Source organism: Coregonus clupeaformis, chromosome 35, assembly GCF_020615455.1.
Source record: "Coregonus clupeaformis isolate EN_2021a chromosome 35, ASM2061545v1, whole genome shotgun sequence".
Classification (NCBI taxonomy): domain Eukaryota; kingdom Metazoa; phylum Chordata; class Actinopteri; order Salmoniformes; family Salmonidae; genus Coregonus; species Coregonus clupeaformis.
In genome coordinates this window covers 34,120,517-34,263,510 of record NC_059226.1, presented here as the reverse complement: position 1 = coordinate 34,263,510, position 142,994 = coordinate 34,120,517, and the positions used below count along the sequence as shown (strand labels likewise).

Genomic DNA, 142,994 nt, shown 5'->3' with positions numbered 1-142,994 from the left:
TGAAAAAACTCACAACCGGGCTGATCTGGAAACAGAATATGCTGGGGTGGTGAAATAACTCCATCCAGCGTTACAAACGCTTATTTCAAAGAGCCCTCCGTAAACTATGCCCCAGTGGGCAGAGCATGTTGCCCTGTAGGTCTGTCCGGGACTTATTTCTTCATTCTGCTCGGGCCGCTCCCGCCTGCACCCGCAGCTTTTCATACCGTTTTCCAGCAGTTCTGTTAACAACGGCAGGTGTTAGGCAGAAGGGAGCGCAGGACACTGTGTGCTAGCTTAGCCAGCTAGTCCTAAGGAGGACTCCAGTATACAGGAGGCGGGGCCACACCATGTGTCGCCCCCGCCTGCTGTGTACCAGAGTAGTTAGCGGTAGGCAGGAGCGACACCGGTAGACGTGTCCACGCCCCCGCCTATATATATATATCCATAGGAGGTGTTACCATAGCCATAGGTGGTGTTACTTTAGGAGTTGTTACCATAGCCATAGGAGGTGTTACCATAGGAGGTGTTATCATAGCCATAGGAGGTGTTACCGTAGCCAGAGGAGGTGTTACCGTAGCCAGAGGAGGTGTTACCATACCCAGAGGAGGTGTTACCGTAGCCATAGGTGCTGTTACCATAGGAGGTGTTACCATAGCCATAGGAGGTGTTACCATAGCCATAGGTGGTGTTACCATAGCCATAGGTGGTGTTACCATAAGAGGTATTAACATAGCCATAGAAGGTGTTGCCAAAGCCATATGAGGTGTTACCATAGCCATAGGAGGTGTTACCATAGCCATAGGAGGTGTTACCATAGCCAGAGGAGGTGTTGCCATAGCCATAGGAGGTGTTGCCATAGCCATAGGAGGTGTTACCATAGCCAGAGGAGGTGTTACCATAGCCAGAGGAGGTGTTACCATAGGAGGTGTTACCTTAGCCATAAGTGGTGTTACCATAGGTGGTGTTACCATAGCCATAGGAGGTGTTACCATAGGTGGTGTACCATAGGAGGTCTTAACATAGCCATAGGAGGTGTTACCATAGAAGGTGTTGCCATAGGTAGTGTTACCATAGGAGGTGTTAGCATAGGTGGTGTTACCATAGCCAGAGGAAGTGTTACCATAGCCATAGGTGGTGTTACCATAGGATGTCTTAACATAGCCATAGGAGGTGTTACCATAGAAGGTGTTGCCATAGGAGGTGTTACCATAGGTAGTGTTACCATAGGAGGTGTTAGCATAGGCGGTGTTACCATAGCCATATGAGGTGTTACCATAGGTGTTACCATAGCCATAGTAGGTGTTACCATAGGTGGTGTTACCATAGGAGGTGTTACCATAGATATAGTATAAGTAAGTGTGGACTCAAAAGGAGTAGATTGAGGAATGGAATGAGTTGAAGAAGATTACTACTGATAAGAGTATGATGAGGAATGAAGAATTAGTTGACTACTGATCAATAAAAAATAAACAATAAGCACCACACTAGGGCTTATAATGGCTTATGAGTAGGCAGTCTCATCCATATGAGTGAAAGGTGGATAAGACTTCTTCATCTTATGCTCTAACTAAGCTGTTTTTTTATCTGACTCTGTCCTTGTAGAACTCATACAGAGAATTAAAGAGGAACATAAAGCCAGTCTGAAGAATAAGTTTAGGTTTGTGTTTGAAGGCACTGAAGAGGAAGAAACTCCCCTCAACAGCATCTATACACAGCTCTATATCACACTGGGAGAGAATGAAGGACTTAATAAAGAACATGAGGTTCGGCAGATTGAATATACATCCAGGAGAGAACCATCATCAGACACTCCAATCAACTGCAATGACATATTCAAACCCTTAGCTGGACAAGAGAGAGAAGAGAAGAGACCCATCAGAACTGTGCTGACAAAGGGTATTGCTGGCATTGGAAAAACACTCTCAGTGCAGAAGTTTGTCCTTGACTGGGCTGAAGGAAAAGCCAATCAGGATTTGGATTTCATCTTTGTCCTCCCTTTCAGAGAGCTGCATTCGATCAAAGATGATGAGTTAAGTCTTCATGGACTTATAAATGACTTCCACCCTGAACTTACAGAGATAAAAGACGCAAAGGTATATGCTACCAGCAAAGTTCTGTTCATCTTTGATGGTCTGGATGAAAAGCGACTTCCACTAAAATTCAATACCAAGAGGGTGACTAATGTTACAAAGGCAGGTAATGTAGATGTGTTGGTGACAAACCTCATCGAGGAGAAGCTGCTTCCTAACGCTCTGATCTGGTTAACCTCTAGACCTGCAGCAGCCAATCAGATTCCCCGTATGTACATCAACCTGGTGACAGAAGTACGAGTGTTCGATGAGCGACAGAAAGAGGAGTACTTCAAGAAGAGGGTCAAGAATGGGGAAGTGGCCAGAAGAATCATTGCACACATTACAACATCAAGAACCTTCAAAATCATGTGCCACATACCAGTCTTCTGTTGGATTTCCGCTAAGGTTCTTGAGGAACTGTTGAGAGAAAATGTGAATGGAGAAATCCCTACAACTCTGACTGAGATGTACACTCACTTCCTGCTCATTCAAATACAGCTGGAACAGAAGGATCCTGGGCATGAGAGGGATAAACAGAAGATCTGGGAATCAAATAAAGACTTCCTTCTGAAACTGGGGAAGCTAGCGTTTGAACATCTGGAGAAACGCAATCTCATGTTCTATAAGGAAGACCTGAATGAATATGGCATTGACATCAGTGAAGTTGCAGTCTACTCTGCGTTGTGCACAGACATCTTTAAAGAAGAGAAGGTGTACAAAAAGAAAGTGTACTGCTTCATGCATCTGACCATTCAGGAGTTTGTTGCTGCCCTCTTTGTTTTCCACTGTTTTGCAACCAAGAGCCTCAAGACGTCATCGAGACTCAAGTCTTTCCTGATGGAAGGTTCAGAACCATATCTCGAAGCTATATTGGAGAAGGAGCCTGTAGACCTTCCCTTGGATGAGTTGATGGAGATTACCATGTACAATTCTGTGTCCAGAGAGAATGGAGAGATGGACATGTTCCTCCGCTTCCTTCTTGGAATCTCTATGGAATCCGTTCAGTGTCTCCTACAAGGACAGAGAACAGTTCAGAGATTGTTAAAGAAATGAAGACAATACTTAAGGATATGGATCTAATTGATGTCTCTCCTGAGAGGTGCCTCAATCTCTTCTCTTTGACTGAAGAAGTTAAAGACCATTCCCTACATGAATACATTGAGATATCTGTCAGGAAAGGAAGCAGACAGAGAGCTCTCACCTGCTCATTGCTCAGTACTGGCCTATGTACTTCTGATGTCAGAGGTGTTAGATGAGTTTGTCCTGAAGAAATATAAAACCTCCCAAAAGGGTTATTTCAGACTTCTTCCAGCTGTGAGGAACTGCAGAAAGGCAATGTAAGAATGATTGTCAAATGTACACATACCAAATAACAATGAATATACTGTATCTTGTCCAATTTGGAATATAAACCCACTTTGCTGAAATATTGTGCCAATAACAAGCAAACATTTAGCTTTCTTCTCTCTGGTCTCTCTAAGTCTGTATTTGGATGGCTGTTAATATGGAACATATGCACTGGTATAGCGCAGTTTCTCCGGACCCCCATAAAGTCGGCTTTGGGACCCTCCTGTCCCCCCTTCTCCTGAATGTGTCAAAGTACAAAGTATAGACTACCGGTCGCTGTCCATGGTTGTGAAATTGCGACGTCTACGCGGCCGTCTATCGATAGGCTATCAGATTACGTGGTGCTAGCGCTTGTAGTAGCCTATAGCGGGATACGTTTATTTTTATTTGGTCGTCATTGTCTCTACAGCCTACCTTGGCCGTCCTTGCGCTGTCTCACAGCTTCGATAGAAAGTTTGTGCTGTGTAAAACCAGTCTATTAATGCCATATAATACAATCAGTCCAACATCAAAACAATATCTTTCTAGAGATTGTTTCATTATGCAGACAATGCAGTCTAGCCTATCTATAGCTATATACAGTATTTAGCTGGTAGCCTATTTATATTACACAGTGGAACTCAGACTCCACGCCGTCTGGGCTGTCCGTCTCGTCACCCGTAGGCTTACCAGTGTTCACAGATGGGGGTTCGCTATCATGAGCGCCCGCTAAGATCTCTGTCAGTCATCAGCTTGATGTTCTGGGAGAGGAGGTGGTCAGGATAAAGAGGGCCGGCACTCTCACTAGAGGAACTGTCACTATTCTGGATGGGAGGGGGAAGAGGAGGAGCCAGGCCTCTGTCATTGACCCCGGCAGTGAGATCTCTGTTGGGACTGGGAGGCTGCTAGTGCATGAGTAGGCCTACTAGCTTCCACCTGCCATGGTGTTTCCTCAGTTGAGGATGTGGTAGCTTTGCTGAAGTGGTTATCTTTGGTAATTTGGCACGACCTTGATCAGATAAAGCTTTTTCTTAGGCGTTTTTGCGCACAACTTGGTCTTACCTTTTTGTTTATCCATCTTGAACAACACACTCACTCTCCAGCCGAGTCCGACCGATTCACTAACTTTTTAAAAAACTTGACAGCCAATTAACTGAGTAGGCAGAGGCAGGGCGGCAATTAGATGCATGAAAATGATATTGTCTGATTCCCCTACCACCCGTGTAGATTGGACACCACGCTTGCTACATGTGGAAATTAAAATGGAGGGTTACTGTCAAAATTATTTATTTAAAATGTTTTTATAAAATTCAGACACAGATGTGAGATGACGGGAGCATGGGCCCCCAGAATACACAAGGCCCACTTGATTTCACACGCCCAACTATGAGAGGAGAGGGAGGCTACTTAACTGAATGTTATTTTCTTAGCCAGGCCCATTCCAAAGAAAACACAATTTAATGATATCTCTATTTGAGCAAAATAAGTAGTTTTGTTGTGATCACAAGAACATCCTAATAATTCAGGTAAACAGCGCCATAGTTAGGGAGAGTAATCTGAATGTTCTATCATAAAGTGAGAACAATTTGTTTCCCTGGCTGATATGGCTGCTACTTAATACTTTACCAGTAAAAATATTATACTGGATATCCCTTGTAAAGCTGGAATCCGCATAAGGTGAAACAGCGCCACTGTTCACCCCAATACCTTTATTTGTGTTTTTGTTTTGTTGAAGAAACGGAGGAGAGGAGTGTCCGGCAGCGTGGTCTGTCGCGCCTGCAATGATGTTGGGGGGAACAAAACAGTGTTCGTTGTTTGAAGTAACTTCTTTGTTGTTGTAATATCCCAAAACGACTTGGCAGTTTCACCAAGAACGGATTCCAGCTTTAATGGTGCAGGCGCTCTAGCATCATGCTTTTTTGGCCTGAAGTTCAATGTTTGGCACTCTGGGGGCCTCACGTTCAATGTTTGGCACTCTGGGGGCCTCACGTTCAATGTTTGGCACTCTGCAGGGATCATAAAGAAAATCATCTGAAACAGTTACTGTGTATTTACAATCCCCTTCTCCAAATGGATTACTCATTTACCTAGCACTTGTCAATTTATAAATTACAGTGCATGGAGAATGCTTTTATTTCTATTGGAAAAAATAAAGTAGATGCTTTTTCCACTTGGAACCGTCAGGTTCGCTCAACCTTATTCACAGTTTCCTTGCGCGTAAAGGTGGTGGAATTAAGTCAAGGGCAGAATACGGCGTATCTGTAGACACACCTCCACCACACCTTCATTTATTCAAGCTCCACCTCAAATGAATAGTGGGTGAATAGCATTCAAGGTCAAAAATATGCATGGAGAAAAGCACATAGAAAGGGAAGTACATTCCATTTAAGCGTGCTTAACTCAGGTCGGAATCGGGGCCTGTGTGTAAACAAAAATTATGGAGAACTGTGCAGATCCAAATCCTCACAGGAATAATTAGGGTGGCAGGTAGTCTGGCAGGTAGTCTAGCAGTTAAGACCGTTGGGCCAGTAACTGCAAGGTTGCTGGTTCGAATCCCTGAGTTGACTAGGTGAAACGCAAGGCCCTTAACCCTAATCACTCTGGACAAGAGCGTCTGCTAAATTACTAAAATGTAGCTAAATGTAATTTTCCTGTTTCTGCAGAATTGAAGGCGTTTATCTGGATAGATGGTACTGTGCAACGTTGGCCTCAGCTCTCCAGTTACCAAACTCACCACTGAGAGAACTGCACCTGGTAGATTCAAACTTGTCGGATTCAGAAGTGGATGTGCTTTGTACTGGACTGTCTAGCCAAGACTGTAAACTGGAAGCACTGAGGTAATTGAAGATATTTTTTCCCCTTATTTTTTTAAATAAGAAAAACATATTTAACATCAGCATGTGCCGTTGAATGATGAGGTCACATTTTCTTTCTTGTATGTGTAGATATGTTCATTGTCACTACTTTGACCATGATCATTTGCCTAAAATTGACTTATGCCGCGTTCACGTGCTAGTCGCAACTAGGAAACTCTGAAATCTTTTACTTATACGCATGCCGCGTTCAACTAGTTAGCAAGTCGGAAATGAGATCGTTTCCTTGTTCTGACCAGCATGTGAATGCGGCATTAATCGAGCATCTGATGCAATTACGCAAGATTTTAGTTCTAGGTGTCCGAGATTACATGTTACTGCAAACCATGTGCTAATGCCGCACCGAAAGAAAGTTTCTCATTAGTCGTTGCATCAGTTTGTTGACAGATGCTACGATACCAGTTATGTTACGTGCATCCAGTAACATGTAATTACACATACAATTATAATAGCATGTCTCACAAAACAATCTGCTTCAATGTGTTGATTAAACAAGCTGCTTTAAAATGCATAATATCTGCCATTGCAGTCTCTGCGGGAATGGACTCTCAAACGAGGGACGTGATAATTTGGTCTCCTCTGTGAAAACAGTTCTCAGCTGCAACCTGAGAGAGCTGGGCTTGAGTAACTTCATACTGCAGAATTCTGTAGTTGAGGTACTCTCTATTGGACTAGGGAGTCAACCCAGTAAACTGGAGATACTGAGGTCAGTAGTTTTTCTGTTAGTACATTGATTTGGACTGTGAATTTAAAGTAATTAATTTCTTTGTCAGGGGTTGTTTGATTTACAAAATAAATGCAGGCATTTGATTTAGCATGTTGAAATCTTTGAATTACAAAAAAATGCATGTTTTAATGAAATGAAATAATTATTGTGTACAGGCTGAATCTAAATAAACTAACAGACAACTTCTGTGAAGTACTAGTCTCAGCTATCAGCTCAAATACCTCTCATCTGAAAGAGCTGGACATTGTTCACTGTGACCTGATCGATTCAAGAGTGGAGCTGCTCTGCACTGGACTGAAAAGTCCACACTGTAAACTGGAGAAATTGAGGTCAGTATGTTTCTTGTTCTCAAGTTTGTATTACCTGAAGGATGTACTGTACACTGTATACCTGAAGGATATAGCCCAATTACTTTAACTAATCTCCACAACCAACTCCACACTTTCAATGTTAAATAAATATTATGGAGGATTTCTAAAACATCCCATGGATGTTGTGGACAGGCAGTGATCAGGGGAAGGTTATACAAAATTCCAAGACACTAAGTACATATTCCTTAGAGCAAGGTCAAAATAATTAAGAGGGATGTCATAAAGAGGCCAATGTTGATTTTAAGACAGCTACAGAGTTCAACAACTGATATAGGAGAAAACTGTGCATGGATCAAAAACAGATCTGGGACGCAGGATAAAAGGTTTGGGCCAAATCCAACAAAACAGGTAGCTGAGTAAAACAGTTTCAATCATGATGGTGGCTGGCAGGGACTGGGGAATTTCTGTCTTCATATGTTTCTTTGAAATGTCTCATTTAGGCTCTATCAATGTTATCTCAATAACAAAAGTTGTGAAGCACTGGCGTCAGCTCTTAAGACCATCCCCTCACACCTGAAAGAGCTGGACCTGAGTTACAATGACCTGCAGGATTCAGGAGTGAAGCTGCTCTCTGCTGGACTGGGGAATCCCCACTGTAAACTGGAGACCCTGAGGTTGGTAGGCTACTCTCACTCACTCAGCCTGCCATGGATCATGTGGATCATTTATGCACCTGACACTAAAGAAAAACTATTCAACTTTCAATCAAAACTGGTATTTTCAGTAGAAAGAAGCAACACAGGCAAGTTTGTAAATTATGTCGACGCACATATTTTACTACATTCATGTACATTCCATTTTGTCTATAGCAACGGTCATCAAAATGTATAAAATGTCAAAAATACAGGTCAGATCAATGTAACAGCTGCATAATGGAGTAGGATACTCAACTCTTTATCAATTAAAAAAATCCATAAAATATTGACTGTATTATAGCACATAAACAATTGTGTAATGACACAGAAAATCTACGGAATCCGAAACATTTTGGTGGGAATTAATTACTTAAAAATCATACAATGTGATTTTCTGGATTTTTGTTTTAGATTCCGTCTCTCACAGTTGAAGTGTACCTATGATAAAAATTACAGACCTCTACATGCTTTGTAAGTAGGAAAACCTGCAAAATCGGCAGTGTATCAAATACTTGTTCTCCCCACTGTATTTGCCAACGTTTTTTAAACATATAGCCCTTTTCTATGTTTTGTTATTATATTGATTTAATAATAACGTTTGAAAATAACAACTCGTTTGCATATACATATGATCTTAATTTAATAAATTAGCATGAAATTACTCTCTATCCAACCAGCTCCATCACAATCTCCCGTCAAGTTTTACCATGGCTTTTACCCAAAGACGTGCGACATTAGGCTACTTATTCATGATTGATGTCATCTAGGGCTCTATTCAATCTGTAAAGCTGAAGCATTACAGATTCCTTGAAAGAAATGTGAAGGGAATTTCCGATTCAGCTGACATGCAGCGTTTAATGTGAATGCAGTATCCGCAAATGCGGGAACATAGCCTTTACATTTCAATCACGCTGTAAAGCTGTACTTCCGCGATGCGGATTGAATAGAGCCCTAAACAAAGTGTTTAATATGTAAATCGTGAGCGCGAGAGGGGGGTGACCTGGGGAGTTCTGAGGTACCAGAACGCATGAGAAAAAAATTACTTGTATAATAAAGGATTGCATGCATATCATCGCATTTGCGTAGTGGAATAGAGCAGTAGAGGCACTTACAGAAGTTGCAAACATGGGGAACATTTTTAGTAGCCTAAGGTCGGGGAAAACTTTGGCCTTTTATAAACGCATTTCATGCCATTCTACATGAATGGAGATTTTGGCAGAATCTTTTTTTTTATACCGCACAAATGATCGAAATGGTAGGCTACTTTGACACTGACAAACTGAGATCAATAAAAACGACCTTGTCTTGAATCCATCAATAGCCTAGGCCTAGGTGTGTGGAGACACATATTGTAGGCTACAATATGAGGAGGAAATGATTGTCCTAAAAATGCTTTGCAGTTTCACTGACTCACTCGCTCGTGCCAAATGCCAGCTCTCTCTCTTTTTTGTAAAACAATAGTGGAAGTTTATCAAATATTTTGGTAACCTAAACCATATTTGATTTATTTAACCTTTATTTAACTAGGCAAGTCAGTTAAGAACAAATTCTTATTTATCTACCCGGCCAAACCCTCCCCTAACCCGGCCAAACCCTCCCCTAAACTGAACGATGCTGGAACAATTGTGCGCCGTCCTATGGGACTCCCAATCACGGCCGGTTGTGATACAGCCCGGGGTCGAACTCGGGGCTGTAGCTGTGCCACTCAGGAGGCCTAGAGTCTTCTCTTTTCAGCAGGAGCCGTTTTCTTTCCAACCTGTTTTCCCTCGATTGTACAGTGGGGGAAAAAAGTATTTAGTCAGCCACCAATTGTGCAAGTTCTCCCACTTAAAAAGATGAGAGAGGCCTGTAATTTTCATCATAGGTACGCGTCAACTATGACAGACAAATTGAGGAAAGAAAATCCAGAAAATCACATTGTAGGATTTTTAATGAATTTATTTGCAAATTATGGTGGAAAATAAGTATTTGGTCACCTACAAACGAGCTAGATTTCTGGCTCTCACAGACCTGTAACTTCTTCTTTAAGAGGCTCCTCTGTCCTCCACTCGTTACCTGTATTAATGGCACCTGTTTGAACTTGTTATCAGTATAAAAGACACCTGTCCACAACCTCAAACAGTCACACTCCAAACTCCACTATGGCCAAGACCAAAGAGCTGTCAAAGGACACCAGAAACAAAATTGTAGACCTGCACCAGGCTGGGAAGACTGAATCTGCAATAGGTAAGCAGCTTGGTTTGAAGAAATCAACTGTGGGAGCAATTATTAGAAAATGGAAGACATACAAGACCACTGATAATCTCCCTCGATCTGGGGCTCCACGCAAGATCTCACCCCGTGGGGCCAAAATGATCACAAGAACGGTGAGCAAAAATCCTAGAACCACACGGGGGGACCTAGTGAATGACCTGCAGAGAGCTGGGACCAAAGTAACAAAGCCTACCATCAGTAACACACTACGCCGCCAGGGACTCAAATCCTGCAGTGCCAGACGTGTCCCCCCTACTTAAGCCAGTACATGTCCAGGCCCGTCTGAAGTTTGCTAGAGTGCATTTGGATGATCCAGAAGAGGATTGGGAGAATGTCATATGGTCAGATGAAACCAAAATAGAACTTTTTGGTAAAAACTCAACTCGTCGTGTTTGGAGGACAAAGAATGCTGAGTTGCATCCAAAGAACACCATACCTACTGTGAAGCATGGGGGTGGAAACATCATGCTTTGGGGCTGTTTTTCTGCAAAGGGACCAGGACGACTGATTCGTGTAAAGGAAAGAATGAATGGGGCCATGTATCATGAGATTTTGAGTGAAAACCTCCTTCCATCAGCAAGGGCATTGAAGATTAAACGTGGCTGGGTCTTTCAGCATGACAATGATCCCAAACACACCACCCGGGCAACGAAGGAGTGGCTTCGTAAGAAGCATTTCAAGGTCCAGGGGCCTCATGTACAAAGACTTGCGTTGAATTCATACTAAAACATTGCGTACGGACAAAGCCATAAATGTGCGTACGCACCAAAAAAATCTGATGTATGAATCTCTGCGTACGCAGCATTCCACATACATTCTCTTTGTACATCCCAATCAACGCGAAATTGAGCGCACATGCACGAGCACCACACCACACCCTGTCTCCTCCCTCAATTAAATCAATTTAAATATGGTGATTAGTCCAATTTGGCAAAAGAAACCTGCAAGAACATGGCTAAAGCAAGCAAGAAACGAAATTTCACTGAAAACGAATTAGAGGTGCTACTATCAGAGGTAGAAACAAGAAAAAATATTTTATTTGGAAATCTGTCCTCTGGAATTAATAACAAAAGAAAGAAAAAAGAGTGGGCGAGTTTGTCTGATGCCGTCAACGCGGTGGGATCTGAGAGTCGCACCGTAAATGAACTGAAGAAGAAATGGTCAGACATAAAGGTGGAAGTTAAGCGGAGAACTGCTGCGCACCGACAAAGTGTGGGCAGAACAGGCGGTGGTACAGGGACCGATGAACTTGCACCCTTTGATCAGAGAGTTGCCTCTATTGTAGGAGACACGTTAATCTCTGGAATCGTATCCGCTGATGTAGGAGACTCGGATATACTACAGGACTGCCAGCAAGGTGACTCAGATTTATTTCCTTAACTTTGATATACATAGCCAGCCACCGTTTAATTTTAAAATGCATGCAATATAGCAAAAAGGTACACCAGAGATTTCACGTATCCACTGCTTTTATTGCAAATGCGTGTACCCATTAATAAGGAACAGACTCAAATTACTGTTAAGATGTGCCTGTGTTTAATTGGACTTAGGAACCGCAGGAACGTCCACTGGCACGCACTCAGAGTCCGCACCACCTGAGCAGCCAGAGCCCATTCAGTCCAGCGTCTCCCGTGTCTCTAATGTTCCCCCAGTGCTGAAGCCCGTCCATCTGGCCGTGTCTTGACGCATGCTGTTCTGGAGTCACAACAACAAATTGTTAGGGCCATTGAAGAAATGAACAGTCACCTTAAAAATGTCACTGACGCACTCACAGAAATAAGCCATTCATTAAAAGAATTGGTCAAAAAAATGAACTTTGTGTCTGAGTACCATTTATATTGTCGCAATTACACGTTGACGGGCCTGAATGGCTTGTTGATTGTGCTGCACATATACTGGTCCTGGGTCAGGGTCATCTGGCGGTGCCCCCCACCTCACCAAGGGGTATGCCATGCCTGTGCGCGACATTGTGCAGCACTCCACAGGCCAGTATGATGCGGCAAACCTTGTCAGGGCGGTATAACAGCATCCCCCCGGTCCTGTCAAGGCAGCGCCACCGACATTTCAGCTGCCCAATCGCCCGCTCCACAACTGACCGAGTGCGGGAATGGGCATCATTGTATCTGCGCTCTCGGTCAGTTTGTGGGTTGGTGAGGGGGTTAACAGCCACGTCTTTAGTGGATAACCACTGTCTCCTGATGGGCAGTAATAATAATTACAGACACAAACATTTTACTTTTAGATAGAACCATACATTTAAATGCATAACTTACCAAGTAGCCACCCATCGCGCACCCTGCCAGCTTGGAGTCTCATCCCAACCATGCTGTTTGTAAGGATATATGAATCATGGGTTGACCCAGGCCACCTTGCCACAATATTTGTTAGGCGCATTTGTGCATCACATATAATCTGCACATTTATTGAATGGAAATGTTTCCGATTCACATATGCAAATTCGTCTTCAGATGGCGCCTTTATAGCAATATGTGTGCAGTCGATCGCTCCGATTACATTAGGAAAACCGGCTATCGCTGCAAATTGCGCTTTGATGTTTGGCTGGTCACCTGCATCGTATGGAACGTTATATACCTGGTAGACAAGCGGATGATGCCGTCCCATACAGGTGGCATTGCACGGCTCAAACACGACTGGCTTATTCCTGAGCGGTCTGCCAGTTCTCTTTGGAAAGAACCGGTTGCTAGGAAACCAAGTGTAGTAAGCACCTGTAAAGGAACGGGTAATGCGTGGCTCCTCACTGTCTCTCTTTCCAAATTCGGACCCAACTCAGCGCAGAGCTCCAAGAGTATAGCCCTTGGAAATCTGAAACGGCTGATGAGCCAGTCATCGTCGTGGGCCAGAAAATCACCGTGGTCCCTAAAAACTCGTTCTCTCCGGATTTGTCCATTGAAAATGTCTTCTAATAAAGCCAAAGCTGCCATTGCTAGACGGGTTGTATCAATTTTCACATCCTTTATATATGTTCTTACTTAATTGCATAATTAATAGAATATTCTAATAAGACTCGTGTGACAATAATATGGCAAATCATTTATCAATTACAAATTATAAGCAATATCTGGCAGGTGCGATAGAACAGTTCGTAGTGTAATGTTTGCCACTTCACTTTATTGCCTCTATGAGTCGCCAACGGACAAACATCACAAAAATGTACGTACGCCAGGCCTGAAGTTTACGTGGAAGAACGCACATTCTTACGTTAATTTCACTGTTAGTACATCTGACCGTGAACGTGAAAGCTGGCGTACGCCGTGTTTTCGTGCGTACGCAAGATTGATACATGAGGCCCCTGGAGTGGCCTAGCCAGTCTCCAGATCTCAACCCCATAGAAAATCTTTGGAGGGAGTTGAAAGTCCGTGTTGCCCAGCGACAGCCCCAAAACATCACTGCTCTAGAGGAGATCTGCATGGAGGAATGGGCCAAAATACCAGCAACAGTGTGTGAAAACCTTGTGAAGACTTACAGAAAACGTTTGACCTGTGTCATTGCCAACAAATGGTATATAACAAAGTATTGATAAACTTTTGTTAATGACCAAATACTTATTTTCCACCATAATTTGCAAATAAATTCATAAAAAATCCTACAATGTGATTTTCTGGATTTTATTTTCTCATTTTGTCTGTCATAGTTGACGTGTACCTATGATGAAAATTACAGGCCTCTCTCATCTTTTTAAGTGGGAGAACTTGCACAATTGGTGGCTGACTAAATACTTTTTTCCCCCACTGTATTTGAAATATTGCAAAGGCCTGTTTTGTCTACGTGCTTTTTTTTCACTGGCAGATTTGCCGCGTGTTCCCGACTGTAGGCTATTCCATGTTATTGGGCTACAATCCACAGCTAGGCTATTTAAAAAAAAACTGAGTTGCAGGCTCATGTCTATCAGAGCAGAGAGAGATCATAGAAAGTGAATCTCATTCTAGTTATGTGAGAGTTACTGGCGCGCCTCTCACACAGTCACGGCCATGCGTTGGTCTCAAACATAGGTTACAATGTTGCGCAAACCATAAACCTGGGCCGGCCCAACCCAAATCAACTCTTAGAATATTAGGCCCGGGCTGAAAATCTACTTTTTCACATTACGTTTTTTTGTGTGGGGGCAGGAGAATTAACGTAGAGGCAACTCGAATTAACTTTGATCGCTTTTATTATAATTTTTACATTGCAAACAGTTATTTTTCATGCCAGGAGAGGTACCGGATCCGGCCAAATAGGTTCCAGAACAAAACAGTCGAAAATGGAGAGGTGCCAGCTCAAATGCAGCACTGCCTAAACACAAGGCGGAAATGTTTTGTACAATAAATTGCACCCACCTGTTGTGAACATCAACATATATCGCTCTAGAATTAACCAATGCATATTTATTTGACAATAGGGGAAAGATAACAAATTGCGCGATTGTTTTGGATTTTTCGTGTCAGCTTACTTTTCTGACTGGCGAGTTTGTTTAGGCTACATTATCATCTAATCAAACATCAACAATTTTCTATCCCACGAAGGGGAACACTTACTGTAAGTAGACCGTTTTCTTCTCTTGTCATGTAGTTGCCGTATCAGTGGGTTTAATCCCCATCGATATATCAATTTTGATAAATAAACACATGGGTCCAAACTTTTTGTACCATGTCTACGATTTCCGATGATAAGCCAGTCATTTTGAGACATCGTTTCACACTTCACTGGTAATAGAGTACAGGAGAAAAGGTGGTTTGCACAGGTAATCGTATGAATATTGTCAGTTTCTATTTTGAAAGCAATCGGTGAAGTGGCAATTAGCTGACAGATTGTCCACTTTTCAAATAAAGACAAATTGTGGCAGAGAGGCGTATCATAAAGTGGGCGTGTCTTGAGCCATGCAATTTGTGTCTCATGTCTGAATCTGCTGTGAGTGATAAAAGTGAGATTTATGTGCCAAGGATCGTCATTACCTCTCTTTGCAGGCTGCCATTCTGTAGTCACAGAGGAAGGCTGTGATTCTCTGGCTTCAGCACTAACGTCAAACCCCTCCCACCTGAGAGAGCTGGACCTGAGCTACAATCACACAGGAGACTCCGGAGTGAAGATGCACTCTGCTACAATGAAAGATGCAGACTGTAGACCGAAAATCAAGTAAGTGCAGTTGAAGAAAATAAAGCAAGATTCTCTAGTAAGACCTTTGAGTATCTTTACTCTAATTCTCAAGCCAGCAGAGAAGGGGAAACTTCCTCTGTCTAGTATTTGGGTATTGTTTCTGGAGCAATGTGTTAGTTCTCTGGAGTGTTCCAAGAGGCATATCAGAGAGCCCGAGATACTAAACATCATATTTACCATTGAAGGTTTTTGCATTAATTAAAATAACTAGTATACCTTAGAAGTCGTGGTTGACCTCTTTTGTTCCTAATGCCAGATTTGAATTGACGCAACTTTGACAATTGGTGACACCCGTCGTGATCTGGTAGAAGGGACTTCGCTGGGGTAAATGTCCGGCCCATTTGGTCAACTCTTTAATCGAACCGTGTAGGTTTCACCAAACTGCCCGGGCTTCTATAAAGGTAAGCAGATACCTGTTGTTAAATAACCAAAAATCTGCAAATTGGCTTTATCCAAATTCATTTTGTGAAACACCTGTCTGATGTAAGTGAACTAAATTATGAAACTATTATGAGTAGACAAGCACAATATTGTGACATGCAAACCTTTGCTAAATGTGATGTTTAAAAAAAACCATGGTACCGGAGAGTGTTGATTCTACCGCAAGGTCCGCGAAGAGACGGCTAGGTTCAGGGAGACAATGCTGACATCTACCGGCAAGGTCGTAATTGCGACATACGGCTAAGGTTCGGAAGATATAGGGAATAATTGGCTTGAAGTAATTGCTTCTCGACAAGGTTCGAATACTACGACAGTACGATTCTAGGTTCGAAGAATTACACTGGCAAGATCCGTAACTACGAGGATACGGCTAAGGTTCGGGAAATTTAGATAATACTGGTGACTGGCAAGGTCCGTAGCTAAGGGTTGCGGCTAGGTTCAGCACAGTGTTTGAAATAAAATGACGCGGCTGTAATACTGGGGACTGGAAGGTCCGTAACTAAGGGTTGCGGCTAGGTTCAGCACAGTGTTTTGAATAAAATAGAAGAGGCTGTGTGCCCAAAGTAGATTGTGTGTGGAACATGGGTGTCATTGATGACTGTGTGACATATTTGACTGTATGATAGGATTATGACTGGGTATTGTGAGTGAGGGCGATAACTGTGTACTATTTTTGCTGTGTGATAACTGTATACTACGCTTAACTGTGTACCATTTTTGGCTGTGAATACAAAGAATATTTTAAAACAGTAAATAATGAGAATTACAAATAGGAATAAGGTTTAAATTGTGCAAACGTTAACAAAAAGACACCCATAGGAGGTACTATAGAAAGTTAAACAGTGCGAGTGTTGTCGTATGCATGAAAGTGTGAATGATAAACCTGTATATCTTGATAGAAAACAAATTGGGAATCATAAGACGTCTGTGGCTATCCAAACTGTATAATTTGGGAATAACTGTTGGATTTGTGGTTGCTTAAACCATATAACCCGTTAAAAACAATTGGGAACATAAAACTAAACTCTGAACTAATACTGGTTTTAGGTGCTTGGTTTGGGCTATTTGGTTTATTATTTGATTTAACGTTTGATGTTTGACCGTGCAAAATACTGGTTAAACAATTAGACCTAAATAATTCGGTTTATATAAACGTCACCAACTTTAACTAATTAGGTGGGAAATTATTTGATTTAAATAAATGGACTGGAGTACTTTGAGTAACGGCGGAATATTGGAGGCGCGCTGGGACGAGAAGCAGCTCCTCACAGCTCCTCAAAAAGGTAGAGTTGCGAGGGAGGGGCTGGAGAGAGCGAAGTGTGGCTTTTGGAGCCATGAAAAAGCTGGGAGATGGCTGGGAACGCATGTGGGTATCCGACGAGAGAGTGTTCTGAACTTGCTCACCGAGCGTAGACGTGCGTTGGGTGAGAAAGTAGAGAATATTTACATGTGCGTTTTGGTAATTTGGCAGACGCTCTTGTCTAGAGCGATTTATGGGAACAATTGGGGTTGAGTGCCTTGCTCGAGGGCACATCGGCAGATTTTTCGCCTGGTCGGCTCGGGGATTGGAACCGGCGACCTCTCGGTTGTTGGCGCAGCGCTATTGGTCACTAAACTGTCGGCCGCCCCATATGAGTTTAAGATTGTGGCGTTGTTGGATAATATGATGGCGGAATAAACTGACCATAAGTAATGTTGTTTTAGACGTAATGTATAATATAGTACAAAACAAATAGAGGGTTAAATTGAACTAATTATCATGGTAGAGCTAACGTAGTACAGTGAGGGAACTTCATTTTGTGTCAGAGGGTAAAATAAGAAATCATTGTAATATGCTATTGGTGGAAATCTATTTATCATTTCAAGGCATGGAGTAACAATCTGCATTTATGAGTGTAAATTACACGGCTGATGTGTTGATTGAATGGGTACGATGAGTATTTGGTTTGGTAATGTTGAATGGGCTATTTGTAGCGAGCGTGTTTAGGGGTTAAATAGAAAAACTAACTTATACAATAGGGAATCAAAAGGAGAGAGTTTTTTGCTGAGGTGAAAGCTACTGCGATTTTCATTTGGTGACGTCACTTGCTCTATGAGCTGGGAGTAGTTACTTTGAGAGCATCACAGATGGTGTGAGTGACTGGCGTATGTCCCTGGTTCGAACACAGTAGGGACAGTAGACAAAGCTTTCGCAATGGGGCTATATACCTAAATTACTATGTGGATTGAGAAATGTGAAAGATTGAATTAGATAGCTTAAATAGAACTATTCTAGAAAAGTATATGAAAATATGTAATAAGGTTACCATGCGCTCTCCCCGAAGGAGCAAGGGGAGGGTGAGAGACAGTATAGTTCAGATGATAAGAATGTCATTAAGCGTATGCTGACCAACGATAGCAAGTATTTGTTTTATTAATTAGGGCATAATCAGAGAGAACAGTTAAATACATTGAATAGCGAACTGAAATGGGTTAGCGGGGAAATACAAGATAGATGGACCATTTTGAAACGATAATTTATTTTGGTTAGGATGAAAGTATGCATTGGCTCGTTGTGCTGGGGAATGGCGCCAGCCTGTAGTGGGTTATGGATTTGTTACATAAACTTATATATTTTGGACTGGGGTGATAAAATAGGCTGCAATTGTAGCATAATCAGAAAAAGACACAATTTAATGTGAATTAGTTATTACAATTGTTGTTGATAGTTGTTACGGTTATTATCATTGATCCAGTAATGATATAAGGATAGTAGAGGAAGGCAAGGGATTTAATCTCATTTAGGAAGTTATATTAGGAAGAAAATACCATTAAATAAGGGAACATTTGATGTAACTGTGATTGTATTGGCACAAAACTCAAATATGACATATACAGGAGGACAGGAACAATGGAAGGGAAGACAGGTTTTCCTAGGGAGTTGAATAAATAATTGATAAATGGATCATTTGAGTTGAGATCACATGTAGCAGAGTTAGGGGTAATCAATTAAATAATCATAGTATACTGGAGGAATTTTGAGTGGTTTAATGGATTAGTTAGGAGGAATTAGAATGATACAAACAATTATTGATGGGTTAAGACTGGGAATATCTATCATGTTTTGTGTATACTACCATCTTTAGAATATAACTAGGAGAAAGAGATTAGCTCATCTCAGTTAGGCAGAATTTAGGTCATAAAAGTGAGCTATCAAATTGAGTGAGGCCTGGCTATTTGTGATTGTTGTTTTTTCAAATTGGGTTAAAATGGGTTCACAGAGCCAGAGGCTGTACAGAGAAAGGTGGAGCCCCCCATGTTGTCCTAGTGAAAGAACATTCAGAGGAATGTTTATCACTAGGTAAATATATAAAACAAGGGAAGAACATTACTGACTGGCAGAATACACCAAATGGGGATCAGTATGGCCACTCCACTGGGAGATATAGAATAAAGTTGAATGGGAGAGCAAAAACCCAGCCCAGTGTCCATCTGGAGATAAGTTTTAACGGATGACAGGAAGAGATTTTCTTAACTCAGGAACAGGAGGGTGAGTTAGCAGCAATTCTGTTCAAAATTATGGTCACAAGGACAACAGATGTAGGACTAATAAAGGGGGTAGTTTCCAGTACAAGTGATTCCTCGATCCGATAATAGACCATACCAAAAGCAATATACTATGAAACCAGAAGCAATAAAAGGGATAACACCTACATTTGAGAATTTACTTAAGGGAGGGGTGATAATTCCTGGAGATGTGGTTCAATGAAACTCTCCAATATTTCATGTTAGAAAGGAGGCACCTAGCGCCCGACTGGAGGATGGTCGTGGACTTACAGTTAGTTTAATAGAAATATAATTCCCAGAGTTCCATGTGTATAAAATCCACATACATTGATGAACCAATTGAAACCAGAGAACTCCTATTTTACAGTGATAGATTTAGCTAATGCTTTCTTTAGCATCCAAGTTCATCCGGATAGTTAGGGGTGGTTTGGCTTTACTTTTCAGGGAAGGAAATGGACTTAGGCTAGGATGCCTCAAGGCTACTCGGAAAGTCTTACAATCTTTGCCCAGGCTATAACTAATAATTTGGGAAAGTTTGAACATAGGGAAGGATGCAAATGTTAGTTTATATAGATGATATTCTATTGGCTAATCCCACTCAGGAGGGATGTAAGAGGGATACAATCCAATTGTTAACCTTCCTGGAAGAACAGGGACACAAAGTGAGCAGAAAGAAACTTAAACTTTGGTAGATCGAGGTCATTTACCTAGGACACACTATAACACAGGAGGGGAGAATGTTAAACTCATCCAGGAAAACTGCTATATTTGGAGCGCCAAAACCGTTAAAACAAAAAACAAATGATGAGCTTATTGGTAATGATAAAGTGCTGTAAAGTTTGCGTACTCCATTATGTACTGCATACGGGTAAATTAAGTGATCTTATCTATGGGAAGGCAATGGTAGCCCATGGTAAAGTAATTTGGAACTCTAAGGAGGCATACATACATCAGGGATGTTATCCAAATGGTAGAGAGTAACGAGGGATATGACATTGGTAGTGATTTAAAGATGATGAGGTTTTTTGGTGGGCTATTAGATATAACTGGGTTAATCATGAACATAGAGATTTTATTCTTTGTTGCTAGACAGAAGACTTAGGTGACTTAAGAAATAGACTTGTCATGTCCAACAATTAGTCTTCAGGTCAAGCCCGGGAGAGCCTGGGTAGAACAGAGTTTGAACTAAACATAAGTGTTTTTATAAGATAAGAGATTGATTGATTGGATTACTAATTGATTCTGAACTGGATGAAAGTTGAATTTAGCTTCCATAAAAGACAAAGGAAGTGGGAGGAGCAATAAAGGAGCAAAAGATAATCAAAAAATGAAAGGCATGGCAATAGGATGATAAATTACACAAGAAATGGTTTAGAAAGGTGGTAATATTGACACATGGGCAAATCATGTGTCAAAAAGGGGGGGAGTGATAGGATTAAATAATATTGATAGAATTAAATAAAAATACTTAAAAGAAAAAAACAACAATAGAAATTGAGAGCTGAGCATGTATGTGTGAAGATAGTTTATTAACCACACCCGTATGTCAGAGGTTTTGTGCCCCACAGGTGAACTAAAGGAGAAGGTGACCCACTCTATCACACCAGGAGACTGGGTGTGGATCCAGTCCCTAAAAGAAGAAAAAACTGGAAGCAGGCCTGTTGGGAAGGGCCCTATCAAGTCCTATTAGATCAATCTGGGTGCATGTCACACACTGCAAAAAGGTAAACCCAGTTACACCTGATGAACAAACACAGAGTTAGGAGAAAGATCCGATCACCATTAGGGCTCGGGGGTTGCCTCAACGAAGATTCCCTTACCCTGTCTGATCATCCCTGTGTGAGTTTGGTAGAAGGTGAAGTAATGGGTTGGCGTCTGACATGTTCTCAGGGCAAGGGGGTGGGGATTCACAGGTCTCCTGACGGTAGGTAGCTGTCTGATTGTGGGGGCCATATTCCTAACACACTCAAACCCTTCTGATCAGAAAAGTAGTAGTTAACCTAAAACAAGTTGATAAAATGATACCTGAGCATAGTCTATGAAGGCATAGGAGACAGCTAGACGTAGGGAAAGGGGAAGATTAGGGACTTTAGGGGAGGACATCACTATATGTGTGTCGCCGTGTACATCCTGGGACTATGTAGTTGCTCATATCGAGAGCGTGGGGGATATGTAAATCTCCATATACAGTTTGGGGACAGGTGTAGTGTTGTGTAGGGTAGAGAATTACCAGAAATGGCAGTCGACCCATAGAAGGGTAGGTACTGTCTGAAAGTCTGAAGTACGCAAAAACAGGTTTATCCCCATGCAAACCACCTGGGAATGTGGTGAAAGAGTCTTGTAGTAACTTGAACTATCAGTATCCCCCGATAACAAACTCATTCAGACCTAGGTTGCCTACGTTTGAAGTCTCAGGATTCTAATCGTTTTTCTAGGACTAGTAAGATAGGATACAGAGTAGGGCATCTTAGCTCTGCTCCTACACAGAGAATATCACAACTGAAAGAGAACATGACTAATCTCTCCTCTTTGTTGCAGACAGAGGATTGTAGGACCCAAAACCAGGCCTGTGCTGACATCTGATGGTTGTGTGGTGATAACTGATTGTGAACTCAACTACATATGTAAACAATCAAACGTGTCAGAGACTGGTGAGTTGTCAAATAGAAAGTAGGACCTCCTCCCGGGATCCTTTGATGAAAGGATCCTTTGATGGGATAGGAGTAACTCGAGAGGTTACAGAAAAATTCAAAGCTAGGAATCAGATCGCAGCTGAGTTTGAATTAAGTATTTTTTGGTGGTCAACAATTAATAAAAACGTAGATTGGATAAATTATATTTACTATAACCAGCAAAGATTTATAAACCACACTTGTGATGCAATAAAGGGATTAGATGAGCAGACAGCGGCAACTATCTTAATGACAAAGCAGAATAGAATAGCGTTAGATATGCTTTTGGCTGAGAGGGGCGGAGTTTGTGTTCTGTTTGGATCTATGTGCTGTATTTTCATCCTCAAACAATATAGCACCGGACGGGTCAGTGACAAAAGAGCTTCATGGGAGTAACTACACTGACAAACAAACTGGCTGAGAGATCTGATATTGATAGCTCCATAAACGGTTGGTTTGATAACATATTTGGTAAATGGAAAACTATTGTTGTAACTGTTCTGGGTGAAGTTATAGCTTCTATGGGTATACTTGTTCTTTGTGGATGTTGTCTTATTTCCTGTGTCTGAGGTTTGGTGAGAAAGGAGATGGAGAAGGTGATTTCCACAGATGGTGAGATAAGGCCCAATCCTGGACTCCAACCTAGGAATGGAGGATATGACCTACCAGGCTTGGTGGAGTGACACTAGAGGGTGTCTAAAGGGGGCCAAAATATACTTCTCTGTTTGTGTTTTATGTTTTAATAGTCTTATGTTTTGTGTTCTATTAATCCTGTGTTTTATACTTTATTAATCAAGTTAACCATGTGAATGTTTGTCTTTTCTTATGTGATGGTTTGAAGTTCCTTGGTGACTGGTAACAATTTGCAAGTGGGGTGTAGATGGACTGAGGGTTTGCATTTTTTAGTATCATTATGGCCTATTAATAAAAGTGTGATTTTTTTGTTTGTATTGTATTATAATGAATGACAATCTGTTTTTTCTTATTTTTTGAATCACACCTTATGAGGTGTGAAAAGGGGGACTATTGGGGATTTATTATTCTCCTAAACTGATGGGATGACTAACTTAGAAATAATGCATTCTTGACTGGGCTAATGTAGGCTGTGACACCTGGCAAGGCTGTGATTGATGTGAAGAGAAGATAAGGATTGTGTCTTCAAATGCTAGACTATAATAGTTCATTGTGATTTATGAGTCTTCCTTTGACATGGGAATGATGTCTAAGGGAGCTGGCTCTTCTCACTATGACAGGTTGTTATGATAATCTTGTGCCTGCCTGAAGTGTGTAACAAAGGGCGCCGAAGAGATGAGACCAACCCCCTGCATCAACGGATTGGCTGAGATAGTTTAAACCACGCTCAAGTCTTTACTCTAATTGGCCAGCAGAGAAGTGGGAAACTTCCTCTGTCTAGTATTTGGGTATTGTTTCTGGAGCAATGTGTTAGTTCTCTGGAGTGTCCTGCGAGGCATATCAGAGAGCCCGTATATACGAAACATCATATTTACCATTGAAGGTTTTTGCATTAATTAAAATAACTAGTATACCTTAGAAGTCGTGTTGACCTCTTTTGTTCCTAATGCCAGATTTGAATTGACGCAACTTTGACAGTATATTCACATATTCTGTCTCTTCTCCTGCCTCTCGCACAGTATGGACCACAACGAAGAGTGCTGGGTGAAACTGGAGCTGCTGAAGACCTGTAAGAATACATTATACTTGACATGTAATCTTAGTAACATTGCTATGAAAGAAATGTTTTAATATAGTTTGACAGCCCTGGTAACAACACACTCCTGATTTAATCCAGCTCATCCTCTCCTCTTACCTCTTCTATTGTCTACAGATGCCTGTGATCTCACACTGGACCCAAACACAGCAAACAGACACCTCTCTCTGTCTAAAGGAAACAGAGTGGTGAAATATGAGATTGAGGAACAGCCATATCCTGATCACACAGAGAGATTTGATGGTTGTTTTCAGGTTCTTTGTAGAGAGGGTCTGACTGAGCGCCATTACTGGGAAACGGAGTCAAGTGATGACGTTGCTGTCGGAGTGACATACAAAGGAATCAAAAGAAGAGGCAGCATCAGCGATTACTTTGTCATTGGACGCAATGACAAGTCCTGGTGTATGGAAAACAAAACACATTTTTCTCATAATGGCGCAGGTATTCAATTTCCCTCCCTTTAGGGGCCCCTCCAGGCATAGAATAGGAGTGTATCTGGACTGGCCGGCCGGCACGCTGTCCTTTCACACAGTCTTCTCTGACACATTGACCCACCTGTACACATTCCACACCACATTCACTGAGCCCCTCTATCCAGCTTTTGGACTAGCCAGCTGTGAACCTTGCGCCTTGTCCTTGTGCCACTTAGAGTAGCCTTCTCGAGTCCTGGAGGAACACCTGGGTCTCCATGACAACAGTCATACCCTTCTGTTCTAACACAACCGTGTGACTTGATGGTGATGACAGTGGTCATGACTTCAGATATGGACATTAATAAATCAGTTGTGAGGAGATTATTATATTTTATTCCTGTGACTGTACATCCATGTTCTGTTCTGTTAGTGCTGTTCAGTAAAACGCCTTTGACTTTGAATAAGATACATTTTATTGTTAAGTGTGATCAAATTATTTGTAAATATTACTAGTTTGTTAAATATGTGTTGCAGTAAACACAACACACCCGTCTCTGTCTGTGTACAGTAGGCCAGAGTTTCTCAAGATAAATAAAGCTTTGGTTTAGACACTCATTTAATTTGAGCATTGACTGGTCAATGTTGGTGGTGAATATTGAAGTGAATTTGGTGGATTGCCAGATAGAGGTATAAACACAACCTTCTGGACCAGATAGAGGTATAAACACACAACCTTCTAGACCAGATAGATGTATAAACACAACCTTCTAGACCAGATAGAGGTATTAACACAACCTTCTAGACCAGATAGAGGTATAAACACAACCTTCTAGACCAGATAGATGTATAAACACAACCTTCTAGACCAGATAGAGGTATTAACACAACCTTCTAGACCAGATAGAGGTATTAACACAACCTTCTAGACCAGATAGAGGTATAAACACACAACCTTCTGGACCAGAACTTCCTCTGGAAGCAACGTCCGCACAATAACTGTTTGTCGGGAGCTTCATGAAATGGATTTCCATGAAAGGGCAGCTTAACACAAGCTAAAGATCACCATGTGCAATGCCAAGCGTCGGCTGGAGTGGTGTAAAGCTGGCTGTCATTGGACTTTGGAGCAGTGGAAACGTGGAAACGTGTTCTCTGGAGTGATGAATCACGCTTCACCATCTGGCAGTCGGACGGACGAATCTGGGTTTGGCAGATGCCAGGAGAATGCTACCATAGTGCCAACTCTCAAAGGGAGGATAGCAGAGGGAACACTGAAGGGAGGATAGCAGAGGGAACACTGAAGGAAGAATAGCAGAGAGAACACTGAAGGGAGGATAGCAGACAGAACACTGAAGGGAGGATAGCAGAGGGAACACTGAAGGGAGGATAGCAGAGGGAACACTGAAGGGAGGTTAGCAGACAGAACACTGAAGGGAGGATAGCAGAGGGATCACTGAAGGGAGGATAGCAGAGAGAACACTGAATTTTTTTATATTTTTTTATTTCACCTTTATTTAACCAGGTAAACCAGTTGAGAACAAGTTCTCATTTACAACTGCGACCTGGCCAAGATAAAGCAAAGCAGTGCGATAAAAACAACAACACAGAGTTACATATGGGGTAAAACAAAACAAAGTAAAAAAATACAACAGAAATACATATATATATACAGTGTGTGCAAATTTAGCAAGTTATGGAGGTAAGGCAATAAAATAGGCTATAGTGCAAAATAATTACAATTAGTATTAACACTGGAATGATAGATGTGCAAGAGATGATGTGCAAATAGAGATACTGGGGTACAAATGAGCAAAATAAATAACAATATAGGGATGAGGTAGTTGGGCGGGCTAATTTCAGATGGGCTATGTACAGGTGCAGTGATCGGTAAGGTGCTCTGACAACTGATGCTTAAAGTTAGTGAGGGAGATAAGTGTCTCCAGCTTCAGAGATTTTTGCAATTTGTTCCAGTCATTGGCAGCAGAGAACTGGAAGGAATTGCGGCCAAAGGAGGTGTTGGCTTTGGGGATGACCAGTGAGATATACCCGCTGGAGCGCAGACTACGGGTGGGTGTTGCTATGGTGACCAATGAGCTAAGATAAGGCGGGGATTTGCCTAGCAGTGATTTATAGATGGCCTGGAGCCAGTGGGTTTGGCGACGAATATGTAGTGAGGACCAGCCAACAAGAGCGTACAGGTCACAGTGGTGGGTATTATATGGGGCTTTGGAGACAAAACGGATGGCACTGTGATAGACTACATCCAATTTGCTGAGTAGAGTGTTGGAGGCTATTTTGTAAATGACATCGCCGAAGTCAAGGATCGGTAGGATATTCAGTTTTACGGGGGCATGTTTGGCTGCATGAGTGAAGGAGGCTTTGTTGCGAAATAGGAAACCGATTCTAGATTTAACTTTGGATTGGAGATTCTTAATGTGAGTCTGGAAGGAGAGTTTACAGTCTAACCAGACACCTAGATATTTGTAGTTGTCCACATACTCTAGGTCAGACCCGTCGAGTGTAGTGATTCTAGTCGGGTGGGCGGGTGCAAGCAGCGTTCGGTTGAAGAGCATGCATTTAGTTTTACTAGTGTTTAAGAGCAGTTGGAGGCTACTGAAGGAGTGTTGTATGGAATTGAAGCTCGTTTGGAGGTTTGTTAACACAGTGTCCAATGAAGGGCCAGATGTATACAAAATGGTGTCGTCTGCGTAGAGGTGGATCTGAGAGTCACCAGCAGCAAGAGCGACGTCATTGATATACACAGAGAAAAGAGTCGGCCCAAGAATTGAACCCTGTGGCACCCCCATAGAGACTGCCATAGGTCCAGACAACAGGCCCTCCGATTTGACACATTGAACTCTATCTGAGAAGTAGTTGGTGAACCAGGCGAGGCAGTCATTTGAGAAACCAAGGCTATTTAGTCTGCCAATAAGAATGCGGTGGTTGACAGAGTCGAAAGCCTTGGCCAGGTCAATGAAAACGGCTGCACAGTACTGTCTATTATCGATCGCGGTTATAATATCGTTTAGGACCTTGAGCGTGGCTGAAGTGCACCCATGACCAGCTCGGAAACCGGATTGCATAGCGGAGAAGGTACGGTGGGATTCGAAATGGTCGGTGATCTGTTTGTTGACTTGGCTTTCAAAAACTTTTGAAAGGCAGGGCAGGATGGATATGGGTCTGTAACAGTTTGGATCTAGAGTGTCACCCCCTTTGAAGAGGGGGATGACCGCGGCAGCTTTCCAATCTCTGGGGATCTCAGACGTTACGAAAGAGAGGTTGAACAGGCTAGTAATAGGGGGTTGCGACAATTTCGTGGCTAGTTTTAGAAAGAAAGGGTCCAGATTGTCTAGCCCAGATGATTTGTAGGGGTCCAGATTTTGCAACTCTTTTAGAACATCAGCTGTCTGGATTTGTGTGAAGGAGAAGCGGGGGGCATGGGCAAGTTGCAGCGGAGGGTGCAGAGCTGGTGGCCGGGGTAGTGGTAGCCAGGTGGAAAGCATGGCCAGCCGTAGCAAAATGCTTGTTGAAATTCTCGATTATTGTAGATTTATCGGTGGTGATAGTGTTTCCTAGCCTCAGTGCAGTGGGCAGCTGGGAAGAAGTGCTCTTATTTTCCATGGACTTTACAGTGTCCCCTGAAGGGAGGATAGCAGAGAGAACACTGAAGGGAGGATAGCTGTGAGGAAAAAGTACCTACTGGTACATTATTGTAGTCATACTGTATTTATGCCAGGATTCCTCAAGTCACCTTCTGAACTGTAGGTGAATATCATGTATTTTAGTCATAAGTGTTCTATTTTGTTCAATATCTAGAGGACTCCTCCAAGGTTGCACAATGCAGTGTCACACAAGGGTAAGGCCCATAGCCGTGGGATGTAGGGGCTCGTAGGGTGCTGCAGCACCCCCCTGATGAATCAGAATAAAAAGGTAGTGCACTGAGCCTATACTAGTCCTGTTTGAGCAGACCTAAATAGTCATCAGCACCGCGGAGGGGAAACATTCTCTTCCTCATCGTTTCCTGTGTGTTGTGGTTAAACCCTCTCTCTCGCTCTCCCTGCAGTGGCTCCCTGTCCGTTTGACCTGTCCCCAGTGTGAAGAGACCCAGAGCACATCAGGGAACACACACATCCAGCTGTTAATAAATAATTGAGAATAATCTGCCAATTATTTTCATGTTATTACATCAAGGGTAGAACATATACATTCAATAAAATTCACAAGTTGATTTAAAACCTGTTTAATCCTTTCTCATTCTTGACAGATGTCCAAAAATGTGACTAAAAAAACACATTTTCTTTCCATGCATTGATGGCAGTGTTTGGTGCGTGGTGAGGGGAAAACCATTCAGAAAAATGACATGCCCTCCTAAAACTGGTTATAACTTCAGTTCTGTTAGTGATATTAACATTCTAACACAGACAGTGTGTTATATATACTTTATTTTTTGAAAAGTCAAGCAAAGAGGGAGCATGACAAAAAAATGGCAGAGTAATAAATACATTCAATTCATGAGCAGTCACAATGACTGCTTTAGTGGTTCTAGTGTTAATTAATTGGTAAATATTTTGAAAAACATTATTCCTCTTTGATATTATGGGCTATCATATGTAAGCCAATGACAAAAAAAATCGAAATGTAATCCACTAACATTTTTGTCTGTAACACAACTCAAAAGTCACTCCCACATCTGATTTATCTTTGTTGCAGGTGCATGGTAACAGTTGAATAAGATGAGAAAAATTAATGAACCCGCACACTGCTCTTGCTTCAGCTTTATGTATCGCCCTGAAGACCTTCGTCACTACAGCTAAAGAACACTAATGTTCACCACCACATATACTTTCAACTCGCGCAAAGTGGGAGACGCTGTCAAGAAACACTGGCATGGTTTATCATGGGACACATCTTTGCCAGCTGAATTTAAGAACCCACCACTTTTGTATGTAAAAGAGGTTGCAATTTACGCGACAAGTAGGCCCATGCCAACCACAAAAGAAAACGACCAGGATCTTTTATGCCCTCTTGCGAATGGTAGCTATAAATGCAGAGGCAATATAATGAAGTGTGAATATTTCTGCCACAAACATACAGGAAAATAACATTATTACGTGCACCTCCACCCATGTTATCTACATGATTAAATGTCCGTGTGGGTTGCGTTATTTGCCTCCCGAGTGGCTTAGCGGTCTAAGGCACTGTATTGTAGTGCTATAGGCGTCACTACAGACCCTGGTTTGTTCCCAGGCTGTGTCACAACTGGCCCATAGGGCGGCGCACAATTGGCCCAGCGTCGTCCTGGTTAGGTGAGGGTTTGGCTGGGGGGGTAGGCAGTCATTGTAAATAAGAATTTGTTCTTAACTGACTTGCCTAGTTAAATAAAGGTTTAAAAAATAAAATAGGCAAACCTCTCGTTCTCCTGTGATGGAACATTTTATGTTTGTCTGTATGCCTGTATGGTCAAAAGACTATACCGCTCCCGCGTCTAGCTAGGACTCCCCTCCCCCGAAGGCCCAACTTCCTGCCTTTATCCTATCACTAACACAATTACCGCAGTACAATAAATGGGCAAGAGGGGGAGCCAAAAGCTAAGTTACACTAATAACAAAGGAATATATCTCAATCAGGTAAATATAAATCATACAGGTAGGTACCTAATATTTAATCATATACACTCATATTTCATATATTTACACACACGTACATGGAGCTCTGTATGTTGTCTTTTAAACAAATATGTCCAAATCAGCTCTAACAAGAGGTGATCTAACTAATACAAAAGAGAATGTCTGGAGGGTGAAAATCCAAAAACATTATACAAGGTCTTAATGATGAAATGCCCATGCATGTTATGTTTTAAATGTGAACATGAATTAAATGTCACCACTTCAGATTACTCTGACGTTTTTTCTTGCACTGTTCCCAATGATTTATGAAAACTTACTTGATATGTCGATGTCCTCATTGTGGTTTTACAGACGTGTTTAATACGTTTTATGTACACACTTTATTAGAATACTTATGAAATGCACATTGTTATATGGTAACATTATTTTCCCTCGACTCCAACCCCATCCAATGCATTGAACGGATGTGGGTGGAGCAATGTCTACATGAGGGGGCAAATTAAAAACATTCAATCTCTGACGAAGGCCTTAAGGCCGATACTAGCAAGAGCAGTGATACTAGTAAGAGCAGTGACACTATCAAGGGCAGTGAGACTATCAAGGGCAGTGAGACTAGCAAGAGCAGTGAGACTAGCAAGGGCAGTGATAATATCAAGAGCAGTGAGACTAGCAAGATCAGTGAGACTAGCAAGAGCAGTGATACTATTTAGAGCAGTGATACTATTTAGAGCAGTGATACTATCTAGAGCAGTGATACTATCAAGGGCAGTGATACTATCAAGGGCAGTGATTCCTGGAACAACTCCACAGAACAACTCGGCAGAACAACACCACTGCTTGACAATACCGCCGCTTACAGCTGCCACTGAAAAAACAGGGGAGACTGAAGTACTATGGTCTATGAGTTTCTAGTAGATGGACCATATGTTTCAAGAGAAAATAGCCTAATTTAAAAAAAGTGTAATCAACAATGACATTATTTTCAATTACTTCTGCAACTCTAACTATTTACTTTCTTCACAACTGCCACCAGTTTGACGCCAAAATAGACAAAAAATACATAGACATTGTAAAATAAATGGGTGTAAAAAAAACAGGATATTTCATGCTGAAACCCTCATTAAAACACTAATAGTATTCACTAAATTGATGGTTTATAGTCAGGATATTTTACAGCTTCGTCAAGATTTTGTTATTTGAAAATCATCTCATTTAACAATTTCAACAAGGGCCAGAGATAATTACAGACACCTGTGATAATCTGAAGTACCCAAAAGGGCCACTATAGGTCTTGTGATAGATTACATTTTATCTTTGAAAGATACCACAATTCTGGTAGTTTACTTGTAAACTTAGAAAGTTTGCTGTAATACAGTGCATTCGGAAAGAATCCAGACCCCTTTCCCTTTTTTCCACATTGTTACATTATAGCCTTATTCTAAAATTGATTAAATAAAAATGTCATCAATCTACACATAATACCCCATAATGACAAAGTGAAAACAGGTTTTTAGACTTTTTTTGCATATGTATTACAAATAAATAACAGAAATACCTAATTTACATAAGTATTCAGACCCTTTGCTATGAGAGCTCAGGTGCATCCTGTTTCCATAGATGATACTTGAGGTTTCTAACACTCGACGCTCCCCATCCAACCTGACAGAGCTTGAGGGGATCTGCACAGAATAATGGGAGAAACTCCCCAAATACAGGTGTGCCAAGCTTGTAGCTTCATACCCAAGAAGACTCGAGGCTGTAATCGCTGCCAAAGTACTGAGTAAAGGGTCTGAATACTTACAGTGGGGAAAAAAAGTATTTAGTCAGCCACCAATTGTGCAAGTTCTCCCACTTAAAAAGATGAGAGAGGCCTGTAATTTTCATCATAGGTACACGTCAACTATGACAGACAAATTGAGATTTTTTTCCCCAGTAAATCACATTGTAGGATTTTTAATGAATTTATTTGCAAATTATGGTGGAAAATAAGTATTTGGTCAATAACAAAAGTTTCTCAATACTTTGTTATATACCCTTTGTTGGCAATGACACAGGTCAAACGTTTTCTGTAAGTCTTCACAAGGTTTTCACACACTGTTGCTGGTATTTTGGCCCATTCCTCCATGCAGATCTCCTCTAGAGCAGTGATGTTTTGGGGCTGTCGCTGGGCAACACGGACTTTCAACTCCCTCCAAAGATTTTCTATGGGGTTGAGATATGGAGACTGGCTAGGCCACTCCAGGACCTTGAAATGCTTCTTACAAAGCCACTCCTTCATTGCCCGGGCGGTGTGTTTGGGATCATTGTCATGCTGAAAGACCCAGCCACGTTTCATCTTCAATGCCCTTGCTGATGGAAGGAGGTTTTCACTCAAAATCTCACGATACATGGCCCCATTCATTCTTTCCTTTACACGGATCAGTCGTCCTGGTCCCTTTGCAGAAAAACAGCCCCAAAGCATGATGTTTCCACCCCCCATGCTTCACAGTAGGTATGGTGATCTTTGGATGCAACTCAGCATTCTTTGTCCTCCAAACACGACGAGTTGAGTTTTTACCAAAAAGTTCTATTTTGGTTTCATCTGACCATATGACATTCTCCCAATCCTCTTCTGGATCATCCAAATGCACTCTAGCAAACTTCAGACGGGCCTGGACATGTACTGGCTTAAGCAGGGGGACACGTCTGGCACTGCAGGATTTGAGTCCCTGGCAGCGTAGTGTGTTACTGATGGTAGGCTTTGTTACTTTGGTCCCAGCTCTCTGCAGGTCATTCACTAGGTCCCCCCCGTGTGGTTCTGGGATTTTTGCTCACCGTTCTTGTGATAATTTTGACCCCACGGGGTGAGATCTTGCGTGGAGCCCCAGATCGAGGGAGATTATCAGTGGTCTTGTATGTCTTCCATTTCCTAATAATTGCTCCCACAGTTGATTTCTTCAAACCAAGCTGCTTACCTATTGCAGATTCAGTCTTCCCAGCCTGGTGCAGGTCTACAATTTTGTTTCTGGTGTCATTTGACAGCACTTTGGTCTTGGCCACAGTGGAGTTTGGAGTGTGACTGTTTGAGGTTGTGGACAGGTGTCTTTTATACTGATAACAAGTTCAAACAGGTGCCATTAATATAGGTAACGAGTGGAGGACAGAGGAGCCTCTTAAAGAAGAAGTTACAGGTCTGTGAGAGCCAGAAATCTTGCTTGTTTGTAGGTGACCAAATACTTATTTTCCACCATAATTTGCAAATAAATTCATAAAAAATCCTACAATGTGATTTTCTGGAGAAAAAAAATCTCTATGTCTGTCATAGTTGACGTGTACCTATGATGAAAATTACAGGCCTCTCATCTTTTTAAGTGGGAGAACTTGCACAATTGGTGGCTGACTAAATACTTTTTTCCCCCCACTGTATGTAAATGTCATATTTCCGTTTATTTTGTATACATTTCCCCCCAAAATTAAAAACCTGTTTTTGCTTTGTCATTATGGGGTAATGTGTGTAGATTGCTGAGGGGGGAAAAAAACTATTTAATCCATTTTAGAATAAGGCTGTAACATAACAAAATGTGGAAGAGGTCTAGGGGTCTGAATACTTTCAGAATGCACTTGGGCTCCCGAGTGGCGCAGCGGTCTAAGGCACTGCATCTCAACGCTAGAGGCGTCACTACAGACCCTGGTTCGATTCCAGGCTGTATCACAATCCAGCCGTGATTGGGAGTCCCATAGGGCGGCGCATAATTGGCCCAGCGTCGTCCGGGTTTGGCTGGGGTAGGCCGTCATTGAAAATAAGAATTTGTTCTTAACTGACTTGCCTAGTTAAATAAAGGTAAAATAAAAAAATACCCTCCCTTTGCAAACCCTATCCTAGATCAGAACCCCTACTGAGATGGTTCATAAATACAGGCCCTAGTCTATTAACACATGCCATTGGATCCCTGAACTGTAGCCTATTAGAAGTGCACAGTAAAAAATTACCTGCTGCTTTCATTGGTTATTGTCAAATGCCCACTACACAACCTTTAGTACTCAACATATTACAAAATCCACCAACATACTTTTGGTTCAATGCAACTGAGGTCTTCTAGACTGAAGACAGACAACAATGACAAGACATTTCTACAAAAACATTTATTTAGATTCATATTTCAAGAATATCGTTTAACATTTATAATTCTTACAAGAAGACAATACAGTACAAATCCTTTCCAGGAGAGAGAGGGAGTGGGGAGCGAGAGAGGGGACCAAGGGAGAGAGAGGGGAGCCGGTGAATATGGAGTCTCTGTTGCGTCTGCCTGTCACCATCCAAAGCGAGACACCAGCTTCTCCTGATCATCCAGGTCTTTCTGTACCTTCTTCCTCATGTAGAATATGGGACAGTCCCGGCTAGACAGAGGGAGGGAAAGCAACATTTACTTAATAATAATAATCATAATAATAAATATAATAGTGGGGGTCCTAAATTATTGACAACCTTGATAAAGATGAGGAAAAATTTATCAAATAAATAATTAAAATACTGAGCTATATTGTATGCTCCATAAAAATGGGAAATTATATTATTTTATACGAATACAACTGATCAGAGAAAGAGAATTTGTTTAAGTAATAAATTTTTCCTCCTGTTTCAATACCTCACCTTGCGAGGATACTGAGCCTTTTTCTAAAAGGTTTTATGAGTTGGAAACACAATGTGAGGGATCTTAGACCATTCCTCCATATAGAATCCTTCCTGATCCTTGATATCCTTCGTCTGCGTTTATGGACTACCCTCTTCAATTCAAACCACAGGTTTTCAATGGGTTTCAAGTCCGTAGACTGAGATGGCCATTGCAAAATGTTGATTTTGTGGCCAATTGAAATTTCTTTGTGGATTTTGATGTGTGCTTGGGGTTATTGTCTTGCTGGAAGATCCACTTGCAACCAAGTTTCAGCCTCCTGGCAGAAGCAACCAGGTTTTTGGCAAAAATATCCTGGTACTTCATGACCTTAACAAGGGGCCCCAGGAACAGTGGAAGCAAAATAGCCCCATAACATCAAACATCAAAGATCGATGAAAATAGAGCTCTTTGGCCACGCACACTAGCGGTGGGTTTGGCGTGGAAATGAGAATGCATGAGCAGAAAATAACCCCAAACCTACTGTAAAATATGGTGGTGGATCTTTGATGTTATTGGACTATTTAGCTATTTTTTCAATAGATATGCTCGCAAATTTGTTTATACAACCTACAGTGGGGAGAACAAGTATTTGATACACTGCCGATTTTGCAGGTTTTCCTACTTACAAAGCAAAAAGAGGTCAAAAATCCTGAAAATCACATTGTATGATTTTTAAGTAATTAATTTGCATTTTATTGCATGACATAAGTATTCGATACATTAGAAAAGCAGAACTTAATATTTGGTAAAGAAACCTTTGTTTGCAATTACAGAGATCATACGTTTCCTGTAGGTCTTGACCAGGTTTGCACACAATGCAGCAGGGATTTTGGCCCACTCCTCCATACAGACCTTCTCCAGATCCTTCAGGTTTCGGGGCTGTCGCTGGGCAATACGGACTTTCAGCTCCCTCCAAAGATGTTCTATTGGGTTCAGGTCTGGAGACTGGCTAGGCCACTCCAGGACCTTGAGATGTTTCTTACGGAGCCACTCCTTAGTTGCCCTGGCTGTGTGTTCTGGTCGTTGTCATGCTGGAAGACCCAGCCTCGACCCATCTTCAATGCTCTTACTGAGGGAAGGAGGTTGTTGGCCAAGATCTCGCGATACATGGCCCCATCCATCCTCCCCTCAATACGGTGCAGTCGTCCTTTCCCCTTTGCAGAAAAGCATCCCCAAAGAATGATGTTTCCACCTCCATGCTTCACGGTTGGGATGGTGTTCTTGGGGTTGTACTCATCCTTCATCTTCCTCCAAACACAGCGAGTGGAGTTTAGACCAAAAAGCTCTATTTTTGTCTCATCAGACCACATGACCTTCTCCCATTCCTCCTCTGGATCATCCAGATGGTCATTGGCAAACTTCAGACGGGCCTGGACATGCGCTGGCTTGAGCAGGGGGACCTTGCGTGCGCTGCAGGATTTTAATCCATGACGGCGTAGTGTGTTACTAATGGTTTTCTTTGAGACTGTGGTCCCAGCTCTCTTCAGGTCATTGACCAGGTCCTGCCGTGTAGTTCTGGGCTGATCCCTCACCTTCCTCATGATCATTGATGCCCCACGAGGTGAGATCTTGCATGGAGCCCCAGACCGAGGGTGATTGACCGTCATCTTGAACTTCTTCCATTTTCTAATAATTGCGCCAACAGTTGTTGCCTTCTCACCAAGCTGCTTGCCTATTGTCCTGTAGCCAATCCCAGCCTTGTGCAGGTCTACAATTTTATCCCTGATGTCTTTACACAGCTCTCTGGTCTTGGCCATTGTGGAGAGGTTGGAGTCTGTTTGATTGAGTGTGTGGACAGGTGTCTTTTATACAGGTAACGAGTTCAAACAGGTGCAGTTAATACAGGTAATGAGTGGAGAACAGGAGGGCTTCTTAAAGAAAAACGAACAGGTCTGTGAGAGCCGGAATTCTTACTGGTTGGTAGGTGATCAAATACTTATGTCATGCAATAAAATGCAAATTAATTACTTAAAAATCATACAATGTGATTTTCTGGATTTTTGTTTTAGATTCCGTCTCTCACAGTTGAAGTGTACCTATGATAAAAATTACAGACCTCTACATGCTTTGTAAGTAGGAAAACCTGCAAAATCGGCAGTGTATCAAATACTTGTTCTCCCCACTGTATATAGAGTGTGCAACATTATTTTTATACAGTTTAACCTCCGTCAGAACCTACAAAGATGTTTGGGTGTGCGTCAGCCCATGCTTTTTAAGGGACTGCTGCTCTGAGAACTTGGTTACTGGGGGGCTGAACTGTGTTACAGGGGTTGAAGGTGTTTCACCTGTGCTGTTCCTCCTAATATTTATTTATTTCTTAATTATATTATTTTAACTTTTAGATGTGTGTATTGTTGTGATTTGTTAGATCCTACTGCACTGTTGGAGCTAGGAACACAAGCATTTCATTACACCCGCAATAAACATTGCTAAATATGTGTATGTGACCAATACAATTTGATTTGATATTTAAGAGTGGTGATATTAACCTCCTCAGTCAATACATGTTAGAATAACCTTTGGCAGCGATTACAGCTGTGAGTCTTTCTGGGTAAGTCTAAGAGCTTTGCACACCTGGATTGTACAATATTTGCACATTATTCTTTTATTTATTCTTCAAGCTCTGTCAAGTTGGTTGTTGATCATTGCTAGACAGCCATTTTCAAGTCTTGCCATAGATTATCAAGCCGATTTAAGTCAAAATTGTAACTAGGCCACTCAGGAACATTCAATGTCGTCTTGGTAAGCATATCCAGTGTATATTTGACCTTGTGTTTTAGGTTATTGTCCTGCTGAAATGTGAATTTGTCTCCCAATGTCTGTTTGAAAGCAGACTGAACCAGGTTTTCCTCTAGGATTTTGCTGTGTTTCTCTATTTTGTCTCTTAAAAAAAAACAAATCTGTGACGATGACAAGCATACCCATAACATGATGCAGTCACTACCAAGATTGAAAATGTGTAGAGTGGTTCTCAGTGATGTGTTGTATTTGCTCCAAACATAACACTGTATTCAGGACATACATTTTATTTGCCACATGTTGTGTTGTTTTATTTTATTGTGTCTTACTGCAAACATGATGCATGTTTTGGAATATTTTTATTCTAAACAGGCTTCTTTTCATCCATCCTCAGTTTTCTCCTATCACAGCCATTAAACTCTGTAACTGTTTTAAAGTTAGCCAATATGCTGGCAACTGAGTTAGGAAGGACACCTGTATCTTTGTAGTGACTGGGTGTATTGATACACCATCCAAAATGTAATTAATAACTTCACCATGCTCAAAGGGATATTCAATGTCTGCTTTTTTTTTTTTTTTTCAGAGTGGGACTGTGTGTAATAGATATGTTGATGAATATTTCAGAGTGGGTCTGTGTGTAACAGATATGTTGATGTGTATTTCAGAGTGGGTCTGTGTGGTAATTGTCCAACAGTACATAAGTCTGTGCTGCTTGTACAGACGTTGCACATTTTAGGTGCATTAAAGATTCCCTTTCAGAAGTTAATATATTGTATCTCCTATTTCAGAAATGTCACCTACGTATTTATTTACTTAAGTTACAGTGGGGGAAAAATGTATTTAGTCAGCAACCAATTGTGCAAGTTCTCCCACTTAAAAAGATGAGGCCTGTAATTTTCATCATAGGTACACGTCAACTATGACAGACAAAATGAGATTTTTTTTTCTCCAGAAAATCACATTGTAGGATTTTTAATGAATTTATTTGCAAATTATGGTGGAAAATAAGTATTTGGTCAATAACAAAAGTTTATCAATACTTTGTTATATACCCTTTGTTGGCAATGACACAGGTCAAACGTTTTCTGTAAGTCTTCACAAGGTTTTCACACACTGTTGCTGGTATTTTGGCCCATTCCTCCATGCAGATCTCCTCTAGAGCAGTGATGTTTTGGGGCTGTCGCTGGGCAACACGGACTTTCAACTCCCTCCAAAGATTTTCTATGGGGTTGAGATATGGAGACTGGCTAGGCCACTCCAGGACCTTGAAATGCTTCTTACGAAGCCACTCCTTCGTTGCCCGGGCGGTGTGTTTGGGATCATTGTCATGCTGAAAGACCCAGCCACGTTTCATCTTCAATGCCCTTGCTGATGGAAGGAGGTTTTCACTCAAAATCTCACGATACATGGCCCCATTCATTCTTTCCTTTACACGGATCAGTCGTCCTGGTCCCTTTGCAGAAAAACAGCCCCAAAGCATGATGTTTTCACCCCCATGCTTCACAATAGGTATGGTGTTCTTTGGATGCAACTCAGCATTCTTTGTCCTCCAAACACGACGAGTTGAGTTTTTACCAAAAAGTTCTATTTTGGTTTCATCTGACCATATGACATTCTCCCAATCCTCTTCTGGATCATCCAAATGCACTCTAGCAAACTTCAGACGGGCCTGGACATGTACTGGCTTAAGCAGGGGGACACATCTGGCACTGCAGGATTTGAGTCCCTGGCGGCGTAGTGTGTTACTGATGGTAGGCTTTGTTACTTTGGTCCCAGCTCTCTGCAGGTCATTCACTAGGTCCCCCCGTGTGGTTCTGGGATTTTTGCTCACCGTTCTTGTGATCATTTTGACCCCACGGGGTGAGATCTTGCGTGGAGCCCCAGATCGAGGGAGATTATCAGTGGTCTTGTATGTCTTCCATTTCCTAATAATTGCTCCCACAGTTGATTTCTTCAAACCAAGCTGCTTACCTATTGCAGATTCAGTCTTCCCAGCCTGGTGCAGGTCTACAATTTTGTTTCTGGTGTCCTTTGACAGCTCTTTGGTCTTGGCCATAGTGGAGTTTGGAGTGTGACTGTTTGAGGTTGTGGACAGGTGTCTTTTATACTGATAACAAGTTCAAACAGGTGCCATTAATACAGGTAACGAGTGGAGGACAGAGGAGCCTCTTAAAGAAGTTACAGGTCTGTGAGAGCCAGAAATCTTGCTTGTTTGTAGGTGACCAAATACTTATTTTCCACCATAATTTGCAAATAAATTCATTAAAAATCCTACAATGTGATTTTCAGGATTTTTTCTCTCTCAATTTGTCTGTCATAGTTGACGTGTACCTATGATGAAAATTACAGGCCTCTCATCTTTTTAAGTGGGAGAACTTGCACAATTGGTGGCTGACTAAATACTTTTTTCCCCCACTATCTTTAGATTGTAAACAAACTTGGAGCTTGACATCACCCTGCAAGAGTCACCCTAACGATGTACCGGCAAATTAACTTTCAAACACACACATCTGTATACCAGTTGTATGCTTTGCGTGTGCGTGCGTGTGTGTGTGTACCTGGTACAGAGCACATCCTCATGGAGAGAGCCCTGACAGCGTTGACACTGTGTCCACAGGCGAGAGAAGCGCTCCTCCAGCGTACTTAAGTGGAAGATCTAGAATTCAAAAAGATTCACCACTAGTAATTATTCATCAGAGATTCACCATTAGTAAGTATACTGAACAAAAATATAAACGCAACATGCAACAATGTAAACGATTTTGCTGAGATACAGTTCATATAAGGAAATCAGTCAATTGAAATAAATAAATTAGGCCCTAATCTATGGATTCCACATGAGGCAGGGGCGCGGCCATGGGTGGGCCTGGGAGGGCATAGGGCCACCGACTGGGGAGCCAGGCCCAGCCAATCAGAATGAGTTTTCCCCACAAAAAGGGCTTTATTACAGACAGAAATACTCCTCCGCCAAATACATTTAAACTCAGTTTTTCACAATTACTGACATTTAATCCTAGTAAAACTCCCTGTTTTAGGTCAGTTAGGATCACCACTTTATTTTAATGTCAGAATAATAGTAGAGAATGATTTATTTCAGCTTTTATTTCTTTCATCACATTCCCAGTGGGTCAGAAGTTTACATACACTAAATTATTATTTGGTAGCATTGCCTTTAAATTGTGTGCGAACTCTTTTTTAATTTTTTTGGGGGGTAGATCAGCTTAATATTGCAGATAGATTGTAACTTCCATCAATGTAATTGTCTGCATCACTTTCAATCCCATGTTAAAAAAAATATAAATATATATATATATATATACACACACACACACATATACACACACAGTGGGGAGAACAAGTATTTGATACACTGCCAATTTTGCAGGTTTTCCTACTTACAAAGCATGTAGAGGTCTGTAATTTTTATCATAGGTACACTTCAACTGTGAGAGACGGAATCTAAAACAAAAATCCAGAAAATCACATTGTATGATTTTTAAGTAATTAATTTGCATTTTATTGCATGACATAAGTATTTGATCACCTACCAGCCAGTAAGAATTCCAGCTCTCACAGACCTGTTAGTTTTTCTTTAAGAAGCCCTCCTGTTCTCCACTCATTACCTGTATTAACTGCACCTGTTTGAACTCGTTACCTGTATAAAAGACACCTGTCCACACACTCAATCAAACAGACTCCAACCTCTCCACAATGGCCAAGACCAGAGAGCTGTGTAAGGACATCAGGGATAAAATTGTAGACCTGCACAAGGCTGGGATGGGCTGCAGGACAATAGACAAGCAGCTTGGTGAGAAGGCAACAACTGTTGGCGCAATTATTAGAAAATGGAAGAAGTTCAAGATGACGGTCAATCACCCTCGGTCTGGGGCTCCATGCAAGATCTCACCTCGTGGGGCATCAATGATCATGAGGAAGGTGAGGGATCAGCCCAGAACTACACGGCAGGACCTGGTCAATGACCTGAAGAGAGCTGGGACCACAGTCTCAAAGAAAACCATTAGTAACACACTACGCCGTCATGGATTAAAATCATGCAGCGCACGCAAGGTCCCCCTGCTCAAGCCAGCGCATGTCCAGGCCCGTCTGAAGTTTGCCAATGACCATCTGGATGATCCAGAGGAGGAATGGGAGAAGGTCATGTGGTCTGATGAGACAAAATAGAGCTTTTGGTCTAAACTCCACTCGCCGTGTTTGGAGGAAGAAGAAGGATGAGTACAACCCCAAGAACACCATCCCAACCGTGAAGCATGGAGGTGGAAACATCATTCTTTGGGGATGCTTTTCTGCAAAGGGGACAGGACGACTGCACCGTATTGAGGGGAGGATGCATGGGGCCATGTATCGCGAGATCTTGGCCAACAACCTCCTTCCCTCAGTAAGAGCATTGAAGATGGGTCGTGGCTGGGTCTTCCAGCATGACAACGACCCGAAACACACAGCCAGGGCAACTAAGGAGTGGCTCCGTAAGAAGCATCTCAAGGTCCTGGAGTGGCCTAGCCAGTCTCCAGACCTGAACCCAATAGAAAATCTTTGGAGGGAGCTGAAAGTCCGTATTGCCCAGCGACAGCCCCGAAACCTGAAGGATCTGGAGAAGGTCTGTATGGAGGAGTGGGCCACAATCCCTGCTGCAGTGTGTGCAAACCTGGTCAAGACCTACAGGAAACGTATGATCTCTGTAATTGCAAACAAAGGTTTCTGTACCAAATATTAAGTTCTGCTTTTCTGATGTATCAAATACTTATGTCATGCAATAAAATGCAAATTAATTACTTAAAAATCATACAATGTGATTTTCTGGATTTTTGTTTTAGATTCCGTCTCTCACAGTTGAAGTGTACCTATGATAAAAATTACAGACCTCTACATGCTTTGTAAGTAGGAAAACCTGCAAAATCGGCAGTGTATCAAATACTTGTTCTCCCCACTGTACATGCATACATATCCTTTAAAAAAATATATATTCCCCTTTATTACTTTACAACCCCGCCACCCTTTCCCCACTTGGAGTAAACAACAACGCCTAGGCCTCTACTTCCAGCCCATACCCACCATCTACATTTTATGGACACAGTCAATTTTACAGTAATTACATTTTGTTTGTTCTTTCTCCTGAAATTCTACTCTCAACCTCTCCGATCATTTTCATGATGTCCATCTGGTTTGCTTCTATATGCCATATCTTTCTAACTGTGCTCCTTCACAAAAGCTCCCAACCTACAACCCATACACTTATTATGGACACAGCGTGCCTACATTATTAGTTATCTTGTTATTGTTTGTTGTTATTAGTCCCATCCTTCAATTCCATTCAACACCTCCCATCTATCTTTTAACACCATCCATATAGGATTTATTTTTGCCATATATATTTCAACTGTACTGTGATGTCTTACAAAAGTTCTGAACCTTTCTATTCTCATTGTTTCTACATGAATTGAAAATAAACATTTTTGCTAATAGTATTATTATGTTCTTGATCGATTGACTGACTTTTCAGATCACCCTATCTGCAGGGTTAGCTCCAGGTAAATATTGCAATCCTTTAGCCATTCCTGGACCTGTGTCCAAAAACAAGCTACAAATGGACAGAACCAAAACAAATGATCTAATGATTCTGTCTCTTCGCAGTAAAATCTGAAGAGCTGGGAAGATTGTATCCCCCATATAAATAACATTCTATTGGTAGCAAGAATTTTATATAATAATTTAAATTGAAAGATTCTAAGTTTTGAATCCGGTGTCGTTTTGCGTATCAGTTCATAAACACTATGCCATGGGATCGGTACGTCAAAAATCTCTTCCCAACTATTTTGCAATCTATATGGGACGGCTGTCAATCCTTTGGTCCTTAAATGAAACTGATATACCTTTTTATTTATCACAGTTTTCCTTAACCATTTATGTTCTTTAATGCAAGGCCGACAGACAAGTTCCTTACTTCCTCCTCCTTCCACTTTCCTCTTCCATTTTTGCGGTAAGGCTGCAATTATTTGGTTGTAATTTTGGGTAGAGCAGACATTTCCATATATTTTTGTTAGCTGCATGTGCGACATAACTCGACTAGTCCTACCGATGATATCATTTACAAAGATTTTTTAAACATTGTCAAAAAAAGAAGTTATGTCAATTAGTATATTTGAGTTTAACCACAATATTTGTTGCATTATTTGTTCTGTCGTTTCTGGAGGATTAAATTGAAATTGCAACCAACTTTCTATGGCTTGTTTTAGAAATAGTGATATCTGGGAGATGATTTCCTTTTCAAATAACTGAAAGTGAGTGGTTGTAATCTGAATAAAGGGAAAAAGGCCATTCTTGAACATTGGGTGAGACAATCTTACTAATTTGCTTGAGAACCAGTTCGGATTTAAGTATAACTTTTGTATGACTGAAGCTTTTAGTGATAGGTCTAATGCTTTAATATTTAATAATTTCTGTCCTCCGAATTCATATTCATTATATAAATAGGCCCGTTTAATTTTGTCTGGCTTGCCGTTCCAAATAAAATGGAATATTTGTTTCTAATATAATTTTTTTTTAAACTGTTCGCTAGGTGTAGGCAAGACCATAAGCAAATAGGTCAACTGGGATAATACTAAAGAGTTAATCAGGGTGATTTTTCCACAAATTGACAGGCACCCACCTTTCCATGGTAGCAAGATCTTATCTATTTTTGCTAACTTTCTATTATAATTTATTGAAGTGAAATCATTTATTTCCTTTGGGATATGTATTCCGAGTATATCCACATCACCATCAGACCATTTTATTGGTAAACTACATGGCAATGTAAATTTTTTATTGATCCAATACATAATATAGCACATGTCATAATTTGGTTGTAATCCAGAGAGGTTAGAAAATGTATCTAGATCCTCTATGAGGCTGTGGAGTGATTCTAGTTGTGGATATAAAAGAAAACATGAATCATCAGCGTACAATGACACCTTTGTTTTTAAGCCCTGGATTTCTAATCCCCTGATATTATTGTTGGATCTGATTTTAATAGCTAACATCTCGATGGCCACAATAAATAGATATGCCGATAGTGGACAACCTTGTTTCACTCCTCTTGACAGTTTAAACCTTTGAGAAATAGCCATTATTTACTATTTTACACCTAGGGTTACTATACATGATTTTGACCCATTTTATAAGAGATTCATCAAAATTGAAATGCTCCAGGCATTTATATATATAAACCCCAGTCGTACTTTATCAAATGCCTTTTCGAAGTCTGCTATGAATAGCAGGCCTGGTTTCTCAGATTTTCCATAATGTTCTATTGTTTCCAATACTTGCCTTATATTATCTCCAATGTATCTTCCTTGTAAAAAACCTGTCTGATTAGAATGAATAATATATTCGACAATACCTTTTTAATTCTATGCGCTATACATTTTGCTAGAATTTGTGCATCACAACACTGAAGTGTAAGGGGCCTCCAATTTTTTTAATGGACTGGATCTTTATATTTTCCACTTGTATCCTGTTTCAGTAATAATGAGATCAGACCTTCTTGAGTGTCAGATAATCTACCATTTACATAGGAGTGGTTAAAACATGCTAATAGCGGTCCTCTTAGTATATCAAAAAAGGTTTGTGAACTCTTTGCTCGCACACGCTTTTTCAGTTCTGCCCACACATTTTCTATAGGATTGAGGTCAGGGCTTTGTGATGGCCACTCCAATACCTTGACTTTGTTGTCCTTAAGCCATTTTGCCACAACTTTGGAAGTATGCTTGGGGTCATTGTCCATTTGGAAGACCCATTTGCGACCAAGCATTAACTTCCTGACTGATGTCTTGAGATGTTGCAACAATATATCCACATCATTTTCCTTCCTCATGATACCATCTACATTGCCTTGCAAAAGTATTACATTTACATTTACATTTTAGTCATTTAGCAGACGCTCTTATCCAGAGCGACTTACAGTTAGTGAATACATATTTTTTTTTTATACTGGCCCCCCGTGGGAATCGAACCCACAACCCTGGCGTTGCAAACGCCATGCTCTATCAACTGAGCTACATCCCTGCCGGCCATTCCCTCCCCTACCCTGGACGACGCTGGGCCAATTGTGCGCCGCCCATGAGTCTCCCGGTCGCGGCCGGCTGCGACAGAGCCTGGATTCGAACCAGCCTGGATTCATCCCCCTTGGCGTTTTTCCTATTTTGTTGCATTACAACCTGTAATTTAAATAGATTTTTATTTGGATTTCATGTAATGGACATACACAAAATAGTCCAAATTGGTAAATTGAAATGAAAAAAATAACTTGTTTCAAGAAATTCAAAAAAATTCACGGAAAAGTGGTGCCTGCATATGTATTCACCCCCTTTGCTATGAAGCCCCTAAATAAGATCTGGTGCAACCAATTACCTTCAGAAGTCACATAATTAGTTAGATTGCACACAGGTGGACTTTATTTAAGTGTCACATGATCTCAGTATATATACACACACGTGTTCTGAAGGGCCCCAGAGTCTGCAACACCACTAAGCAAGGGGCACCACCAAGCAAGCGGCACCATGAAAACCAAGGAGCTCTCCAAACAGGTCAGGGACAAAGTTGAGAAGTACAGATCAGTGTTGGGTTATAAAAAAATATCCAAAACTATGAACATCCCACAGAGCACTATTAAATCCATTATTAAAAAATTGAAAGAATATGGCACCACAACAAACCTGCCAAGAGAGGCCGCCCACCAAAACTCACAGACCAGGCAAGGAGGGCATTAATCAGAGGCAACAAAGAGACCAAAGATAACCCTGAAGGAGCTGCAAAGCTCCACAGCGGAGATTGGAGTATCTGTCCATAGGACCACTTTAAGCCGTACACTCCACAGAGCTGGGCTTTACAGAAGAGTGGCCAGAAAAAGCCATTGCTTAAAGAAAAAAAATAAGCAAATATGTTTGGTGTTCGCCAAAAGGCATGTGGGAGACTCCCCAAACATATGGAAGAAGGTACTCTGGTCAGATGAGACTAAAATTGAGCTTTTTGGCCATCAAGGAAAACGCTATGTCTGGCGCAAACCCAACACCTCTCATCACCCCGAGAACACCATCCCCACAGTGAAGCATGGTGGTGGCAGCATCATGCTGTGTTGATGTTTTTCCATCGGCAGGGACAGGGAAACTGGTCAGAATTGAAGGAATGATGGATGGCGCTAAATACAGGGAAATTCTTGAGGGAAACCTGTTTCAGTCTTCCAGAGATTTGAGACTGGGACATAGATTCACCTTCCAGCAGGACAATGACCCTAAGCATGCTGCTAAAGCAACACTTGAGTGGTTTAAGGGGAAACATTTAAACGTCTTGGAATGGCCTAGACAAAGCCCAGACCTCAATCCAATGGTGAATCTGTGGTATGACTTAAAGATTGCTGTACACCAGCAGAACCCATCCAACTTGAAGGAGCTGGAGCAGTTTTGCCTTGAAGAATGGGCAAAAATCCCAGTGGCTAGCTGTGCCAAGCTTATAGAGACATACCCCAAGAGACATGCAGCTCTATTTGCTGCAAAAGGTGGCTCTACAAAGTTTTGACTCTGGGGGGGTGAATAGTTGTCAGTTTTTTTGTCTTATTTCTTGTTTGTTTCACAAGAAAAAATATTTTGCATCTTGAAAGTGGTAGGCAAGTTGTGTCATTCAAATTATACAACCCCCCCCAAAATCCATGTTAATTCCAGGTTGTAAGGCAACAAAATAGGAAAACTGCCAAGGGGGGGTGAATACTTTCGCAAGCCACTGTATTTTGTGAAGTGCACCAGTCCCTCCTGCAGCAAAGCACCCCCACAGCATGATGCTGCCACCCCCGTGCTTCACGGTTGGAATGGTGTTCTTCGGCTTGCAAGCGACCCCCTTTTTCCTCCAAACATAACAATGGTCATTATTGCCAAACAGTTCTATTTTTGTTGTCAGACCAGAGGATATTTCTCCAAAAAGTACGATCTTTGTATGTGCAGTTGCAAATACAAGGTCCTTTGCTGCTGTTCTGGGATTGATATGCACTTTTCGCACTAAAGTACGTTCATCTCTAGGAGACAGAACGCATCTCCTTCCTCAGCGGTATGACGGCTGCGTGGTCCCATGGTGTTTATACTGGCGTACTATTGTTTGTACAGATGAACGTGGTACCTTCAGGCATTTGGAAATTGCTCAAGGATGAACCAGACTTGTGGAGGTCTACAATTCTTTTTCTGATGTCTTGACTAATTTATTTTGATTTTCCCATGATGTCAAGCAAAGAGGCACTGAGTTTGAAGGTAGGCCTTGAAACACATCCACAGGTACACCTCCCATTGACTCAAATTATGTCAATTAGCCTATCAGAAGCTTCTAAAGCCATGACATCATTTTCTGGAATTTTCCAAGCTGTTTAAAGGCACAGTCAACTTAGTGTATGTCAACTTCTGACGCACTAGAATTGTGATACAGTGAATTATAAGTGAAATAATCTGTCTGTAAACAATTGTTGGAAAAATTACTTGTGTCATGCACAAAGTAGATGTCCTAACCGACTTGCCAAAACTATAGTTTGTTGACAAGAAATTTGTGGAGTGGTTGAAAAACGAGTTTTAATGACTCCAACCTAAGTGTATGTAAACTTCCGACTTCAATTGTATTAGTGTCTAATGAACAGGACACAGATTAACAGTACAGGGTTGATATATTGTACCTCTTTCTGGTACAGCTCCGACTCCTTCTTCTTACAAAAATCACACACAGCCGCTGTGGGGAGGACAGCAGAGATTAGAAATCACACACACACACAAACATACAGTACATTATTACACTCTCTCTCACCATCGTTCTTCAGCACTGCTCTGCAGCCAATACAGGTGCTCCTCTTGGTGGCGAAGGCCATGAGCCCCCCCACCCTGGAGGTCAACACTGTCTTACAGCGAGTGTGATCCCCCTCTGAAACACACAAACACATCAAATCAAGTTTATTTGTGCAATTAGTCTAATAATAGCAGCAGTCATGGTGTGTTTGTAGTGTGAATGTGTGTGTGGGTGTGTATTTGTGCATATGTTTGGGTGTGTGAGTGAGAGTGACGAGAGAAAGGAAGAGACTGTGTGTGTGTGTGTGTGTGAGGCATACTGACTCACTCAGTAAGACGCTCTCTGCTTTGCTCTCTCCCAGGATTGGCTCAAAGATCCGGAGCAGTGGCTTGGAGAGCTGTTGTTCCAGGTAGTACTGGGTGTCAATGGGAATGTTGTTCTCCAACACATAGATTGGGTCCTACACACACAATATTCATTATTTGTGTGAATGTTAATTAATGTATACCTTTACAAGGCACACCAACAATCACATTCATATTTACAATAGCCTCCACACACACACAAAGTTCTAACCTCAGACTTCATGTATGCTGCTACTCCTTTGGCAGCTTTGATAATGACATAGGGAACTCTGTCTCCCAGTTGCGGGGCGCTACCCGCGTCTCTCTTCTTCATCCTGCAGAGGTGAGGGGTCAGAGGTTATCAACTGGTAACAATGATAGAACGATCCTTTATAAAGGAACAACTTTTATTTGGATGGGCTTTCAGAAACCGTTCCATTCCAGCCATTACAATGATACTGTCCACCCCATTTCTCCCTGCACCAGCCTCCAATGTTCCACCTCTCTCTCTCCGCCTCTGTGCCTCTCTCCATCTCTCCCTCCTTACCTCTCGGCCAGCTCTACATGCGCCTGTTTCCCAGCGTACTCCTGGGCTGTACGGGTCAGCTCCTTGGTGATAACCAGCTGGCTGATGTCGATGCGGTTACACAGCAGGTCAGAGATTACCTCTTTGGCGTGGGCCACCGCACCCTGGGGATCCCTGGGTAGAGAGAGCAGGAGGGAGGGAAGGAGGGAGGATGGAGGGAAGGAGGGAGGGTAGAGAGACGTTACAGACCTACTGAACAGGACAACAACTCTGTAACTGACCTACTGAACAGGACCCAGGACAGGTAGACGGTACCAGTCTATGAGAATGTTCTATGTTCTGCAATAGGTAGTAGGTACCGGTCTATGAGAATGTTCTATGTTCTGCAATAGGAGGTAGGTACCGGTCTATAGCTAGGTTTCCATCCAATTTGCGACAGATTTTCATGAGAATATTCTAAAATCGGCACATATTAATATAAGTCTGTGCGTGATGAAATAGTGCACATAAAAATAACTTTTGCAGTTTAATTCCCATTTAAAGAATGAAAAATTAAAGTTAAATGGGTTTCCATCGCATTTTCAACTCTGATGGTTTTGTCACAAAAACGGTTGTGTTTTATAGAAAATGTGCCTACTCCACTCAGGTATTGGCAGGTGCGCTCTAGCCAGCAGCTGGCAGATACAGTGCTGGTATAAACCTACATGATGAGATTATGGATAACAGCAATATTTGTATTATTTGTCAAACGGCAGCTAAGCGTCGATCATCATGTCACCAGAATAAGACCCTTGATATTTAGTGAAAAGGAGCATCAAGCTCATCACCTTGTGAAGTTCATCATAACTTATTTCATCTGTAGCCTAATAAACTGCATGCTTTCCTGAGTCGTAGTGTGAGGACCACACAACATGTCATCGTGTGACTTCAAGTTTACTTCGATATGATGGTTATTATACCAATATTAGCACATAAATGCGTTTCCACCGCAATTTATTGCGTAATAAATTTTGCGGACACAAAAAGATCCCACCGTGTCGAACGAACAAATTGTCTGTCGGCATTTATAAAATTGTACCGGCATTTCCTGTTTCCCTCAGCCCGGTAGTGACTTTTTTGTGCGTCAGGTAATACATCCGCATGAAATGGTTGGATGGAAACCTGGTTTATGAGAATGTTCTATGTTCTGCAGTAGGTGGTACCTACCTGTCTATCAGAATGTTCTAGGTGGTACCTACCTGTCTATCAGAATGGTCTGCAGGCAGGTGTTGATCAGATTGGCCACCAGGGTGCAGTTGTCTCGGCGGACTGTCTCGATACCCTTGCAGTCCATCTTGTCGTGAGTGTCAGCGCTGGAGGAGAAGTAGAGGCCTGCGTAGCGCTTTTTGTTGATCAACAGGTAGGGGTAGTACACCTGAAGTGAGGAGAGAGAGGAGGGAGGGAGAGGAGAGGGAGATAAAGGAGTTTAACTTGTTTTTATTTGACCATGGAAGGAGCTCATAGTAACCTTGAGTCACGTCCCATGGGGAGAGGAGAGAGTATGGATGTTAGTTATTTGACCATCCAAGAGAGGAATCACATAGCTTTATTGCAGACTAAACAAAAGACAAAGTAGTACAATGTAGCTTGGTCTAGCACTAGACCTGGGTGGTGTTCATTTAGGAACACTGTTGTTGCAAAATAAAACAATTACAATCAGTTTTTCTAATTGGTCAACTCCAGGTAGTATCCATATAATTACATATTAGAATTTAGTAGTTTAATAGGATCTATGTGGTAGTACCTTGCTGTTTCACAGTTTACCACCAGGAGTTAGGGTTTTCAGACAATAGAGTTTCACTCCGTTTTAAAATGTTTCCTACCAACTGAACATGACCCAGGGCTATTAGCAACAGCGTTTTAAATGGTGAACTGGTACCTTCTCAAACTCCAGTTTGATGGGAGGGGTGAAGTGGGAGGAGACCCACTCTGCCGCCTCCCTCCCAACCTCCATGGCCCTGCTCACAGTGTCCACTCCTAGTTTGACCATGACGGAGTCCGTGTCCCCGTAGATGACCTAACACACACACACAATCAAGGAGAGTTGTAAGTAAGTAGAACAACTAAAAGGGATGAAGGTCCCAAAAGAAAGGAGAGGTTAGGATGGTGGAACGACTGCCCTCGCTCTTCTCTCTCACCTTGGCATCAGCTTGGTAACCGTTGGAGATGGTGTACTTGGATTCAACCAGCTGTTTGGTCTGCTCAATCATCTGTCTGCCAAACCCAGTGACACTCTGGAAACACAGGGAGAGGTTACTAACATTGGTGACACTCTGGAAACACAGGGAGAGGTTACTAACATTGGTATTTCCAAGACAATGCAACAGTTTTTTTGTTTTGTTTTTATCTCAATATCAAATCATTTATTGGTAACAATTATGTACCTTACTGTGATTGTTATAAAAAAAATGTTCTAAAAAGAAACAAAAATAGCTTCTAAGTCAAGAGTAATGTCTCAAGCAAGAATTTTGCTAGGACTGTCTGGGTGTGGTCTGAGTAGGGAGGGGGTAAAATGGAATCTAGCTGTTATTGGCAGAGAGGTTTGGAACTCTCTTTCTTATTGCTCTATTAACTCATTTACTGTCACCAGGCAGGCTAAAACGCCATCCAACCAAAACAGGCTGAAATTTCAGCCAGTCTTTTCGAACCACTCTTGCACTAAAAGGGTATTATCATTTTCACAGTATTATTCTAACCTCAGTTTGGAAATATTTTTAAAACACAAAAAAATTCACATTTTTGACTGCACTGGGCCATTAAGACATGTCTCGAGACATCTCCAGACATCTTAATTTATACAGTGGGGAAAAAAAGTATTTAGTCAGCCACCAATTGTACAAGTTCTCTCACTTAAAAAGATGAGGCCTGTAATTTTCATCATAGGTACACGTCAACTATGACAGACAAAATGAGAAAAAGAAATCCAGAAAATCACATTGTAGGATTTTTAATGAATTTATTTGCAAATTATGGTGGAAAATAAGTATTTGGTCAATAACAAAAGTTTCTCAATACTTTGTTATATACCCTTTGTTGGCAATGACACAGGTCAAACGTTTTCTGTAAGTCTTCACAAGGTTTTCACACACTGTGGCTGGTATTTTGGCCCATTCCTCCATGCAGATCTCCTCTAGAGCAGTGATGTTTTGGGGCTGTCGCTGGGCAACACAGACTTTCAACTCCCTCCAAATATTTTCTATGGGGTTGAGATCTGGAGACTGGCTAGGCCACTCCAGGACCTTGAAATGCTTCTTACGAAGCCACTCCTTCGTTGCCCGGGCGGTGTGTTTGGGATCATTGTCATGCTGAAAGACCCAGCCACGTTTCATCTTCAATGCCCTTGCTGATAGGAGGTTTTCACTCAAAATCTCACGATACATGGCCCCATTCATTCTTTCCTTTACACGGATCAGTCGTCCTGGTCCCTTTGCAGAAAAACAGCCCCAAAGCATGATGTTTCCACCCCCATGCTTCACAGTAGGTATGGTGTTCTTTGGATGCAACTCAGCATTCTTTGTCCTCCAAACACGACGAGTTGAGTTTTTACCAAAAAGTTCTATTTTGGTTTCATCTGACCATATGACATTCTCCCAATCCTCTTCTGGATCATCCAAATGCACTCTAGCAAACTTCAGACGGGCCTGGACATGTACTGGCTTAAGCAGGGGGACACGTCTGGCAATGCAGGATTTGAGTCCCTGGCGCGTAGTGTGTTACTGATGGTAGGCTTTGTTACTTTGGTCCCAGCTCTCTGCAGGTCATTCACTAGGTCCCCCCGTGTGGTTCTGGGATTTTTGCTCACCGTTCTTGTGATCATTTTGACCCCACGGGGTGAGATCTTGCGTGGAGCCCCAGATCGAGGGGAGATTATCAGTGGTCTTGTATGTCTTCCATTTCCTAATAATTGCTCCCACAGTTGATTTCTTCAAACCAAGCTGCTTACCTATTGCAGATTCAGTCTTCCCAGCCTGGCGCAGGTCTACAATTTTGTTTCTGGTGTCCTTTGACAGCTCTTTGGTCTTGGCCATAGTGGAGTTTGGAGTGTGACTGTTTGAGGTTGTGGACAGGTGTCTTTTATACTGATAACAAGTTCAAACAGGTGCCATTAATACAGGTAACGAGTGGAGGACAGAGGAGCCTCTTAAAGAAGAAGTTACAGGTCTGTGAGAGCCAGAAATCTTGCTTGTTTGTAGGTGACCAAATACTTATTTTCCACCATAATTTGCAAATAAATTCATTAAAAAATCCTACAATGTGATTTTCTGGGGAAAAAAATCTCAATTTGTCCGTCATAGTTGACGTGTACCTATGATGAAAATTACAGGCCTCTCTCATCTTTTTAAGTGGGAGAACTTGCACAATTGGTGGCTGACAGCTCCACTGGCCTGGGGTCCTGGTCCCAGTTTCCACTTTGAGCCACTGAGCTTGAGTAAACTGGGCAGGGTGCTCACCTGTGAGATCTCAAGGCAGGGCAGTTTGCCCACCTGAGCCCCTGTAAAGCCATAGACGGAGTTGGCGCTGATTTTGAGAGCGAGCTGTCGGCCGTCAAGGACCTGTTTCTTGAAAGGATCCGTTTCCTTTTTCAGCTCCGCTTTGGCCCTGAAGACATCGAAAGAGGGTCAGAAATAATAACAACAACTTTAATTTGTTAAGCACTGTTCATACACTGTTTGGGTAAGGTCTACATTGACTGACTTTTGTCCAGGATGAGCAGATGGAGTGGCTCATACACAACTCAGCTTTGGTCATTTGACGGCACAAGAGTTTAATCATCTTTCAATGAGTCAAATTACTAAGAACCTAGGTTAAGAGCACACTTACAGTGGGGAGAACAAGTATTTGATACACTGCCGATTTTGCAGGTTTTCCTACTTACAAAGCATGTAGAGGTCTGTAATTTTTATCATACAGTGAGGGAAAAAACATATTTGATCCCCTGCTGATTTTGTATGTTTGCCCACTGACAAAGACATGATCAGTCTATAATTTTAATGGTAGGTTTATTTGAACAGTGAGAGACAGAACAACAACAAAAAAATCCAGAAAAACGCATGTCAAAAATGTTATGAATTGATTTGCATTTTAATGAGGGAAATAAGTATTTGACCCCTCTGCAAAACATGACTTAGTACTTGGTGGCAAAACCCTTGTTGGTAATCACAGAGGTCAGACGTTTCTTGTAGTTGGCCACCAGGTTTGCACACATCTCAGGAGGGATTTTGTTCCACTCCTCTTTGCAGATCTTCTCCAAGTCATTAAGGTTTCAAGGCTGACATTTGGCAACTCGAACCTTCAGCTCCCTCCACAGATTTTCTATGGGATTAAGGTCTGGAGACTGGCTAGGCCACTCTAGGACCTTAATGTGCTTCTTCTTGAGCCACTCCTTTGTTGCCTTGGCCGTGTGTTTTGGGTCATTGTCATGCTGGAATACCCATCCACAACCCATTTTCAATGCCCTGGCTGAGGGAAGGAGGTTCTTACCCAATATTTGACGGTACATGGCCCTGTCCATCGTCCCTTTGATGCGGTGAAGTTGTCCTGTCCCCTTAGCAGAAAAACACCCCCAAAGCATAATGTTTCCACCTCCATGTTTGACGGTGGGGATGGTGTTCTTGGGGTCATAGGCAGCATTCCTCCTCGTCCAAACACGGCGAGTTGAGTAGATGCCAAAGAGCTCGATTTTGGTCTCATCTGACCACAACACTTTCACCCAGTTCTCCTCTGAATCATTCAGATGTTCATTGGCAAACTTCAGACGGCCCTGTATATGTGCTATCTTGAGCAGGGGGACCTTGTGGGTGCTGCAGGATTTCAGTCCTTCACGGCGTAGTGTGTTACCAATTGTTTTCTTGGTGACTATGGTCCCAGCTGCTTTGAGATCATTGACAAGATCCTCCCGTGTAGTTCTGGGCTGATTCCTCTCCGTTCTCATGATCATTGCAACTCCACGAGGTGAGATCTTGCATGGAGCCCCAGGCCGAGGGAGATTGACAGTTATTTTGTGTTCCTTCCATTTGCGAATAATCGCACCAACTGTTGTCACCTTCTCACCAAGCTGCTTGGCGATGGTCTTATAGCCCATTCCAGCCTTGTGTAGGTCTACAATCTTGTCCCTGACATCATTGGAGAGCTCTTTGGTCTTGGCCATGGTGGAGAGTTTGGAATCTGATTGATTGATTGCTTCTGTGGACAGGTGTCTTTTATACAGGTAACAAACTGAGATTAGGAGCACTCCCTTTAAGAGTGTACTCCTAATCTCAGCTCGTTACCTGTATAAAAGACATCTGAGAGCCAGAAATCTTTCTGATTGAGAGGGTGTCAAATACTTATTTCCCTCATTAAAATGCAAATAAATGTATAACATTTTTGACATGCGTTTTTCTGGATTTTTTTGTTGTTATTCTGTCTCTCACTGTTTAAATAAACCTACCATTAAAATTATAGACTGATCATTTCTTTGTCAGTGGGCAAACTTACAAAATCAGCAGGGGATCAAATACTTTTTTCCCTCACTGTAAGTACACTTCAACTGTGAGAGACGGAATCTAAAACAAAAATCCAGAAAATCACATTGTATGATTTTTAAGTAATTCATTTGCATTTTATTGCATGACATAAGTATTTGATCACCTACCAACCAGTAAGAATTCCGGCTCTCAAAGACCTGTTAGTTTTTCTTTAAGAAGCCCTCCTGTTCTCCACTCATTACCTGTATTAACTGCACCTGTTTGAACTCGTTACCTGTATAAAAGACACCTCCACACACTTAATCAAACAGACTCCAACCTCTCCACAATGGCCAAGACCAGAGAGCTGTGTAAGGACATCAGGGATAGAATTGTAGACCTGCACAAGGCTGGGATGGGCTACAGGACAATAGGCAAGCAGCTTGGTGAGAAGGCAACAACTGTTGGCGCAATTATTAGAAAATGGAAGAAGTTCAAGATGACGGTCAATCACCCTCGGTCTGGGGCTCCATGCAAGATCTCACCTCGTGGGGCATCAATGATCATGAGGAAGGTGAGGGATCAGCCCAGAACTACACGGCAGGACCTGGTCAATGACCTGAAGAAAGCTGGGACCACAGTCTCAAAGAAAACCATTAGTAATACACTACGCCGTCATGGATAAAAATCCTGCAGCGCACGCAAGGTCCCCCTGCTCAAGCCAGCGCATGTCCAGGCCCGTCTGAAGTTTGCCAATGACCATCTGGATGATCCAGAGGAGGAATGGGAGAAGGTCATGTGGTCTGATGAGACAAAAATAGAGCTTTTTGGTCTAAACTCCACTCGCTGTGTTTGGAGGAAGAAGAAGGATGAGTACAACCCCAAGAACACCATCCCAACCGTGAAGCATGGAGGTGGAAACATCATTCTTTGGGGATGCTTTTCTGCAAAGGGGACAGGACGACTGCACCGTATTGAGGGGAGGATGGATGGGGCCATGTATCACGAGATCTTGGCCAACAACTGGGTCTTCCAGCATGACAGCGACCCGAAACACACAGCCAGGGCAACTAAGGAGTGGCTCCGTAAGAAGCATCTCAAGGTCCTGGAGTGGCCTAGCCAGTCTCCAGACCTGAACCCAATAGAACATCTTTGGAGGGAGCTGAAAGTCCGTATTGCCCAGCGACAGCCCCGTTAAACTTTTAGATTCCGTCTCTCACAGTTGAAGTGTACCTATGATAAAAATTACAGACCTCTACATGCTTTGTAAGTAGGAAAACCTGCAAATTCGGCAGTGTATCAAATACTTGTTCTCCCCACTGTAAATGTCAGAATTATACAAGAACCACCTGTCTTCCCCAAGCTATCTTTTCGCCATTATATTTATTTAACCTTTATTTAAGCAGGGAGTCCCATTGAGACCAAAGTGTATTTTGCAAGGGAGCCCTGCATCACAAGAGCAGCACACAATTACACATTAAGTTCCAAACACAAATAGTTCAATCAAGACAGGAGCACAGGAAACAGAAATAGTTCAAAAAAGACAGGAGCACAGGAAACAGAAATAGTTCAAATCAAGACAGGAAACACAACACAAAAAATAACTATAAGAGGAATAGTTTGCTATAGACAGTGTTCATATACTCTATGGCAGGTCAGGAATCAGTGCGACTGATCCTAGATCAGATTAAGAAACCTAAGAGATGTGCATTGGGCCTCGTTTCAGCAGACTCAGGGTCAGTGCTTACTTCTTCCTGGCAGAGAGCAGGTCCTCCAGGATATCAGGCAGAAGTCCCTTCCTCACCGAGCTCTTAACAAACATGTCACCTGTGGGAGTCTTGATGAAGTCCTCTGGAGTCAGACTAAGGAGACAAAACACCCATGTCACTTACAAATCAACCTGGGTCAACTTTGGTCAAATACAGCCCAGAAACAACCAATTAAGGATGCAGTCAAAGAAATGGCTGAGGTTTTCAGAGCTACGTTGCAGACCCCTGCCATAGCTAGATTAGGGTTGGAATTAAAACCTACTGGAGGGTGTCTTTCCAGGAACAGGGTTGGAGAGCCCTGATTAGAGAAACCACACAAAAAGAGTGACTATCTCACCCCAGCTTCTCTGCTGAGCCCTTCTGGAGCAGGGTGGTGTAGCAGAGGTTGTGGGCCATCATGATGGAGGGATACAGGGAGGAGAAATCCAGGGTGGCGATGGGAACGCTGTAGTATCTGGAGAAAGCAGAGAGAGAGAGAGAGCAATAGCAAGAGTAAGTTCACGTTCATGTTTATACCCACATAGCGGTCATAGATACTACAATACATAAAGGGACCAGAATGGAAATAAGTAATTGACTTTACTGTTATCCCTGACAAGTTTTAACATGTATGTACTGTGTCTGTCTAACTGTCAAATAAAAATCTATCAACATTAGATTACATTAATACACAAACAATTAAACATTCAAGCTAAAATCACAAGTAGGCCAGAATACTCCCTAAAACACAGAGCTGTGTTACTCACCCTGTCTCAATGACTAACTCCAGTAGTCTTCAGAGCAGTGTTACTCACCCTTTCTCTGGCTCAATGACTAACTCCAGTAGTCTTCAGAGCAGTGTTACTCACCCTTTCTCTGGCTCAATGACTGTAGCTCCAGTGTAGTCTTCACCTCCCTCAGGCTTCACCACTGGCATGACCAGCCCCTGTTTCATTGCCTAACACACACAGACAGACCACATCATTTTCTAGGTTCCAAACATTTAGGTGAGAACGTGCGTTCTAGGAATATGTATTGAGAAAAAGTGTGTGTGTGTGTCACCTGCCGCAGTAGCTGGGACACCACTTTGATCTGCTGGCCTCTGGAGAGCAGGTAGGTGAGGGGAACCCCGGTGACTCTGGCCATCTCCATGTAGTTGATCACACACATCAGCTTCTGCAGCAGACGCAGGGGCAGGTAGGCGTCTTTGAGACAGTACACTGCCAGGCGCCTCACGGGTCTGCTCATTACCATTCTGGGATAGAAGGAAGACAGAAGGAAAGAGAGGAAACATCAATGAGATGCTATCAGTATCTGGGGGAAAGTCAGGGTACAAATAGGCCTCCACAAGAAAGAAAGAAAGAATGAAAAGAGATGTACCTGCAGATCTGTGATGATAGAATGCTGAACATCCTCCTTCTGTTCTTGCAGGAAGTGGAAGCTGACGGCGTTGAGTGTGTACGAGCGCAGTTTGTAGTCCCTCAGCAGCACCTGAAGGACCCACATGGACAGGTCCAGAGTCAGTCAGACGGAACACTCTGAACTATCAGTCAGAACCCTCAGAACAGTCAGTTATACAGAACAGCCAGTCAGAACAACAGAACTGTCAGTCAGAACCCTCAGAACAACAGAACAGTCAGAACAGAACCCTCAGAAGCACCCGAAGTACCCATATGGACAGATCCAGGGAACAGCGTTAGATGACTCATCTTTGTATCTGTTCCATTATGGTGTCTGCCCATAGGAATCCCCCCCAATTGACTGCTTTAAAATGGTGGAAGCCCTCAATAGCAATGTCCATGCGAAAACGTTTTTTTTTTCTCCCTCTAACTAACTATGGTCCAGGGTCAGTCATACAGAAAACTCACAAGATTGACTCCATCTTGTCTGCTACAGTTGAAAACCTCTACTCCCAGAACCTAGCTAATCTAGTAGCTGGCCAGCATGCATGCAACATATGGTTCTGGGTTCCAACACTGGATGAGTGTATGTGATCTTTTCCTATACAAAAGGTCAGAGGTCAGCGGCCGGCCAGTTACCTGGAACAGGTCAAACTGAACTCGCCCCTCCATGTTAAGGATCTTGTTCTCTCTGCGGCCCATTTGTTTGCTCTGGAAGCTGGAGTCTCTCAGGACTGACTTGATGCCCCGTACTCTGCCCAGGTAGGGGAACAGATGGACCTGGAATCAGACATATCAATCAAATGTATTTTATAAAGCCTTTTATACATTCGTTTTCACAAAGCGCTTTACAGACATCCAGCCTAAAACCCCAAACAGCAAGAGATGCAGAGGCAGAAGCACACAGACATTACTCCAGATGTCTCTTTCCTTTATTATAAAAGTGGACGGACGTGGGCAGGTAAGAGGGAGAGCGACGCTACTCCATTAGCCTTTAAAAAAGGTCATTGTTTATGAAAACAACCTTTTCATGAATTTCATTTGAGGAAGATCCAAAAGGTAACCATTATTTTGGGGCCAAATTCACAAATGCATTTCTTAGCATCAACTGTTTCTGTGTGCGAGTTGTTTTTTGTGTTGGACCAAAATCATTGCTGTTTTGGGGATATTGAGTATCTTATAACAACCCCATCTCTAGTATCTTATAACAGCCCCATCTCTAGTATCTTATAACAACCCCATCTCTAGTATCTTATAACAACCTCATCTCTAGTATCTTATAACAACCCCATCTCTAGTATCTTATAACAACCCCATCTCTAGTATCTTATAACAACCCCATCTCTAGTATCTTATAACAACCCCATCTCTAGTATCTTATAACCTCATCTCTAGTATCTTATAACAGCCTCATCTCTAGTATCTTATAACAACCCCATCTCTAGTATCTTATAATAACCCCATCTCTAGTATCTTATAACAGCCTCATCTCTAGTATCTTATAACAGCCTCATCTCTAGTATCTTATAACAGCCTCATCTCTAGTATCTTATAACAGCCTCATCTCTAGTATCTTATAACCTCATCTCTAGTATCTTATAACCTCATCTCTAGTATCTTATAACCTCATCTCTAGTATCTTATAACCTCATCTCTAGTATCTAAACAGCCCTCAGGGTAGCTGTTTAGGCCCCTTACTTTTTTCAATCTTTACTAATGACCTGCCACTGGCCTTGAGTAAATGACTCAACACTATACATGTCAGCTACTACAGCAACTGAAATTACTGCAACACTTAAAGAGCTGCAGTTAGTTTCAGAATGGGTGGCAAGGAATAAGTTAGTCCTAAATATTTAAAAAACTAAAAAGCATTGTATTTGTGACAAATCATTTACTAAACCCTAAACCTCAACTACATCCCGTAATGAATAATGTGGTAATTGAGCAAGTTGAGGAGACTAAACTGCTTGGAGTAACCCTGGATTGTAAACTGTCATGGTCAAAACATATTGATACAACAGTAGCTAAAATGGGGAGAAGTCTGTCCATATTAAAGCGCTGCTCTGCCTTCTTAACAGCACTATCAACAAGGCAGGTCCTACAGGCCCTAGTTTTGTTGCACCTGGACTACTGTTCAGTCGTGTGGTCAGGTGCCACAAAGAGGGACTAAGGACAATTACAGTTGGCTCAGAACCAGGCAGTATGGCTGGCCCTTAAAAGTACACAAAGAGCTAACAATGATATGCATGTCAATCTCTCCTGGCTCAAAGTCGAAGAGAGATTGACTTTATCACTACTTGTTTTTGGAAGAAGTGTTGACAAACTGACTGCATCGAGCTGTCTGTTTAAAATACTAGCACACAGCTCGGACACCCATGCATACCCCACAAGACATGCCACCAGAGGTCTCTTCACAGTCCCCAAGTGCAGAACAGACTATGGGAGGCGCACAGTACTACAGAGCCATGGCTACATGGAACTCTATTCCACATCAGGTAACTGATGCAAGCAGTTGAATCAGATTGAAAAAAAACAGGTAAAAATACAATTTATGGAACAGCGGGGACTGTGAAGAGACACACAAAGGTACAGACACGCTTACACATACATTGCCTTAGACCACTGAGTGGCGCAGTGGTCTAAGGCACTGCATCGCAGTGCTAACTGTGCCACTAGAGATCCTGGTTCGAATCCAGGCTCTGTCGCAGCCGGCCGCGACCGGGAGACTCATGGGCGGCACACAATTGGCCCAGCGTCGTCCAGGGTAGGGGAGGGAATGGCCGGCAGGGATGTAGCTCAGTTGATAGAGCATGGCGTTTGCAACGCCAGGGTTGTGGGTTCGATTCCCAAGGGGGGCCAGTATAAAAAAATAAGTATTCACTAACTGTAAGTCGCTCTGGATAAGAGCGTCTGCTAAATGACTAAAATGTAAATGTATTGTAATATTGTTGTATGGTGGTTTTATACATTTTGTATTGTACATTTTGTATAGTAGATATGTAGTGGTGTAATAATGTTATATGATGTGCTGTTTTATCTTTTGATTTATATGTAAGTGCTTTAATGTGTTTGGACCCCAGGAAGAGTAGCTGCTGCCTTGTCCCTAATAAATACAAATAACCTCATCTCTAGTATCTTATAACAGCCAGGTACAGCTCCAGTTGTTAGACTTACACAGGTCCACATACAACAATGCAATATACAACAAATACTGCATCAACAAACGTTGATCTGGCAGGTTAGACTTAGAACCTGAACGTTGTGAATCTAGAAGGCTCCATAGAACCATGGCCTGTCTGTCTGTACTGACCTTCAGGGTAGCTGCTCTGTTCAGCAGGTAGGGAAGGTCAAAGTTCTGGATGTTGTAGCCAGTGATGATGTCTGCATCCACTGTCCTCACAAACTCAGCCCAGCTCTGCAGAGGGAATAGAATGAGCCAATCAGGGGGAAAACTCCACTGCTACTGCAGTTGGACTTAAAGCAGCCAAGCTCAACTCCACACAGGTGTGTGTGTGTGTGTGTGTTACCTGTAGTAACTGACTCTCTTTAGTAAAGCACAGGACCTGGGAGCCCACGATGCTGGAGCAGGACTGGAGGGTGAAGACTGTGCGGATGAAGGGCTCCTTCTCTCCCTGGCGCTGCACCATGGAGGCTATCTGGATCACTGGGTCTTTCTCTGCCTCTGGGAATATCCCTGGAGGAAGACAAGAGTTGGGCCAACCTTTAGAATAGTGAATACTGTTCTGATTCTAGACTTTCAGTTACATAGAATAGTTTAAATATTCCTCATGTAATGTTAATGGGGAGCTAACATGGCGGTCATAGAATGTTCTAGTGTCATGTAAATGCATCATAATGCAGAAACATCATTGGACAAACTCTCTTAATGCATGGCTCTGTCTACAGGAGCCAGTGTACAAGCCAAAGTCAATACAGTCTCCAGTCCACACACTCACTCCTAAAATAAAATGAAGATGACAATGTTTCTTGGCATTATACATGAATATCACATGACATAATGACAGACACCAGAGTACAGCACAATCTGCGCAATAACTACAGTCAGACTGCGCAGAATCGCTGATTCTGCGCAAATCACTTTACATCACAAATAACTTGCGAACTCATTATGTAATCAAGACTAGTGCTATTAACCTCGACTTTCCCAAATTGACCTCCTCTAACACTGAATAACTCTGAGTATGTGATGGTATAGTACTTGTTTAGAACCCTGGCGCTGGTCGGTAATCACTCCCGTACACAATCATTAGACAAATACACAGTTGTAAAATACAATACAGTACAGAGCACAAACCTTTTCTTCCGGCACACTCAATGTCAAAGCTGAGAACCCTGAGAGGAGCGATCCTCTGGTACTCTCCCTCCGCTGGGTGACTGATCAGCTGGGTCCATCCCACATCAACCTCATACTGACACAGAGACACCTAGGAGAGGGTGGGATATTGTAAAGGACTGATATCTACACAGGCCTTGTATTTGGAACAGCCCCTCTGTGTGTAAAGGCACAGAGGTCTCCATTCTCTTACCTTGCCTGGGTGGTGAGTGTCAGTCTCCCCCACGTTCCTCTCCTCCCTCACCCGGTACTTCCCTTTGGGCAGCTCAATCCAGCAGCAACCCACCACATCACTGTCCACCATAAACCTAGCTCCACGGGAGACAGTGGACCTCATTTATCAACATGTGTACAAATGAAGTAGTTCATTCTCATGAAAACCCACTGCTTACTGTGTGAAGTTAGTTGAAAATACATTTCCCCCTAAAAGGTCAAAAGAATTGGGGTATATAGGTTGACACTGGAAGCCCTGAGGAAGTCATTTTGACTGCATATCAATTAGTCTGCTAAATGGCATATTATTTATTATTATTAAAAAGTTAAATATCTATTTTTAACGTCATGCTCCGCTCCTTCCTTGACTTATCCTAAGTCTATTTAATTTGTGTTATAAGCAGTTTTAGGAGGACATGTCATTTTGTTTCACGGAGCGCCAAATAGTGACCTTTTCAAATCCTCCTAGTCACATGCAGGTAAGACGTTTTGATTTCTATACAGTATTAGAAAGAGCAGATTCTGAGGTTTCCAACACACGTACCATTGTGAATTAACTCTCAAAATTTAAAAGATGAGCACTATTTCAAAGTATAACTTTTTACAAGAATAAACACTTCCATGCACTCCACACGTTCGCCTACAGTAACATAAACTAATGAAAATGCTATTGTGTTCTTTAAAATGAAATAAATGATGTATTCTAATGTTACTCAAGACCATCATAAACACAACCAAGTTATTCTTTTTTCGATAGCATATATAAAATGTATTTATTAGACTGTCAGAGTGTTGCAGTCATAGAGGCTGCTCATTGAGGTAGTAAGCGGGGTAAGCGAGGCCCGGCAGTTTAAGGAATTAACTGGGCTAAAATGGCAGAGAAAAGCAGGAACGCTTATTTTTTTTACTTTTCACACACACACACACACACACCTGATCTCAAAGTCGATGTTAGCCTCGTAGGAAGAGAAGCTCTGAATGGGGAAGGGTCCAAACTTAAAGCCCTGCTCCAGGAGCCTCTTCGCCGGGGCAATCAGACGAGGCATTGCCATGGTGATGCACAGGAAGTCCACAATCCGTTTCCCATGGTAACCATACATACCTGGAGGAGCGATGGGGCGGAAGTTATCAACTACCCTGTCAGCCTAATCAACACCATAGCACTACAAGTTTCACACACACAACTAAAAACAACAGTTAAACTTTTAACACACAGGATAATCCTCTGCATCCTTGACAAAAGTAGGTAGTTAAGGATTGATAGAACGTCTTTCCTTTGTTCATTCAACCAATTCGAACGCACTTTTCTTTACTACCCGTCCAAAAACATCCATGTTACCATTCTGAACTTTCCTTTACCTCAAATGACTATCAGAACGCACCCTAAGTGTATCCAGCAGTCAGTAGTCCAACCACTAGACTAGCCTATTGGAACGCACCTAAGTGTATACAGGAATCATTAGTGTCACCACTTGACTAGCCTATTGGAACGCACCCTAAGTGTATCCACGAGTCAGTAGTGTCACCACTAGGCTAGCCTATTGGAACGCACCCTAAGTGTATCCAGGAGTCAGTAGTGTCCCCACTAGACTAGCCTATTGGAACGCACCCTAAGTGTATCCAGGAGTCAGTAGTGTCACCACTAGACTAGCCTATTGGAACGCACCCTAAGTGTATCCAGGAGTCAGTAGTGTCACCACTAGGCTAGCCTATTGGAACGCACCCTAAGTGTATCCAGGAGTCAGTAGTGTCACCACTAGACTAGCCTATTGGAACGCACCCTAAGTGTATCCAGGAGTCAGTAGTGTCACCACTAGACTAGCCTATTGGAACGCACACTAAGTGTATCCAGGAGTCAGTAGTGTCACCACTAGACTAGCCTATTGGAACGCACCCTAAGTGTATCCAGGAGTCAGTAGTGTCCCCACTAGACTAGCCTATTGGAACGCACACTAAGTGTATCCAGGGAGTCAGTAGTGTCACCACTAGACTAGCCTATTGGAACACACCCTAAGTGTATCCAGGAGTCAGTAGTGTCCCCACTAGACTAGCCTATTGGACGCACCCCTAAGTGTATCCAGGAGTCAGTAGTGTCCCCACTAGACTAGCCTATTGGAACGCACACTAAGTGTATCCAGGAGTCAGTAGTGTCACCACTAGACTAGCCTATTGGAACGCACCCTAAGTGTATCCAGGAGTCAGTAGTGTCCCCACTAGACTAGCCTATTGAACGCACCTAAGTGTATCCAGGAGTCAGTAGTGTCACCACTAGACTAGCCTATTGGAACGCACCCTAAGTGTATCCAGGAGTCAGTAGTGTCCCCACTAGACTAGCCTATTGGAACGCACACTAAGTGTATCCAGGAGTCAGTAGTGTCACCACTAGACTAGCCTATTGGAACGCACCCTAAGTGTATCCAGGAGTCAGTAGTGTCCCCACTAGACTAGCCTATTGGAACGCACCCTAAGTGTATCCAGGAGTCAGTAGTGTCACCACTAGACTAGCCTATTGGAACGCACCCTAAGTGTATCCAGGAGTCAGTAGTGTCACCACTAGACTAGCCTATTGGAACGCACCCTAAGTGTATCCAGGAGTCAGTAGTGTCCCCACTAGACTAGCCTATTGGAACGAACCCTAAGTGTATCCAGGAGTCAGTAGTGTCACCACTAGACTAGCCTATTGGAACGCACCCTAAGTGTATCCAGGAGTCAGTAGTGTCACCACTAGACTAGCCTATTGGAACGGCACCCTAAGTGTATCCAGGAGTCAGTAGTGTCCCCACTAGACTAGCCTATTGGAACGCACCCTAAGTGTATCCAGGAGTCAGTAGTGTCCCCACTAGACTAGCCTATTGGAACGCACCCTAAGTGTATCCAGGAGTCAGTAGTGTCCCCACTAGACTAGCCTATTGGAACCGCACCCTAAGTGTATCCAGGAGTCAGTAGTGTCCCCACTAGACTAGCCTATTGGAACGCACCCTAAGTGTATCCAGGAGTCAGTAGTGTCACCACTAGACTAGCCTATTGGAACGCACCCTAAGTGTATCCAGGAGTCAGTAGTGTCACCACTAGACTAGCCTATTGGAACGCACCCTAAGTGTATCCAGGAGTCAGTAGTGTCCCCACTAGACTAGCCTATTGGAACGCACCCTAAGTGTATCCAGGAGTCAGTAGTGTCCCCACTAGACTAGCCTATTGGAACGCACCCTAAGTGTATCCAGGAGTCAGTAGTGTCCCCACTAGACTAGCCTATTGGAATGCACCCTAAGTGTATCCAGGAGTCAGTAGTGTCCCCACTAGACTAGCCATGGGCACTATACATACTTTCTTTGCGTGTGATGTCCACCGCCAGTACAGTGACTGATATGTTGTCCTTGTTGGAGCGCATGTCCTTCAGCACAGCAGAGTTGAGCTCCCTTTTGAACTCACTCAAGTGGTCACTGGTGAACCCTGAGACAGAGAGAGGAAGGGAGGGAAAAGGGATGAAGAGAAAAGGGATGAATTTTATATTTTCACTCCATTCCACCGACTCAGTGGACAATATTAAAGCCATTCTTTTCATGTCGTTTGTTGGTTGGCCATCAGATTTGGTCCTAAACGGTCCATGTCATGATGCCAAAATGTTACATTTTAGATTCTGCATTAACCGTGATCAAAAAGACATCCACAATTCCAACAGGATATGGTCTAAACAATGTAGCATTCTGCTTCTTAAAGGGACGACAACATTACTACTGTGACACCTAGAAAACACGCATTTCACACCCATACAATGCTTAGCTCACACTATGGCGACTGCTCGGCCTCCGAACGTAAGGCGCTACAGAGGGTAGTGCGTACTGCCCAGTACATTACTGGGGCCAAGCTTCCTGCCACCCAGGACCTATATACCAGGCGGTGTCAGAGGAAGGCCCAAAAAATTGTCAAAGACTCCAGCCACCCTAGTCATAGACTGTTCTCTCTGCTACCGCACGGCAAGCGGTACTGGAGCGCCAAGTCTAGGTCCAAAAGGCTCCTTAACAGCTTCTACCCCCAAGCTATAAGACTGCTGAACAATTAATCAAATGGCCACCGGAATATTTACATTGAACCCCCCCAGCTACTCGCTGTTTATTATCTATGCATAGTCACTTTACCCCTACCTACATGTACAAATTACCTTGTCTAGCCTGTACCCCCGCACATTGACGCAGTACCAGTAACCCCTGTATATAGCCTCGTTATTGTTTTGTAATTTTATTGTGTTACTTTATTTTATTTAGTAAATATTTTCTTAACTATTTCTTGAACGGCATTGTTGGTTAAGGGCTTGTAAGTAAGCATTTCACAGTAAGGTCTACACCTGTTGTATTCGGCGCATGTGAAATACACATTTGATTTGATTTGACTAATTGGTCTGATATTTAGAGTAACGTATCATTATATTATTCATTTTCAGAGAAATGGGAAAACTCACCATTGGGGGCAGGTGTGTAGAAATAGGGGGCAAAGCCGTGCACGTGGCAGCACACACTGTTCCCGCTGTCCGTCACCCCGAACATGCGGATTATTGGTACGTTCCCCTGAGACTGACCTGGCATGCCAGCCACAGCAGCCCCTGTGGAACAGACCATCACAAACAGTTTAGGTCGGTGTCATGCCTCGCACTCCTGCCTTTATACATGACATACAAATGGCCTTTAAAAGTCTATAGCAGTGAGCAGGTCGTTAATCTGCGTTGGATTGAATCCCAGCCTAAATATGCTTAAACTAAAACGATCATGTTGATCCCATGGACCGTCAGGCATTGCCTTCATAGAACCACCTATGATCTTGAGAGTGGCTACATTTCTCCAGCGTCATCCCTGAGCTTTATCGCAACAGATGTTGACTGTGACATAGCTTACCTAAATAGTAGTCGAGGTCGATCTGTTGGAAGACCAGGGTGTCAGAGTCCGGGTTAAGAGGGGCGGCCTGCGGCCGACGCCATCGGGGGTTGAGGTCTGCTGAGAACAGCTCACCTGCAACCGGGTCAGGGTCCACATGCAGAAGACAAGAGATTGGTCAGTCAGTGTGATGTTAAAGAGGCAGATTGGTGAAAAATGAATGAAACTCTCCACCAGTGTCAAAAGGTAGCCTGGGTACCAGTTTGTTTGATCATTCCACTCCTTGTCATGCTAAACATGTAGTGGGCCTACATGGAGTGGAATGTTAGTTAAAAACAGGTTCTGCATTTCAGGCTAGTCAAATGGCAGAAATCCTAAACATTTCAGTCTTTCCTGACAATAGAAATCTCCGGTAAGCCTAAAACCACCTGGCACAATGCACAGAAACATGCGCTCTCCTCTCACCAACAGGGATGACATCATGCCCTGCCTGTCCTTCCCTCTCCTCCATATCGGCTTCTTCAAACAGGGCGAGTTCCTCCTCGAAGATTGACGGGCTGTCTTCCCAATCGCCACCAGTTTTACCCCGCTTGGACTGGGATGCCCCGCCCATTGGTGGGCCGCCATTCCTCCTTTTAGCATCCATATGTCCTACAGGAGACACCAATGGACCAAAGAGTAGTACTTTACATACCTTGTCAGCATTTGTATCAGTCATGTGTGAATGTTGCTGTTTATATGTTTGCACACACACACACACACACACACATATCTTATCTGACTTGCCACAACTGAAGTTCCTTCTGGAAAATTAAAGTAATTCTATTGTATTCTATTTAATCAAATAGGCTACAGCTGGTAGAGCATCGCGGTTGCGGGTTTGATTCCCGCTACTGTCATCCATACAAAAAACATGTGTGGACACACTACTGTACTATAAGTCACTTTGGATAAAAACGTCAGTTAAATGGCATGTATATTATATAGCCAGGACTATTGCAGCATTCTGATTGATATAATTCACTGTCATCTCGCCAATGTGATTATAGCTGATGTAGCTATGGTGAGCTTTCTGGCGCAGAGTGTCTGCCTGGGCATCACTCAGGTGGACAGTGAAGGTTGTTGTGTTCGCTAGCTAGCTAGCTACCCTCAGAATTCAATTCAATATTTAGGCCACTGCATTTCAATGCCCAGTGATTCTTGAAATGCCTCATGAGTTTAGTAGAACGGCCTTACCCCACCATAACCCAAAATATAAGGTTGTTACAATGTCTTTGTAAACAATGTAGCTATAGCTTCAAAATATGTTTAAAATTAGATATAATTCTGATCTCATGTAGATTGTCACTTGTTACATTCATAGCTCCATCTATGAAGTTGAGTGTAACGTTACCTAGCTAGCTAACTAGCTACAGTAGCTCCCTAATTTTAAGAAGTTAGTTACATTTATCCAGCCCTGGCTATTCCTGTGAACTAACTATAGCAAACCAAGTGGCAGGGCTGCAGTTTGGCTGAAAGACGAATGAAGGATTGTGCCTTTAACAGCTAACTTAACTAGCTAAAATAACCAAATCCAAATATCACTTTCTAACTTCCTAAGTAGCTATCTGTTGGTGAAGTTGAAACACTGGTAACTACTGGTCACATTTGTAAGACGAGCAGGTATCATTTGTAGTTAGCTATCAGTATTAATAATGAATAGTTACATGTCGCCGTTTACGTGTTTTTCTGCTGCAACGTGAACTTCTCAACGTTGTTGACCAACAACAGCAACACGCTTGCAAGCAAGTTAGCTCTAGCTAACAAACTAGCCCTATTTCAATTGTAAATAGCTAGCTACGAAGAAACAAATGAGTATACTAGTTAATTATCATCCGCATGTATTTGGCAAACGGACACATGTAACATAGCTAGCTAGTTCTAGCTACTTAGCAATAAAATGTTGTAGCTACCTTTGTTCAATTAGGTGACTTCGATCAGATTCAATTTGCCAACAACTCCCGCCACTTGTGCGTTCAACTCCTGAACTTTCACCGCGGGAAAGCGCAGAGGATTTCCGTTTTCCCGGTAAAATTACGTTTCCACAGCGCAGATGGTGATTGGTCAAAAGAGCGGAAACCGTGTCTGTACAAACGGATGGAAGCAGCGGACATATTTGGTGTGGCTCAAAGAAAGAAAACTGTGAGTTGTGTTTGATAGCTACCATACCAAGATGTTTACATTTACATTTACATTTTAGTCATTTAGCAGACGCTCTTATCCAGAGCGACTTACAGTTAGTGAGTGCATACATTTTTTCCCCCATACATTTTTTACAATAACAATTCACTCAGTCATTGTTTGTAAGCCATTAATGTAGTTCATTCAACTTAAACAATTTCCTATGAGACAACACAACTATTCAAGGAACTAACAACCTTTTTAAGGACCCTCCGGAGGCGGTAGGTACGAAACACAGATATCGCTGACACACAGAAATCCCGAAAAAAACACAATTACAAATAAATACCATATCAATGCAAACTGAAATAGGACTGTAAAATACAGCTTTACCAGATGGTGTTTTAAACAGAACTACAAAACTGTGTGTCTGTAAAAATGTGGTGGCATACATTTGCAGATGTTATCGCAGGTGCAGCGAAATGCTTGTGTTTCTAGCTCCAACAGTGCAGTAATAATACCTACCAATACGCACATAATCCAAACAGTCAAAAGATAACAATTAAGAAATATCAGAACTACCAAATGTCAGATTACGGAATATAAATATATATAAAAGATGGTATAGACAGTATGGACAGTATATGAATAGGAAAGGTGTGTACAGCAGTAGTTATATAGGATGAGCCTTGACTAGAATACAGTATATACATATAAAGTGGGTAAAACAGTATGTAAACATTATTAAACTGACCAGTGTTCAATGACTATGTATATCGTGGTGACACAAAATGTTAAGTCTAATCAGAGAAAATAGACTTTAAAATAGATATTAAACAGAAGCATAAAACACTTACATTGTATCCCTATGGTCTAATAACCCAAACCAATAGATGAAATAGATCTTTATTCAGATTATAATATATTTTTGTTAATAAGCAATGTGGTTCACTGTACTGTATTTATGCCACTAGAGATCCTGGTTCGAATCCAGGCTCTGTCGCAGCCGGCCGCGACCGGGAGACTCATGGGCGGCGCACAATTGGCCCAGCGTCGTCCAGGGTAGGGGAGGGAATGGCCGGCAGGGATGTAGCTCAGTTGATAGAGCATGGCGTTTGCAACGCCAGGGTTGTGGGTTCAATTCCCACGGGGGGCCAGTATAAAAAAATATATATGTATTCACTAACTGTAAGTCGCTCTGGATAAGAGCGTCTGCTAAATGACTAAAATGTAAAATGTTATCGTTATGGGTTACTAAAAGGATTTATGTGTGTGTGTGTGTGTGTGTGTGTGTGTGTGTGTGTGTGTGTGTGTGTGTGTGTAGCAGTGGAGGCTGCTGAGGGGAGGAAGGCTCATAATAATGTCTGGAAGGAGCGAATGGACTGGCATTAAACACATGGAAACCATGTGTTTGATGTATTTGAGATGCCATTCCAACGATTCCGCTCCAGCCATTACCACGAGCCCGTCCTCCCCAATTAAGGTGCCACCAACCTCCTGTGGTGTGTAGAGAGATAGAGAGAGAGACATGCAAGAGGAAAAACTATAGGTTAGGTAAGGTTTCAAAGCATATAAGAACTGAGAGAGGGGTTTGCTGCATGGTCAGATGTCATTCTGTAGTCACGTTGTCGGTTGTACTTTCCGCTATACTCCCATCTGGCACTCAACGAGCATTATAAATAACTTGCTTGCCCTTTTCTCTCTTCTATGAAAAATAAAAAAAGACCGACCAGTTGCTCACGTTTCTCACGAGTCCCTCTCCTTTGATTGACAACGTAGTTCACTAACCACAGTCCGGCTAAGTGACCTCAGTCAACCAATTGTAGGCTTTGGTTTGGGAAAACGACCCATTTTCCCCTGGGCAGGGACTGTAGCCTATAGAAATCAAGGTGCCAAGAACGCCGTCTCATGAATAATGTGAAAAGAAGGCGGGACTTTAGCCGGTACAACCCCGCCCCCTTACGTTCAGCAATCCGCACACAGGCGTTTTGACGTTTCGTCCATCAAAATGACATACTGTGCATTAAACCAATGTGGATCTCCAGCATTCGAATGAGGCTTCCGCCCCCCAGCTACCTTTTGACGTTTTTTTGTTGTTGATTGATTGAAACAGATGCCAATGTTGCCATAGCTTGCTTCACCGAATTGGGACGATACCGTTTTAGGGTAAGTAGCCTACACCACCTCAGTGGGGTTGATAATAATGCTATATTTTCTGGAAAGTGTAGCCTATGAGTACGTGTATTATTGCCGAGGTGAGGAGAGCGTCCTCTGGATCGTGATGTGTTTGCTGTCATAGACACACTGTGTTCTGGCTAGGCAAGCAGTCTTTTCTGATACAGTGTGTCTTCGCAATGTAACAGATGACAGCAAACACGTTACATTGTAACCATTATTAGTAGTAATGCAGTGTTTCATAATTATAAATGATAGTGTGTTGTTGTGTTCGCTGCTGGAGTGTGTGTCTGTGTCGGAGGTGTGACTGAACTGCATGAGTGAAGAGGAGGCCTCACAGACAGGACTGTCTGTTCACGGAGTTCACAGACAGCCTTACAGGCTTCTTTAGGATGTATAAAGGAGTCCATTCATAGTCGGGAAGAGAAAGTAGCCTCAGACATGGTCAGTGTGACCTAGGCTATCATATGTGATTTATATTGCCCTGCCCTGGGCCGAGTGGGTCTCCTCTTTCAGGTGTGCACATCAGTCTTTTACATCGCTATCATTCATCAAATTTGTTCTCGTGTGTGTGAGTGAGAAGAGGGATGAAGAGTGTATTCGCTCCATCATCATCACAAGTTTGTTACACTACAGTATTATGTACCTGCTCTACATGAAATGTATCTTTCTACATTGCCAAAAACCATGGGAGTTGGTTGTTGCCTGAGCCACGGCATGCCAACAGTCAACCAAACTTGGGTTGCTGCAAATAGTGTGGTAAATCACCCTGCAATATTTCATCATGGTGCTGCATGTCACCATCATCGCTATTTCGCAAAAACGGAGAGGGGGGGTTGTCACATTTTGTATTTTTCTGGAATGACAAGATTGTCTCATCAGAACATGCCACTAAAATAGTGTAGTAACTTCCTGGTCCTAGGCTCTACTCCCCGCCCACCTACACCTCTCTCTTCCTCTCCTTCCCTCCACCTCTTCTACCTTCCCCTCTCTCCCTCTCTCCCTCCCTCCACCTCTTCTACCTTTCCCTCTCTTCCTCTCCCTCCCTCCACCCTCTTCTACCTTCCCCTCACTTCCTCTCCCTCCCTCCACCTCTTCTACCTTCCCCCTCTTCCTCTCCCTCCCTCCACCCTCTTCTACCTTCCCCTCACTTCCTCTCCCTCCCTCCACCTCTTCTACCTTCCCCCCTCTTCCTCTCCCTCCCTCCACCTCTTCTACCTTCCCCTCACTTCCTCTCCCTCCCTCCACCTCTTCTACCTTCCCCCCTCTTCCTCTCCCTCCCTCCACCTCTTCTATCTTCCCCCTCTTCCTCTCCCTCCCTCCACCTCTTCTACCTTCCCCCCTCTTCTTCTCCCTCCCTCCACCTCTTCTACCTTCCCCTCCCTCCCTCCCTCCCTCCCTCTTCTACCTTCCCCTCCCTCCCTCCCTCCCTCCACCTCTTCTACCTTCCCCTCCCTCCCTTGCTCCCTCCACCTCTTCTACCTTCCCCCTCTCTTCTTCCATTACTCTGCTTTACAGTTGATGTCTGTACTTCCACAAATATTTCTCACACACACACAGATCACATCCTCTCGCACTCTCTCTCTCTCTCGCTCACACTCACAAACAGATCACGTTCTCTCTCACTCTCTCACACACACCCATATGCACAAACACACACAACACTGCATACTGTGTCTCTCGTTCATACATTCCTAGAACCCCATAAGACACAGAGGTGCTATTTGCAACAGCCTCTTCTCATGGACTTCTCAAGAGAATCAAGGTGTATGCCAGTCTGACAGTTCTTTGGGCCGCGAAGGAGATTGCCAAACACTCAGCTCCCCAGCTGCTCTCCAACCGATATCCTGGTCTCAACAAATCTCATTTGAACATAAACCAACACTCCCATTCTGACAATTTTTATCCAGCCTTCTCAGTTTGCGAAGTAGACACGTGACTCATGAGTAGAGTCGTGACTCAATCAAATGAATTTTATAAATAAAATAAAATCAAATTTTATTTGTCACATGCGCCGAATACAACAGATGTAGACCTTACAGTGAAATGCTTACTTACAAGCCCTTAACCAACAATGCACTTTTAAGAAAGAATACCTAAAAAATAAAAAGTAACAAATATTTAAAGAGCAGCAGTAAAATAACAGTAGCGAGGCTATATACAGGGGGTACCGATACAGAGTCAATGTGCAGGGGCACAGGTTAGTTGAGGTAATTGAGGTAATATGTACATGTAGGTAGAGTTATTAAAGTGACTATGCATAGATAATAAACAGAGAGTTGGAGTGTGGGGTGGGGGGGGGGGGGCAATGCAAATAGTCTGGGTAGCCATATGATTAGATGTTCAGGAGTCTTATGGCTTGGGGGTAGAAGCTGTTTAGAGGCCTCTTGGACCTAGACTTGGCGCTCCGGTACCGCTTGCCGTGCGGTAGCAGAGAGAACAGTCTATGACTAGGGTGGCTGGAGTCTTTGACAATTTGTAGGGCCTTCCTCTGACACTGCCTGGTATAGAGGTCCTGGATGGCAGGAAGCTTGGCCCCAGTGATGTACTGGGCCGTATGCACTACCCTCTGTAGTGCCTTGCGGTCGGAGGCCGAGCACTTACCATACCAGGCAGTGATGCAACCAATCAGGATGCTCTCGATGGTGCAGCTGTAGAACCTTTTGAGGATCTGAGGACCCATGCCAAATCTTTTCAGTCTCCTTAGGGGGAATAGGTTTTGTCGTGCCCTCTTCACGACTGTCTTGGGGTGCTTGGACCAAGTTAGTTTGTTGGTGATGTGGACACCAAGGAACTTGAAGCTCTCAACCTGCTCCACTACAGCCCCGTCGATGAGAATGGGGGCGTGCTCGGTCCTCTTCTTTTTCCTGTAGTCCACAATCATCTCCTTTGTCTTGATCACGTTGAGGTAGAGGTTGTTGTCGTGGTACCACACGGCCAGGTCTCTGACCTCCTCCTTATAGGCTGTCTCGTCGTTGTCGGTGATCAGTCCTACCACTGTTGTGTCAAAGGCAAACTTAATGATGGTGTTGGAGTCATGCCTGGAGTACATGGCCATTAAGATGTTCAAACGTTCATAGATGACCAGCAGGGTCAAATAATAATCACAGTGGTTATAGAGGGTGCAGCAGGTCAGCACCTCAGGAGTAAATGTCAGTTGGCTTTTCATAGCCGAGCATTCAGAGGTTGATAGGTCGTGAGATGGTGGTGGGGAGAGAGGGAGAGTGTCAAACAGCAGGTCTGGGACAAGCTAGCACTTCCAGTGAAGAGGTCAGGGTTTCATAGCCTCAGGCAGAACAGCAGAAACTGGAAGAGAGAGGGAGAGACACAGGAGAATTAGAGGGAGCATACCTTAGGTCACGCAGGACACCAGATAAGACAGGAGAATTAAACCAAATAGGACAGGCTGACCCTACCCCCCAGGCACATAGACTATTGCAGCATAGATGGGGACAGGGCCAATCGTAACAACTGTAGCAGTGATGAATAAATAAATGTCCATTGGGGTGGAGGCAGAGTAAAGACTGTTGAGGGGGTGGGGGGGATGACCATAGGGGGAACAGCAGGCAGAGTAAAGACTGTTGAGGGGGTGGGGGGACCAAGTTAAATTAAATAATACAAATATTACATTTTTAGACCACAACATCCCAGTTCTCTCCAAAACTGAGCTTACTGAGGTAGTTGTAGCCGTCCACTCTCTCGATAGTCTAAGCAATCCCAGACCTATGCTGGAACATTGTTAACATTGTGGGAGACTACCCTCAGGGTCTGGTTGTTTATGGTCAGTTCTTTGAGGGTACAGAACATGGTGTTCTTCCACAGCTCATGGTGATAACTCATGATGTCTTTTTAAGTCTAAAAATGTACCACTGACCAAATACTGTTGTATATGGGCCTACAGAATCACTGGTGTCATTTGATCAAGTTATTAGATTTGGATACAGTACTTGGTACACACCACAAACACACACTCTTAAGTGACCTGGGTTGTGATGTTGAGTCAGTCATTTCCTACATTGTTTAAATGTTCACTCTTCTTGTACATTTTCGGGGCAGCAAACGGTGCATAGACATTTGCTTCTGCGTCATGCATTTTTATCTCACCACTGCATTATACCCTTTGTCATAGGAGACATTGTAAACAAGCTGTGTATAGCGTCTAATGATGCTTTAAAATAGTGTATATTCAACCGGTAGATATTGAAGGCCGTCCGACAGCGCTACGCTAATGATAAGAATAAGAAATGACTTTATTGTCCATTTACATGGACATTTATTTTGTGAGGTCAGGATACTGATATGTAAAAACGCTGGAAAGTGAGCACACACATTTCACATTAACCCAATGGTAACTTTTAAACCTTTCCTCTAACCTAAACCTCACAAACTATTCCTAAGCCCATTTCATTTCCACCACAACGATGACCCCTATGCCTAGCTGTTCATTTTCAGCTCTGCCAACTGAATTTAATAATGTGTCTCAACTGAATAATGTGTCTCATGACATGTCTAAACTCTGTGTGTTGTTCTTCTTTCCCAGCATGCCACTGGCTCGCAGCCTGTCCATCACCTCCCTGTCGGGGTTGGAGGAGTGGGATGAGGAGTTTGACCTGGAGGATGCCGTCCTCTTCGAGATCGCATGGGAGGTGGCCAACAAAGGTAACAGTGTGTGTGACTATATAAGTAATAACTCTTGGTTCTGTGTGTAACGACAGTATATTAGTAATAACTCTTGGTTCTGTGTGTAACGACAGTATATTAGTAATAACTCTTGGTTCTGTGTGTAACGACAGTATATTAGTAATAACTCTTGGTTCTGTGTGTAACGACAGTATATTAGTAATAACTCTTGGTTCTGTGTGTAACGACAGTATATTAGTAATAACTCTTGGTTCTGTGTGTAACGACAGTATATTAGTAATAACTCTTGGTTCTGTGTGTAACGACAGTATATTAGTAATAACTCTTGGTTCTGTGTGTAACGACAGTATATAAGTAATAACTCTTGGTTCTGTGTGTAACGACAGTATATTAGTAATAACTCTTGGTTCTGTGTGTAACGACCGTATATAAGTAATAACTCTTGGTTCTGTGTGTAACGACAGTATATTAGTAATAACACTTGGTGTGTGCCTCTGTGCAGTTGGTGGGATTTACACAGTGATCCAGACCAAAGCCCGTCTGACGGTGGAGGAATGGGGAGAAAACTATTTCCTGGTTGGTCCGTATGTGGAGAGTAACGTCCGCACCCAGGTAGAGCTGATCGAGCCCACCAACCCTGCCCTCAAGAGAGCCATAGACAAGATGAATTCCAGCGGATGTAAGGTACAGACAGACAGACACAGAGACCCACACAAGTTTGCTGGCCCTATTAAAGGACTTAAAGGGGCAATCTGCAGTTGCTACATCCATTTTTGGACTTCTAAGTTAATATGTACCCATTTTGATTCTTTAAGAATATAACTTATATAAATGCCTCATGAGCTTAGTTTAACTGTCGTACCCCACCAGATCCCAAAATATAAGCTTGTTTTACTCCAATGTTTGTAAACAAAGAAAATGTAAACAATCACCATATAAATTAAAACATGGTTAAAACTATCAATTTTATATCTAGGATGGTCAGTCCTTGCATCCATGTCCGTGTGTGTGTGTGTGTGTACAACTTCCTGAATTACCATTGGTTCTCGTTGTTGAGGTTGACAACAATAGAAGAAAACATTAGCAATACATAACTTCTTCACATCCTTGCAATTGAAATGTTCTAGATTATGATGAGGTTAAAAGCAGTACTATGACATTGTAGGCATTTCTAAGCAGTGTCCTTCAACAACCATGTTAATGTCTGCATTTTCAGACCAAAGTCAATCTGATGATTGGACATGAAATGTAAAACATGCTAAACGGAGGAGATTGTCATTGCTTTTTGTCCCTCAAATGCTAACATTAGCATTTCTTAGCAGTGGCTAGTTTTTTAAAAGGTTGGATCACAGTCACTTCATGACTTCAACCTTGCGTCACGAGCCCCTGTGCAGCCCAAGACCCCACCTAACACTGGTCCATGGCAGTGGCTTTCCCCAGGACACACACACACACACACAGTCTTGTATAACTAACCTTGTGGGGACACACAAGTCAGTCCCATTCAAAATCCTATTTTCCCTAACCCCTAACCCTAAACCTTACACGAAAACCTAACTTAACCCTAAAACTAACCCTAGCTCCTAAACCTAATTCTAACCCTAGCACTAATTCTAACCTTAACCCTAAACCCCCTAGAAATAGCATTTGACCTACTGGGCACCAACAAAATGTCCCCAGTTGGTTACATTTTTGTTTGTTTACTTTTGGTCCCCACAAGTATAGTTAAACACACACACACACACAGTGTCCCTCTTTCTCTCTGTACTTCGCTCTCTGTCCTTGCCACTCTAATCTCTGGTATTTCTGTTAAAAGGTTAAAGGCTGTATCAGTGTCACACACACACTGCTGTCTATTTCTGGTAGGCAGAATGTAGCGTGTGTGTAGTTCATATGTGTGTGTGTGTGTGTGCCATGCTGAGTCAGTCGTTGGCATTCTAGGTGTGCAGGGTCAGAGCAGTGCAGTGCACCATGGGAAAGCCCTGTGTGGTGAGGTCAGATCATTTGATTGGGGGAGAGCGATACTGTGCACTAATCGTAATCGTCCTTACTTGAGGACTGGAAGTTGTGGAACGTTTGTGTAAATCATTGAGTAAGCTCCCTGTTCTTCGTGGTATAAACAACAGGAAATTGTATTTTAATTCTCTGTACTCGGCAACTACAAATAAACATATATATATATATATTTACAGTGGAGAGAACAAGTATTTGATACACTGCCGATTTTGCAGGTTGTCCTACTTACAAAGCATGTAGAGGTCTGTCATTTTTATCATAGGTACACTTCAACTGTGAGAGACGGAATCTAAAACAAAAATACAGAAAATCACATTGTATGATTTTTAAGTAATTAATTTGCATTTTATTGCATGACATAAGTATTTGATCACCTACCAACCAGTAAGAATTCCGGCTCTCACAGACCTGTTAGTTTTTCTTTAAGAAGCCCTCCTGTTCTCCACTCCTTACCTGTATTAACTGCACCTGTTTGAACTCGTTACCTGTATAAAAGACACCTGTCCAAACACTCAATCAAACAGACTCCAACCTCTCCACAATGGCCAAGACCAGAGAGCTATGTAAGGACGTCAGGGATAAAATTGTAGACCTGCACAAGGCTGGGATGGCCTACAGGACAATAGGCAAGCAGATTGGTGAGAAGGCAACAGCTGTTGGCGCAATTATTAGAAAATGGAAGAAGTTCAAGATGACGGTCAATCACCCTCGGTCTGGGGCTCCATGCAAGATCTCACCTCGTGGGGCATCAATGATCATGAGGAAGGTGAGGGATCAGCCCAGAACTACATGACAGGACCTGGTCAATGACCTGAAGAGAGCTGGGACCACAGTCTCAAAGAAAACCATTAGTAACACACTACGCCGTCATGGATTAAAATCCTGCAGCGCGCGCAAGGTCCCCCTGCTCAAGCCAGCGCATGTCCAGGCCCGTCTGAAGTTTGCCAATGACCATCTGGATGATCCAGAGGAGGAATGGGAGAAGGTCATGTGGTCTGATGAGACAAAAATAGAGCTTTTTGGTCTAAACTCCACTCGCCGTGTTTGGAGGAAGAAGAAGGATGAGTACAACCCCAAGAACACCATCCCAACCGTGAAGCATGGAGGTTGAAACATCATTCTTTGGGGATGCTTTTCTGCAAAGGGGAAAGGACGACTGCACCGTATTGAGGGGAGGATGGATGGGGCCATGTATCGCGAGATCTTGGCCAACAACCTCCTTCCCTCAGTAAGAGCATTGAAGATGGGTCGTGGCTGGGTCTTCCAGCATGACAACGACCCGAAACACACAGCCAGGGCAACTAAGGAGTGGCTCCGTAAGAAGCATCTCAAGGTCCTGGAGTGGCCTAGCCAGTCTCCAGACCATAACCCAATAGAAAATCTTTGGAGGGAGCTGAAAGTCCGTATTGCCCAGCGACAGCCCCGAAACCTGAAGGATCTGGAGAAGGTCTGTATGGAGGAGTGGGCCAAAATCCCTGCTGCAGTGTGTGCAAACCTGGTCAAGACCTACAGGAAACTTATGATCTCTGTAATTGCAAACAAAGGTTTCTGTACCAAATATTAAGCTCTGCTTTTCTGATGTATCAAATACTTATGTCATGCAATAAAATGCAAATTAATTACTTAAAAATCATACAATGTGATTTTCTGGATTTTTGTTTTAGATTCCGTCTCTCACAGTTGAAGTGTACCTATGATAAAAATTACAGACCTCTACATGCTTTGTAAGTAGGAAAACCTGCAAAATCGGCAGTGTATCAAATACTTGTTCTCCCCACTGTATGTATATATATATATATATATATATATATAAAAAATCACACTCTAGGTCCAGACTGTGACCACATTGAAAATATGCTAGTTGTGTCTCTTCACCCTAGGTGTACTTTGGTCGTTGGCTGATTGAGGGCAGTCCGTACGTGGTGCTGATAGATGTGGCATTCACTGCCTGGAACCTGGACAAGTGGAAGAAAGAGTTGTGGGACAACTTCTCCATCGGGGTGCCCTGGTTCGACCGTGAGGCCAACGACGCCGTCCTCTTTGGCTTCTTGACCGCCTGGTTACTAGGAGAGGTGGGTTGCTGCCAGGGAGGGTCGGGGATAATGGGTTACTAGGAGAGGTGGGTTGCTGCCAGGGAGGGTCGGGGATAATGGGTTACTAGGAGAGGTGGGTTGCTGCCAGGGAGGGTCAGGGATAATGGGTTACTAGGAGAGGTGGGTTGCTGCCAGGGAGGGTCGGGGATAATGGGTTACTAGGAGAGGTGGGTTGCTGCCAGGGAGGGTCACGGATAATGGGTTACTAGGAGAGGTGGGTTGCTGCCAGGGAGGTTCAGGGATAATGGGTTAAGGGGGGCGTGGCCTACACACTGCAAACCGTTATAACAGAGAAGTAGGTGGTTCTATCCAGTTTAATAATGGCTTGTGTCAGTGCAAGGTTGCAGTTCATTAGTAACAGTATTCCGTATATGGTTCCGTATTAACCCCGCATTGTCTTCCTCCAGTATCCTGGCCCATTATATTAACCCCACATTGTCCTCCTCTAGTACTGGCCAATTATATTAACCCCACGTTGTCCTCCTCCAGTACCCTGGCCCATTATATGAACCCCACGTTGTCCTACTCCAGTATCCTGGCCTATTATATTAACCCCACATTGTCCTCCTCCAGTATCCTGGCCTATTATATTAACCCCACATTGTCGTCCTCCAGTATCCTGGCCTATTATATTAACCCCACATTGTCCTCCTCCAGTATGCAGCGCAGTGTGAGGAGCCTCCCCATATCCTGGCCCATTTCCATGAGTGGCTGGCAGGCCTGGGCCTGGCGCTATGCCGACAGAGACAGTTGCCCGTGGCAACCATCTTCACCACCCACGCCACCCTGCTGGGACGCTACCTCTGTGCCGGCAGCGTGGACTTCTACAACAACCTCGCCGGTGTGAGTGTATCTGTGTGGTGATGTCATGATCTGTGGTGTGTGTGTGTGTGTGTGTTGGTCAGGGTTGGGATGTCATGTTTACAATTTTCTGATCGTTCTGTCTTTGTGCATCTTCAGCATCATTCACAGGTAACTGACCTCACAGTAAGTGTTGTAGGTCATTCTAGGTTATTTGAAGGTCAGCTGTATCACCCTAGCTAGTGTCCTTTGCCCCGATCCTAAATCAACCCCTTACCCCTAGTCCCCTACTTAGTATTCACTAGTGTAGATCTGAAAGGGAAATGTTAACAGACTGATGATACCAATCTGATCCTTCTGGAGTTAGTGGAGAACTGTTAACAGACTGATGATACCAATCTGATCCTTCTAGAGTTAGTGGAGAACTGTTAACAGACTGATGATACCAATCTGATCCTTCTAGAGTTACACAAGTGTGTGGAAGGTGGGGCGGGCAGGACCTTAGCATTTTTAGCATGTTTGTTTTAGCATCTAGTGTGTCCTGTTTCATCGACCCTGGATTGCTCCATTAAAACAGTGAAAGCACTTATTTTATGTGCTATTTACTTGACCCATAACTGCTGAAAGTTGTGGGTCAATAACTCCCAGCCCCTTCACCCTAGGCACTACTCTAGATCAGATATGAAAATCTAGTGTATATATACAGTGAGGGGAAAAAGTATTTGATCCCCTGCTGATTTTGTACGTTTGCCCACTGACAAAGAAATGATCAGTCTATAATTTTAATGGTAGGTTTATTTGAACAGTGAGAGACAGAATAACAACAACAAAATCCAGAAAAACGCATGTCAAAAGTGTTATAAATTGATTTGCATTTTAATGAGGGAAATAAGTATTTGACCCCTCTCAATCAGAAAGATTTCTGGCTCCCAGGTGTCTTTTATACAGGTAATGAGCTGAGATTAGGAGCACACTCTTAAAGGGAGTGCTCCTAATCTCAGCTTGTTAACTGTATAAAAGACACCTGTCCACAGAAGCAATCAATCAATCAATCAGATTCCAAACTCTCCACCATGGCCAAGACCAAAGAGCTCTCCAAGGATGTCAGGGACAAGATTGTAGACCTACACAACTGGAATGGGCTACAAGACCATCTGTGAGAAGGTGACAACAATTGGTGCGATTATTCGCAAATGGAAGAAACACAAAAGAACTGTCAATCTCCCTTGGCCTGGGGCTCCATGCAAGATCTGACCTCGTGAAGTTGCAATGATCATGAGAACGGTGAGGAATCAGCCCAGAACTACACGGGAGGATCTTGTCAATGATCTCAAGGCAGCTGGGACCATAGTCACCAAGAAAACAATTGGTAACACACTATGCCGTGAAGGACTGAAATCCTGCAGCGCCCGCAAGGTCCCCCTGCTCAAGAAAGCACATATACAGGGCCGTCTGAAGTTTGCCAATGAACATCTGAATGATTCAGAGGAGAACTGGGTGAAAGTGTTGTGGTCAGATGAGACCAAAATCGGGCTCTTTGGCATCAACTCAACTCGCCGTGTTTGGAGGAGGAGGAATGCTTCCTATGACCCCAAGAACACCATCCCCACCGTCAAACATGGAGGTGGAAACATTATGCTTTGGGGGTGTTTTTCTGCTAAGGGGACAGGACAACTTCACTGCATCAAAGGGACAATGGACGGGGCCATGTACCGTCAAATCTTGGGGGAGAACCTCCTTCCCTCAGCCAGGGCATTGAAAATGGGTCGTGGATGGGTATTCCAGCATGACAATGACCCAAAACACACGGCCAAGGCAACAAAGGAGTGGCTCAAGAAGAAGCACATTAAGGTCCTGGAGTGGCCTAGCCAGTCTCCAGACCTTAATCCCATAGAAAATCTGTGGAGGGAGCTGAAGGTTCGAGTTGCCAACGTCAGCCTCAAACTTAATGACTTGGAGAAGATCTGCAAAGAGGAGTGGAACAAAATCCCTCCTGAGATGTGTGCAAACCTGGTGGCCAACTACAAGAAACGTCTGACCTCTGTGATTGCCAACAAGGGTTTTGCCACCAAGTACTAAGTCATGTTTTGCAGAGGGGTCAAATACTTATTTCCCTCATTAAAATGCAAATCAATTCATAACATTTTTGACATGCGTCTTTCTGGATTTTCTTGTTGTTATTCTGTCTCTCACTGTTCAAATAAACCTACCATTAAAATGTCTTTGTCAGTGGGCAAACGTACAAAATCAGCAGGGGATCAAATACTTTTTTCCCTCACTATATATATATATATATATATATTTTGCAAGTTATTTATTCAATTCACTTTATCTTATGGTAGGTAATAGCTTAATATTGTCCTCTCTCTCAGTTCAACTTGGATAAGGAGGCGGGGGATAGACAGATCTACCATCGGTATTGTCTGGAGCGGACAGCGGCGCGCTGCGCTCATGTCTTCACCACCGTCTCCCAGATCACAGCCGTTGAGGCAGAGCACCTGCTCAAGAGGAAACCAGGTGTGTTTGTGCACATGCGTGTGTGCGTGGTTGTACATGCCTGTCACAGTAATTCCTCTCAAGTCTGTCTCTGTTTTTGAACCTTTTTATTAACCTCTTTGTTTGTTCTTAGTTGACTGTCTGGCTAACCTCTCCTCTCCTGTTCTCTCTCTCCCTCTCCCGTTCTCCCTCTCTCCCACGCCCCTCTCTCTCTCTCCTTCTCCCCCGCCACCCCACCCCACAGACATAATCACCCCTAATGGGCTGAACGTGAAGAAGTTCTCTGCCATGCATGAGTTCCAGAACCTGCACGCACAGAGCAAGAACCGGATCCAGGAGTTCATCAGAGGTCACTTCTATGGGTCAGTGGGGTCACCACCCAAACACAAACATATTACAGTGGGGAAAACAAGTATTTGATACACTACCGATTTTGCAGGTTTTCCTACTTACAAAGCATGTAGAGGTCTGTAATTTTTATCATAGGTACACTTCAACTGTGAGAGACGGAATCTAAAACAAAAATCCAGAAAAGCACATTGTATGATTTTTAAGTAATTAATTTGCATTTTATTGCATGGAAGATTACAGACCTCTACATCCTTTGTAAGTAGGAAAACCTGCAAAATCGGCAGTGTATCAAATACTTGTTCTCCCCACTGTATATATGCATACTGCTGGCCCACTGGGAACAGACGTCATTTCAATGTCTATTTTTGATTGGCATTATGTTGAGTTGTCAACTAATGTGAAATCAACAAAAAATGTCACCATAACATTGGATTTAGCTTAAAAGTTGAGTGGGAAAGAAAGACGAAATTCCCTTATGTTGATATTTTTTTTGTTGTTGCATTTTTCCACATTGATTCAACATCATCAACAACAAAAGATTATGAAGTGGAAACAACGTTGATTCAACCAGTTTTTGCCAAGTGGTGGGAGTGTTGCCTCTTGCGCTCTTCACCAGGGGTACTATCATATTAATAGACAACCCTAGAAACAGCCTCTTGCTAGAACCTAACTGGCACTTTATCATTTGCAGGGTTTGATACTGCGACCAAAACACATTTTTAATTGGTCTCAAGGGTGCCAGTGAATTTATTTTACCTGGTCACATTAGTTTTGAGTTCACCATTTCCTTTTTTTAAATCATGATTTACTGAAACATTCATGTGAAATTTTGGAAACACTCCGGGGCAGTGATCATCCCAGTCAGTGGGGGCCAGTGACATTTTTTATTTTAATAATGCTATTTTAAATCTAGGCTATATAATTGATTTAAAAATCAGATGTATTCCCAAAGCTTTTCGTTCGTTATGTCGATTATTTATCACACGCGCTTCACACACAGCCTATAGATAATCTGATGGGCAGAGAGATCGCGCAGCTCTCAAACAGCTGGTTGTTAAGTGGAGGAAAGATGTTCCAAGTTATGATATCCACCAGTAAATGCAAAGGGCATAATGGGTATACAACCCAGGTATTTTAAAACGTTCAGTCTTGTTTGAATATTGGCGATTCAGTCATCATGGAATAGCCTACCTTGAAAATCAGACGTTTCCTCTAGACTATTTGGTTGTTGAAAAGTAATTGGTTATGGTAGCCGATTTACTCCTTCTACTGCTCCAATATAATTATTCCGTGATTTCATTTCTGATCAGTTTTTATGAGAGATTTAGCTGCTTTCGATTGTTTCATTTGAAGTCTGTTGCGGTAAAATCATGTGCGGTTATTATGAGCAAGACAACATCGAATGTTTGCTTCAATTTCGTTTTCTATACAAAGCGTTCCATTACAAAGGGAACCTGGTTTTTGGTCGCTTTCTCGTTTTAAAACAGTATACAATAACTCTTCAACATCTCAAATGGCGAGACTGACTAGCTACTAAATGGAAACACTTCATTCGTGTGTTTGTGTCGGGAGCATGCTGTCTATTTACTCGGACAATGTCCACATTATTGTGACATATTTTAGAATGCAAAAATCTTGTGAATGTCTATTAAAAAATGCATGATTCTTAGTGGCAATGCATACTTTTTTGCATACATGTTGGGGGAAGTTTTTTTCTATAGGTTATTACAACAATTAAATATAAAATGTAGGTCCTTGAAAATTAGCCTACAATTAAGTGATGTAAAGTCCTTGAATTTGACTTTTGACCAATGTCTGAATGAACCCTGTATAGGCGACTTGCTCAGCCCACAAATTAAATATAAAATCACCTGCTGTCAGATCTTGACCAGGGCTAGTATTTTTTTTCAATCAGGCCAGTAGCTTTCAGTTGGGACTGGCCAAGTGTGCCACTGGCAAATGTACCTGAATGTCGAGCCCTGCTGTGCGCTTAGGGCCTATATGTCTACCACTTTGTGTAGCCATTAGCGATGCTAATGATAGTCTAACTGTTTTCGGGTAGATGGAAAGGCAATTAAAAGGTAAATTAAAGGGTAACTACACAAAAAAATCTAAAATGCTTAGATGTTTCGCAGACCTAAAAAATGGTCCCCTGATGTGTTTTAAGCATTGTTGTGGACTTAGAACATCACATTTTGTTGTTTTTCTGTTAAAATATATATTTTGAGCGTGAAAACCTGGAGAAAAAAACGGAGGGAATTCACAGTCCTACTCCCCACTTTATTAATGTAAAACATTTTCGTGGTAACGTTTTTTTTATCAAGTATTGTTTTTTCTAATTCTGCCCTCTAGAGGATTTTGCAGAAAGTACACATGGCACTTTGAAATCTGCAATAAATACATTTTACACATTATTTTAAGTCTATTTTCTTTGCTATTACAGTAAATCTATCCAAATTATTGTAAGAACACAAGGGCATGCTAATTTAAAAGATGCCTAGTCATTATTAGCCTGGTTCTGTATGGAATGCAGACACATTATGGGACACAGGACCGGTCACTATCAATTATTGAAAAATAATTGATGCTACCAAATCGTGCTGGTGCCACCAAATGAAAAAGTTAGTGGAAAAAGTTAGTGTAGAACCCTGATTTGGCTAGGGCCCTAGCAGTGATGGGTAGCTTGGCCCCCGGCTGTGTGCATGGCCTTCTGTCAGAAGTTTCCAATGGCCTTTAAAGGAAATGCCACTCAAACGCTATCTTTTGGTATTTGTTTCATTAGTCCACTGTTGATACAGTCCCAAAATGTTTTGCATGTCAGCAATAACGTTTTCAAGATATAGAACTTTCAGAATACAAAACGTGTCACAGTGTGATGCGTTTCTAGATCTTAAACTTAATTGCTGACATTTTGGGACTGTATACCAAAATATAGTTTTTGAGTGGTATTTTCCTTTAATTAGGTAAGATTCTCAATCTCGTTATCTAATTCTAGATACCCCAACCCTCATTTGAATGCTTTAAATCTTCAGTATGGAGCACAAGTGAATAAATGAATGATGTGGTTGTACCAGGGTTGGGGTCAATTCCATTTCAATTCAGGAAATAACCTGAATTCCAATTCTAATTCTCATAGAGAAGCATTGTGGAAAATTGGAATGTCAGTTTACTTTCTGACTGAATTTAAATGAAATTGACTCCAACCCTGGTCTGGAAATGTGGTCAGGTGATGTCAGGTTTGCATCATTGCATCATTTGGTCTCATCTTGAATGGTTTTTGTTGTCCCACCCAACAGGCACCTGGACTTTAACCTAGACAAGTGTCTGTTCCTGTTCATCGCTGGGAGGTATGAGTTCAGCAACAAAGGGGCTGATATCTTCTTGGAGGCTTTGGCCAGACTCAACTATCTACTGAGAGTAAGCTGTGTTTGTGTGTGTCCGTGTCCGGCACTGTGTGTGTGTGGCACTGTGTGTGTGTGTGCAAATGTATTACAACCCCCCCGGAAATATCACATTTTGTTGAAGCACCCTTGGCAGCGATTGGGTATGATGCTACAAGTTTGGCACACCTGTATTTGGGGAGTTTCTCCCATTCTTCTCTGAAGATCCTCTCAAGCTCTGTCAGGTTGGATGGGGAGCGCCGCTGCACAGCTATTTTCAGGTCTCTCCAGAGATGTCTGATTGGGTTCAAGTCCGGGCTCTGGCTGGGCCACTCAAGGACATTCAGAGACTTGTCCCGAAGCCACTCCTGCGTTGTCTTGGCTATGTGCTCCCCCGATTGCTCAGTTTGGCCAGGCGGCCAGCTCTAGGAAGCGTCTTGGTGGTTCTAAACTTCTTCCATTTAAGAATGATGGAGGCCACCGTGTTCTTGGGGACCTTCAATGCTGCAGAATATTTTTGGTACTGTTCCCCAGATCTGTGCCTCGACACAATCCTGTATTGGAGCTCTACGGACAATTCCTTTGACCTCATGGCTTGGTTTTTGCTCAGACATGCACTGTCAACTGTGGGACCTTTATATAGACTTTCCAAATCATGTCCAATCAATTGAATTTACCACAGGTGGACTCCAATCAAGTTGTAGAAACATCTCAAGGATGATCAATGGAAACAGGATGCACCTAAGCTCAATTTCGAGTCTCATAGCAAAGGGTCTGAATACTTACGTAAATAAGGTATTTCTGTTTTTTATTTTTGATACATTTGCAAAAACTTCTACAAACCTGTTATCACTTTGTAATGTTGGGGTATTGTCTGTAGATTGATGAGGGAATTCTTTAAAATCCATTTTAGAATCAGGCTGTAACGTAACAAAGTGGAAAAAGTCAAGGGGTCTGAATACTTTCCGAATGCACTGTATGTGCCTGTGTGTGTGTAAATACCCATTCACTCTACCTGTCTGTCTGTCTGTCTGTCTGTCTGTCTGTCTGTTAGATGTATTCTAGAATCTTGCAGGTATTTACTCTCTCTCGCTCTCTCGCTCTCTCTCTGTGTCTCTCTCTCTCTGTCTCTCAGGTCAACCACAGCGATGTGACTGTTGTTGCATTCTTCATCATGCCTGCGCGGACAAACAACTTCAACGTGGAGACGCTGAAAGGCCAAGCAGTCAGGAAGCAGCTCTGGTAATGATCAACACCATCATCATGGCTGTTTCCTGCCACAGAGGGAGACACTTGCATGTGAAAAAATAAGAAAACGTATGTATTTATAGTGACTAATAACTTGACTTTGTTTTCACCTCCTCATGGCAGGGATACAGCTCATACAGTGAAAGAACGCTTCGGAAAGAAACTTTATGAATCACTGCTGGTGTAAGTGGACCTCTATGAATCCCCATTTGTGCAGTTGAACCATCCCCATTTGTGCAGTTGAACCATCCCCATTTGTGCTGTTGAACCATCCCCATTTGTGCTGTTGAACCATCCCCATTTGTGCTGTTGAACCATCCCCATTTGTGCTGTTGAACTACCAGTACAAGAACTGTACTGTAAACCCATATGAATCACTGTACTGTAAACCCATATGAATCACTGTACTTGAACCATTATTACTCTAAGAGATAAAGAGAAGGGAAACCCACACACATTTTATTCAAGCTTACTGCCTCTTGGCCTTCATCAGAGCTTTTGTGCTAGTTTGTATTTTACCCCTTAGTAAAATCTACCTCTGTCCTGGATTAGTGGGCAGTTGCCAGACGTGTCCAAGATGCTGGACAAGGATGACTTCACCATGATGAAGCGTGCCATCTTTGCCACCCAGAGGCAGTGCCAGCCTCCCATCTGTACCCACAACATGCTGGAGGACAGCAACGACCCCATCCTCACTTGCATTCGCCGCATCGGTCTGTTCAACAGCTCTGCCGACCGCGTCAAGGTAGATTGATTTGAATTGATTAGATCATTAGAAGTAGTAGACTGCTCCAGCCAGACTACTTTACGTAGCCTACGTAAAAATGATCCAGGATAAAAACACAAAGGCCAGAGGCTTTTTTCCATTGTGTCCTGATTTGGCAGTGAGATGGCAGGTGGGCTAGACTGACACTTTACATGCATTCAGTGCAATTAAAAACAACAGGTATTTCAAATACATAACCGTCATACCGTTTGACCCACAGCTATGCAGTGGGCCAGGGCCCATGGTTTCTAGTCCAGACTGGCCTGTGCATCAGTAGTAGGATAGTGTTATAGGAATGACATTTGTGACACATTCCAATAACACTATCCTACTACTGATGCACAGGCCAATCTGGACTAGAAACCATGGGCCCCGGCCCACTGCATAGCTGTGGGTCAAACGGGTTCAATTGCTTAGAAATAATTCCTCTCCTTCCCTTCTTCTGCAGTGATTGGAAGACTTGTAAAACTGGTGTAAATAATATGGTGGAAGCCCATCTATCTTTCATCTGGTCAACTCCATCCTCATCCCCTGCTTCGTAATTCCCATAATCCTTTTAGGTGATCTTCCACCCAGAGTTCCTCTCCTCCACCTCTCCCCTCCTGCCGATGGATTATGAAGAGTTTGTAAGAGGCTGCCATCTTGGAGTGTTCCCCTCTTACTACGAACCATGGGGATATACACCAGGTAGACTCTTAAAGATACTATGAACCATGAAGATATACACCAGGTAGACTCTTGAAGATACTATGAGATATGGTTGTCTTGAACATTGGCTGTATGGTACATATACAAGTATATTTACTTAAATCTCTGTCTCTCTCTGTCTCTGTCTCTCTCAGCTGAGTGTACAGTCATGGGGATCCCCTCAATCTCTACCAACCTTTCTGGGTTCGGCTGCTTCATGGAGGAACACATAGCTGACCCCTCAGCATACGGTGTGTTCCCTGTGTGGTATATGGACAATATACCACGGCTAAGGGCTGTTCTTATGGACGACGCAACGCGGAGCACCTGGATACAGCCCTTAGCCGTGGTATATTGGCCATATCACAAACCCCCGAGGTGCCTTATTGCTATTATAAACTGGTTACCAACGTAATTAGAGCAGTAAAAATAAATGTTTTGTCATACCAGTGGTATACGTTCTGATATACCACGGCTTTCAGCCAATCAGCATTCAGGACTCATACCACCCGGTTTATAATATGCCATTTAGCTGATGCTTTTATCCAAAGCAACATACAGTCATACATGTATACAGTGTACGAATGGGTGGTTCCAGCGGGAATTGAACCCACAACCTTTGGCGTTTAGAAACGGCATTCTCTACCAACTAATCTCCAGTAGATTTGACTAATGCTGTTGTACTCTACCTCAGGAATCTACATCCTTGATCGACGGTACAGAGGGGTTGATGAGTCGTGTAATCAGCTCACATCGTACCTGTTCCAGTTTTGCCAGCAGAGCCGGCGTGCCAGGATCATCCAGCGGAACCGCACCGAGCGCCTGAGTGACCTTCTGGACTGGAGATATCTGGGCAGGGTGAGACCTTTCACCTTTGCCAAGAGGAGAAATGTCAACCGTTCTACTACAACTATCATCTTATCTCTCTCTCCTCTCTCTCTCAGTATTATATATCAGCTCGTCACATGGCCCTGGCTAAAGCCTTCCCGGATACCTACTTCTACCAACCTCATGACTCTGAGACTGTAAGTCTATGAGTGTCTCTGTCTGTCTGTCTGTATGGTGATGAGATGCTGTTTCCTCCTTTTTGGGTAACAATGGGTACATCGTTTAAATAATTCTACACCATTGGAAACTACCTAGTACCTAATGGTGCCCGGGGGGTATTAGTAAAAAATGTGTTCTTTACCCATTCGCTAGGAATTTGCTGTAGTGTACCTTTTAGTTGGACTGTTGTTATACAGGGGTGTTTACTCAATTACCTGGAGGCCTGAGGGTTATAACAGTGGTGTCTACTCAATTACCTGGAGGCCTGAGGGTTATAACAGGGGTGTCTACTAAATTACCTGGAGGCCTGAGGGTTATAACAGTGGTGCCTACTCAATTGCCTGGAGGGTCTGTGGGTTTTCCCTTCTCCCTTGTACTTGATTGATCAGTTAAGGTCATAGATTAATTAGGCACTCCCCTCACCTGGTTGTCTCGGTCCTAATTGGATACTATTTGAAAGGAACTAACAAAAACCAGCAGACACGGCCCTGAAGGGATTCAGTTGGACACCCCTGGTTTATTTCATCTGTAAAATAAGATGTAAATCTGGATTAGTAAATTTTATGAGAAAGTGTGTCAGATGATGCATACTGCTATGCTACTCTGGCTGTGTTTAGACAGGCAGCCCAATTCTGATCTTTTTTAAACTAATTAGTATTTTGGCCAATCAGATCATCTGATGTGATTGGTCAAAATATCAATTGGTGAAAAACATATCAGAATGTGTCTGCCTGTCTAAACACAGCATTGTGTGTTGTTTGTGTCTTACCCTCTAAACCCCACCACCATTTATTTTCAGGCCCAAGGTTTCCGTTACCCAAGACCGGCCTCTGTGCCCCCATCTCCGTCTCTGTCGCGCCACTCCTCCCCCCGCCACAGCGAGGCAGAAGAAGAGGATGACCGCTATGATGAAGATGCGGAGGCAGAGAAAGACCGCTTGAACATCCGCCAGCCCTTCACCCTGCCTAGTAAAAAGGGTCCAGCCTTGCCTTACACCCTCCCAGGTGTCAATGGAGAGAAAAACGGAGCCCCCAGTGTGAAAAACTGAGTGTCTCTCTCACATACACACACAAATGTACACATGCCGACACTCCCTACAAGAACTGTTACACAACATCCATGTTACAAACACACCACTCTTATCTTGACTGTCTCCACTTATATAATATAGATCCGACAACTGCTGAAGAGATGAGCTATTACAGTATTCCAGTATATGTTATTAATCCAGCACCCCGAAAGTCTTCCAAACCTCTGTGCACCTCAGCGTGTGTGAGCAACCTGTACTGAAATGGAGGAAGAGAGGGAAAGGAAATAGATGGCTAGCGGGGTGACATTTCCTTGAGTTAAAAAGCCCAGCATTGAGATAACAAAGTGGGGTAACTTTGAGTATATAGGAGGGTTACCTCTGGTCAATAATCTAGGTTATCTCTGGTCCACAGGAGGCTGCTGAGGGGAGGATCAGCTGGAATAATGGCTGAAACCATGTGTTTGATGCATTTTAATACCATTCCAGGTATTCTGCTCCAGCATTTACCACGAGCCCTTCCTCCCCAATTAAGGTGCCACCAACCACCTGTGCTCTGGATTTATGAAATCCAGCCAACATTGCTAGTGTAGACTAACATTAGTTGTAACTAAGGCTAAGAGAACCATATGATAACCAGTGGATAAAGAAAGTAGGGCTAATTAGTCTTGCTAACAAGGGCAAAGGCATTGACCCACTATGTCATAGTCACACAACCAACCCAACAGCAGGACTTTTCCTGTCGCACTGTAGCAGTAACAGAAACCTGTTCAAACAGCAGCAGCACTTTTCCTGTCGCACTGTAGCAGTAACAGAAACCTGTTTAAACAGCAGCAGCACTTTTCCTGTCGCACTGTAGCAGTAACAGAAACCTGTTTAAACAGCAGCAGCACTTTTCCTGTCGCAGTGTAGCAGTAACAGAAACCTGTTTAAACAGCAGCAGCACTTTTCCTGTCGCACTGTAGCAGTAACATAAACCCAACCACCAGCAGCACTTCCCTGTGCTAGGAAACATATAAGCGACACTTAGAGCTGGGCCCATAGAGTGAGACTAGATGTTATATAACCAGTTTTATTTGCATGGACAATGCCATTGACGGCTTCCACCACAGATACAAAGATGAGTCCTCTATCTAACTCTATGGCTGAGCCTCAGAACGTCCTGCTGAAAAGCCTCCTGCTGAAACAGGCTCCCATTCGTTCAGAGATTCAGACCTTTCTGTGGGTGTGTTTGTCTCTGAGCCTTGTACTGTACTTGAACCGGCAAGCCTGTGTGTAAAAACTGTCGATAGGTCACCTTTTAACCTTTCAGTCAGTGAGCCAGTGTTTGAGTGTTTTTCTTTGTGTGTGTGTGTGTGTGTCAGTATGTATGTTTGTGACGTATAGAGATGGAACACTGATTCTGCCTGCACTCTGAGGTTTAGGTAAAAGGTGGGGCGTCCGTCCTGAGAAGCTAGTCGTGTTTTTAGATGACAGACTGTATTAGAGGAGCAAAGGGAAAGGGTCACAGATAATGGCAGGGGTCACAGTTTTGAGTGTATCCCATTCCCAGCTGTGCACACCCAGAAAACAGGAAATGAGTTGATCCAGTTTGTTTGTGTTACAATCACACACCAGATGATGAGAAAATAAAGTATATTCTCTGTATTAATGATGAAACACTGGACTCTTCTCTTTGTTGGGGTTTACTACAACAGGAAATACTGAGAGCTTGGCATTTATAAGGTTCTATCTGCATTTGTCAAAATTGAGTTATTGACATAGCCTTGTTCTGTTCAATGTTCTCTACCTATGTAGTACTCTAAATACTCCAATTCATGTTAAGTTCATAAGGATACAAGATAAAAATACATTCAAACCAATGAAGGTTCGGAACTTTAAAGCCAATTATCTCATAACCTTATTTTTGCGGCTAGAACCTTCTAGTTGTGAGGTCACAATGGTGTGTGTGGTGTCACAACATCAAGGCACTACATTAAGATCATCATACATTACTGGCCATTAAACTGTTACGTTACTGGGCATTAAACTGTTACGTTACTGGGCATTAAACTGTTATGTTACTGGGCATTAAACTGTTACGTTACTGGCCATTAAACTGTTACGTTACTGGGCAATAAACTGTTACGTTACTGGCCATTAAACTGTTACGTTACTGGCCATTAAACTGTTACGTTACTGGGCATTAAACTGTTACGTTACTGGGCATTAAACTGTTATGTTACTGGGCATTAAACTGTTATGTTACTGGCCATTAAACTGTTACGTTACTGGCCATTAAACTGTTAACGTATTGCAGCACAGTAAAAAACATTTGCTTCAAAGTGGATGTAACTGCATCATTAGAGCCATTTCAGTTATGTGAGTTATTGCTAGATGATTGCTAATGAATGTGGTGCCTGCCATCACCCTGTGAGAGAGTTTGTCACGTATAAAATGTTACTTCAAAAAGTAATATTTTACATTTATAGAGAAAATGGAGGGAGGTGCTACTAGGATACAGTAGGAGGACTTTGTAGGTTGAAGGTGCAACATTTGAATGCCCAGAATTGTAGATACAGTTGAAGTCGGAAGTTTACATACACTTAGGTTGGAGTCATTAAAACTCGTTTTTTCAACCACTCCACAAATTTCTTGTTAACAAACTATAGTTTTGTAAAGTCGGTTAGGACATACTTTGTGCATGACACAAGTAATTATTCCAACAATTGTTTAGACAGATTATTTCACTTATAATTCACTGTATCACAATTCCAGTGGGTCAGAAGTTTACATACACTAAATTGACTGTGCCTTTAAAGAGCTTGGAAAATTCCAGAAAATGAAGTCATGGCTTTAGAAGCTTCTTATAGGTTAATTGACAAAATTTGAGTCAATTGGAGGTGTACCTGTGGATGTATTTCAAGGCCTACCTTCAAACTCAGTGCCTCTTTGCTTGACATCATGGCAAAATCAAAAGAAATCAACCAAGACCTAAAAAAAAAAATTGTAGACCTCCACAAGTCTGGTTCATCCTTGGGAGCAATTTCCAAACGCCTGAAGGTACCACGTTCATCTGTACAAACAATAGTACGCAAGTATAAACACCATGGGACCACGCAGCCATCCTACCGCTCAGGAAGGAGACGCGTTCTGTCTCCTAGAGATGAACGTACTTTGGTGCGAAAAGTGCAAATCAATCCCAGAACAACAGCAAAGGACCTTGTGAAGATGCTGGAGGAAACAGGTACAACAGTTAACTATATCCACAGTAAAACGAGTCCTATATCGACATAACCTGAAAGGCCGCTCAGCAAGGAAGAAGCCACTGCTCCAAAACCGCCATAAAAAAGCCAGACTACGGTTTGCAACTGCACATGGGGACAAAGATCGTACTTTTTGGAGAAATGTCCTCTGGTCTGATGAAACAAAAATAGAACTGTTTGGCCATAATGACCATCGTTATGTTTGGAGGAAAAATGGGGGGCTTGCAAGCCGAAGAACACCATCCCAACCGTGAAGCACGGGGGTGGCAGCATCATGCTGTGGGGGTGCTTTGCTGCAGGAGGGACTGGTGCACTTCACAAAATAGATGGCATCATGAGGAAGGAAAATTATGTGGATATATTGAAGCAACATTTCAAGACATCAGTCAGGAAGTTAAAGCTTGGTCGCAAATGGGTCTTCCAAATGGACAATGACCCCAAGCATACAGTATCTCTATTTGCACATCATCTCTTGCACATCATTCCAGTGTTAATACTAATTGTAATTATTTTGCACTATAGCCTATTTTATTGCCTTCCTCCATAACTTTAAATTTGCACACTGTATATTAATTGTATTTCTGTTGTTTTTTTGACCCCTATTTCTTTTTTCACCTTTTAGTGTTAATTTTTCAAGTACCTGGTTAAATAAAGGTGAAATAAATAAAAATAAATAAATACTTCCAAAATTGTGGCAAAATGGCTTAAGGACAACAAAGTCAAGGTATTGGAGTGGCCATCACAAAGCCCTGACCTCAATCCTATAGAAAATGTGTGGGCAGAACTGAAAAAGCGTGTGCGAGCAAGGAGGCCTACAAACCTGACTCAGTTACACCAGCTCTGTCAGGAGGAATGGGCCAAAATTCACCCAACTTATTGTGGGAAGCTTGTGGAAGGCTACCCTAAACCTTTGACCCAAGTTAAACAATTTAAAGGCAATGCTACCAAATACTAATTGAGTGTATGTAAACTTCTGACCCACTGGGAATGTGATTAAAGAAAGCTGAAATAAATAATTCTCTCTACTATTATTCTGATATTTCACATTCTTAAAATAAAGTGGTGATCCTAACTGACCTAAGACAGGGAATTTTTACTAGGATTAAATGTCAGGAATTGTGAAAAACAGAGTTTAAATGTATTTGGCTAAGGTGTATGTACACTAAACTTCCGACTTCAACTGTACATACTTGAAGGTTTTGTAAATCCTGATAGCTACACCATATTATATAAAGCAAGCCCATCTTTGTAAATCCTGATAGTCACACCATATTATATGAAGCAAGCCCATCTTTGTAAATCCTGATACAGTTACACCATATTATATGAAGCAAGCCCATCTTTGTAAATCCTGATACAGTTACACCATATTATATGAAGCAAGCCCATCTTTGTAAATCCTGATACAGTTACACACTATATTATATGAAGCAAGCCGAACTTTGCTCACACATGATCAGCATCTACAGACAGCCACGGCAGACTTTTCAGTACCATAGTGTTGTGTAGTGTGTGTTTCAGTACCATAGTGTTGTGCAGTGTGTGTTTCAGTACCATAGTGTTGTGTAGTGTGTTTCAGTACCATAGTGTTGTGTAGTGTGTGTTTCAGTACCATAGTGTTGTGTAGTGTGTGTTTCAGTACCATAGTGTTGTGTAGTGTGTTTCAGTACCATAGTGTTGTGTAGTGTGTTTCAGTACTATAGTGTTGTGTAGTGTGTGTTTCAGTACCATAGTGTTGTGTAGTGTGTTTCAGTACCATAGTGTTGTGTAGTGTGTTTCAGTACCATAGTGTTGTGTAGTGTGTTTCAGTACCATAGTGTTGTGCAGTGTGTGTTTCAGTACCATTGTGTAGTGTGTGTTTCAGTACCATAGTGTTGTGTAGTGTGTTTCAGTACCATAGTGTTGTGTAGTGTGTGTTTCAGTACCAGTGTTGTGTAGTGTGTGTTTCAGTACTATAGTGTTGTGTAGTGTGTGTTTCAGTACCATAGTGTTGTGTAGTGTGTTTCAGTACCATAGTGTTGTGTAGTGTGTTTCAGTACCATAGTGTTGTGTAGTGTGTGTTTCAGTACCATAGTGTTGTGTAGTGTGTGTTTCAGTACCATAGTGTTGTGTAGTGTGTTTCAGTACCATAGTGTTGTGTAGTGTGTGTTTCAGTACCATAGTGTTGTGTAGTGTGTGTTTCAGTACCATAGTGTTGTGTAGTGTGTGTTTCAGTACCATAGTGTTGTGTAGTGTGTGTTTCAGTACCATAGTGTTGTGTAGTGTGTGTTTCAGTACCATATTGTTGTGTAGTGTGTTTCAGTACCATAGTGTTGTGTAGTGTGTGTTTCAGTACCATAGTGTTGTGTAGTGTGTTTCAGTACCATAGTGTTGTGTAGTGTGTGTTTCAGTACCATATTGTTGTGTAGTGTGTTTCAGTACCATAGTGTTGTGCAGTGTGTGTTTCAGTACCATTGTGTAGTGTGTGTTTCAGTACCATAGTGTTGTGTAGTGTGTTTCAGTACCATAGTGTTGTGTAGTGTGTGTTTCAGTACCATAGTGTTGTGTAGTGTGTGTTTCAGTACTATAGTGTTGTGTAGTGTGTGTTTCAGTACCATAGTGTTGTGTAGTGTGTTTCAGTACCATAGTGTTGTGTAGTGTGTGTTTCAGTACCATAGTGTTGTGTAGTGTGTGTTTCAGTACCATAGTGTTGTGTAGTGTGTGTTTCAGTACCATAGTGTTGTGCAGTGTGTGTTTCAGTACCATAGTGTTGTGTAGTGTGTTTCAGTACCATAGTGTTGTGTAGTGTGTGTTTGGTTAGTAGAGGGAATTGTCTTCTGAAATCCCTCCCTCTTCAGCACAAGTAAACCCGGCCGCCATGCCCCTTGCAAACTGAGAGGAAAGAGGACAAAAGGAGCGGATGCGACCGGACGTTAGACACAACACAACCCTTCATGTTCTCACACTGATTCATGCTACAGACGCACACATCCTTCTACAGCAGAACCCACCCAGTAAGCTGCTCCAGAAGGAGTTGTAGGTAGCACTCCCAGTAACAGCTCCCAGTTTGGCTGGGTTCCTCCTCACTGTATGCACTGTGAAGCCATTGGGACCAGTGACCTACACCTCCACCACATGGTAATCACTTAGTCTAGGAGAGGAAGAGAAACCATTAGCACCAGTAACCTCCACCTCATGGTAATCACTTAATCTAGGAGAGTCCAGTGGCAAGACAGATGGAGCAAGATGGAACTGGGTCAACATTCTGCTTATTATCTCTGATCTCTATAGAGTTTTCTGTTCCAAAAACTACAATGTGTTAAGAACAGAGTCCTCTACGTTTTGTACACTTGACTCAGTGCCAACCTTTCTAAAAATGACGTTGTGTAGAACAAGTGCGAGGGCGAATAAAGTTATTGCACAGGTGTGGGGGTTCCCTAATTGAAATAGGCTATGCAAATACATGCTGAAATGTGCCTCTTAATGCCTCTTGCTTAGCTTTGCCCACCTCCTTGCTTGTTCGGCCCATAGTGTGACAGTGATTGTCATAGTTCAGCGGGCGCTTTTACAATCTTGGGTTATTTAAGAATCTTTGCTTACGCCGTGTCCGACACAATCTCCCCCTGGACGCCAGCGAAACCCAGGGTCCCCGCTGCGATGGCCGCTGCTGCCATGGTGTTGACGTTGTTAGGAGCGACGGGACAGAGCTCTGCCACCGAGCCACTGAATAAGACCCGCCTCCCCTCATCCTCTGTCCAATCAGACAGCACGTCTCCTGTCAGACGGAAACATGACGGGTGCTTGGACATCCGTATGAACAGTGCCTTCAGGCAAGAAAAGAGAGGAGGGGCTTGAGATTAGTAAAGAGAAGAGGAACAGAGGCAGAGGGCTGATTAGAAAACCTGTGTTTTTTTCTACATCAGATGTTACAACAGAAAATATCAGATATCAAGCTCTTTAAAGGGAATAGAGAGAAATAGTAATGGCGTCTTTTTGTAGGAACTAACTCCGCCATGGTTCGTTGGACAAAGCCTATGGGGAAATGAATGGCATTTTGGAAAAACGCAGAAAAAAAGGTCTGTGGTAAACACAGGCTTAGGAGACCTTATACATTTTGTTCTATGAGATATTCTTCATCAGCTACCATTCTGTATGCTCTATGTAACATCATTCTGTCCAGTACAACCATTCTGTCTGCTCTACTCTGACATTTCAGAAGATTAGAAATAGAGAACAATGGCCTAGTTCACCTTTAATCAGAATCTGGATTTCATCTCACATTAGTCTACACATTCTCTTATACTACCTCTTATATATTAACTTCACTATCTAACTTAACTAACTTCACTATCTAATCTAACTTGACTAACTTATATATTAACTTCACTATCTAACTTAAGTTAGATAGTTAAGTTAATGAGTTATTTAACATATATTAACTTAATTATCTAACTTAGTTAAGTTAATATATGTTAGTTATCTAACTTAACTAACTTATATTAACTATTAACTAAGCTATCCCTTATAAATTAACATATTTTACTTGTTAAGTCCTCTTTCCTCCTCCCTCCTTCCCTGCACCTTTAAAGATCCACTATCATTGAGTCTCAAGATGTCCTGGCCTCCCCACAATGCACCACTGGGGACATAAAGGGTCCTCCCATGATGGTCTGCAGCCTGGCGCAGTTCCTGGTTCAGCTGTGGGTCTGAGAGGGCTGAGGGAGAGCCCACCTAAAACAGAGACAGACAGGGAGGGAGGGATTCTCAAAAGCTGATTTTAGCGTAACAAAGTGACTTAAAATTTAAAAAATTGACCATATTTTTTACCAGAAAATGTTAGTTACTTAATTTCTGGTGTGCACATGGATTGGAACACTTCCTGGATTCTCAAAAGCTGATTTTAGCGTAACAAAGTGACTTAAAATAAAATAAATTGACCATATTTTTTACCAGAAAATTGCAGTTACTTAATTTCTGGTGTGCACATGGATTGGAACACTTCCTGGATTCTCAAAAGCTGATTTTAGCGTAACAAAGTGACTTAAAATGTAAAAAATTGACCATATTTTTTACCAGAAAATGGTAGTTACTTAATTTCTGGTGTGCACATGGATTGGAACACTTCCTGGATTCTCAAAAGCTGATTTTAGCGTAACAAAGTGACTTAAAATAAAATAAATTGACCATATTTTTTACCAGAAAATTGTAGTTACTTAATTTCTGGTGTGCACATGGATTGGAACACTTCCTGGATTCTCAAAAGCTGATTTTAGCGTAACAAAGTGACTTAAAATTTAAAAAATTGACCATATTTTTTACCAGAAAATGGTAGTTACTTAATTTCTGGTGTGCACATGGATTGGAACACTTCCTGGATTCTCAAAAGCTGATTTTAGCGTAACAAAGTGACTTAAAATAAAATAAATTGACCATATTTTTTACCAGAAAATTGTAGTTACTTAATTTCTGGTGTGCACATGGATTGGAATTTTTATTTTATTTTTTATTTCACCTTTATTTAACCAGGTAAACCAGTTGAGAACAAGTTCTCATTTACAACTGCGACCTGGCCAAGATAAAGCATAGCAGTGCGATAAAAACAACAACACAGAGTTACATATGGGGTAAAACAAAAACAAAAATCAAAAAAATACAACAGAAATACAATTAATATACAGTGTGCAAATTTAGCAAGTTATGGAGGTAAGGCAATAAAATAGGCTATAGTGCAAAATAATTACAATTTAGTATTAACACTGGAATGATGTGCAAGAGATGATGTGCAAATAGAGATACTGGGGTACAGATGAGCAAAATAAATAACAATATAGGGATGAGGTAGTTGGGCGGGCTAATTTCAGATGGGCTGTGTACAGGTGCAGTGATCGGTAAGGTGCTCTGACAACTGATGCCTAAAGTTAGTGAGGGAGATAAGCGTCTCCAGCTTCAGAGATTTTTGCAGTTTGTTCCAGTCATTGGCAGCAGAGAACTGGAAGGAATTGCGGCCAAAGGAGGTGTTGGCTTTGGGGATGACCAGTGAGATATACCCGCTGGAGCGCAGACTACGGGTGGGTGTTGCTATGGTGACCAATGAGCTAAGATAAGGCGGGGATTTGCCTAGCAGTGATTTATAGATGGCCTGGAGCCAGTGGGTTTGGCGACGAATATGTAGTGAGGACCAGCCAACAAGAGCGTACAGGTCACAGTGGTGGGTATTATATGGGGCTTTGGAGACAAAACGGATGGCACTGTGATAGACAACATCCAATTTGCTGAGTAGAGTGTTGGAGGCTATTTTGTAAATGACATCGCCGAAGTCAAGGATCGGTAGGATAGTCAGTTTTACAAGGGCATGTTTGGCAGCATGAGTGAAGGAGGCTTTGTTGCGAAATAGGAAACCGATTCTAGATTTAACTTTGGATTGGAGATTCTTAATGTGAGTCTGGAAGGAGAGTTTACAGTCTAACCAGACACCTAGATATTTGTAGTTGTCCACGTACTCTAGGTCAGACCCGTCTAGAGTAGTGATTCTAGTCGGGTGGGCGGGTGCAAGCAGCGTTCGGTTGAAGAGCATGCATTTTGTTTTACTAGTGTTTAAGAGCAGTTGGAGGCTACTGAAGGAGTGTTGTATGGAATTGAAGCTCGTTTGGAGGTTTGTTAACACAGTGTCCAATGAAGGGCCAGATGTATACAAAATGGTGTCGTCTGCGTAGAGGTGGATCTGAGAGTCACCAGCAGCAAGAGCGACGTCATTGATATACACAGAGAAAAGAGTTGGCCCAAGAATTGAACCCTGTGGCACCCCCATAGAGACTGCCATAGGTCCAGACAACAGGCCCTCCGATTTGACACATTGAACTCTATCTGAGAAGTAGTTGGTGAACCAGGCGAGGCAGTCATTAGAGAAACCAAGGCTATTTAGTCTGCCAATAAGAATGCGGTGGTTGACAGAGTCGAAAGCCTTGGCCAGGTCAATGAAAACGGCTGCACAGTACTGTCTATTATCGATCGCGGTTATAATATCATTTAGGACCTTGAGCGTGGCTGAAGTGCACCCATGACCAGCTCGGAAACCGGATTGCATAGCAGAGAAGGTACAGTGGGATTCGAAATGGTTGGTGATCTGTTTGTTGACTTGGCTTTCAAAAACTTTTGAAAGGCAGGGCAGGATGGATATGGGTCTGTAACAGTTTGGATCTAGAGTGTCACCCCCTTTGAAGAGGGGGATGACCGCGGCAGCTTTCCAATCTCTGGGGATCTCAGACGTTACGAAAGAGAGGTTGAACAGGCTAGTAATAGGGGTTGCGACAATTTCGCGGCTAGTTTTAGAAAGAAAGGGTCCAGATTGTCTAGTCCAGATGATTTGTAGGGGTCCAGATTTTGCAGCTCTTTTAGAACATCAGCTGTCTGGATTTGTGTGAAGGAGAAGCGGGGGGGCATGGGCAAGTTGCAGCGGAGGGTGCAGAGCTGGTGGCCGGGGTAGTGGTAGCCAGGTGGAAAGCATGGCCAGCCGTAGCAAAATGCTTGTTGAAATTCTCGATTATTGTAGATTTATCGGGTGGTGATAGTGTTTCCTAGCCTCAGTGCAGTGGGCAGCTGGGAGGAAGTGCTCTTATTTTCCATGGACTTTACAGTGTCCCAAAACTTTTTGGAGTTAGTGCTACAGGATGCAAATTTCTGTTTGAAAAAGTTAGCCTTTGCTTTTCTAACTGCTTGTGTATATTGGTTCCTAACTTCCCTGAAAAGTTGCATATCACGGGGGCTATTTGATGCTAATGCAGTACGCCACAGGATGTTTTTGTGCTGGTCAAGGGCAGTCAAGTCTGAGGAGAACCAGGGGCTATATCTGTTCTTAGTTCTGTATTTTTTGAACACTTCCTGGATTCTCAAAAGCTGATTTTAGCGTAACAAAGTGACTTAAAATTAAAAAAATTGACCATATTTTTTACCTGAAAATGGTAGTTACTTAATTTCTGGTGTGCACATGGATTGGAACACTTCCTGGATTCTCAAAAGCTGATTTTAGCATAACAAAGTGACTTAAATTTTTAAAAATTGACCATACTTTTTACCAGAAAATGGTAGTTACTTAATTTCTGGTGTGCACATGGATTGGAACACTTCCTGGATTCTCAAAAGCTGATTTTAGCGTAACAAAGTGACTTAAAATAAAATACATTGACCATATTTTTTACCAGAAAATTGTAGTTACTTCATTTCTGGTGTGCACATGGATTGGAACACTTCCTGGATTCTCAAAAGCTGATTTTAGCGTAACAAAGCTGATTTTAGCGTAACAAAGTGACTTAAAATTTAAAAAATTGACCATATTTTTGACCAGAAAATGGTAGTTACTTAATTTCTGGTGTGCACATGGATTGGAACACTTCCTGGATTCTCAAAAGCTGATTTTAGCGTAACAAAGTGACTTAAAATAAAATAAATTGACCATATTTTTTACCAGAAAATGGTAGTTACTTAATTTCTGGTGTGCACATGGATTGGAACACTTCCTGGATTCTCAAAAGCTGATTTTAGCGTAACAAAGTGACTTAAAATTTAAAAAATTGACCATATTTTTTACCAGAAAATGGTAGTTACTTAATTTCTGGTGTGCACATGGATTGGAACACTTCCTGGATTCTCAAAAGCTGATTTTAGCGTAACAAAGTGACTTAAAATTTAAAAAATTGACCATATTTTTTACCAGAAAATGGTAGTTACTTAATTTCTGGTGTGCACATGGATTGGAACACTTCCTGGATTCTCAAATGCTGATTTTAGCATAACAAAGTGACTTAAAATAAAAAAAATTGACCATATTTTTTACCAGAAAATGGTAGTTACTTAATTTCTGGTGTGCACATGGATTAGAACACTTCCTGGATTCTCAAAAGCTGATTTTAGCGTAACAAAGTGACTTAAAATTTAAAAAATTGACCATATTTTTTACCAGAAAATGGTAGTTACTTAATTTCTGGTGTGCACGTGGATTGGAACACTTCCTGGATTCTCAAAAGCTGATTTTAGCGTAACAAAGTGACTTAAAATTAAAAGAATTGACCATATTTTTTTCAAGGACTACCTCCGTATTGGAACTTGGATTGGCGTGTTTCAGATTGGTGTGTGGGGGAAATCCTCCTTTTATCCTGTTGTCATTAGCATATACTGTTAGTATTTAATTATAAAGGCATGCCAGGTGTTATGCCAGGTTATCGATGCTAGCCAAAGAATGTTCAAAAAGAGATGGTGTTTAAAAACATCTAATTTAACACTATCAATAGATACAGAGAGAGAGGGATCTTACCAGAAAATGGAAACAGAGAGAGAGAGGGATCTTAGCAGAAAATGGAAACAGAGAGAGAGAGGGATCTTACCAGAAAATGGAAACAGAGAGAGAGAGGGCTCTTACCAGAAAATGGGCCTTAGAGAGGAACTGGATTCCAAAGTCTTTTACAATTTTGGGATGACACACCTCCACAATCACATCAGCACCCCTACAACACACACACACACACACACACGTTACTTGTGCACATGACATAACACATATATTACAGTGTGTGTGTGAGTGTGTGCTTTTACAGTGTGTGTATCACGTGGCTCTCTACCTGTCTGTAAAGTCTGGGAGGTTGTGTAGAATCAGCTCCTCAGTCACTGATTCTCTGAGTTTGTCAGTGTTTCTGTTCCACACAAAGACCAATGTCAGGCCCACATGGGCCCCTTCTCTCTGGAGCCGCTCCACAAGGTACTGCCCTGGAAGTTCAACAACTTCAACTTTAACTTTATTGGCTGTGTTTACACAGGCAGGCCAATTCTGATCTTTTGTCAAATTATTGGCAAAAGAGCTGATCTGATTGGTCAAAAGACCAATTAGTTAAAGAAATATCGGAATTGGGCTGCCTGTGTAACCACAGGATGTTGGTGGCGCCTTAATTGGGGAGAACGGGCTCGTGGTAATGACTGGAACGGAATTAGTGGAATGGTAACAAACATATCAAACATGGTTTCCAGGTGTTTGATGCCATTCCATTTGCTCCATTCCGGCCATTATTATGAGCCGTTCTCCCCTCAGCAGCCTCCTGGGTAAACTCAGCATTAGATACCCACATACAGTAGTAGTCAATACAAATTGAAAACCATGAAAAACAAAAGGCCTATCATAAAAACACAATCAACATTATGAATACCAATAGGTACAGATGTAGGATATTAATTTGATCACCCTATTGCAGGAGAACTTGTAGTGTATTTCAGTTTTAAAAAGGCTTCTGAAGTTTGCAATTTCCACTTTGAAATTTCAGACTTGATTTTCCCTAATGAAAAAATGTATCAACCCCCACAAAAATGTCCATTCATTATAATCCACATAATAATGCACATTTCCTGTTGCTGCAGGATTATTTTCCTGCTGTAGCAAACTGGCTCAAATTAAGAGCCTACATCTGTAGATAAAAGGTCAAACAGAACATGAACCTGGTGAACTCTCTGGCCAATCAGTACATTAGTTGATCAATTAACAATCAGATAGAGAAGAAACCCAGCAGTACTTAGGCCCTCGAGGGCCTGTAAATGAATGACCCTGTTGTAAAGTGGTAACATTTACTTAAGTAAAGTAAATGAATCCATTCCACAGTAAGAAAATCTGAGATGTGGCGAGGAGGGAGGAAGAGAGGAGGAAGAGAGGGGACTACAGCACTAACCTAAATGTCCATATCCCACAACTCCAATTCTCATCATTGGCAACGTGTCAGTCATGGTTCCTGGTGAGAAAGAAGACAAGAGAAGATAAGTCTAGGTGTTGATAATTCCCACTGCCAATGGTGCTCTCCTTCTCTCATGATCTCACTCCTGAGTGGCGCAGTGGTCTAAGGCACTGCATCGCAGTGCTAACTGTGCCACTAGAGATCCTGGTTCAAATCCAGGCTCGGCCGCGACCGGGAGACTCATGGGCGGCGCACAATTGGCCCAGCGTCGTCCAGGGTAGGGGAGGGAAGGGCCGGCAGGGATGTAGCTCAGTTGATAGAGCATGGCGTTTGCAACGCCAGGGTTGTGGGTTTGATTCCCATGGGGGGCCAGTATAAAAAAAAAAATGTATTCACTAACTGTAAGTCGCTCTGGATAAATGACTAAAATGGATAAATGACTAAAATGTAAATCTCACACCTCACTCCACCCATCTCCCAATGGTGCCAGAGAGACTGGCTCTTCAAACTATCCATGATCCCTCTGACCAGGCCAATGATTGGTTGCTTGGAGTCAGGTTGTTAGGAGGCTTAACACCTGACCATCCTCACTGCCTACGCAGGTCAGAGCCTCACTATAGATTTATACAGTACTTCCTTCTCTCATTGGGCCATAGATTTATACAGTACTTCCTTCTCTCACTGGGCCATAGATTTATACAGTACTTCCTTCTCTCATTGGGCCATAGATTATACAGTACTTCCTTCTCTCATTGGGCCATAGATTTATACAGTCCTTCCTTCTCTCATTGGGCCATAGATTTATACAGTACTTCCTTCTCTAATTGAGCCATAGATTTATACAGTATTTCCTTCTCTCGTTGGGCCATATATTTATACAGTACTTCCTTCTCTCGTTGGGCTATCAGCTATTGTATTATTTACAGCTTAATCATTGTTTCTATTTTCTCTCTGTCTCTGTCTCTCTCTTTCTCTCTCTCTCTCTCTCTCTCTCTCTCTCTCTCTCTCTCTCTCTCTCTCTCTCTCTCTCTCTCTCTCTCTCTCTCTCTCTCTCACAGCCCACCTTTTCAAGGCCTTCACTTTGTACCTAGACCCTATCTACTCTCGTGGTCCTCAAAACTCTCCCTTTAACAACATTTACTGCTACTCACCGGTGAATTCCTCTCCCTGCTCTATTTCTCTCCAAACCTTCTCCTTAGCAATCTACATTCCAACTGACCCCCCTACTCAGAGGATTGTGGGAAGGTTAGTGGTCAAAGTCCGACTCGAAGAGAATATGTTAATTATTAGTCCCTGTATCAGTGAAATTGTTGTGGATTTTGTTTTTGAACCCAGCCATTTTCACACAGTTTAGCAGCCGTGAAAGGAAGAGCTGACAGTGAAAAGAAACTACCTGAACAAATCATAGATTATGGACAAACCAAATGATAACTATACTACCATTATCTGACTGCTAATATATTGTATGGGTTTTATCTATATTTTGATCAACTGAATTTCTTAATGGACACAGCAAAGCCTATGAGCTGCGCCACACCCCGAAAATGATTACAACTGAATGTGGGCCAACGTAATGTACGCAGTACAATGTACACAGTAGCCTACCTCGCATGCTGTCTCCAGTGGCAACACAATCGTAGAAGCATCAAACGAGTACTACTACAACGTTGTCTGTGTGTGACGTCATACCTGCGTCCTACTAGTTAATGTCCTATTCTGCTCTTAGATCACCTGACCCGAAAGGCCAGTTGACACTCTTGGTGGTAGGTTCTGGGTTCACTACAGGTTCGCTATCATTCATAGAACTAGGGTTAGAACCCTTAGTTTTGGTGTGACTGAATGTATCTACTGCCACTGTGTGGACAAACTAAGTACTGCTGGTGACGCTTGCATTCGGTGGATAGATACACTTTTAGTAAAGTGAGTCGCTCTATTTCTCAAAATGTATCACATACCAACTAATACTTCTCATTATTTACAACCTTGAGACACAGGTGACGATGAGAAGAATGCTTTTGATGAGATACTGATAGGTATTGTTTATTGTTCAGGGATTGTTGTACCCATAGTAATAGCCATGCTATCTGACCTGGGCTACTGACACAACTCCTTATTCTGAATGTCAGAGGGACATATTTGTAGCCTGGTCCTGGAACTGTTTGTGCTTTTGCCTACTCAATTCCAATAGGAATTGGCAGTAGAGCCAAGACAGACTGGCACCCAGGCTAGCATATTTGTTCTACATAATATATATTTTTCTAAATATCTGAACGTTCCACAGCGTTGTGCCCTACTGAACAAATCAAATCAAATGTTATTTGTCACATACACGTGTTTAGCAGATGTTATTGCGGGTGTAGCGAAATGCTTGTGCTTCTAGCGCCAACAGTGCAGTAATATCTAATAAGTAATATCTAACAATTTCACAACATATACCTAATACACACAAAACTAGTAAGGAATGGAATTTAAGAAAATATACATATTTGGACAAGCAATGACAGAGAGGCATGGACTAAGATACAGTGGAATATTATAGAATAGAATGCAGTATATACATATGAGATGAGTAGTGCAAGATATGTAAACATTATTAAAGTGACTGTAAACATTATTAAAGTGACTAGTGTTCCATTTCTTAAAGTGGCCAGTGATGTCAATAGGCAGCAGCAGCCTCTAATGTGCTAGTGATGACTATTTAACAGTCTGATGGCCTTGAGATAGAAGCTGTTTTTCATTCTCTCGGTCTCAACTTTGATGCACCTGTACTGACCTCGCCTTCTGTATGGCGAGGTCAGTGGCTCGGGTGGTTGATGTCCTTGATTATCTTTTTGGCCTTCTTGTGACATCGGGTGCTGTATGTGTCTTGGGGAGTGGGTAGTTTGCCCCCGATAATGCGTTCGGCAGACTGCACCACCCTCTGGAGAGCCCTGCGGTTGCGGGCGGTGCAGTTGCCGTACCAGGTGGTGATACAGCCCGACAGGATGCTCTCAATTGTGCATCTGTAAAGGTTTGTGAGGGTTTTAAGTGCCAAGCCAAATTTCTTCAGCCTCCTGAGGTTGAAGAGGCTCTGTTGCGCCTTCTTCACCACACTGTCTGCGTGGGTGGACCATTTCAGTTTGTCGGGGATGTGTACGCCAAGGAACAGGGAGTACAGGAGGGGGCTGAGCACGCACCCTTGTGGGGCCCCAGTGTTGAGGATCAGCGAAGTGGAGATGTTGTTTCCTACCTTCACCACCTGGGGGCGGCCCGTCAGTAAGTCCAGGACCCAGTTGCACAGGGCGGGGTTCAGACCCAGGGCCCCAGTTCAGAGTCATGTGTCCTACTGAACACAGCCTGGTTCAGAGTCATGTGCCCTACTGAACACAGCCAGGTTCAGAGTCATGTGCCCTACTGAACACAGCCCAGTTCAGAGCCATGTGTCCTACTGAACAGAGCCTGGTTCAGAGTCATGTGCCCTACTGAACAGAGCCCAGTTCAGAGTCATGTGCCCTACTGAACACAGCCCAGCTCAGAGTAATGTGTCCTACTGAACACAGCCTGGTTCAGAGCCATGTGTCCTACTGAACACATCCTGGTTCAGAGTCATGTGCCCCACCGAACACAGCCTGGTTCAGAGTCATGTGCCCTACTGAACACAGCCTGGTTCAGAGTCATGTGTCCTACTGAACACAGCCCAGCTCAGAGTCATGTGTCCTACTGAACACAGCCCAGTTCAGAGTCATGTGTCCTACTGAACACAGCCTGGTTCAGAGCCATGTCTTAATACATGGCTCTGGCCCAGTTCAACTTCACCCTCCAGTTGATGATGTCACTTATCTGGTCTAGTTGGATGGGCAAAGGGTCACTATTGGCAGAGTTGAAAATGAAAACTGAGAGGAGGAGGAGACACTGGGCATTGATTATGACTGAGCAATCTGACAGATAACGTGTCACTGTGATTGGTCCAAAGTTCAATGTCGACCGGCACCAAGAGACAGGGGACACACTCAGACAGACTGACCCAGAGTGGAGTGGAGGGTGAGAAAGAGAGAGAGAAGTACAGAGGAAAATAGAAACACATGAAATATTCTGGAAGGAGGCAGGACTGAGGAAAGGAAACAGCCCAGATACATACAGGCCTTGGTTCTGTGTTCTGAGAGAGATGGACATCCTTGAAACAGCCGCCTATGACCGAAGACAGCGCAGGAACACGGTATGATCGTACCCTCTAATCACACACACACGCATGCACACATAGACACTCTCACACACATACACACAACAAACACACACACAACACACACACACATACACATTTTTGTGTTTGCATTTAAAACCATCATGTAAATCTGTAATATCACCTACCTCCCTTCTTCTTCTCCCCTCTCTCAATTCAATTTCAATTTTCAATTTAAGGGCTTTATTGGCATGGGAAACATATGTTAACATAGCCAAATCAAGTGAAGTAGATAGTAAACAAAAGTGAAATAAACAATAAATATTAACAGTAAACATTACACTCAGAAGTTCACACTCTCTCTCCCTCTCTCTCTCCCCCCCTCTCTCTCTCTCTCTCCCTCTCTCTCTCCCCCCTCCCTCTCTCCCTCTCTCCCTCTCTCCCTCTCTCCCTCTCTCTCTCTCAGTACTGTGTTCTGTTTCTTTCTCTTTCGCCGTTCTTCCTGGCCATCGCTGCCTACTTCTATCTGTGGATCCCTGACTCCTCCCCCTCCGTCCTCGCTGCAGCTATTAAGGCCGCCCCTGTCATCTCATTGGCTCTCCTGGTGCTGAGCTACAAAGGGGGGAGTAGTCTCCTTGGAGTAGCGGGGGGCCTAATCTTCTCGGCAGGCGGCGACTATTGTCTTATATGGCCCAAGCTGTTTCTCCATGGTAACGAGAGCTTTTTCTACTGCTACTGATAATGTCCTGCAGATATGGCAGATAGCCTAGAGGTTAGAGAGGGCAAGCAAGGTGGAATATGGACAATAATGTAATGTTGTTCTCTCTCTAATCCTCCAATCAGGAATGGCCTCCTTCGCCTTGGCCCACCTGCTCTACTCCCTCACCTTCCTCTCCACTCGTTACTCCTCCCTCAGCCCCTCCTCTTCCCTGTCCTATTTCTTCTACCTGCTCCTGTGGCTGCTGGGGGGAGGCATCTACGCCTACATCTTCCCTTTCCTGCAGAAGACGCCGGACGCGGCCGCCCTGACTCCCGGTGTCGGGGTCTACGTGGCTCTGATAGTTCTGATGGCTACGTTGGCGGTTCGCACCCGCCGCCCACTGATCATGATGGGCAGTTTGATCTTCATGACCTCTGACCTGACGCTGGCGCTGCAGACCTTCAAAGTGACGGAGCCCATGGAGCATGGCAGGCACATCGTCATGACGACGTACTACCTGGCACAGCTGCTGATCGCCGTGGGCGACATCAAGGCCGTGGAGGGCGGGGACGAGTTTGCCAAATGGAAGAAATCTTAGTTAAGGGGTCATCCCAGATATGGGTTAGGTCCCAATTCTCCACCCTTCTCCCCAAGTGTTCAAATAACTGCACACTTTCTCACATGGATTTTACAATGGTGGAAACTCCCTTCAGCCAATGCTTACTTATACTAGTCCCATGCTTTTAAATGACAGGGAGTGTTCAAGTGCACAATTCTGGAAAGGGGTGGAAAATCGGGACGTTGCCATGGAAGGCAAAGTTGGGACTACTGCTCTCTGACTAGTTGGCAGCTTTAGGAACTTCAGGCTGTCTGTTGAGACTAGACTGAGAATGAGGAAGAGAAGTTAAAAAAGGATGATTCCCCCTAAAGAAAATCTGCTTTATTAAATAAGTATCAGGACAGTCTGACCCTGTCCGTTTGTTCAGAAAGCTCAGGGATGGGAAACGTAACCACTCCCAAAATTCATAGACAGCTACGGATGCAAGGACTGACATGAGATCGACACGATAGTATTATCAATAGTCCAGAATAAAGTTCAATTTAGTCAATAATGATTTTTCTGTCTGTGAACCCAGTCCTATGGTCTTAAAGAAAACATTTGAGATGTGATACACTTCCCTTGTCTTAGTTGTGATATATCAAACACATTCAGTATAACGGTCTGTTGATATGAAGAGATTACTCTCAGAAATGAAGTCACGCATGAAAAAAGAAAATGTGTATTTATTCATGATGAAAATGGGGATGTAAAATAAACAAAGTTGATCTTTCACACTGTGTTACATCCTTCATGTTATTTCAGACATAAGAACTCTGCAAAGGTCATCCATTATGTTCATAGACACATAAGACAGAAACATCTCAACAAAACATTGACAAATGGTAGATATTCTGAATGAAAGAAAGTCATGAAACAAAGCCAAACACAAGAAGCCAATAAAAATAATGTATTGGGAATTAAACGAGATAAAAATCGATTCTAATAAATTATCCGACAAATGACGCTAAATGGGTAACACTTTATTTTACAGCCTAATTACCTGGTATATATATATATATATATATATATATATATATATATATTCAGAAAAAACAATTATTTTATGTAGTTTAACAGTGTAATTACTTTATATTACCCAATAACTAGTTCAGTCACTTAAATAATTTTAACGAATACAAGAGGATACCAATTATTACCAAGTAACGTCACAATATGCCGGATAAAGAAATGGTGACAGGGCTGTAAAATAGCATTTTCACTAAATGTTACATCTGATATTTTAGAGAATATGTATGGAATCTGAGGTTTTGTTGGGCATACTCAGAATCCAAAAGTCCAAGGCTTCTCGAATCTATTTTCTTCAGCAGCATAAAAGCAACCTATGGGAGTATGTCACGAAGCAGAATCAGCTAACCTTCCTAAATGTTCAGAAATGACGTACGGTACTATCGGAAAATAAAATATTGTATCTTTATTTAACAAAGGAAAACACCTTTGAAGTTAGAAACCTCTTTTGCAAGGGAGGCCTGGCAAGAAGTCAGCAGGAAGTAGTCAGGGTGTAGATACAATACATAATGATATATAGACTGGACATGGTATAAGTGACTCGACACAAGAGATATATCTGAAGTTTATCTACGTCAGCTGGCTAACCTGGTGACAGTGCTTTGTGAAGCACGCTCTGCTCTCGAAAGCCTGCTACACTCTTGGATCCAGCCACCCTGTAACATGGGTCTTGATGGACAGCGACATCAGCATATTTTCCTCAAGGAGAGTTAATTTCTTTAAAATGTATGTCCTATGTCTCCTAGCCAATGACGGCACTACAGGAGAAGGAGGACCAGATGGATTCTAGCGATCCATTCCACTGTCGTCAGGTTGCCGCCCGCAAAAACAAGCAGAACGCAAGCGTTTGCAGAACTCCAACTCTTCCTATAAAGGAGGAGATAAGAGTGGGAGAAAACTGTGAAGGAAATAGGACAGGTTTCTAGCCTAGTGGCAAATAAGTCAAAAACATATGCCTAGCAAAAGATGGGGGGGTGATGCATCTGGAGAGAGGAGAAATACATGGGGAGTGACAGAGGGATGGTATTAGAGAGATCGAGGGAGACATGGGGAATGACAGAGGGATGGTATTAGAGAGATAGAGGGAGACATGGGGAGTGAAAGGGATGGTATTAGAGAGATCGAGGGAGACATGGGGAGTGAAAGGGATGGTATTAGAGAGATCGAGGGAGACATGGGGAGTGAAAGGGATGGTATTAGAGAGATAGAGGGAGACATGGGGAGTGAAAGGGATGGTATTAGAGAGATCGAGGGAGACATGGGGAGTGACAGAGGGATGGTATTAGAGAGATAGAGGGAGAGACAGAGGGATGGTATTAGAGAGATCAAGGGAGACATGGGGAGTGAAAGGGATGGTATTAGAGAGATAGAGGGAGACATGGGGAGTGACAGAGGGATGGTATTAGAGAGATAGAGGGAGACATGGGAAGTGACAGAGGGATGGTATTAGAGAGATAGAGGGAGAGACAGAGGGATGGTATTAGAGAGATCAAGGGAGACATGGGGAGTGAAAGGGATGGTATTAGAGAGATAGAGGGAGACATGGGGAGTGACAGAGGGATGGTATTAGAGAGATAGAGGGAGAGACAGAGGGATGGTATTAGAGAGATCGAGGGAGACATGGGGAGTGAAAGGGATGGTATTAGAGAGATCGAGGGAGACATGGGGAGTGACAGAGGGATGGTATTAGAGAGATAGAGGGAGACATGGGGAGTGACAGAGGGATGGTATTAGAGAGATAGAGGGAGAGACAGAGGGATGGTATTAGAGAGATCAAGGGAGACATGGGGAGTGAAAGGGATGGTATTAGAGAGATAGAGGGAGACATGGGGAGTGACAGAGGGATGGTATTAGAGAGATCGAGGGAGACATGGGGAGTGAAAGGGATGGTATTAGAGAGATAGAGGGAGACATGGGGAGTGACAGATGGATGGTATTAGAGAGATCGAGGGAGACATGGGGAGTGACAGAGGGATGGTATTAGAGAGATAGAGGGAGACATGGGGAGTGACAGAGGGATGGTATTAGAGAGATAGAGGGAGACATGGGGAGTGACAGAGGGATGGTATTAGAGAGATAGAGGGAGACATGGGGAGTGACAGAGGGATGGTATTAGAGAGATAGAGGGAGACATGGGGAGTGACAGAGGGATGGTATTAGAGATATATTGGTTAATGGGTAACATGGGGAGTGAAAGAGGAATGGTATTAGAGAGGATGGCGAGGAGTGGATAAACATGTGTAGGGGTACCAACCTGACACTCCTCTCTCCCCTGCAGATCTTTAGCCCGCTGGTTGAGCATCTCCTCCAGCCCCAATGTAGGGCTCTGACAGTCCCTCAGACCCAGAGGACTCTCCTCCACCAGGCTAGAGACAGAGAGGGTTGTTTTATTGAAGCGCCATTGAGAAGACATGGCAAGTCGATTTTCAAGTCATTTTCCCTTTGTGTGTTCACTTGTATTACCAGCAGAGGGCGCCGAGCACATGCTCGTGGAAGGAGGAGTGAGGCGTGCGAAGAATGGACACCAGCTGTTGCACCATACCCATGGAGAGAACTGTATCTGAGAGAGGGAGAGATATTACATTGCCACACAAGGACACATATTTATTTAGTTATGATACAAATAAGACTGTTAAATTCATATTTTACTTCAGGGGGACACAAAGCATGATACTCTCCATTAAGACACACTACCAAAAGCAACACACAGAAGCAAACAGAGACAGCCTCCAAATGAGTCTCGCTGTCAGACTGAGAAAGAGGGTGTCCATTACAGAGTCACCTTTATGCTCTGGGTGGACTGTGAGGAGGTTGAGGAGTAAGAAAGACGACTTGGTCCTCAGTTTCTCGTTGTCAGACTGCATGCCTCTCATCAGCACAGAGAAGCCATCGTGGGACAGGAAGGCCCCGAGACCTACTTCCTGCTCACGCACCAGACCTGATGGAGAGAGAGAGAAAGAGAGAAGACTGAGAGAAAGAGTTACTGTGTGGTACTTCACTGATGCTCAAATCTAAATGAACTCCTATCAACTACACTCCGGCCAGTGGCACTTCATTTAGATTTGAGAGGAACAGGCGATATTAGCAATATTGTAAACTTGCCCTTTGATAGGCTAGAGTAATCTCTCACTGATTCAGGAATTGTGCAATGGTGGAATGTGTTCCCCATATTGTTTTTACCTATCCAAGGGGCAACACTTACAGGAAACAGCGTAGAGGGCCTTCACTCGAACGGTGGGGTGGGGATCGGAGTCGGTCAGCTGCAGGAGTTTGGGTAGCGCGCCCTTGTTGAGTAAGTGGCACTGCACTTCGGGCATGTTCTGGGCACAGGAGGCGATGAGCTGGGCACCACGCCACCTCACGCTGCCCTGAGGATGGTTCAAGCACTGTGACATACACAGGTCCAGTCCACCCAGGGTCATCAGGTCTGACACACAGACAGACAAATACAGATTACAATGGACACAGTTTTATTATTAATGAATATAACTTGTGTCATTCATGTCCATGTTGATCTGTCTGTCTTTACTGGAATATCAGTAATATACAGTGCATTCAGAGAGTATTCAGACCCCTCGACTTTTTCCACCTTTTGTTATGTTACAGCCTTATTCTAAAATGGTTTAAATATTTGTTTTTCCTCATCAATCTACACACAATACCCCATAATGACAAAGACAAAACAGGTTTTTAGAAATGTCTGCAAACATATTAAAAATAAAAAACATTATTATTTACATAAGTATTCAGACCCTTTGCTATGAGACTCGAAATTGAGCTCAGGTGCATCCTGTTTCCATTGATCATCCTTGAGATATTTCTACTACTTGATTGGAGTCCACCTGTGGTAAATTCAATTGATTGGACATGATTTGGAAAGGTCCCACAGTTGACAGTGCATGTCAGAGGGAAAACCAAGCCATGAGGTCGAAGGAATTGTTTGTAGAGCTCCGATACAGGATTGTGTCGAGGCACAGATCTGGGGAAGGGTACCAAAAAAATGTCTGCAACATTGAAGGTCCCCAAGAACACAGTGGCCTCCATCATTCTTAAATGGAAGTAGTTTGGAACCACCAAGACTGTTCCCTAAGCTGGCCGCCTGGCCAAACTGAGCAATTGGGGGAGAAGGGCCTTGGTCAGGGAGGTGACCAAGAACCCGATAGTCAATCTGACAGAGCTCCAGAGTTCCTCTGTGGAGATGGAAGAATCGTCCAGAAGGACAACCATCTCTGAAGCACTCCACCAATCAGGCCTTTATGGTAGAGTGGCCAGACGGAAGCCAAAAGGCACCTAAAGACTCTCAGACCATGAGAAGTAAGACTATCTGGTCTGATGAAACCAAGATTGAACTCTTTGGCCTGAATGCCAAGCGTCACGTCTGGAGGAAACCTGGCACCATCCCTACGGTGAAGCATGGTGGTGGCAGCATCATGCTGTGGGGATGTTTTTCAGAGGCAGTGACTGTGAGACTAGTCAGGGTCGAGGAAAAGATTAACGGAGCAAAGTACAGAGAGATCCTTGATGAAAACCTGCTCCAGATTCCAGGTTCACCTTCCAACAGGACAACAACCCTAAGCACACAGCCAAGACAACGCAGGAGTGGCTTCAGGACAAGTCTCTGAATGTCCTTGAGTGGCCCAGCCAGAGCCCCGTACTTGAAGCCGATCTAACATCTCTGGAGAGACCAGAAAATAGCTGTGCAGCAACGCTGCCATCCAACCTGACAAGAGCTTGAAAGGATCTGCAGAGAAGAATGGAAGAAACTCCCCAAATACAGGTGTGCCAAGCTTGTAGCGTAATACCCAAGAAGACTCGAGGCTGTAATCGCTGCCAAAGGTGCTTCAACAAAGTACTGAGTAAAGGGTCTGAATACTTACAGTGAGGGAAAAAAGTATTTGATCCCCTGCTGATTTTGTGCGTTTGCCCACTGACAAAGACATGATCAGTCTATAATGTTAATGGTAGGTTTATTTGAACAGTGAGAGACAGAATAACAACAACAAAATCCAGAAAAACGCATGTCAAAAATGTTATAAATTGATTGTATTTTAATTAGGGAAATAAGTATTTGACCCCCTCTCAATCAGAAAGATTTCTGGCTCCCAGGTGTCTTTTATACAGGTAACGAGCTGAGATTAGGAGCACACTCTTAAAGGGAGTGCTCCTAATCTCAGTTTGTTACCTGTATAAAAGACACCTGTCCACAGAAGCAATCAATCAGATTCCAAACTCTCCACCATGGCCAAGACCAAAGAGCTCTCCAAGGATGTCAGGGACAAGATTGTAGACCTACATAAGGCTGGAATGGGCTACAAGACCATCGCCAAGCAGCTTGGTGAGAAGGTAACAACAGTTGGTGCGATTATTCGCAAATGGAAGAAACACAAAAGAACTGTCAATCTCCCTCGGCCTGGGGCTCCATGCAAGATCTCACCTCGTGGAGTTGCAATGATCATGAGAACGGTGAGTAATCAGCCCAGAACTACACGGGAGGATCTTGTCAATGATCTCAAGGCAGCTGGGACCATAGTCACCAAGAAAACAATTGGTAACACACTACGCCGTGAAGGACTGAAATCCTGCAGCGCCCGCAAGGTCCCCCTGCTCAAGAAAGCACATATGCATGCCCATCTGAAGTTTGCCAATGAACATCTGAATGATTCAGAGGCGAACTGGGTGAAAGTGTTTTGGTCAGATGAGACCAAAATGGAGCTCTTTGGCATCAACTCAACTCGCCGTGTTTGGAGGAGGAGGAATGCTGCCTATGACCCCAAGAACACCATCCCCACCGTCAAACATGGAGGTGGAAACATTATGCTTTGGGGGTGTTTTTCTGCTAAGGGGACAGGACAACTTCACCGCATCAAAGGGACGATGGACAGGGCCATGTACCGTCAAATCTTGGGTGAGAACCTCCTTCCCTCAGCCAGGGCATTGAAAATGGGTCGTGGATGGGTATTCCAGCATGACAATGACCCAAAACACACGGCCAAGGCAACAAAGGAGTGGCTCAAGAAGAAGTACATTAAGGTCCTGGAGTGGCCTAGCCAGTCTCCAGACCTTAATCCCATAGAAAATCTGTGGAGGGAGCTGAAGGTTCGAGTTGCCAAACATCAGCCTCGAAACCTTAATGACTTGGAGAAGATCTGCAAAGAGTGGAACAAAATCCCTCCTGAGATGTGTGCAAACCTGGTGGCCAACTACAAGAAACGTCTGACCTCTGTGATTGCCAACAAGGGTTTTGCCACCAAGTTCTAAGTCATGTTTTGCAGAGGGGTCAAATACTTATTTCCCTCATTCAAATGCAAATCAATTTATAACATTTTTGACATGCGTTTTTCTGATTATTTTTGTTGTTATTCTGTTTCTCACTGTTCAAATAAACCTACCATTAAAATTATAGACTGATCATGTCTTTGTCAGTGGGCAAACGTACAAAATCAGCAGGGGATCAAATACTTTTTTCCCTCACTTGGGTAAATGTCATATTTCAGTTTTTTATTTGTAATAAATTCGCAACAATTTCTAAAAACCTGTTTTTGCTTTGTCATTATGGGGTAATGTGTGTAGATTGATGAGGGAAAAAATAGATTTAATCTATTTTAGAATAAGGCTGTAATGTAACAAAATGTGGAAAAAGGGGTCTGAATACTTTCCGAATGCACTGTATAAAACTACAGTAACTTAAACAGTTACATTTCATATATTTTTTAACTAGGGTCCATCGAAGACAGTGAACCTTTCATTTGGGTCACAAGCTGAAGTGTAAATTCTTTACATCACTTCCTGTTGCTTGGCATGTCTCACCTCTGGCATTGTCCAGGTTCTCACACAGCTCTGAGAGAAACTCCAGTGCCCCTTCTGTCTCCCCCTCTTCATCCTCTCCTTCCTCCTCTCCCTCTCTCCCCCTCACACACCCTCCATCTCTCATCAGGACACGCATACACTCCTTCATCTGTTCCACCTCGCTGTTCTGTCCTTTAGCCACTTCCGCAAGAGCTCCTTTCAACCATTCTTTTCTCTGTAACAAAAAGAGTGACATTACGGTCAATGTACAATTGGTTGTCAATGTAACAAGTTGTTGTGAGATCTGCTAATCTACACAGCACATCTGCAATTAAGAAGACCTGAAGGTGACTAAGAAGGACCAATTACCTCCTCTGACATGGGTTCAGAGAGGGCGGGTCCATCTGCAGCAGAGCCAGCCTCCACAGCCAATCGAAGGACACCCTGGAGGTTTTGGGGATGTCTCCTGTTGCGTTGGTCTTCTGCCATGATGCTCTGTGCTGATGAGAAAAACGGGTGAAATTATTCCAGAACCTGTTTGTCAATGTATTACTACCCAAATTTGGCACTGAATTGTGGGCAGAAAGCAAAATCAACCTATGCACTTAGTAAAGTTCAATTGTTGATTGCAATTAGGGTTCCAATCTGCTCTACAAGTTCTGACATACAATCAGTATTATGCTATAGTCTATTGAGAACTTTGAATTACTAATTGTAATTGTAGCTAGATCTCCAGGAAGCAGCTAAGGGGCATGTAAAGAGCTGCAGGTTCCTGACCCCTGACACATTCCATTCTCAAATGAATCCAACTAACCTAGCTAAGTGATGAAACATATGACTTTTTATCCCTGATACTAGGCCTAACTAACTGCGAGCAAGTTGTTGGCTATTAAAGTTGTCACATAAATATCAAGCACATACAGAATAACGTTAGCTGGGTAGGTTGAGCTATTTTGAGAGCTACAGCAAAGGTCTTGGGTAGGCTACAAAGCCAGAGAGAAGGCTATGCTCCTAGCCACTGTTAGCTCGGTAAACAAGTCTGACAGTTTGACTTAGCTGGGCTGCTCTTTTTACTTTTGTGTCTCATACACTTGCCTGTTTGTTAAAGACGCCGACTGTCACAATGTTAAAGTTGGTACTTATTTCGCTGCCCTTTAATACTGTACAAGAACGTAACGGTACTAGAACATTCTAGCTAGTTGAGTGGCAAGCTAATTGCTGCGCGTTGAATCATCATGCGTTTCAGGGGGCGGCCAATCTTCTTCTTCTGTGGGTTTTATGGTGGACTACAACTCAAAACGGTGTATTGCCGCCACCAACTGGACGGGTTGAAACCAAAATAATGTAAAAAATAAAATCCATACGTGATAGGGAAACGAACTTAATCCATGCCTTTCACCAGCAAGATCCTGACATTTTAAAGGTTAAGAAGGTGGACCTTGTGTACTTTATAGCTATGGTAATTAATGGCACTGCCAAAGCGGAGAGAAGGTCCAGGAGGATAGAAATCAGTGTGGATGTGGCGGAGCGGTTCCTGGGGCTGAAAGATTTCTTGGCGAAGGAGTTACATGGAATATTGTCAGGTCCTAGAGCATGAGAAGGGAGATATGGAGAATTGAAAGAAGGAAGAAGTGGGAGTTTGGTTTTGTCAATGTACTGTTTTTATTTGGGTTGATTAAGATAGTTTCCCTATTAAGTATGGATTTTCTTTTTACCTTGTTTTGGTTTCAACCCGTCCAGTTGGTGGCGGCAATACACCTTTTGGGGTTGTAGTCCGCCATAACATCCGAAGAAGAAGAAGAAGAAGAAGAAGAAGAAGAAATAATGATCACCATGTAATGACGTCACTTTCATCCGCTTGTCAGTCCAAGATGGCGACGCTCGTTGGATTTCGTGCATGTTTCTCCGGTTAGTTAAAGTTATACAACGTATTCACAACCAATATTGTAATTTTCTGCGTTCAATTATTAATAACCTTTATTTTCCATTATAATTTTTTGCCTTTTAATCGCGACGAAACGTATGTGGGGTTTAAATGAACCCTAGTGAGCATGGATGCTGTAGGAGGCTAGCCGCTCGGTTCGTTCCGCAGGCAGAGCAAGGTCACGTTAAAGAATATTAGTTAAATTAGCTATCGCTTGCGTTGTGATAACGTTAGGCCTATCAAAAACGTGTCAGATACAGTTGAAAACGAAATTATTTTTCTAGGTAGCGTCAGAAACATTTGCTTTTTTAAAGAATGACACAGGGAACAGTATGGGAATTGAAGTAGCCTATGTTATGACAGATAACAAGCCTGTATACATTAACGTTAGGTATGGCCTAGCTTCGTCCCGCAACATAGCTAAGGGGTTTTGTTGGGACTTTGGTTTTATGGGTTTTTTATAATAAACCCAATGTCTCAACATAATCCCTTATGTTGCAGCACGAAGCTAGATAGCCCCAAGCCATGTCTGTACACTTTGTGATATTTAGCTAGCGACTTCTCTTGACACTGTCAACTGTCTCGGAGGCCACCTGATTACTAAATACATGTTATCGTTCTAGCCCTTCAGCTTTCCTCACCCGGTCTCCTGCACAGCTCCTATAAACTGGTGAGTACCTAGACGGTGTTATGAGCAGAGTCATTCACACACACTATGGAAAACCAATCAGGGATATAAAATCGCAGTCCTAGGTGGCAGTAATGTTTGCTGGTTTTAGTATTGCATTGCGTGGCAAAAACTGTGTTCGTGATTCAAGTTGCATTTGCCTTCCTTTTTTTTGACTGATCACCTGCCCATACGTGTCTTCTGGCCCTGCTGTCCATTACAAAAACTCTTCTTCATTTTTTTTTCTCCCAGTGTGCAGTGCCATTTACTCAGCGGAACTTTGCAGCAGAGGCCAAGGCCAAGAAAACATACGCCAGAGACAAGCCCCATGTGAACATTGGCACGATTGGCCATGTTGACCATGGCAAGACAACTCTAACGGCTGCCATCACCAAAGGTAACTGATGTCACCATTGAATTTTCTCAGTTTACATTTGGATTAGTGAAGTCAAACTAAACAGATAACAGGTGTACTTGAAACCCACTGAGTTACTGTGGACTGTTAACCAATCAAAGCATCTGCCAGCAGAATCAAATGTTCTGTCAGATGCTGTTTGTTCTCAATATTAGGTTATTGTATATGTTTCTAAATGTGCCTTTGTGGTTCCCAGTGCTGGCTGAGGCTGGAGGTGCCCGCTATAAGAAGTATGAGGACATTGACAATGCCCCCGAGGAGAAGGCCAGGGGCATCACCATCAATGCATCCCACGTAGAGTACACCACAGCCAACAGACACTATGCACACACAGACTGCCCGGGCCATGCTGACTACGTCAAGGTAACACAAGTGCTGAACACCCATTCTAAAATCCACCTCAAACCCGTACCTCTCTGTTGACTGGCTACCCAAAGTCCTTGCTCCGGCCAAACACTACGCCACGGACGTCAGTTTCTTCTCCGCAATGAGTAACTACCAGAATGCAAACACATTCTAACCGTTCTGATTGGTCCCAGAAACCGATGGGTTGAGCCAAACACACATGGGTAAAGTGTTGTTTTGAAAATGTGTAATTGGCTTTGATACTCTGAATGGTTAGAGATGATCCAATCGCTGATGACATTGTTTTGTACAACACCCCTCATTTTGACATCACCACAAACTACTTCAATTATGGCAGTCTCAGACTGAAGTATGTAGCGAACATAGAGCAGCGGAAGAATTCAGTTTGTCGTCAGGCAAACCCCTCGGTGGGCTTGAGATTATCTTACAGGATTGGATGGGTATACGGCGGCATGGGGGATGTTCGGTATATTGCTTATCCAGTCCCTGAGGCCCGTTTTCGCAACGGGTTTTAGTATGAGTGCTGATCTAGGATCAGTTCTTCTCTCTTATTCACTATCATTTTAGACCTGCCAACCTGCACGCATCACCGTACCATGCACGCAATTTGAGATAAAAGTACTCTGGTTAGAAAAACTACCCTAAAATACGCAGAACACATTGTGGTTTTTGACTCAACCATCTGAAGTTGGTGCTGAGCCAATCAGAGGAATTGGGCAAGGAGAGAAAATCTCTAGCTCTCCGCTCAGGCCCGGCCCCTGTAGTATTATTTTCCTCCCTCCAGCTGGATGACAGCTCTCCACTTCGTCTGTTGATACTACTAATGTGTGAGGAATACGGGTAGGGAAATGTATGTGTTAGTCAAGCACAACCACTATTATTTTGTAGTTGGCTAAGGCGTCATTACGACGAAGGTAGTTAGCTACAGCGTTTAGGCAAGGACACTGTTTTTGCCCGCGCGGCACAGATGCTTTGATCTCCGCAACCGTAGTAGGCACGAGCGCATTGACGAGCAAGGAAACGTGTGGTGCAGGGGTAGTTCAGTACGCGTCGCTGCATGGATGGAAACGGACATGGCTGTGAGAGATGTCCCGCTAATACCGTCTTTCACTGTTAAAAATGAGTAGGGCTATGTTAATAAATCAGTTGTTGATCTGTCCTCTTCATATAGCTGTAGGTTAACAGTAGGCTACTAATGATGTGATAATAGTCAGGTCACCAATGACAACAAGGCATGTTGAATGAATGGCAGCCTAGTAGTCAGACCTAACTGGATGGATGAGGTCAGGGATACGGATCTGAAACAAGCTCATATAGGCCTAGTTCAGTTGTTTCATATTCCAAATAGCCTACAGTAAGCTAGACTACTACAGTAAGCTAGACTACTACAGTAAGCTAGACTACTACAGTAAGCTAGACTACTACAGTAAGCTAGACTACTACAGTAAGCTAGACTACTACAGTAAGCTAGACTACTACAGTAAGCTAGACTACTACAGTAAGCTAGACTAATACAGTAAGCTAGACTACTACATTGTATCTAGTAATTTAATTATTCAGAATTGTCTCCCCAAACAAAATTAAGACAGTTTACATTTTCACTAGACACCTATTTAAATAGAATAACCTCACAACTTCGGATAGGCTATTAGCTCGCTGACAAGGTTGATCGGTTTTTGTATTTTATTTGACCGTTTTAAAATACATACTGTTGCTTCAGCCATGTTGGTACAATAAAACAGACATAAAAAATAATTTAGATTACAATAATCATTACCCCAAAATGTAACCTAGAAATATGTTGAAAGCGTCATTGAGACCACTTCAATTTCATTTAGGCTCAAATTAGACTTCTGTGTTGGCTACATTGTTTGATATAATTTAAGACTCTAGGTTTCAGGAAATTGCAGTTACAGGTAAAAAAATAAAAAATAAATTAGCTAAATGCTCCAACTTCCTGAGAGGGAAGTTGACTAAACTGCTCCGGACCTCCCCCCCTACCCAACCTCAGGCCTACATCAGCACCACCTTGTCAGAAAATCCTAGGGAGAGCCCTGATTGTACATTTAAACGTATTTCTAGTTAGCTACTGAAGAGCTGCCAATGACCAAGTACCTATAACAGTCTATAGCATACCATTCCTAGTGAGACATTCTTCTGCCAACATCATTATTAGGCATCAAAAGGTGCTTTTGTCTATGATTTGAGCAGTGTGGGTGTTGCACGTGCACTGTTGTGGGGGGACAGGTAGCCTACCGGTTAAGAGCGTTGGGCCAGTAACCGAAAGGCCGCTGGTTCAAATCCCAGAGCTGACTAGGTGAAAAATCTGTCTGGGCCCTTGAGCAAAGCACTTAACCCTAATTGCGCCTGTAAGTCGCTCTGGATAAGAGCGTCTGCTAAATGACAAAAAAAAATATTGTAAAATCTGGCCGGTGGTGCTGCCGCCGTGCTGAAGTGGTTGGCAGGTCTGTAATTTAAAAGGCAAAACCAATCCTAGATCTCCATTCCTACTGAGACACTTTGTGATTTCGGGACTAGAATTGCAAGGGACCAAATCCACGTTGATTAGTCACGAGATACAGCAGGTATAAACAGTACAGAGAGACGCTGACTAGCAGTATGAAAGGTAAAGAGATAGAGAATGACAGTCTGATTGTGTTTACCTTTCTCCTGTAGAACATGATCACAGGCACGGCTCAGCTGGACGGCTGCATCCTGGTGGTGGCGGCCACGGACGGACAGATGCCCCAGACCAGGGAGCACCTCCTGCTGGCCCGGCAGATCGGCGTGGAGCACGTGGTGGTGTTTGTGAACAAAGCGGATGCAGTGGAGGACAAGGAGATGCTGGAGCTGGTTGAGCTGGAGATCAGAGAGCTGCTCACAGAGTTTGGCTACGACGGCGAGAACACGCCCGTTGTCATCGGCTCGGCCCTCTGTGCCCTGGAGGTGAGTGCATGGTACGAGGTAGGGTTGTGGCGGTGACCGAATAACCTCACAACTTCGGATAGGCTATCAGCTCGCTGGCAAGGTTGATCGATTTTTATTTTATTTGACCGTTTTAAAATACATACTGTTGCTTCAGCCATGTTGGTACAATAATACAAACATACAAAATAATTTAGATTTTAAAAACCAAAAAGTCAACTGACTTATTTCAATGTGGTCTTTTAGGTAGACTCGCAAATCCGCCTGATCCCGCGAGCTTCCATTAAACACGAGCTTCCATTAAACGCGAGCTTCCATTAAACGCGAGCATACATTAAACGCGAGCATACATTAAACGCGAGCTTCCATTAAACGCGAGCATACATTAAACGCTGCAGGGATATCAGTCTGGTAGGGCTGTGATGACCTGAGCCCCGCCTTTTCTCTCACCGTTGCTTTGGACCAATCAGCATCCTCTGATGAACTATGGGAGTGGTTTAGTTGATGACAGGCAGTAGACAACAGGAAACAACGCATGTAACGTCATACTTACAAGGTGATGGCTAAATATAAAGCTTTACATGACAGTCTGAACTCTGCTAAATAAACTGCCCCCTATCAGACCTGCTCCATTCTGTGTGAAAGCATATCATCTAAATTACGAGATGGTTCAATAAAGTGTAGGCTGAGGTTACTGTATCAAGACGGTCTCTGTATTGAATCTGATGCAGTACCCTAATCTTTATCATCGCTATGGTTTGGCAAAAACATTAGGTGCTGATGTTGGTCTACTATATGTATGTTAGTCTCACGTTGACATTTCTATATTTATCTGCCTTTGTCTCATATAGCTTATTGTCCTGGTGTTAGATATGCCTTTCTCTCTTGAAAGATGGCAAGTGCTTGTGTTACTTCTGAAAAATGCAGCACTGTGGCTTCCTTTTTTCTGATTGGTTGAAGGTGATCCAATCACTTTTGAATTTGTTTGTGCAATGCCTCGGCCCAAAGGGAATCCCTTCCAGACAGATAGCACAGCTGTAATCAGTCTGGTAATTTGTGCAGTGGTAAAACCTTACCTGTTGTCTCACCTCGTCTAACCTCCCCTCCCCAGAACAAACAGCCTGACCTGGGGGTGAACGCAGTGCTGAAGCTCCTAGAGATAGTGGATGAATATGTCCCTCTGCCCAAGAGAGAGCTGGAGAAACCCTTCCTGCTGCCCATCGAGGGAGTCTACTCTATCCCAGGTGACTGAGAAGTAGCTCAAATTGCAAAGAGAACCTAGATTTCTCATGAAGTTAAAAAGCTGTGTTGCCACTAGGTGTCTTCCTCTCCTTACTATATGTCGACCTGACTCATTGTTAACCATTTAACATGACATCATTCAGAAGCAGTGCAGCGATAAATTCAAGCTCTTGCACTGTACTCTTCAGATAGAAAGCGTTTCCTAATGAAAACATGACAATAGATGTTAAAACGCTGCAATAGGATCCCACTGTCCCTGCCTCATTGCTAGGCTCATCCCAGTGTTTGACAACGGTTTCCGTAGCCACTGAGCTATCTTCATAAAAAATCTTTGACATTAGTCAGTCTGCTATGTTTGTGCAGCATGTGTTTTGTGACTGGAACAACATGCCTGTTTTCTGTACATCTGTGTAGGAATAAACAGTGTATCTATAACATGCAGTTTTCCTCTCCCTGTCTTTGTGTGACTTAGTAAGAGTGACTATCAGTTTCCTTTGTACCTTTGTTTCACCTTTGATTTTATTGATGCACGTATGATGTAGTTCAGTCGTCAGCCATCATGTCTCTGTTCTGATCTGTCTGCTGGTGTCTAACCACGTCTCCCTCTGGGTATCAAAACTATTTATTAAACGTGTATTAATTCATCTGTCTTTCAGGCAGGGGTACGGTGGTGACTGGCACTTTGGAGAGGGGCGTCATTAAGAAGGGCGACGACTGTGAGTTTGTGGGGCACAACCGTGCCTTCAAGTCTGTGGTCACTGGTACGTGAATGGGGAGGCACACCACTATAGAAAGGTTGATTTCAATTCATTTCAAACAATTCAATTTTTTGTCATTCATAGAGCTTTCATTCTTCACATTTTAGAGATGTAGCGCACAGGTAACAGATGCTGTAAAACTGTGTTCATATTACTGTAATTATTCCTGTAAGTCCAGTTTAACACTATAATTGCTATTATTAATTGTCACAGTATACGTACAGCACTACCCCTAACCCCTAGTACAGTGTTCTGACAGAACTACCCCTAACCCCTAGTACAGTGTTCTGACAGAACTACCCCTAACCCCTAGTACAGTGTTCTGACAGAACTACCCCTAACCCCTAGTACAGTGTTCTGACAGAACTACCCCTAACCCCTAGTACAGTGTTCTGACAGAACTACCCCTAACCCCTAGTACAGTGTTCTGACAGAACTACCCCCTAACCCCTAGTACAGTGTTCTGACAGAACTACCCCTAACCCCTAGTACAGTGTTCTGACAGAACTACCCCTAACCCCCTAGTACAGTGTTCTGACAGAACTACCCCCTAACCCCTAGTACAGTGTTCTGACAGAACTACCCCCTAACCCCTAGTACAGTGTTCTGACAGAACTACCCCTAACCCCTAGTACAGTGTTCTGACAGAACTACCCCTAACCCCTAGTACAGTGTTCTGACAGAACTACCCCTAACCCCTAGTACAGTGAAGTGACAGAACTACCCCTAACCCCTAGTACAGTGAAGTGACAGAACTACCCCTAACCCCTAGTACAGTGAAGTGACAGAACTACCCCTAACACCAAGTTAAAACAACAACAGTAGCTCCACTGCACTTCTTCTAGCACCAATTACCCACTAATAAGACTACTGGACAGAGTTACCCAAAATAGCCCTCTGGTAACCCCTCAACTCCATCTAAAACCTCCATACACAACTCCATTCTGAGTCTAATTGTTCTCCCTTCACCATCTCTTTCTTTACATCGCTCCCCCTCTCTCCTCCCCAGGCATTGAGATGTTCCACCAGTCTCTGGACAGAGCGGAGGCAGGAGATAACCTGGGTGCTCTGGTCCGAGGGCTGAAGAGGGAGGACATAAGGAGAGGGATGGTGATGAGCAAACCAGGCTCCATCCAGCCTCACCAGAAAGTCCAGGCCCAGGTCTGTATCATATCATAAATAAAGTACAGGTCTGTATCATGTAATAAATAAATCCAGGCCCAGGTCTGTATCTTCAGCTAGCAGCTCTAGAGGAGTGTGAACTGTTGGTGTTCTGGATTTTTTTGTTGTTATTCTGACTCACTGTTCAAATAAACCTACCATTAAAATTATAGACTGATCATTTCTTTGTCAGTGGGCAAACGTACAAAATCAGCAGGGGATCAAATATTTTTTTCCCTCACTGTAGGTCTAGTGTACCATAGTGTTGTAGTCTAGTACTCCGCTATATACAGTGAGGGAAAAAAGTATTTGATCCCCTGCTGATTTTGTACGTTTGCCCACTGACAAAGACATGATCAGTCTATCATTTTAATGGTAGGTTTTTTTTAACAGTGAGAGACAGAATAACAACAAAAAAATCCAGAAAAACTAATGTAAAAAATGTTATAAATTGATTTGCATTTTAATGAGGGAAATAAGTATTTGACCCCCTCTCATTCAGAAAGATTTCTGGCTCCCAGGTGTGTTTTATACAGGTAACGAGCTATATAAAGGGAGTGCTCCTAATCTCTGCTTGTTACCTGTATAAAAGACACCTGTCCACAGAAGCAATCAATCAATCAGATTCCAAACTCTTCACCATGGCCAAGAACAAAGAGCTCTCCAAAGATGTCAGGGACAAGATTGTAGACCTACACAAGGCTGGAATGGGCTACAAGACCATCGCCAAGCAGCTTGGTGAGAAGGTGACAACAGTTGGTGCGACTATTCGCAAATGGAAGAAACACAAAATAGCTGTCAGTCTCCCTCGGCCTGGGGCTCCATGCAAGATCTCACCTCGTGGAGTTGCAATGATCATGAGAACGGTGAGGAATCAGCCCAGAACTACACGGGAGGATCTTGTCAATGATCTCAAGGCAGCTGGGACCATAGTCACCAAGAAAACAATTGGTAACACGCTACGCCGTGAAGGACTGAAATCCTGCAGCGCCCGCAAGGTTCCCCTGCTCAAGTAAGCACATATGACTTGGAGAAGATCTGCAAAGAGGAGTGGGACAAAATCCCTCCTGAGATGTGTGCAAACCTGGTGGCCAACTACAAGAAACGTCTGACCTCTGTGATTGCCAACAAGGGTTTTTCCACCAAGTACTAAGTCATGTTTTGCAGAGGGGGTCAAATACTTATTTCCCTCATTAAAATGCAAATCAATTTATAACATTTTTGACATGCGTTTTTCTGGATTCTTTTGTTGTTATTCTGTCTCTCACTGTTCAAATAAACCTACCATTAAAATGATAGACTGATCATGTCTTTGTCAGTGGGCAAACGTACAAAATCAGCAGGGGATCAAATACTTTTTCACCTCCATGTTTGACGGTGGGGATGGTGTTCTTGGGGTCATAGGCAGCACTCCTCCTCCAAACACGGCAAGTTGAGTTGATGCCAAAGAGCTCGATGTTGGTCCTGTTTGGCCCTGTCCGGGGGTTTCTTCGGATGGGGCCACAGTGTCTCCGGACCGCTCCTGTCTCAGCCTCCAGTATTTATGCTGCAGTAGTTTATGTGTCGGGGGGCTGGGGTTAGTTGGTTATACCTGGAGTACTTCTCCTGTCTTATCCAGTGTCCTGTGTGAATTTAAGTATGCTCTCTCTAATTCTCTCGTTCTCTCTTTCTCTCTGAGAACCTGAGCCCTAGGACCATACGTCAGGACTACCGGGCATGATGACACCTTGCTGTCCCCAGTCCGCCTGGCCTTGCTGCTATTCCAGTTTCAACTGTTCTGCCTGGCTACGCGAAACCCCTACCTGTCCCAGACCTGCTGTTTTCAACTCTAAATGATCGGCTATGAAAAGCCAACTGAGAGACCTGAGCCCTAGGACCATACGTCGGGACTACCGGCCGTGGTGACTCCTTGCTGTCCCCAGTCCGCCTGGCCTTGCTGCTATTCCAGTTTAAACTGTTCTGCCTGCGGTTATGGAACCCCTACCTGTCCCAGACCTGCTGTTTTAAACTCTAATGATCGGCTATGAAAAGCCAACTGAGATTTATTCCTGATTATTATTTGACCATGCTTGTCACTTATGAACATTTTTGAACATCTTGGCATGGTTCTGTTACAATCACCACCGGCACAGCCAGAAGAGGACTGGCCACCCCTCATAGCCTGGTTCCTCTCTAGGTTTCTTCCTAGGTTTTGCCTTTCTAGGGAGTTTTTCCTAGCCACCGTGCTTCTACACCTGCATTACTAGCTGTTTGGGGTTTTAGGCTGGGTTTCTGTACAGCACTTCGAGATATTAGCTGATGTAAGAAGGGCTATATAAAATAAAATTGATTGATTGATTGATTGATTGGTCTCATCTGACCACAACACTTTCCCCCAGTTCTCCTCTGAATCATTCAGATATTCATTGGCAAACTTCAGATGGCCCTGTATATGTGCTTTCTTGAGCAGGGGGACCTTGCGGGCGCTGCAGTATTTCAGTCCTTCACGGCGTAGTGTGTTACCAATTGTTTTCTTGGTGGCTATGGTCCCAGCTGCCTTGAGATCATTGACGAGATCATTGACAAGAGCCTCCCGTGTAGTTCTGGGCTGATTCCTCACCGTTCTCATGATCCTTGCAACTCCACGAGGTGAGATCTTGCATGGAACCCCAGGCCGAGGGAGACTGACAGTTATTTTGTGTTTCTTCCATTTGCGAATAATCGCACCAACTGTTGTCACCTTCTCACCAAGCTGCTTGGCTATGGTCTTGTAGCCCATTCCAGCCTTGTGTAGGTCTACAATCTTGTCCCTGACAACCTTGGAGAGCTCTTTGGTCTTGGCCATGGTGGAGAGTTTGGAATCTGATTGATTGATTGCTTCTGTGGACAGGTGTCTTTTATACAGGTAACAAGCTGAGATTAGGAGCACTCCCTTTAAGAGTGTGCTCCTAATCTCAGCTCGTTACCTGTATAAAAGACACCTGGGACCCAGAAATCTTTCTGATTGAGAGGGGGTCAAATACTTATTTCCCTCATTAAAATGCAAATCAATTTATAACATTTTTTACATGCGTCTTTCTGGATTTTTGTTGTTGTTATTCTGTCTCTCACTGTTCAAATAAACCTACCATTAAAATTATAGACTGATCATGTCTTTGTCAGTGGGGATCAAATACTTTTTTCCCCTCACTGTAGGTATAGTGTACCATAGTGTTTACATTTACATTTTAGTCATTTAGCAGACGCTCTTATCCAGAGCGACTTACAGGAGCAATTAGGGTTAAGTGCCTTGCTTAAGGGCACATCGACAAATGTTTCACCTAGTCGGCTCTGGGATTAGAACCAGCGACCTTTCGGTTACTGGCGCAACGCTACCTGCCGCCGTGTTGTAGTCTGGTACTGCAGTATATAGGTCTAGTGTTCCATAGTACTCCACTATATAGGTCTAGTGTACCATAGTGTTGTAGTCTAGTACTTCCAGTAAATAGTTCTCTGAAATAATTTCTTTTATTCAGCGTTTTACATTTGATTATATTAAGTTGGTCAAATTAAATGCATGTCTATCTACAGCTATGGGATAGTATTTGTGGCCCATGCCTGTCTACAGTTATGGTATATTATTTGTGGTATATTTAAAAAAAATTATATATGTGTGTGTACTAGTGTATTCTAGTAGTCCAAGGGTAGGATATGATATGTTCTTTAATTGAATTTCAATGGAATGAATGTACAATCTGTCATAAAAACATCTCTTCATCCCAGGTTTATGTCCTGAGCAAGGAGGAGGGTGGCAGACACAAGCCCTTTGTCAGTAACTTTATGCCAGTCATGTTCTCTCTCACCTGGGACATGGCCTGCAGGGTCCACCTGGCAGGAGACAAGGTACGTGTCTCTGTCACCTTTGAAATGGTCAATCTTTTTCACTAATGTGATTTGTGTATTATAATGTAGTGTGCCCCATTGTCCAGGACTGTGTTTTATCCTCTTTGAGGAAAGACTGATCCTCTTCTCTCTCTAACAGGACATGGTGATGCCAGGTGAAGACACATCCCTGACTCTCACGCTGCGCCAGCCTATGATTCTGGAGAAAGGTCAACGGTTCACTCTCAGAGATGGCAACAAAACTATTGGCACCGGCCTGGTTACTGACATACTGACCACCACAGAAGAAGACCAACACAACTGGGGCTAAGGAGAGAGGAGAAAATATGGGAGGGAAGGAAGTATCTATCTGTCCAATATATCGGTCTTTAGACATAAACACACACACACTGCAGTAAGGAGCTGCTGAGACTGCATGGCTCTCTGCTTTACTGACCAACCAGAAGACCCACAATGAGATGTTCAGAGTTGTCTTTCTGTGAAAAGGCCAGACTGTCATTTTCCGCTTGTGTAATAAAATGTATTTAATAGTAAAACATCCTGCCTGTTTTCAGATCTACTTCATTGTTTGGTGACTTTGTATAATAAAGGTTTAGATTTGGGTAGCAATAGCCACCTGAACTAGCTGCTTGATGTAGCATTTTGAAACTATTAAAATATGGTACAGTAGTGAAATGTTTTTGTCAAATACATTTTAGTTGGACCAGCAGAGAACACCTTAAAGGGCTTGAGTGCACACAGGTAGACCTATTCATTACTGTGAGTATGAACATTCATAGCTGTGGAAACCAAGTCATTCAATTAATAACAGATGGACACAGTCACACGTCAATAGGAATAACAGCTGTACTGCATATATTTAAGGAATATGAAATACAGTTTACCATAGATTAACATACAGGGTTACATAGAATGTAAGAAATGCTACATGTTTTAAAGCTCAAGGTGCAACAATAAAAACCTCAGCAGCGTACAAGGCAATCCAGAGACATCTAATACCCTGAAATAAAGATATCAGTCTGGTAAGATGTAGAGTTACTAGGAAGACAAGATTAAGAAGCTTAACTGTAGTGACACTGAACTACAGTCAATATGTATAGACATGATGGATATAGCATGATGGCATTATAAAAGGGCTTTTTACTAAGCTAACAGAACACATCAAGGAACATCAAACCACATGTACATCTATTTACATTTCCCATAGCGCCACCTTACTGATTGACAATTCATCAGTAACAGTCAGTCCCTGTATTGTAGTGTAATGGAGATTAGGTACAAGTAATCAAACTGAATGAACACATTCGGAATTTCTACAGATACAATATTCAAACAAGAAAACAAAAAAGTGGGCCTCATCCCATTTCTCCAACCACCCGCCCCTCCCCCCTATTTAACAGTCTGATGGCCTGGAGATAAAAGCTGTTTTTCAGTCTCTGTCCCAGCTTTGATGCTCCTGTACTGTCTCCGCCTTCTACATGGTAGCGAGGTGAACAGGCCGTGGATCGGGTGGCTGAGATCCTTGATGATCTTCTTGGCCTTCCTGTGACACCGGGTGCTGTAGATGTCCTGGAGGGCAGGCAGCCCCCGGTGATGCGTTTGTTGAGGGAGAGGTTATTTTCCTGGCACCACTTTGCCAGGGCTCTCGGATTGATTGAGAGATTCAAGGAGCTATCATCGTTGATTTGAAGCATTGAATATTTACATTCATGCACTTTCAAATGAATTTTGTAACTGTCCCAGAAGCATTTAACTGCAGGGCACTCCCACAACCAAGGATTTTGAGCTGAGGCCATTCCTTCACTGAATCTCAGTGGGCTTTCAATCATTTAACCTGGGGAAGAAAGAAGTGAAGTCGATCTAAGTCCTCATACAGCAGCTTAGACAAATAGGGGGCGTATTCACTAGGCATCAAAGAGAAGAACACGGAACAAAACGGGCAGGGACTACCTGAACTAGTCCAATAAGAAACTAGCATGTCTTGCAAAATGTTTCGCTACAGTTTGCACTAATGAATATGACCCAGTGTCTGGATGTCTACAATGGCTAATTGATCACTATCAGTGTGCTCATGAAACTGATCTGTAAAACTCACCGCAGTGTCTCCAGTTTATAGAGGGGATCCTCTCGTACAGAAGAGAGCAGCTTTACTCCAGAGTCTACTGGAGTATTTCCTCTCAGGTCCAGCTCCTTCAGGTGGGAGGGGTTTGACCTCAGAGCTGAAGCAAAAGAAGCACAGCCTTCCTCTGTGATGTTGCAGCCTGCCAGCCTGCGGAAAGTGAGGGAGAAAACAATATCAAATATTTCAGACAATGATACAAACAATGATAAAAACGGACAAATTGTCTACAATTATGGTACAATCAGAGACCAAGGATGGAATTCAATCCAAGTTATAGAGCAGCGCACTGGAAAGCCGACAATGCTGACAACATTTTCCCAATGTATGTGGAAATCACATTCAATCTAAATGTAGCGCATCTCAACTCAAACATAAATTACCTTTGAAAGTAGCATTGTCAGCTGTCCAGTGCACTGCCTTGGATTAAATGTCACGACAGGCCTGATGGAAACAGCAATTTTGTCAGTTACAATTCCAAATGTCAACAAAACAAAATATGCTAGACAAGGTGGGATCTTTTTGTGTCTGTAAAATGCATTATGCAAGAAATGGCGGTGGAAACGCGTTTATCAGCAAATATTATTATAATAACCACATATCGAAGTACATTTGGACTCACATTTTGTGTGTCCTCCCACTACAACTCGGAAAGCATGCAGTTTATTTGAGCTTCACACACCTCAGTTTCTCCAGTTTACAGTGATGATGCAGCTAAGTAATCCACATAAATCCATAACTACATTTACAACATGAAGAATGTACATCTTTATATTTACAACATCCACTTTCCTTTGCAGTGGAGAGTCACAAAGTCACTCACTTCAATGTCTCCAGTTTACAGTGTGGATCCTCCAGTCCAGTAGAGAGCAGCTTCACTCCTGAATCCTGGAGTTTATTGCCACTCATGTCCAGCACTATCAAACAGCATGAGTTTGATTTGAGAACAGAAGCCAGTGCCTCACAGTATTTCTTGGTGAGTTTACATTCGTTCAGCCTGTGGAAAGAAAAGTTGCATCTCAAAATACCCAGGTGCCCACAAATAAACCCCCCCCCTTTGGACTTGGGTTGTTAGCCTAACTAGTAATTCAATCTGATGTTCATTATTATGTTACATTAGCATGCTGTCTGGAATGTAATTTGACTAAGCACTTACAGGGCTGTTCTAGAGGATCTGACAACTGGGAGAAGTTTGAGAAGAGCCGCATCTGATCTGATGTATTTCTTCAGGTCAAACACATCCAGCTTCTCTGAGGTCAGCAACATGAAGACCAGAGCTGACCACTGTCCAGATGAGAGTTTAGATTTTGAGAGACTTCCTGAGCTCAGGTAGCTTTGGATTTCCTCCACTAGAGAATGGTCATTCATCTCATTCAGACAGTGGAACAGATTGATGCACCTCTCCAGACGGAGGTTCTTCCTGATTTTCTCCTTGATGTACTTGACTGTTTCCTTGTTGCTCTGTGAGCCGCTTCCTGTCTTTGTCAGTAGGCCTTGTATGAGATGCTGATTGGACTCATTTGAAATGCCTAGAAGGAAGCGGAGGAAAAGGTCCAGAAGGCCATTTCCAAACTGCAAGGCCTTGTTCACTGCATCTTCATATAGACTGTTTATGTTGCGGAGGGATTTTTCTTTAGCCATCAGATTGTTGTTGTCGTTAGTGAACATGAGGAACACATATGGTGCAGCCAGAAACTCCTGGATACTCAGATGTACAAAGCAGTACACCTTTATCTGGTTAAGCCCAGACTCTTCTCTGAAGATCTGAGTGCACACTCCTGAGTACACTGATGCATCCTTGATATCAATGCCACACTCTCTCAGGTCTTCCTCATAGAATATCAGATGGCCTTTTTCTAGCTGTTGAAAAGCCAGTTTTCCCAGTGCCAGAATCATCTCTTTATCCCAGTGAGAATCGTTGGCATGCTCTACAGCAGGGGTGTCAAACTCATTTTAGCTCAGGGGCCACATGGAGGAAAATCTATTCCCAAGTGGGCCGGACCGGAAAAATCATGGTATATATAACTTAAAAACAACAACTTCAGATTGTTTTCTTTGTTTTAATACGATCAACATACAACATAAAGCTGGAGCCTGAGGACAGTGTGTCCAAAATAGTACAAGCACAACATCACTATTAATCATAAAACACATCAAGTTTATTTGAAAATTCTAAAGAAAAAGAACACACAAACACACAATGCCTCAGTGATTAACAGAACTGTTTCACAGATCACAGAACTATATCAGGTGTCATTTCTCAGGCAGAAATGTAGATACAAATAATGAAATCCTGTTCCCCAAACAAGTGCAAGAACCACAGAGTCAAGAATAGGTTAAATATACAAATAAAATAAAATCAATTAAAAACAATAGCACATCAACATAAAAACATATAAACATAAAGCTGGAGCCTGAGGACAGTGTCCAAAAGCACAACATCACTATTAATCATAAAACACCTCAAGTTATTTGAAAGTTCTGAGGACAAAGAACACACAAACACACAATGCCTCAGTGATTAACAGAACTGTTTCACAGATCACAGAACTATATCAGGGTGTCATTTCTCAGGCAGAAATGTAGATAAAAATAATGAAATCCTGTTCCCCAAACAAGTGCAAGAACCACAGAGTCAAGAATAGGTTAAATATACAAATAAAATAAAATCAATTAAAAACAATAGCACATCAACATAAAAACATATAAACATAAAGCTGGAGCCTGAGGAAAGTGTCCAAAAGCACAACATCACTATTAATCATAAAACACCTCAAGTTATTTGAAAGTTCTGAGGACAAAGAACACACAAACACACAATGCCTCAGTGATTCACAGAAGTATATCACAGAACTATATCAGGGTGTCATTTCTCAGGCAGAAATGTAGACTAAAATAATGAAATCCTGTTCCCCAAACAATTGCAAGAACCACAGAGTCAAGAATAGGTTAAATATACAAATAAAATCAATTAAAAACAATAGCACATCAACATAAAAACATAAACATAAATCTGAAAGCGTTGCTCAAACTTCCGTAACAGTCCCGTTATTTTATCTTTGAACCGCTTCATGTCTGCCACATGTTGGGTCGCGCACACATTTTTCAGACAGGGGAAGTGAGCTGCATCACCACCGGCAAGTTGCGTCTCCCACAATGACAGCTTCAACTTGAAAGAACGTATGCTGTCATAATACTGCGTGACAACTTTGTTGCGCCCTTGCAGCTGTTTGTTCAAGTTATTCAGGTGCTCTGTAACATCCACCATAAATGCAAGGTCCTGCATCCATTCTGCGGAATGAAATTCTAACACTGGTTTGCCCTTTTCTTCCATGAACTGTTCAATTTCTTCTCGTAAATCAAAGAAACGCCTCAGCACAGCACCTCGGCTTAACCATCTTACCTCAGTGTGGTATGGCAGACCATAGATGTGGTCTTTCTCTCTGAGAAGGCTGTCAAACTGACGGTGATTCAGGCTTCTGGATCGGATGAAATTAACAGTTTGGATGACCACCTTCATGACGTTATCCATCTTTAATGACTTGCAACACAAAGCCTCCTGGTGCAAAATACAGTGAAAAGTCAAAAATCACGTCCTCCATTTGCAGATTGCACTTTCTCTCTGAACTTTGTCACAACGCCTGCTTTTTTCCCGATCATTGAGGGCGCACCATCTGTAGCCAGGCTGACAGCGCGGGACCAGTCCACTCCGACCCTGTCCAGCGCGCCGACGAGTGCGGTAAAAATATCAGCTGCTGTCGTTGTATCTGTCACCGGCACCAACTCCACGAACTCCTCGGTGACGGTCAATGTGTCATCAACTCCGCGGATGAAAATGGCCAGTTGTGCAACATCTATAATGTCCGTGCTTTCATCAATTGCAACCAAAACGCAATAAATGACTTTACTTTTTGCTTCAACTGGCTGTCCAAATCCACTGAAAGATCGGAAATCCTGTCTGCAACTGTGTTTCTTGTCAGGCTGATATTTGCAAAAGCCTGCCGCTTTTCAGGGCACACAATCTCCGCTGCCTTCATCATGCATGTTTTTACAAATTCACCCTCACTAAATGGTTTTGAAGCCACTGCGATTTCATTAGCAATGAGGTAGCTAGCTTTCACTGCAGCGTCACTGATGTCTCGGCTGTGAGTAAACACAGACTGCTGTTTCTTCAGACCCGCCAACAGTTCATTCACCTTCTCTCATCTCCGCTGTCCTTGAAAGTTGTCATATTTGTCGGCATGAAGACTCACATAGTGGCGGCGAAGGTTATATTCTTTCAGCACTGCAACATGCTCTGAACACACCAAACATACAGCTTTCCCATTCAATTCCGTGAATAAATAGGATGACCATTTTTCTTGGAACACTCTGCACTCTGCGTCTACTTTTCTCTTTTTGACAGAGACATATTGGGGCAATGAGGGTGCCAAAGCACATAATGTTAAAAGTAGAAGCCGTAATAAATATCGCGGGCAAAACAAAGTAGCTCATTGGCTGCACGTGCTTGACCTACTTGCTCTGCCCCGGTATAAACAGTTTGCTTGCTTAACACAATTGCTATTGCGCCATCCAGTGGACGCAATTGGAACAGCAGTTTATTTTATTGAAAAATTGCAGCGCATTTTTATACTTTTTTTTTTTTCTAAATCATCTCGCGGGCCGGATTAAACCCGTTTGCGGGCCTTATCCGGCCCGCGGGCCGTACGTTTGACACCCCTGCTCTACAGGATACTTCTGACTCCTCAATTTTGACTGGAAGATCATGAGGTGAGCGTACATTTGAGTCAGATTCTTGGGGATCTCTCGACTCTCTGCTTCAACCAATAGTCTCTCTAGTACAGTGGCTGAAATCCAACAGAACACTGGAATGTGGCACATGATGTTGGGGCTCCTTGATGTCTTTATGTGTGAGATGATTCTGCTGGCCAGCTCCTCCTCACCGATTCTCTTCCTGATGTACTCCTCCTTCTGTGGGTCATTGAACCCTCGTACCGCTGTCACCTGGTCAACCCACTCAGATGTGATCTGATTGGCTGCTGCAGGTCAGGTGGTTATCCAAATGTGAGCAGAGTCCGTTTGATGAGGTTTGTCAGCAGAACATCCACTGAAGTTGACTCTGTGACATCACAGCAGATCTTATTATTCTGGAAGTTCAGAGGAAGGCGACATTCATCCAGACCATCAAAAACATTTTCGTTTTCTGAGATTTCTGATTCTTTTGTTTCTAAAAAGGAGTGATGAAGTAGTTTTATCAGACTTTGATTTGTATCTCTCATCAAGTTCAGATCCCGAAAAGGAAGTGGAAAGATGATCTGGATGTCTTCATTTGCTTTTCCTTCAGCCCAGTCCAACATGAACTTCAGCACAGACACTGTTTTCCCGATGCCAGCAACTCCTTTTGTCAGCACTGTTCTGATAGGCTTGTCTTGTCCAGGTAGAGGTTTGAAGATGTCATTGAGTTGGATTGATGTCTCTTGTTGTACTTGACAACTGCATGCTGTCTCAATCTGTCTCACCTCATGTTCATAATTGACCTCTCCACTTTCACCTTGTATGATGCAGAGCTCTGTGTAGATGTTGTTAAGAGGTGTCGTTTTTCCTTGATCTTCAATGCCCTCAAATAAAGAATATGTCCTATTCTTCAGGTAGGATTTCATTTTATCCTGGACTTCGGTCTTAGTGGAAACAGTTTGGTACCTATATGTGGAAAATAAAGATATTCCTTGTTAAATTGAATTACATTTATTTGGGTACAAAAACATCAATATGGATGTGATCAATGATGAAACAGTACAGAGTTTGATATCCTAGAGTTAGCTAGGCTAAGTGAAGATTAAGCCACAGCATGTGGTGCTTTTCCTGGGAGACAATGCACTCTGTATCTCCTGATAGTTACACTAAACCTTGGGTACAGTCTCACTATTACAGTCATCATACTACTTTATTTACATTTCTAGTATAATGTCAGACTGAATGATGTTGTCCTGTAGACAATTCAAATCCTATAACAAGCAAAATTAGGCATCCTGAATGATGAATTTGAGGCTACTGTATTATCTTGACATTTGCAGAGTAAAGATCCCAGATGTCATCAGACACACGGCTGGTGAATCAAACTAATAGAAAATAGGTAGGATGTAGTGCAAACTGCGATCACTCACACTTTGTCATCAGTAGAGCCTCTGGGTTGGTAATCCATTGACTGGTCATTCTCCTCAGAGATACTGCTGGGTAAAAATGAGCACAGAGAGCAATAACATCAGTCTTTATCTATACATAAGATGGTAAATAAAAGGAAATGCCATAAACAAACACCATGTTTATCAAATAAAATAACATTTTATTAGTCACATAGCAGATGTTATTGCTGGTGTAGTGAAATGCTTGTGTTTCAAGCTCCGACAGAGCAGTAATATCTAACACGTAATATCTAACAATTTCACAAAATATACCCAATACACACACATCTAAGTAAAGCAATGGAATTAAGAATATATGAATAAATATATGGACGAGCAATGTCAGAGCGGCATAGACTAAGATACAGTAGAATAGTATAGAATACAGTATATACATATGAGATGAGTAATGCAAGATATGTAAACATTATTAAAGTGACTAGTGTTCCATTTCTTAAAGTGGCCAGTGATTTCTAATCTATGTATGTAGGCAGCAGCCTCTAATGTGCTAATGAAGGCTATTTAACAGTCTGATGGCCTTGAGATAGAAGCTGTTTTTCAGGCTCTCTGTCCCAGCTTTGATGCACCTGTACTGACATCGCCTTCTGGATGATAGCGGGGTGAACAGGCAGTGGCTTGGGTTGTGGTTGTCCTTCATGATCTTTTTGGCCTTCCTGTGACATCGGGTGCTGTAAGTGTCCAGGAGGGCTGGTAGTTTGCCCCCGGTGATGCGTTGGGCAGACCGCCCCACCCTCTGGAGAGCCCTGCGGTTGCAGGCGGTGCAGTTGCCGTACCATGCGGTGATACAGCCCGACAGGATGGTCTCAATAGCGCATCTGTAAAAGTTTGTGAGGGTTTTAGGTGCCAAGAAAATGTATTCAGCCTCCTGAGGTTGAAGAGGCTCTGTTGCGCCTTCTTCACCACACTGTTTTGTGGGTGGACCATTTCAGTTTTTCAGTGATGTGTACACAGAGGAACTTGAAGCTTTCCACCTTCTCCACTGCAGTCCTGTCGATGTGGATAGGGGGGTGCTCCCTCTGCTGTTTCCTGAAGTCCATGATCATCTCCTTTGTTTTGTTGACGTTGAGTGAGAGGTTATTTTCCTGGCACCACACTCCCAGAGCCCTCACCTCCTCCCTGTAGGCTGTCTCGTCATTGTTGGTAATCAAGCCTACTACTGTTGTGTCGTCTGCAAACTTGATGATTGAGTTGGAGGCGTGCTTGGCCACACAGTCATGGGTGAACAGGGAGTACAGGAGGGGGCTGAGCACGCACCCTTGTGGGGCCACAGTGTTGAGGATCAGCGAAGTGGAGATGTTGTTTCCTACCTT

At 42.8% G+C, this 142,994-nt stretch overlaps 8 protein-coding genes and 1 long non-coding RNA gene across 14 annotated transcripts; 4 read left to right on the top strand and 5 right to left on the bottom strand.

The window, feature by feature from the left end:
• Positions 1-15,169: 15,169 nt before the first annotated feature.
• LOC123482576 (stonustoxin subunit beta-like) lies at positions 15,170-24,775 on the top strand. Its single transcript, XM_045210716.1, has 3 exons — positions 15,170-15,372; positions 23,705-23,754; positions 23,899-24,775. The coding sequence occupies exons 1-3, from the start codon at positions 15,170-15,172 to the stop codon at positions 24,243-24,245; spliced, it is 600 nt and encodes a 199-aa protein (XP_045066651.1). The 3' UTR covers positions 24,246-24,775.
• A 9,160-nt stretch (positions 24,776-33,935) lies between these two features.
• LOC123482632 (DNA polymerase delta catalytic subunit-like) lies at positions 33,936-70,006 on the bottom strand. The gene is given in 28 exon segments (XM_045211020.1): positions 33,936-34,195; positions 39,768-39,865; positions 47,912-47,964; positions 48,040-48,153; positions 48,346-48,478; positions 48,595-48,697; positions 48,910-49,062; positions 50,127-50,302; positions 50,807-50,944; positions 51,066-51,161; positions 53,379-53,526; positions 57,122-57,235; positions 57,480-57,596; positions 57,991-58,079; positions 58,184-58,354; positions 58,356-58,376; positions 58,502-58,612; positions 59,161-59,301; positions 61,832-61,936; positions 62,049-62,215; positions 62,837-62,966; positions 63,069-63,183; positions 64,022-64,190; positions 66,413-66,538; positions 67,545-67,685; positions 67,975-68,088; positions 68,419-68,604; positions 69,906-70,006. Coding segments are annotated over 27 exon segments (3,312 nt in total). The 5' UTR covers positions 68,600-68,604; positions 69,906-70,006; the 3' UTR covers positions 33,936-34,107.
• A 104-nt stretch (positions 70,007-70,110) lies between these two features.
• LOC123482634 (glycogen [starch] synthase, muscle-like) lies at positions 70,111-94,500 on the top strand. 3 transcript variants are annotated; one of them, XM_045211025.1, is made up of 16 exons: positions 70,111-70,134; positions 76,829-76,947; positions 77,432-77,613; positions 80,826-81,017; positions 81,696-81,881; positions 84,212-84,356; positions 84,580-84,697; positions 87,983-88,103; positions 89,202-89,308; positions 89,438-89,497; positions 89,867-90,059; positions 90,641-90,767; positions 90,923-91,018; positions 91,462-91,625; positions 91,712-91,792; positions 92,614-94,500. In XM_045211025.1, the coding sequence occupies exons 2-16, from the start codon at positions 76,830-76,832 to the stop codon at positions 92,860-92,862; spliced, it is 2,139 nt and encodes a 712-aa protein (XP_045066960.1). In that variant the 5' UTR covers positions 70,111-70,134; position 76,829; the 3' UTR covers positions 92,863-94,500. The 3 variants fall into 3 exon arrangements, with proteins under 3 accessions (XP_045066960.1, XP_045066959.1, XP_045066958.1); XM_045211024.1 differs by lacking the exon at positions 70,111-70,134 and adding an exon at positions 70,180-70,394; XM_045211023.1 differs by lacking the exon at positions 70,111-70,134 and adding an exon at positions 72,116-72,279.
• A 4,307-nt stretch (positions 94,501-98,807) lies between these two features.
• LOC123482639 (putative L-aspartate dehydrogenase) lies at positions 98,808-108,512 on the bottom strand. 2 transcript variants are annotated; one of them, XM_045211040.1, is made up of 8 exons: positions 108,377-108,512; positions 106,769-106,828; positions 105,677-105,821; positions 105,478-105,562; positions 100,647-100,796; positions 99,706-99,889; positions 99,077-99,089; positions 98,808-98,957 (listed from the first exon to the last, which is right to left on the bottom strand). In XM_045211040.1, the coding sequence occupies exons 1-8, from the start codon at positions 108,381-108,383 to the stop codon at positions 98,822-98,824; spliced, it is 780 nt and encodes a 259-aa protein (XP_045066975.1). In that variant the 5' UTR covers positions 108,384-108,512; the 3' UTR covers positions 98,808-98,821. The 2 variants fall into 2 exon arrangements, with proteins under 2 accessions (XP_045066975.1, XP_045066976.1); XM_045211041.1 differs by having other exon boundaries at positions 98,875-98,957; positions 99,077-99,216; positions 99,666-99,889; positions 108,377-108,508.
• A 2,211-nt stretch (positions 108,513-110,723) lies between these two features.
• On the top strand, positions 110,724-112,963 carry LOC123482640 (lysoplasmalogenase-like). Its single transcript, XM_045211042.1, has 3 exons — positions 110,724-110,966; positions 111,397-111,640; positions 111,774-112,963. Exons 1-3 carry the CDS (start codon positions 110,916-110,918, stop codon positions 112,226-112,228), a joined length of 750 nt encoding a protein of 249 aa, XP_045066977.1. The 5' UTR covers positions 110,724-110,915; the 3' UTR covers positions 112,229-112,963.
• On the bottom strand, positions 112,897-121,333 carry hspbp1 (HSPA (heat shock 70kDa) binding protein, cytoplasmic cochaperone 1). 3 transcript variants are annotated; one of them, XM_045211036.1, is made up of 8 exons: positions 121,139-121,333; positions 120,413-120,543; positions 120,065-120,278; positions 116,460-116,684; positions 116,040-116,195; positions 115,721-115,811; positions 115,512-115,623; positions 112,897-114,124 (listed from the first exon to the last, which is right to left on the bottom strand). In XM_045211036.1, exons 2-8 carry the CDS (start codon positions 120,530-120,532, stop codon positions 114,044-114,046), a joined length of 999 nt encoding a protein of 332 aa, XP_045066971.1. In that variant the 5' UTR covers positions 120,533-120,543; positions 121,139-121,333; the 3' UTR covers positions 112,897-114,043. The 3 variants fall into 3 exon arrangements, with proteins under 3 accessions (XP_045066971.1, XP_045066969.1, XP_045066970.1); XM_045211034.1 differs by having other exon boundaries at positions 115,721-115,817; positions 121,139-121,332; XM_045211035.1 differs by having other exon boundaries at positions 115,721-115,817; positions 120,413-120,538; positions 121,139-121,332.
• Positions 121,334-121,874: 541 nt separating this feature from the next.
• tufm (Tu translation elongation factor, mitochondrial) lies at positions 121,875-133,903 on the top strand. Its single transcript, XM_041864282.2, has 10 exons — positions 121,875-121,951; positions 122,591-122,637; positions 122,887-123,031; positions 123,246-123,412; positions 126,092-126,361; positions 127,452-127,584; positions 128,239-128,343; positions 129,350-129,501; positions 133,243-133,362; positions 133,502-133,903. Exons 1-10 carry the CDS (start codon positions 121,882-121,884, stop codon positions 133,670-133,672), a joined length of 1,380 nt encoding a protein of 459 aa, XP_041720216.2. The 5' UTR covers positions 121,875-121,881; the 3' UTR covers positions 133,673-133,903.
• A 1,575-nt stretch (positions 133,904-135,478) lies between these two features.
• On the bottom strand, positions 135,479-136,341 carry LOC123482647. The gene is made up of 3 exons (XR_006657817.1): positions 136,305-136,341; positions 135,865-135,925; positions 135,479-135,631 (listed from the first exon to the last, which is right to left on the bottom strand). It is a non-coding gene; the product is annotated as an uncharacterized LOC123482647 (long non-coding RNA).
• Positions 136,342-136,386: 45 nt separating this feature from the next.
• Positions 136,387-140,428, bottom strand: LOC123482575 (NLR family CARD domain-containing protein 3-like). Its single transcript, XM_045210715.1, has 4 exons — positions 140,202-140,428; positions 136,638-137,402; positions 136,442-136,478; positions 136,387-136,398 (listed from the first exon to the last, which is right to left on the bottom strand). The coding sequence occupies exons 1-4, from the start codon at positions 140,360-140,362 to the stop codon at positions 136,387-136,389; spliced, it is 975 nt and encodes a 324-aa protein (XP_045066650.1). The 5' UTR covers positions 140,363-140,428.
• Positions 140,429-142,994: the final 2,566 nt, after the last annotated feature.

Excerpts from the sequence above, each read along its gene's own strand:
- LOC123482576 (XM_045210716.1), top strand. The coding sequence starts at position 15,170 with ATGTGCCAAGGATCGTCATTACCTCTCTTTGCAGGCTGCCATTCTGTA. Across the intron at positions 15,373-23,704 it reads GACTGTAGACCGAAAATCAA|TATGGACCACAACGAAGAGT; the intron begins GTAAGTGCAGTT and ends CCTCTCGCACAG. Across the intron at positions 23,755-23,898 it reads ACTGGAGCTGCTGAAGACCT|ATGCCTGTGATCTCACACTG; the intron begins GTAAGAATACAT and ends TATTGTCTACAG.
- LOC123482634 (XM_045211025.1), top strand. The coding sequence starts at position 76,830 with ATGCCACTGGCTCGCAGCCTGTCCATCACCTCCCTGTCGGGGTTGGAG. Across the intron at positions 91,019-91,461 it reads AGCTGACCCCTCAGCATACG|GAATCTACATCCTTGATCGA; the intron begins GTGTGTTCCCTG and ends ACTCTACCTCAG. Across the intron at positions 91,626-91,711 it reads ACTGGAGATATCTGGGCAGG|TATTATATATCAGCTCGTCA; the intron begins GTGAGACCTTTC and ends TCTCTCTCTCAG.
- LOC123482639 (XM_045211040.1), bottom strand. Across the intron at positions 105,563-105,676 it reads CTCCCAGACTTTACAGACAG|GGGTGCTGATGTGATTGTGG; the intron begins GTAGAGAGCCAC and ends TGTGTGTTGTAG. Across the intron at positions 100,797-105,477 it reads TCTCTAAGGCCCATTTTCTG|GTGGGCTCTCCCTCAGCCCT; the intron begins GTAAGAGCCCTC and ends TCTCTGTTTTAG.
- LOC123482640 (XM_045211042.1), top strand. The coding sequence starts at position 110,916 with ATGGACATCCTTGAAACAGCCGCCTATGACCGAAGACAGCGCAGGAAC. Across the intron at positions 110,967-111,396 it reads GAAGACAGCGCAGGAACACG|TACTGTGTTCTGTTTCTTTC; the intron begins GTATGATCGTAC and ends TCTCTCTCTCAG. Across the intron at positions 111,641-111,773 it reads GCCCAAGCTGTTTCTCCATG|GAATGGCCTCCTTCGCCTTG; the intron begins GTAACGAGAGCT and ends TCCTCCAATCAG.
- hspbp1 (XM_045211034.1), bottom strand. The coding sequence starts at position 120,532 with ATGGCAGAAGACCAACGCAACAGGAGACATCCCCAAAACCTCCAGGGT. Across the intron at positions 120,279-120,412 it reads CTGAACCCATGTCAGAGGAG|AGAAAAGAATGGTTGAAAGG; the intron begins GTAATTGGTCCT and ends TTTTTGTTACAG. Across the intron at positions 116,685-120,064 it reads GAACCTGGACAATGCCAGAG|ACCTGATGACCCTGGGTGGA; the intron begins GTGAGACATGCC and ends TCTGTGTGTCAG.
- tufm (XM_041864282.2), top strand. The coding sequence starts at position 121,882 with ATGACGTCACTTTCATCCGCTTGTCAGTCCAAGATGGCGACGCTCGTT. Across the intron at positions 123,413-126,091 it reads GCCATGCTGACTACGTCAAG|AACATGATCACAGGCACGGC; the intron begins GTAACACAAGTG and ends TTTCTCCTGTAG. Across the intron at positions 127,585-128,238 it reads GGGAGTCTACTCTATCCCAG|GCAGGGGTACGGTGGTGACT; the intron begins GTGACTGAGAAG and ends TCTGTCTTTCAG.
- LOC123482575 (XM_045210715.1), bottom strand. The coding sequence starts at position 140,362 with ATGTGCCACATTCCAGTGTTCTGTTGGATTTCAGCCACTGTACTAGAG. Across the intron at positions 137,403-140,201 it reads CAGAAGTATCCTGTAGAGCA|CAACGATTCTCACTGGGATA; the intron begins GGGGTGTCAAAC and ends TGTAGAGCATGC. Across the intron at positions 136,479-136,637 it reads AGATCCTCTAGAACAGCCCT|GCTGAACGAATGTAAACTCA; the intron begins GTAAGTGCTTAG and ends TTCTTTCCACAG.